General features: G+C 46.3%; 4 protein-coding genes across 5 annotated transcripts in view; all 4 read right to left on the reverse strand.

Moving 5' to 3' along the window:
* LOC119448396 (uncharacterized) overlaps positions 1-6,697 on the reverse strand; it is a 22,008-nt gene extending 15,311 nt beyond the window's left edge. Inside the window, exons 1-4 of the mRNA XM_037711738.2 lie at positions 6,412-6,697; positions 5,114-5,237; positions 3,794-3,936; positions 261-447 (exon numbers count right to left, since the gene is read on the reverse strand). Coding sequence (XP_037567666.2) covers positions 261-447; positions 3,794-3,936; positions 5,114-5,237; positions 6,412-6,616 — 659 coding nt within the window. The 5' untranslated portion in view covers positions 6,617-6,697. The remainder of the gene's footprint in view (positions 1-260; positions 448-3,793; positions 3,937-5,113; positions 5,238-6,411) is intronic.
* A 9,277-nt stretch (positions 6,698-15,974) lies between these two features.
* On the reverse strand, positions 15,975-43,697 carry LOC125942695 (uncharacterized). The gene is made up of 9 exons (XM_049660970.1): positions 43,570-43,697; positions 43,151-43,256; positions 42,763-42,896; positions 38,231-38,369; positions 32,186-32,334; positions 28,153-28,273; positions 26,370-26,557; positions 16,862-16,973; positions 15,975-16,290 (listed from the first exon to the last, which is right to left on the reverse strand). The coding sequence occupies exons 1-9, from the start codon at positions 43,631-43,633 to the stop codon at positions 16,104-16,106; spliced, it is 1,200 nt and encodes a 399-aa protein (XP_049516927.1). The 5' UTR covers positions 43,634-43,697; the 3' UTR covers positions 15,975-16,103.
* Positions 43,698-45,376: 1,679 nt separating this feature from the next.
* On the reverse strand, positions 45,377-64,590 carry LOC125944353 (uncharacterized). Its single transcript, XM_049664764.1, has 12 exons — positions 64,487-64,590; positions 64,298-64,408; positions 64,088-64,232; positions 60,721-60,875; positions 56,608-56,833; positions 54,631-54,773; positions 54,436-54,544; positions 52,091-52,233; positions 51,890-52,016; positions 48,079-51,665; positions 47,699-47,840; positions 45,377-45,632 (listed from the first exon to the last, which is right to left on the reverse strand). Exons 2-12 carry the CDS (start codon positions 64,359-64,361, stop codon positions 45,437-45,439), a joined length of 5,037 nt encoding a protein of 1,678 aa, XP_049520721.1. The 5' UTR covers positions 64,362-64,408; positions 64,487-64,590; the 3' UTR covers positions 45,377-45,436.
* Positions 64,591-74,086: 9,496 nt separating this feature from the next.
* Positions 74,087-101,062, reverse strand: LOC119431600 (uncharacterized). Of its 2 annotated transcripts, XM_037699082.2 has the most exons (21): positions 100,965-101,062; positions 100,639-100,816; positions 99,828-99,921; positions 99,593-99,735; positions 99,272-99,410; positions 96,487-96,653; positions 94,152-94,347; positions 84,800-84,936; positions 84,532-84,673; positions 81,629-81,771; positions 81,419-81,569; positions 81,055-81,206; positions 80,809-80,941; positions 80,489-80,631; positions 80,215-80,368; positions 79,729-80,131; positions 78,850-78,882; positions 78,569-78,789; positions 77,218-77,480; positions 75,180-75,330; positions 74,087-74,335 (listed from the first exon to the last, which is right to left on the reverse strand). In XM_037699082.2, exons 2-21 carry the CDS (start codon positions 100,751-100,753, stop codon positions 74,128-74,130), a joined length of 3,288 nt encoding a protein of 1,095 aa, XP_037555010.1. In that variant the 5' UTR covers positions 100,754-100,816; positions 100,965-101,062; the 3' UTR covers positions 74,087-74,127. The 2 variants fall into 2 exon arrangements, with proteins under 2 accessions (XP_037555010.1, XP_049526445.1); XM_049670488.1 differs by lacking the exons at positions 74,087-74,335; positions 77,218-77,480 and having other exon boundaries at positions 75,186-75,330.
* Positions 101,063-113,926: the final 12,864 nt, after the last annotated feature.

The raw sequence follows: 113,926 nt of genomic DNA on the forward strand, positions 1-113,926 counted from the left end.
CACACACACACACACACACACACACACACACACACACACACACACACACACACACACACACACACACACACACACACACACGCGCACGCGCACACACGCACACGCACACGCACACGCACACACACACACACACATGCACACACACACTGATGGAAAAGGGGACAAATTCGCACCTATGTCGTTAGGCGTCATTGTGTTTGTACGGCACGTAACGACAGACGCGGTCGACTTAGTTTGCACTTCGCAAACAAATTCTTTACCTGCAAGACTTTTTGATTGCCTTGGACGGCTCGTTCAATTGACCGAGGGCCTTCATGTCAGACTCGAAGTCCTTTGTGCAGGTGAGCTCCACGGCCCATGCTGTTGCCGGGCTACACTCCGCTGAAAGCTTCACCTTTGCCATGCGGAAGCGGAGGCGCCGGACTTTCAAGCCTCGCCTGTTGGTTTCTGCACCGAGAACGTGAACGCGTTTCAGACGTTTGACGCCCGTCGTGCGACCAGTGCTAAAATAAATGAAACCTTCGTGCAAATACGTTGCCAAGTACTTAGAAATTCGCGCACAATACCCCAGGTCAAGCGACGTAGCGCAAGCTTCCGGTTTTATCAGAACGTGTTACACTGTGCACCAATGTAGTATACTGACGTCCAACATCGCTGAGGTCCACATCAGTGCAGCTTATAGTCTACGAGTGTTGATGTCAAAATGCGCAAAAAAATGCACACAACATCGTCAAGGAAGAGCCCGCGGAATTGGTGAATGTGCCCGACTAGAGCATAACTTCCACATATCATTTATCTTATCTTTAATTGGAAGTACCCATTATCACGCGTTCTGCAATTTTCAGTGCATTGCCAGTCGGGGTCATACAAAACGTCGTGCGCGTAGTAACGCTGCTTGTTCCTGTGCGCTGTTTATGATGTGCTGGAGCTGTAACTATCCCTTTAGCGTAACTGCACTCTACACATTTGTGATAAACGGGATTGCACACGAGTATCAAATGAACTACTATGAACTAAATGAGTATCATAGTAGCTAATAATCAGGAAATATAAGTGGGCTGACAATTTGAATTTAAGTTTATTTGCAGAAAATGGCTACAAAGCAGTGTTGCGGTTGCCAAGCAAAAAAGGTGTTTAAGACAGCTTGCGGTAACCTTTCCACCACACCACTGAGCAGCAAAACGAAGGTTTGGTGAACACTACAATACATTACGACTGTCTGTAAAATGCAGTGCTACAACCAACTTTTCATCCAGCAGGTCCTAGAAAATAACCGAGTGCTTAAATTAAGGACAATTTCAAGTAAGACATGAAATACCAACAGATAGTCATAATGCAACACGAATAATAGAGTAGCTCCAACAGTACAGTACCTCCAAGAGTTCACGGTTCCACACAAATGTGTATCAGAGGCTGAAATGACTTCGCTGCAGTGGCCTCTTATTCACAAATATACTTCTCAGGTCACTTAAATGAATATTAATAAAATATTTTTAATTGTACATGGTGTTCAGCATCGTGGGCAACAAGAACTGGCTCTGGCTATACTTGAAAATGACTGCTAAAGTCCCACAAGCTAATGTACTGGGCCCCACGTACTTTATTTGATGTATTTACAGCTTTTTTTTAGAGTTCGCCAAAGATATCATGTTGTTTAGGGATAAAACTTGTACGAAAGTGATGACACTAAAATCACACTGCCTGATTAACGTCTTATTTACGTCTGATATAGTGCGACCAGTAGGGCATTTTTATTAATGCTGAAAAAATAGATCTGCCCATGACTAGAAAAAAAAAAGACGGCTCTCTGTTACACATATACTTCTTACACATCTTTCTTTCAGAAATTGTGCATCTCATATTCCTTGTAGCATCAAACGTTTTGCCTGTTCATTATTTAGGCCTAAACTTGAACGTGCGTACATAGTATTACCATACTGTAACATTTAAGCTATTCAATGAATTTATTGTAAAACAGACACGTTCGATTTTGTTAAATATTTGGTGTTGGACTCGGGCACGAAAGTAATGAGAAGCAGTAGCAGTAGCTTTAACAACGCAGAAAAATATTTAGATACAAGTCTACAATATTTAGACTACAATTACGAAACGTTTGCCAGCGACAAGTACGAGGAAGGGCCTAATGACTGTCTTCTCATCAGATCTTTCCTTATAACTGTCAACGAGTACAGCAAATGAAATCAGACAACTTCACCCACATTTACTGCCAATATGCAGTATTCGCCAGAACAAAGTCCGAATGTAGCAACGCTTTTCGTTCGTCCTTTTTGCTACTGAACGGTCGCCTTCGCTAATATGTACAGCATCAGGATGGGCTGAAATATTCCCTTACGAACAATTCTAGCATCAGGCTTCTTGTAAATGCGGGCTCAGATGAGTTTTTATTCTTTCCTTAATACGTGAGTGCAACAAGCTAATTGACAATCTATTCGTTGAATTGTAACACGAATGTAGTTTTGTTTGCGGAGTGTGACTGTTTCACTCTGATTTTTATGTTTTTTTTTATTCTGTCATCCCTTCTTAAACTTGTGGTCATAAATAAGGTCAAGCAGAAGGCCGGTTTCTGCCAATGCGGGCCACATAGCCCTCCAGAGATCACTTTCTTCACCTGAACATAGTGCATCGCTGTTAGCAGGACTGACGCTTTACACAGCCCTTACAAAGAGCGGATTAAAGGATTAAAGGGAACAGCTGGCGATTTCTACCGACACAAATGTCTGCAACCTTGCTTACTTCTGAGTGCTCAAAACCGGAACCAGCTGGACAAGGGACAAACTTTTTGTTTACTGAACGGGGTTGGGCATGCTGCGCTTTAGTCACGTGACACTGTACGAGCAAAACTCGGCCGGCGAGAACATAAGCGATGTGCCGGGTTCTGTAGACGTGTCGGATGGCCCGTCACTCGATCAGCTATTTTATGCTTTTTAGGCCCTGTAAGCGCAGTTGTAACGAATTCGGCTTCGGTTGCATGTGGCATGCATTTCCCCGGCTTTCAGTCGGAACCGACTAGGTAGGTACCATTAGCGTACTCTTCAGTCTTCGTTTGGTTTTAATGATCAATGGGTCATAGCACATTCAGTGCCGTCCTCGTCTTTATTGGAAGTAGTAGCCCCGCTTGCCAAAAAGTAGCCAAAATTGTGTAGGAAAATGTAGCACGAAACGAACGTGAATGACCCCACAGACTTGGATCACTTACTCTGATTTCGCGAGTTTTACACAATCGTTCATTTTAGAGTGCCGAACTCGCAACAATAAGGGCCAACGGGAACAACCTGCTGCAGGTGCAGCTTCTTTTCTTTTGACCTGGCGCACAAAGGATGAGCTGGATTTGTAGTAAAAAATTCTGCATCGAAATTTGCACCACCTTTCGTATGCTAGAATCGCTCGTAAGAACTGTTGCCAGTGAAAATTGTCTACAAAGGCGCGTAATAATAATAATAATAATAATAATAATAATAATAATAATAATAATAATAATAATAATAATAATAATAATAATAATAATAATAAAACAGAAGTAACAAACCAAAAGCTCCTTTAAATCATGTCCCTGGTCGACGCTGTTGGCTGTCTGGTGCATGAAGCCGGTGCCGTGTCGTGGCCCATTCTACCAAACCCTTTCTCCGTGGGGCAATGGATGCGTCCACCATGTGAGGTATCTAAATTACTCGTATTTACAGCAGCCTACAAAACGGCGAACTTGGCGAGATCATTTGCATTCATGGAAAGTGCGACGGGACTGAGACGATGACATGTAAGGCAGCAGTCGTACCTTTAGTTATGTTATAGCAGTCAACACTGTAGCCCTGTATGATGCCACGAATCTTGTGGAGCTCTTGAGATATGAATGTCCTTTCGTAGCAGCTCGACTGGATCATCACACTGGCGACGCACATCTTGTACTTGCGGAGGGCGCTAAAGAAGAGAGAAGTTAAAAAAAAAAAAAAAAAAACATAACTCACCACCGTGACTATTGGTCGCTCTAAATGTGCACGACTTCGTTGCTCGCGATTCCTGAGCACTAGATTATTGCGTGCGTTAAGAGGGATTTGTAAAACGTAACGCTTAGAAAGTTTTTCAGCTGGTAGACACTCAACCAGTTTCAATGATGTTTGATTTAAAGAAAGCATCCTATTATAGTGCTGCGAACGCGAAGTTTACGACTATGAGACCCCCGTCACGATCGTTGCGGAGTTTTGGAGCTTTCAAAATTGATATCGCAATCCTGCAAACTGTACGGAATTTAAAGGGGACACATTTCACGTGTTACGTTTGACTTTAAACAATATACACCGGTATTTGGGCATGTGACGTTTCAAAAACAGATTACTGAGGTAACAATACAGCTAAGGGGTAATGCGAAATCGTCGTCTTTATATTATCAACGATATATATTAATGATCTGCGAAATCTGCTTAGTTTTTTTTTAAATGTAACAGCACGCAAATCTATTCAGCGCTTCCCGAAATCGTAGTATATTTCTTCGTTTTACATATATCTGACTAGTAAAAGGCGAGGCCTAGAGCTATCGCTTAGCTGAAACTGGTTTTGTTTCTCATTACATTGCACTATTCATTACTAGTGCTATTACTGCAATAAACAATACACGCGAGCATGCGTTATCGCTAATTTCCAGAGCTTGATTTTCTTTTTAAACTTTTGTGTTTGTACTACCTTTTCTATGCGCAGCGAAGAGCCCTTCGATATAGGGCTAAGACGATTTGCTGCGACTTACACGCCTGACGTCGAAGGGCCAATAAGGAAGTGTTATGACTTCTTTCTCGCGACAGAACAAATACGTAAGCAAACGCGGTGGAAGTGAACTTGTAAAGGCAAAAAATATCCAAACCTTCATTCGTGGACAATGGTCCGACATGATTAAGCACCTCGACGCACATGCTATGTCCGCTGGCATTTGCCTATAGCCTTATAAGCGAGGCGTGCGTGAAAATTATACAGTCAATCATTTTTTTTTTCGTGCGCATATTTTTTACTGTCGTGAACGAATGATCATGTCTCAAGTCGCCCTCGTCCTCGACGTCCGAGCCCTAGGAAAATGAGCGAATGAGCGAGCCAACATGGCAGAACTCACTAGCAAACGTAATCGTGACTGCCGTAGTGGTGAGGCAGATTCATTCGCAAGATGCGGTCGCACTCGGACTGCCCCCTCCGGAAGCTGTCCACCTCGCATTCGGCCCTGGGTGCTGTTTGATCTTCTGCAGTGAGTGCATAGAGAAAGCGTCAGTCAGAGTTAGGAGTACTTCTTGTTGGGCTAGTCAAGAGTGGGCGACGGGCGCCTTCACCCGCCGCGGTGGCTCAGTCAGCTAAGGCGTTGCGCTGCTGAGCACGAGATCGCGGGATCGAATCCCGGCCGCGGCGGCCGCATTTCGATGGAGGCGAAATGCAAAAACGCCCTTGCGTTGTAGTGCACGTTAAAGAACCCCAGGGGGTCAAAATTAATTCGGAGCCCTCCACTACGGCGTGCCTCATAATCAGAACTGGTTTTGGCACGTAAAACCCCAGAATCAATCGATCAAAATGGGCGCCTTAACGTGGTTACTATAACGGGGTTAGTTCTGTCTACCTATCTGCATCATTCGCAATTGCGTAACAGAAAATATTTACCACAAGTTGAGTAAGCACACATTTAATTTTACTTTGGCATGTTAACGAAAGCACATTTGCACGATTCTAACGAACCATCTCCGAAAAAAAAAAAACACACACATCTGACGCAGAGCGGCTGCGCATCGCTTGTCCTGTATCCTGGGAACTGCCTGAACAGCATTCTACCAGCCCCTGTGCGATTCTACATGATGTAAATTAAATTATGGGGTTTAACGCCCTTGAAAACTGCACATTTGGCCATGAGGGACGCTGTATTGGAGGGCTCGGAGTTAATTTGGCCACCTAGGGCTCTTTAACGTGCCCCTAAATTTGAGTACACTAGCGTTTTTGCATTTATCCCTATCGAAAACAGCCACCGCGGCATGGATTAGAACCCGCGACCTCGTGCTTATCAGCACAACGCCAGAGCCACTGAGCCGCCGCGGTGGGCAATATGAACTAGAATATACATCAGGCGCAAGAAAATTGCTGCAACAAAGAAAACTCATGTATGACCCTCAAGAAAGTATTCGGCCTATGGCTCAACAGAGTATGGGCTCTACAGCGCATGATAGTATTAACACCAGACATTGCGCTGTGGATCGCTCTTTTTTTTTTTTTTTTGAAAGGGGGGGGGGGGGGGGGGGTTAATTGAGGAGGGGGCACGGTCATTGGTGGTCAGCCGTACCGCACGCAGGGCGTAGACTTCGCGTACACGACTACGATGGCCACGATAGGCTGGTAGGGGTGCTGGCCGTACTGAAAATGGGCCTAGGTACTTACGATCATCGTAGCTGTAGCCCGAGGGACCACTGGTCTCCGGCGCCGGCTTGGGGTCACGGTGACGGCGAATCTCGCCGGGCTCGCTCATCCACGGCTGTTCCTCCTCGTCATCGTCGTCACTCTCGGCGCGGGCGACCCTGCGGCCGGCAGCTAGACTCACAAGAAGCAGCAGGACGAGCCCGCTGCGGCGGAGACCAGCTAGCATGGTGCAAGTAGGAGCAGCAGCTGGGTCGCTAACAACTGCGGCCCGGGGATTCCACGGCACGAGCTGGCTCTCACGCGCGGTGCCGCCCTGCGAGCTCACCGGGGCGCGCTGATTGCACTTCGTGATGATGACGGCGGCACCTGAGCGCGCGTGATGACGTGGCGCTCAGAAGCAACGCCACTTGCGTGTTTTCGCGACAGCGCGTAACGTCTCAGTAATGAAATAAACAAAACTCGAGCCAGATAACAAAGTATACCTTGCTTCGGGCTCGCATATGACGCCGCGCGACCGTGCGGGAATCTACTTATTATTTATAGTCTGCGATTTTCTGAGTGTTGCGGCCAACGCGGGCATAGGTTTACATTTGTCATGATAAATTCGCGCTACTAGGAACCTTATGCTTCGGTCAACCTGGCCTACCTGCTGCTCTCATATTGAATTCGTCAAATGAAAACCTCTATAGTGGCGGCGGCAACGATAGTAATATGTCACTATTTTAAGTATCACCAAAACAAGGCACACAAGAAGAAGAAGAAGAGCTGTGTGAGCGTGCGCTAGTGGCCTGTTAAGAGCACCTTATATCTACATCTACACGTTATTGTTGCCCTTGTTCGGAAGCCAACTTTTCAAATAAATGAAATAAAAGTTATGAATAAATTTTAAGAATTCTTGGAATAAATCTCAAGGAGGAAGAATAGATTATGAGACAGCCGGCATGGGCTTTCCTTGCTCGCTATACGCAGGCAATGCAGCCTTGTGTTTCACGCGTAGGACGCGAGGAACCGCAACCGTAGTGCGAGGAATTATGTGCTTTACTCAAAACACGTCGAATTAAAGTGATACGCTAGCAAATACGACTCTCGTAACTGTTATCGCTGTTACTGCTAGTTCTGATAAAACTGATCTAGTCGTCAATTTTTTGTACATAATATTTAATGTGGTTGTGACCTATATAATGTGCGCGTCTCGACAGCCCACTGTTGTTGATTTTAGGCCCTTGGCTAGACGTTAAATAGAGTTTCAAGGCCATCCAGGCGTTACTGAACTTTTAAAAAAGTACGGGCCTTGACTGTAGGCTCTGAGCATGCCAAATTGCTTGCCATATGTTTTACATCCTCCTTCTCTCGTCATCGTCACCCATCATGCGCCTCTTTATTCCCTTCTTTCTTTCCCTCTTCCCTTTCCCCCAACGCCGAGTAGCTGGCTAGAGGAATATACCTCAGGCCGACCTCTCTCCATTTCATATCATTAAGCTTCTCTCTCTCTGTGTGTGTGTGCTTGTGTGTGCGTGTACGAGATGATCTCAAAATGTCCTTCGAAATAGTCCCCTTGCACAGTAATACACCGCATACCGCTCCCATGGAGACTTCTTGCCACTTGGCGAAAATATCTCCTGGAAGTATCCTTTCCGGAACCCCTCTAGCACTTTCTGCCCTTCGAGCTTGATTTCAGCAATCGTGTCAAATCGGAAACCTTTGAGCTTGGCTTTCATTATGGGAACAGGGCGTTAAAGAGAGCCAACTTTGTTGCTATCCTGCTAAACTGACTGCTTTTTATCAGTGTTTAACTGGAATAAATGTGTCCTGTTGCGGGCAGAAACTTTTTTCTGACAATGAGCAAGTGTTGTTTGCGTGTTTGCGGAGGTAAAGTTACTCGCAGTCAAAATATTTTCTTATACGGACTTGGCCCTGAATGTCGTAAACACAATAATTACACGTGCCCTCTTTTGGGTAGGAGGAGGAACAGCTTTATTAAAAACACCAGTCAATGAACGTCAGGAGAGAAATCCATCTCCCCCGTCGTCCCTAGCCGTCGGCCGGAATACCTTGAGACACAACAGCAGCAAGGGCTTGACCGATGATCTTTTGGGTAAGAAGGAAAATTGTGATCCAAAGTGAACTAATAACAGCGCGAACTGATGACGACGAGGCGAGAAGGCGACACATACATGCGCTGACTTACAGCTACCTAAATTTATTTTCGGAAGTGCACGAAATGTATAGCACACAAATGACACGTGAAAATAAAGAAACAGATGCAACAATCACGAGATCGTATTGGCCGCTTAATCAGAACTGCTTATTCCTCTAAACATGCACACACCTGCCGCCACCGATGTCAACGGAGCAGGGTAGCCAGCCTCGATCAGTCGTTTAGCCTGCCCTAGCAGGCTGCCTTCCACCCGGTGCTCACAAGATTTCTGTAGGGTGTTGTCAAAACAGGACTAAATAACTGCGCGTTTCACCACTTTTGAATGAGAGAATCCGAAGAAAACAGTTTTTTTTTTTTTTTTGCCTCTCGGCTCATACCCCTCGGCGCTATGGTGATTGGAAAAATGCTGCCTTAAATCTAAACATCTGATGAAGCCTTCAACAGGAACTTTATTTGTCAACCCTAAAAAATCAAGGCATTCAGAAAACATCGCCATTGTCATTAAAGCAAGTGAATTAAAAGCTGAGGCGTCAGTATTTAAAACAACTAAAAAAAGTCCATCGACAATTACGATACTTCCTAATGCGAAATTTGAGTGCAGCTGTATACGTGTTTTCATTTCGTGCTATATTGAGGCAAAGAATTTGAGAAAGACATGTAGCGGAGTCGGCCATATCGTCGAAAATCTGAAGTATGGGTCAAGCGCTTCGGTTTTTATACATGACTCGTCGGAGGGTCCACTGTAATCGTTGGTTCCGCTTGGCATCCAGAAAGTATTACGCAAGTCGCATCGCGCATACAGTCAGATTACAAAACAATCGCAAACCATGGCAATTGAAACAAGCGCGAACGAGACCAAACCAAGCAAACCAAACAAGCGCGAGCGAGAGCTGACGCGAGCAGACGTTAGTATACGAAACTAGTGGTCCGGCTGAGACCAGATACGAGTACGCAACGAGCGGTCGGGCGGGTTTGCATGAAAGCGCGCGTACCCTCGCCATCGCGCATTTTCACTCGTACATAGAGGCATACGGCCAATGAGAGTTTTTTTTTTTTTTTTCTATTGCCGGACGCGACCATCGAAGAGTGAGCCCTTAACAGCTTCGCTGTAAACACTTGCAACCGGAATTTTACACCTTTCAACAAATTCCAGATCATCCATCGATCGTGTACGTATGCAGTCCTTAACAAGCTGCAGGAGATCAAATCTGTACACCTTCTACGTCTATACTAAAGCCTGCTTATTTCACGGGATTATGTTCCTGCAGGAAGTCCACAACACTCAGAGCTGGGAGCAAGGAATGCGACCTCGATTCTCAGCATGTCAAGGTGTGCCTGCAAAATAGTCAATCGGAGGCCCCAAGCGATTCCAGCGCCTAGTAGCACCTTGCTCTTGGCCTTCGCCACAGCAAGAGTGCTAGTGTGGCGGTGCAGTCTTCTCAGACGGCTATATAGACGCGAATGGAGAGAAATAATGCTAGGCAGGTCATGTGATAACACAGAAAAGATAAATGTTGGTCTATCAGATTAAGAGAACTAGTGTCAAGGGAAGAGAGGCGTGGGTGATGGAGGGTTAGATAGAGTAATAAGATCAGGAAATGTTTATTCAAAAGGTCCACGTGGCTGACTCAAGGCAGCTCAATTGAAAGAATTCGGGACATGCTTTCGTCCTCCAGTGAACCTAAATCGGCTGGCGCTGCAGCTATTGTTAGCCAAAATACTGAGATTTCTGCAGGAAATGCCTCGGTCTATATGGTTTCTCAGGTGTCTAACTTAGCCTACAGTAAACAGCATGCTCTGTCCTCATACACAGATTTCATTTCCTCTGTCCTTGAGATTTATATTTGTTAGGTTATGTAATACAGTTAATATAGTCCTCACGTATATTTTTAGATCACAATGTACACTCGTGAGCAAAAGTATGCGAACCAGGGGTTCGCTGCGATAAAGCCGATTTTTTCTTCTGCCTGTGAACGCAACTTGAAATTAGGTCTGCAGTCCAAGCTTGGTATTGAGAACTTTTCAATGCACTCGTAAATTCTAGTTTATGCTTGTTACTTACGAAGAAATTCAGTTTTTTCGGCGACCCTATGGTCCGTATGCTTTTGCTCACGGGTGTAAATTATTGAATTTTTTGTTTGGGCTTCGCTGCACCAAGAGCGCAAGCATGACGATACGCTTTTCTCAAGTAGTTCGACACATTTATGGTTGGATCCGCCGTGGTGGCGTAGAAACTTTGGTGCCGTGCTGCTAAGCTCTAGGGCTCGGGATCGAATTTCGGCCGCGACGCGCCCGCATTTTGATGAGGGAGAAATCCAAAAACGCCCGTGTACCCTGCATTGGGTGCACGTTAAATAATCCCAGGTGGTCAAAATTAATCCCGAGACCCGCACTACGGTGTGCCTCATAGTAATCGGTGAAAAAACAGCGCGAAATAAACACAGTCAAGGGAGAAACACTGGACAAGCGCTGTCCTGTGTTCGATGGATTCGCACGAACTATAGCTCGTATTCATACCCTTTTATATCACCTTGCTACGTCGGCGAGCTCTGTACCCTTCAACAGCGCTTGTCCTGTGTGTCTCCCTTGTCCTGTGTTTATTTCGCCCTGTTTTTTACCGGTGGATTCATACCAACTAGCTGTCATTCACATCCTTTAACTCATAATCATATCGTGGTTTCGGCACGTAAAACTCTACAATTAAATTTTTACCTCACGGATGGAAATTTGCATGGCGTATCTCTTGCACAAAAATAGTTGAAATAAATGTTATCATTCGCACAAGGACCGCTCGAACTTCATAACTTATGACTGGAGTAAATTTGCGGCTCAAGGTCGCTTGTTGAACTTTCTTGACAATAGCACCCATAACTGCTGTTTTCCAAGGGAGTGAACCGCCGTGGTGAATCGGCGATCATTGTGTTTTGCTGCTGAGCACGAGGCCGCAGGGTTGATTACCGGCCGCCGCGACCGCATTGCGATAGAGACGCAATCGAAAGGGCCTCGCATGCCATTCTACATAAAGAAGGCCATGTAGTCAAAATTAATCCATTACCATCCATTGCGGCGTCACCCATAGCCCTCGTCTTTTCCTGAATCTTTAAAACGGTAAACCACTTGAATCTACCAACCTATAGAGAGAGGTTGGGGCCGTCCATTTATTTGGAGTTTTCTTCTTGAACCTGGGCTCTGATATGTTCGTACTGATTATTTTAGATTCTTGTATTTATCAGACAAAACATGTTGGGGGTGAGCTTCACTTCTTACAATTGATGTGTATGTACCTGTGTGTATGTTTGTGTGCGTCTATAGGAAATTACACGCGACTCAATTCAACAGAAGCAGTGAAAGCACATAATTAACATAAAAACTGTATATAAATATTAACCCACGGAAATGTCATCACACGGTACGGTTATCAGCAATTTTCTTATTCTTCATCTGTATTACATAGCCTGTAGCCGGCTGTAAAGAATTATGCTGTGCGAAGAGCATATTGTTCGGTCAACTACCATTCACTCACTATATTTCGAATTAAGAACTCAGGAATAGCAACCTTCTTGCATGCCGTTTTATTGCGATGCGCTTAGCAAAATTGTGCCTAGGATTGGCACTATGGCCACGATCAAAATAAGCGTTAAAGGTCTGCAAGTCGGTGAGGCACTGCTGCAGTAGCTTATTCCCAAACGATGGAGCTTCTGCTTGAAAAAATCCATTATTTCAGACGTCGCCTCGTAGCAGTGAAATATCAACGCTGTGTCCATGAGGCATTTTTTGTAGTCGCGAACATGCCTGCGGAAATAACAGTGGAAGACATTAAATACATCGTATCGTCTGGCACTTTACGGGTAACTTTATAGCACTGTAATGCGAATGTTTCGCAACATCACCGAACTCTAAGCCACGCCCTACTGAAGCGACAAGCAATTAAACAAAGAATGGAGACACAGCTTCCTCAGATGCAGCACGGGCTGCCAGAAATCTCGTATGAAACAGACAGGTATACATTTACTTGTCCGTCGGCGTCAAATTTCTTTTGTAATCTATTCCTTATTGCCGGCTGCCGGATTATTGCGTTAATTCCACTTGGTGACCTAAACGGTTCATATTTACTGAACTTCAGTCAATCTAACTCCTTTAACTAAATTTCGTTATGGCAACGACAACTTCCGCTTAATGCTGCTGTCGAAAAATAACTCCATACAACGAAAAAGACGCAACACACCAAGGAAAAGAAGGCGAAAGGAAAGGACGTTATTCCATTAAGAATAACCTCTCGACACATTTACCTGTGCACTGGCAATTATGCAAATGTCAGGCAGTAGTTAAGAATATCTGAATTCTTGGCAGAAGCAATGAGGTGCTGGGACACGAATTGTTGGAGGCATATTACATGAGAAGAAAAAAAAAGATATCTGCATTAGGCGATACGTCAGTGGCGTTGCGCGGCGCTGAGTTTGAATTTTTTTATGCTTTTTAAGCTAGCACATGTTCGACATTGACTGGTCTAGGCTGGTATGATGAGCCCAACCTTGCCGCGCTTGTGTGGCTTGGCTATACTATATTGCGATGTTTTCTCGGAATAAAGTTAGTTGCGAGTGGCGCCCTTTCCTTTCGCCTGTCTTTTCCTTAGGATGTTGCGTCTTTTTCGTTGTGTGAAGCATGTACCAACTAACAGAAGTTTTATTAAGAAAAATAACTCTCCGTGAGTTCCTGATATGCTCATCGACAGTATAGAAAAAGTATTATCTAGTCGCAAAATTAGGTCGATTAAGACAACTGTTGCTAGGTGCCCTTGATATTTTCGACGGAATAAAGCCGATTAGACGATTGGTCGTGCAGAAAATGACCATATGCCACAAGATTTGATCGACTTACAGACAAATCATAGCCTTGGCGCGTAGCAGGAAAGAGCTCCGAATAGGTGCCATCCCGAAGACGTTCTCCTTGAGCAGCACAGCGTCGTCTTCAAAGACACGATCGCACTTTTCGATAGCTTTCAAGAATCCCTTTTCACGGCAGGACTGGTCTGAAATTGTTTATAGCAGTACCTTCTGTATTCTGTATTGTAACTGTTAGCGTCTATCAGCAATCTACTGGTCGCCTAACGAAAGTTTTCCTACAGCCTTCAAAACACTGTGCCAGCATTCTAGTGAGAGCTGCGGTGCAACAAGCATGTGTAGTATAGGAATTCACGCGCAATTGCGCCTGAGAAGAAAGTTAATGCATTCAGCAGTATGTAGTGCTTATGTTTCTGTATATGCCTAGTAGAAATTTAATCTGCTTTGACGGAATCCATAAAGTTGCACTAGCACAAACAATACAGAAAAAAAAAACTTGTCGTTACTCACGCCTTAGTCTCCTGTCACCTTTTTCACCTGGTCCGGTCTCGCCTGAAGCTTCGCAAACAATGCCGTAATCGCGGCCTAATAGTGTGGTGAGTGTGTGCAGACGGCTCAAACCATGACTTTTAAAATCGCAGTTTGTTTCGTGCGACGACGTCTCGAGGCATTCTCTGTATTTTTCTCGTAACCTGGAGAGAGTATGATAAAGACTCATAAATATAACTTTTAATTAGCGTTCTTTACCTAGCTGAACAGACAGGACGGCCTTCTACAGCGTCATAGTTTTAATTGTCGAAGGTTTAAAAAGGAGTGGTACAGTAGTTAGTGGAGTGGGGGGGATGGGGGTGGGGGGATGGGGGGGGGGAGGGATGTAAAATAAAAGCTGCATTTCGGATAGGTCTCCCCAGAGCGGCGATTATTCTTAAAATTGTGCCTTTTAGTGAGAAATGCGAGCAGCGGAACACATACTGGCAAATGCGCTCGTTGTCCGTGCCGATCTCCATGAGTTGGAGCATACGCATGAAGTCGCCGGCGCAAAACTCGTACTTCTTCTGAGCCCTGTCAGAGTCGCATTCCCTGTCGCCGAAGATACGCTGGTACGAGAGTCTTGCTGCCGCTTTTCAATGCAGCAACGGAAAAGAAAAAAAAGAGCATGACATTGTTCAAGCTTCCTGTCAAGTGAAAGAAATGCCATCAAAATCGCAGCGAGCAAAGCAGGCTTGCACCTCTTGCTCTTTTGTTTTCGAAGTACCCTCTCAAGGGCCTGCGACTGTAGAGCAATCAAAATAATAAGGTTACTTATTGTCAATGATTAGATTGTTAGATGTCAATGATGGTGAGATGTCAATGAGAGCCAAGTCGGTTAACCGACTTGGCTCTCATTAACATCTTGCACACACGCTGTTCAGCTTCTATCACGAAAAGCGAAAGTATGGGCTCGGAGTCTAAAAGCGCCAGAACCATGGCTAACAAGAATCATGAACACGACCAAAACTGTTGTGGTCTGTCCATCTTCCTTCTGTTCTCTCACAATTGCCAGTAACTTGGCATACCGTAAATGTCTATAGCCGAATTCACAAAGCTTTATGTTCGTAAGTTCTCCTTGCGATTGGCTGGCAGTCTTCGCTAATAATATGTGCAGAATCAGAATTGGCTAGAATTTTCTCTTATGAACAATTAGGGCGGAAGAGCTTTTTGTCAATACGAGCCCTGCAGATTTATGTTCAATTTCCGCGCTTCGATAACACTCAGCGCTCGCTATCACTCTTGATACTCGTAAAAACAAACCCATGCTGGGACCGAACCCTCGAATTACTGTTCGAGTTATCGCAAAAGTACACGCGCCACCGCTAAACCACTCGATCACTGCATTGACAGGTTTAATGACACACTCTCACTAGATTTTGTGACCTTTTAAAAACTGTGACTGCATGAAAAGAAAATCGGTACAGTTTGGAGATGCGCTGTTTAGAGGAGATGAAGACCTATTCCAGAAATTATGCGCAGATGTTGTCAACTTCTACTGCGCCTATCTCTTCGCAAATCGCCCTTGTTTACGCAAAATTTCACGAATTCCATGAGCTCCAATTCGCCAAAACGTTCTGCGGCAACAAAAATCGATTTGCTGTGTGCGAAACGCGTAGCTGATCGGGTAGGATTTACTTCCCCGCATAATTGCCACTTCGCTGATTGCGCTATTGGTTATTAACGAAAAGTGATGTTTCAGTGCCGGTTTCGTGTCTGCAAATATAGAAGTGCAGGTTCTTTGGGTCCAGAAATTATGCCCATGGTCGCCGGGCTGAATGCCGCCCTTTTGTGGCGAGGATGCCTGAGATCTTGTGGTGCGTTGCCGTCATCCGCGAGGACAGTGAGCTTGCCGGCCGCTGCCACCTAAACGTGTTTCTGGCAGTAATGGTCTCACCGGCGTTTCTTCCCGCTAGACGCCAATTGCGTGCCTGCTCTCGTTACCTCGGCTCATACTCATCGCTGACGCTTACATAAAGGGCTGAAGCTTGGCATGGGGCACACTTTTTATTCAGCGAAAATGCACATTTTACATCGGCAGTACTGCTAAGAGCGCTGGTACTGCTGATCTCACAAAGTATGATTGTGACAGTGTGGCAGGAGCTGGTGGTGAAAAAAAAAAAGTTTTTCTTTGCGCGAGCGCGCTTCGTTCCGACTCTGCAACGCTGTTGCAAGCGGAACGCAGTTTAGCGTTCCGTCTTTTTGGGGCTGCTCTCCCTGGATGTCTTGCCTCGTCTCATGGCGCACATGGGCTCGTACTGTTCCAAGATAAAGTTCTGCATGTAGGCAAGGTGGCTGTTGAGCTCCATCCTCGTGTTGCAGTGAGTGGCATGTCGCGCCCCGTTGACACAGTGTCTGTAGATGCTCACTACCCTGCCGAAATCCAGAATGTGCGGACACTTGATGAGCATTTATTGGCAACGTCAGTTAAACGTTAAAACAGTGAGCCAACAATTTCTGCGAGACAAACTTCCTGTTGATTTCTTTTAAAAACGCGCCGACTTAAAAGCACTACACGAAGAAACAAGACAGAAACGCAAGTTGACAGGACAATAAAGCGCAATACACAAGTCCATAGGACAAATTTGACAGGAGTTGACAACTCTTGTTTGTTCGTGTAATGTTTTTAAGTCAGCGCGTTCATAAAGAAATCAAAATGAACCAACTTGCCCTATTTATTGCTCTGTTCACCTTTAATTTGTCTGCGTGCGCTCGCACGTATCTGAAGTGGGCGTAACGTATAACTAGCATGAGAGTGATTCGTTTGATAGCTGTCAGTCGTATTTCACATCGTTACGCAATTCGCCTACCAGGTTTCATGTTCCAAGCGACTTTACTCTCGAACTGCGTAGGCACGGCTAAGTCAATAAGGCTTAGTTATGCGGTAAGTTTACATCACATAAAATGAACCCGGAATTTTGCGTATGATTTGAGATATATGTACCTGCAGATGTAATGGAGGTCCTTTGGCGAGTTGCTTGTTGCATTCACAAAACCAGCCGCGCACTGGAAGAAGTATCGGATGAATCGATTTCCGTCACATGTGTATGCAAGATCTGCAATGGAAAGAGAACATTGCTTCAGCCCTGACGTAGGATGTGCTCAATGAACAGAAACTTGGTTTACGGAGGTACTGTAATAAGTAAGTGTGTTAGTTGAAACATTCTTCATAAGCAGTGAAGTAATTACTATGGTATCGTCATGGCTATTAAAATAATATTGGACAACGCTAGCATTTTCATCTTGGCACAAGAGAAGATCTCTGTGAGAGGCAAGTTCTTACTCAGGGTTCAGTAGTCATTTGATGGCGTCAGATCACATAACTGACAGGAAGCTGCTACTTTTATGCTGCTGTTCTTTTTAACAACAGCGAAATGTAGCAATGAAAGGCTGCATAATTTGTGTTGCCTGACAATTGCTTTTATCACCGAGGACAGCGGCGATAATCAATAACAGGAAATAACACCGGAGGATTTAGCTTCATGAAGCTTTTCTTGCATGCCTGCCGAAGTCAGCGCCTTCAAATGGGCCCAAAATACTCGCCGTATTGCTGTGTCATATATCGGGTGGCACTCTGTGACTAAAAGAAGTCGCAGTTTCGCCCGAAAGGCGAAGCATCGATTGCGATAGCAAATTAATGGACAGCTATTCGAAATAAGGAGAGTAGTTTTATCGGCCATATAAACTTGTAAACATAGGCATACGAAATACATTAACAAGCATGATGTCACGTGGGCATAAGCAAACAGAAACACATCTCACTCAATGACCGCAGAAGCTCGCTGTCAAAGCACTGGAGTGAGGAAGCGCGGTAGCAGCAGCGAGCAAACTGACCTTCGTGCTTCCTCTCACATAAATAACACAAAATAAGTCGTGAAAACACAGCGCACGGCAGACTCTGTCCCCGTCGCAGATGGCTTTCAAGATACAGTGGCCTGGGTGGGCGCGCACGGCCGCCCGGGGTAGAACGTGACCTCCCCCTCCCTACCCTCTCCCCGGATCCTTGCGCGCGACCGAAGACGGCGCGCTTCCTCCCCGCTTTCTTGCCTTGCGTGCGCGAGATTGAGCTGCGATAACCGGCTCACTCTGGCACGCTTTCGCTCGCACCTGCAGCATACGGCGCGCGGCGACGATTTTATCGCCCTCGAACTTTATACGGAACCTCACGGCGACGTCGACGGCAGAAATGCGCCTGGAGTGTTCATATAATTGCTATTGCAATAAAATTACATGTCATGCAGCACGCTGTTAGTAATCAGGGGCCGAATTTACGAAGCTTTACATTGGCAAGTGTTTTTTGCAATTGGCCAGCCGCCTTTGCTAATCATATATTCAGCATCCGGATTGACTGGAATTTTTTCTTATGATTATTGCTCTCGTAAGAGCTTTTTGAATACGGGCTCTGAGGTTGAATTCACAAAACGTTTTTACACAAATTGTTCGTAAGAAATAGTTCTGCGATCTTGAATTTAGATATATTTTTAGAGAAGGCGGCCGGTCAGTAGCAAACAGCACTTATAAACGGGAGGCTTTCTGAATTAGGTCCGTTGCCCCGTATTTACAAAAAAGTTCTTACGCTAAAGCTTTTCGTAAGTGCAGATACCAGGCTATGATGATATCAGACATATTATTAGCGAAGGCTTCGGGACAATCGCAAGTAGCACTTATAAACAAAAAGCTTTGCGAATCCAGACCATCGGATCAAATTGACAAGTATTTTCGATTCGTAAGTGAGTTTTTGCCATTGGCCGGTGCGCTTCACTAATTGTACGTCCAATGTGTTGCTTCTGAGTGGGGATGTTGAGGAAAAGCCCGGACCTATGACAAAGGCTCAAGAAGAGAAGTGTGGCCGATACTGTAAAGCACCTTGAAGCCAGCAACGCAAGTCTTCTTGAATCAGTAACGACAGTTCTAAATATGCATGCAGCACTCAAAACAGACCTCGGAAGTCTAACCAAACGTGTTAATGAACTTGAAAACAAATTAGAATCTGCTTCATCAGGTCATGCTTCAACACATCTCAAAAGTGGATTTTCTAGCATGTGGGGTCTCACACGTTCTCTTGGGACAAAGGAACGACAAAAAGTAGTGCAAACAATCAAAAGGGCATTTATTGCACCTTTCATACAGTAATGCGTGCTAGCCGAATTACTACCCATCGAACATTGACATGGGCGCGACAAATCGAGGAAGTTCAACTCATCGCGACCGGATAGCGAGCGAATATGTTCGCTAGCACGCTAGACACCAACGCCTAGTCGCTCACGTGTACGGTCACGCGAACGGTGGCGCGTTCGAGCGATCCGTGTTTGTCCATACCGGTGTCGTAGTCCTAAGCCTTCTCGGGACGGTCCTGCGAAGCGGAACAGCGCACGCGCGAATTGCCCGTGCGTGCTGTTCGCCGACCCCAAGCCCAAGGGGAAGTGCCTTCGACCTTTTGCGGCCAAGTAACCCTGCCGTTAGGTGGCGTTAGCCGCGCAACCATAGCGCCATCTCCCGTAATACGCCGCAACCACACTGACCGCCGTAAAGCCACGCGGCGAAGCCGGATTACAGACGACGGGAGACATGCGGGGCAAACAACATCAGGGGATGCGCGAGAGTCGCGCATCCCCACAAGCATCATTAACAAAATTGATAACCTAGAAAACCGGTCGCGAAGATCAAATGTTTTGTTCTATGGTGTTACCAATACTAACGAATCCGAAAGCTGGGAAAGGTAAGAGCGACTTGTGCCTTGTGCAGGAATTCTGCCGTGATAAGCTTGGTGTCACTGTGACTTCTATTGCTAGGGGCCCACCGCGTGGGCCGTTTTTGGACTGTGAAAAAGTTCCCCATTACAGATAAGTTCTTCAACGATGAAGTTGAGGCTATTTTAGGTAAAGGCAGCAAGCTGAGGGACACAGATTTCGGCATCAGACGTGACTATTCGGAAGCCGTTCGTGATAAACGCCGACAACTTCTGCAATTCTCTCGATCGATTAAAAAAGAAGGTGAACGCGTGCGGGCATATCCGTGCTGTGCCAGTTCGTCATCCCACCACAGTATGACCGGTGTCGACAGATAAGTCATCGTCTCCAGCGACTGCGTCATTTTCGCCTAATGTGTGTTTTTGCCTAAGAGTAATACCAATTTCCTGTTCACAAACATTAGAACTGTTCTTTCCAAAACTGTCGCTCTTTTTTCGCTCGTGGATTCTACGTGCGCTTCACTTCTATTATTAACTGAAACTTGTCTGGATGATTCCATTCCGGATGGTAGCATTCTTCTCAGTGAATCTGAATTTTGCTTTTTTCGTTGTGAGAGACAAAATAGAAAAGGGGGTGGTGTACTTATAGCCACAAAAAAAAAAAAAACAATTATCTGCTGTTCCCCTCGCTGTTGCTACTTTCCTTCAATGTGCATAGATACAATGTAAATTCGGAGTTACTGATGTTATTATAGGTGCTTTCTACCGGCCGCCCGATATGTCTGATCGATTTTAGGGTGAATGTCATAGAATACTCAGCGACTTACATGCATGTGCATTTTCCAAACTCTATTTTACTTGTGTTTGGCCACTTTAATTTTCTGAACATTGAATGGCCCACTCTTTGTTAATTCCAGTGATAATGAAGCCCACAGCTTTCTTCAATCCTGCTTAGATTTCTCTCTTGCTCAACTTATTATTAGTCCTACCCGTCGCTCCGCTACCACGAAAAATATCCGTGATCTCGTCCTAACAAATAGCACAGACGTTATTTCTGAAATACTGCATTTAAATGGTTTATCCGATCATGACATTATCACTGTGTGCATCACTCATCCCTTCATTCAAAAGAAAACTGCCATTAAGCGAATTCATTGCTACAATGGCGCTAATTTTGAGTTGATTAACTCCGAACTACACACTTTTTCTCAGAACTTTCTGGCTCATTATTCACCTCGCACAATTGAACTAAACTGGCTGTCGCTCAAAACCACATTGTCTCACCTTTTCGATAAATATGTGCCAATCATCACCATCCGATATAATAAATGTTCACCTTGGTTCACACATCGTCTTTGTCGTTTTAATAATAAGAAAAAAAAAACGTTTGTACAGCTAAGCAGTGACCACAGGTCTCCTGTCATCGTGGAACAAGTACAGCAATTGCGATAAAGAATATCAGTCGGTGCTTAAAACAACCCGTAGTAATTTCTTCAGTCACGACCTGTTTACTATGTTAACCAATAATTCTCATACATTCTGGCGCATCATCAATCCGAGTTCCTATCCTGATATAGTACTAATTAATGTTGACGGAGAACCAGTCACTGAAACTGAGTGTTCGCAGCTCCTGAACGATGCATTTTCATCAGTGTTCACCAATGAAGACATCTCCGCCCATGTTGAAGCCATTGTCTAACATTTCCATGCCAGAAATTATCATCAGTGAATCTGGTATTCTTGCCCTGTTGAATAACTTCAAAATTACTATTAGCTGTGATCAACTCGGTTTCAATAATAAGGTGCTTAAAAACACCTCTCTTAACCTTTATCAAGTGTTATCAGCCCTGTTTTCACAATCATTATCATCTGGCATTATTCCTCATGACTATCGAATAGCAAAAGTAATACCAATTTGTAAATCAGGTGATCGCTCTGTTCCACTTAACTATCGTCCTATCTCATTAGCTAGCAACATATATAAACTTCTCGCGCACGACATCCATGCACAAGTCATCAATTACCATAATATAATTTTCGAGTACCAGAACTGTTTTCGCAGGGGTTATTCCATGCGAGATCTTACTCGCCGGATTTACTAACGATATATTTTCCCCACTTAACGAAGGATTTCAAGTTGACGCAGTGTTTCTTGATTTCTCTAAAGCTTTTGATTGCGTTCGTCATCACAGGCTTCTATTCAAATTAACACTTAAATATTCACCCAAACGTTCTTGCATGGATTAAATATTTTCTCTCCAACAGACAAAAATTCACCTGTGCTAATGGCTGTAACTCTTCTTCTGTTCCCTTAACATCTGGAGTCCCCCAGGGCAGCGTAATTGGTCCCCTATATTTATTAATTTTTATTAATGATCTGCTTAATGTTTCTCATCTCGAACTCGATTATTCGCAGATGATTGTGTTATATATGGTAATATTACTAATGACGCTGACCGCCTTTCCCTACAAACTGATCTTGATGCTGTTACTGCTTGGTGCTCCTCGTGACTAATGTCTCTAAATGCTTCTAAAACAAAGCTGATGTCATTTACCAACCATTCCACTCGACTTCCTACCGCCTACTTTCTCAATAATTTTAGCCGTAAAACTTACGCCAACTTGCTAGTACCTTGGCCTTCACCTTGAGTCTGATTGAACTCGGCATTACCATATTAACACCGTCTTAGCATCAGCTAACCAAACATTCGGTCTTTTTAAACGTAACCTCAAGCACGCACCTTCACACTTTAAAAAACTTGCTTATGTCGCGCTGATCCGCCCAAAAATTGAATATACTTCGGCCATACGGGATCCCGAACAAGCATACGTTATCAACAACATTGAATCTCTGCAAAACCGCGCTGTTCGCTTCATCTTTTCAGATTATTCACGCTTCACCAGCGTCACAGCATTCAAATAACGTGCCAAGTTAGAACCACTATCACGTCGACGCCAGTTTGCTCGCCTAGCCTTATTTCATAAACTGTATCACCATTCCACGCTTCACGATGACTTCTTTTCGCCACCCCTTGCAGTCTTCCCGCGCCGTGACCACGCTAAAAAAGTAAAATGCGCAACGCGCCGCTCATCACTTTACGCAACATCATTTATTCCTCGCACAATAATAGAATGGAATAACCTACCATCACGCATAGCTACTGAAGTTAACTTACCATCTTTCCAAACCTTGTTGCAAGAAAACGGTTTAAGGTAACAGATTAGGTATTACTTATTGTTACATGTACATATTAACATATGGTGGATAAAGTTTCTTGTAAATTCAAGAATGGTTGCGTATACACCCAGTTCATATCTTTTTCTTGTTCCTTGTGTGTGTGTTTATTTCATGTTTGAGTTATATTGCATGTTTCCACTGTAATCGATGTATTCATAGTTTTATTTCGAGCTCTAGTGCTGTTTTTTGCATTCACGAGTTTGTGTCGCCCTTACGTGCCCTATGTAATACCCTCGCATGAGGGCCCTTAGGGGTATTGTAAATAAAATAAAAATAACATCAAGATTATCTGTAATTTCCTCTTACAAACGATTCTAGCGTAAGAGTTTTTTGTGAATACTGAACAACGTCCAACGTGACGATTGACTGGCATCTCCTCTTACTAACAGTTATAGCGCAAGAACGTCTTTGCGAATACTGGCTATGCATCGGGAAAAGGAGCCGATGCACGGAATTATTAGGGAACACCAATATGTTCTTTAGGGAGGGCGTTTCCACCGCATCGATAAATGCAGAGGTTGGGCAAACTGGGACAAAAGTGATCGTAAGAGCATAATTAGCGCATCTTTTCCTATTACCATTTCACTCTACTAACCTGTTAAAGCTAGCCTGCCGACGATGACAAGGCAGCCTTTGACGAAGATACCTGAGATAACGCTATGTATCGCCCCAGATATCGCCCTCACATCCCCATCACCGACTGTGTATCATTTTTGCTATCAAATTATATTCTAACGTAAAGTTTTTCAACACATTGCCTTCATTAAGCCAAAGTTCATTTGGTTTAGACCATTAATCAATTGAAAAGCATAATTATCTAAATATTAAAAGATTAAATTCCGGTGTCTTACGTGCCAAAACCATATGATATGATTATGAGGCACGTCGTAGTGGGGATCGCGGGATTAATTTTGATCACCTGGGATTCTTTAATGTGCACCAAATGCATGGTACACCGGCGTTTTTGCATTTCGCCCCCAACGAAATGCGGCCGCCGCGGCCGGGTTTAGATCCCGCGCCCTCGGGCTTAGCAGCGAAACGCCACAGCCACAACCACTACGGCGAGTATTGTTTCTGTTATTGCGATAGCAATGATATGGACACTCCGGGCGCTTTTCTGCCATCGGCGTAGCTGTCGCCGTGAGGTTCCGTATAAAGTCCTCGGGCGATAAAATCGTCCCCGCGCGCTGTATGCTCTATGTGAGAGTGAAAGCGTGCGAGTGTGAGCCGGCGATCGCGGCTCAATCTAGCGCACGCAAGGGCGGGAAGCGGGAAGGAAGCGCGCCGTCTTCCAGTCGTGCGCAACACTCCGGAGGGAGGGTAGGGAGGTGCGGGGCGCACGTTTTACTCCGCGCGCGCCCGCTGGGCCGCAAAGCTCCGCGCGCCTCCAGGGGGACGGCAGGGAGGGGGAGGCCCCGTACTACACCGCGCGTTCCCGCCCAGGAAGCTGTACTTGAAAGCCATCTGCGGCGGGGGCAGAGTCCTTCCTCCCTGCGCTGTGTTTTCGCGGCTTAGTTGGCGTTGACGCGAGCGGCGGGACGAAGGTCAATTCGCTCGCTGCTGCTGCCGCGCTTACTCACTACAGCGTTTTGACAGCGAGTTTCCGCGGTCATCGAGTGAGATGTGTTGATGTTTGCTTATGCGCGCATGACACCATGCTTGTTAATTTAGTTAGTGTGACTATGTTTACAAGTTTAAACGGCCGATAAAACTACTATCCTTGCTTCGTATCGTCGTTAGCGAAGTTAGCGTGCAACGGATTATGTACTTATGTAAGATTTTGCTTTGCATTCACATGACCGAGACTAATTAAAATTAAATTATGGTGTTTAACATCCCTAAGCTGCACAGCGGCTTATGGGGGGCAGTGTAACGAAAAGCTCCGGATTAATTTTGTCCACCTAGGGTATCTTACCATGCTTCTAAAGCAGGGTAATAAATTTTTCTGCATTTCTCCCTCATCTTAATTTAGGCACCGCAACTTGGTACGGCTCCACTGAGCTACCGTGTAGTTGTAGACGAAGCCGATGTTGCATACCGTTTAAAACTACAGTGTTAATTTGGCGCAACTCAATGCATTCACGACAATGCAATACAAATTTGTGTTCGAAGACCAGTCATTTAGCGAAGTATCACTTTGCCACTACGAAAATGTGCATCATATGTGATAAAATGTTCGTATTCCAGGAATAATACATTTTTGTGGATGTTTGATCTACGGAAGCGGCGCACTTTTACGAAATAACCACACGCTGACTTACGGGAACCATGCACTCGGCAACAACGCTACGTTGTTGTACTGGTAAAACGGGGACGATTTTACTTCTTAAGCACAGTTCGTAAATGCTATCACTTCAAGAAATCGCAATATGCCGGACTTACGACCGCGGCAGTTGATATACAAGCAGCGCTCTTATGCAGAGATAACAGATCTCACGAACGTGTTTTTTTTTTTTTTTTTTTCCAACCAGCGCCCGCTTCGGAGGCGCGGCAGAGGGGAAGGGCCCCCGCAGTGACGTCACGCTGTTTGCAAACTGGGAGAGGTCTATCAGGTCGCCTTATTCAATCAATCAAAGCAACTTTATTTCGCAACTTTACAAGGCGAAAAAGGTGGCCGAAGAAAAAGCTGCTACCTTATTGTGTGCATTTTTAAGTTTCACGTTAGCGGAACAAGTAGGAACTTCCAACATTATTTATTCTTTTTAAAGCTATTTTTTCCTCCTGTGTTGCAATATGTTAGTATATGTGTTTTGTTGTTTTTTCTCGGTGTGCGTGCTGGCCTGCGTGCCGCACTGTAATTGGAGCAAAGGCCTATGTCAGGCTACTAAGCCTTTTGCTTTTGCTCCTGTTTCCGTACCTGTACACAGAAAAAGAACAAATAAATATGAAAATTAAAAAATAGCTTATTAATGAAGATAACACCAGCTTTACATGTAACACCAACATACTGCTATCTATATGGTAAACTATGGTAAAATGACATCGTCATTCCCGGCTATAAAAATATGTAATGTCTCACCTCACTCCATCAGAGCTTCATGAAACTTTCATGCATTTAAAAATGTCCTGAAGCATATTTACATATATAGGCAAGTATACATCGCTCATTATATTTCGTGGTGCCATTTGTATGTATTGCTGGTATTTTTTACTCAGCTGTAGCGTTGTATATTGTCATTTCATTTCATTCATTCAATTTTCGGTAAGTGGTATTTCACGCCATTGTTTGTTCCTTTTATTAATTTTTTTCTAGCTTGCAGCTTTTCTTCCATGTCTCTTCGTTTTTATGATTAACCGAGGGTCCCGTTAAAGTTGTTGACTTTGGGACCCTCGTGTGCAACCCACTTACTGAATGTTCACGAATAATAAACTAAAACTGAAACTGAAAAAAAAAAATGAGAAGCAAATCTCCTGCTGAACTATGGCTCTATGAAAGAATGTATATAATGAACCACAAACGCAGTTTTTAAGTGCAGTAAACCATCTGAGAATAGAAAAACAACTTTGGGGAATGAAATTGCTTACCTTCTTTAAATGTAAGGCGTGACGCCAGAGGCGAGCTGCGGGCCCTCCCTTGTGATGCACACGTGTTGTTGTATTTTTGCGTTAGGAGGACGAAGAATTTTTCGGCGTCCCTGGACAAGTGATCGGGAGCAGCGCAGCCGTACGTGACAAGAGACGTGTTGTGACACTCTCTGTACTTCTGTATATACCTATTGACAACAAGGTAGCCATTAATACCTCATGGATTCATAGTATGTCTTAATTGTCCTTGCTCGTATACGAACACATTATGTCTGGTGTTTACATTGCCAGCCGGTATATAAGTTTGCAGTAAAACAGAGAGGGTCCGTTTCCTGCATACAACTAATTATCCTTAAGGACTGATTCTTCCAACTGCTTTCTTTGTTCAATTTATTAATTATTTTTCCGCGAAGGCCTAAGAATGTAACCCCCTTTGCCACTTCTTGCTCTCTCAGCAGTGTGCTCTAAGCGCCAACATTCTCCATGAACAATTTTTCTGGACATGAAATATCGACTAGAGTTTCTTGGGCTTCATTTTTCTTGTTTTCTTTGCTGGAATTGAAACGTTTGACTGTTTGCCGCAGAGGAAGTGGCTGTAGTTCATTCGTACACATGTTTTATGCAATTTGATGTGTCCGTCGAGGGGGCGCAGGGGCTCTACTGGTCTGTTGCCGACCACGAGGTGGCGGGTTTGATCCATGGCCTCGTGCTCGGCAGCAATCCAATGTAGATGGAATTTCTAAACAATCCTGCAGTTGGATATTTTAGGTACACAATAACGAATTCCAGGTGCACATGATCAAATGTATTCGGAACTGCTCACACAATGGCGTCTCTTGATGCTCAGTTGTTGCTTTGACACGTTAAATGCAGTGCATAAAAAATTGAATGAGTCAATCTATAACTGAAAAAGTTGTCGCAGTTTCACCTGAAAGGCTAAGCATCAATTGCGATAGCAAATTTGTAGAGAGTTATACGGAGTAATGATAGTAGCTTTATCAGCTGTATAAACTTGGACATGCAGCAGCACCGGCAACACGCATAACTGTTGTCGACGCCGTCGGCGTTTAGCCCGCGTTCGCACAAAATGCGTGCGACGTTGGTGACTGTTGCTGGAGCCTCTGATATAAATAGGCACTTGGTGCCGCAGCTAAACGTCGCCTCCCTTCCCTCCCCCTCGCCCCCCTCCCCCCACGGCCTTTCGCGCGTCGGAAGAAGGCGCGTTTGCTCTACATATATGTTGATTGTAAAGGAGGAAAGAGACGCCTACTTCTGCAGCCTTTAAGGGAGCACGGCGCACAGCGCGCGTTTGTTCTCCGCCGTGGGTTCACTCCCCGTGAAAGCGCGCGTCCCTCGAGCCCTTTCACTCGCACATACAGCGTTCGGCGGCGCGCGACGACGATTTCATCTCTATTGACGTCATACGGAACCTCACGGCGACGGCGACGGAGACGGCGATGGCGACGATGACGGCGACGCCGACGGCAGAAATCTGCTTTGGAGTGTCCATATAATTGCTATCGCAATAATAAATGAATCAACCAATCAATTACTTCCAAAAAATCAACGACTTCTTCACATGACGAATAGATCAATCGCAAATTAATACGGATGTTCCATAAATCACGTCTATAGAGGTAAGAATCAAAAACGTTATTTGTAGAGCATTTTTATTGAAAATACGGCCTTATGACATTTAGCGACGCATTAATTACTAACGTTAACATACGCAGAATGGCAGAATTGCAAGAAGAAACGAAAACGGAAGTGCGTAGAAACGTACGTGCATACTTCTTCTGCGTTTGCTCCGACAACTTCGGCAACATTAGCAAAGTGGTAGCCGCAAAGGAACATGTCGTTTATGAACTTTTGACGGTCGCATGCTGAGCTACCTTTCTGGAAAGCTGTAAAAAGTAGGCACACAGGTGAGAACAGGGGAGGGAGGTAGTGGTACAGAGTATGCTGACAACACACCTATTTTGTTTTTCTTTTGTTTTTTTATCACAGAGCTTTGCTTTTTGCTCAAAGCTTCGTTTATTTATAAAATGCGGTGTGAACCTCAAGATGCTGTTTCCACACATTCTGCTTTTTGGTTTACATTAAAGCTAACCCTTTATCACGACAGTTGTGTACATGTGGTTTGGTGTGATGGTTTGGTATGTGGTTTGGCTTGGTGGTAGTATGGTGTGGTGTGTACCCGCCGTGGTTGCTCAGTGGCTCTGGTGTTGGGCTGCTGAGCACGAGGTCACGGGATTGAATGCCGGCCGCGGCGGCCGCATTTCGATGAGGGCGGAATGCGAAAACACCCGTGTACTTAGGTTTAGGTGCACATTAAAGAACCCCAGGTGGTCCAAATTTCTGGCGTCCCCCACTATGGCGTGCCTCATAATCAGATCGTGGTTTTGGCACGTAAAACCCCATAATGAAATTTTTTAAATTTATGGTGTGGTGTGTTGTTACATGTGGTTAGCTGTATCGCGACAGTCGTGCTCTACCTGAGAGCTAATGCTCTAACGTGAGTTTTTTTTTTTGCTTTTGAATTGTAACGCCTATTTATGTATTTTGCTTGCCCAAATTACCTATAGTTCGTGTTGAATACTGTTTATTTAGCTTCGCGTGAGACCCTGGCTATGATAGGAAATTCTTTTCCAGCTTTTTGATGTCCTGATTTAATTCTTTTATAAAAAAACTCGGGGTAGCTTGCACTAGTGGCGCAAGGCTAAAGACACAGCGGAGCTGATCGGTTCCTAGTTGGTCCTGGCTATACGAAGTATAGCCAGGACCATGCTAAGTATACAAAGTAATGCTATGCTAAGTTATACAAAGTAATGCCAAGCGATGCTAAGTTATACAAAGTGTATAAGTATTTCCTCGTGGTCCGTGTCATCCGGGAATGCCTCGCGAAGCACTTGCAGTCCGAGCACATGTAGGCTAAGTGGGCGAAAGCTATGCACAGTGTACGGATGGTGCGTAGCAGGCGACACGCTGGGATGACGTCACAGCGCATGCGCAGTAGCGCGCAGCTGGTGGTGCGCCTGCTGCAGTCATTGACACCGCGAGCTCTCGGTGCAAATGCAGGGAAACGGAGAAGCGCGGATGGCGTCGGCAGCACCTCTGCACGTTGCCTCGTTGGTGCTGCTACAATTTGTTTCTCTCTCTTTCTCGCTCCCATTTTCTCTTTCTCTCTCCCGAGCATAGTGCGCGACGCGCGCAATCTCTCTCTCATTTTTTCTTTCTCTCTCCCGAGCATAGCGCGCGACGCCCCGCGAGGTGGTTGCTAGGCAACGCAGTGGCAGGCGGCACATATTACGGCCGGCATAAACAGCTCCACTGTTAAAACGTTTTTAACAGTTTCAAATTCTGCGTTCGCGCAACGATGGCGTGACCCCGGAGTGAACCATAATTCGCACGAATGTAGTACACGGTATGAAATTCTATACAGGATGCAGCTTCGGATACAAAAATAACCAAAACCGTAGGGAAGTGAAGAAAATAGGTAAATGTCAGTTTTCTGGTTCAATGTAATTAAGAAATTATCGACGCTGTAGATACAGAATATTTTCCGCTGGCTGCAGTATATGAGCAAAGGCAATTATAAATGTGATGATTTTAGATTCTGTTTTAAAGTCGTACCGGGCTAGATTGTAAACAGATTACAAGTAGGTTCTGAGTACTGGATGCCTTGGTGCGCAAGTTTCTGTATATTTTGGTATCTAAAGTAGTGATGTGAGGTTGCTACGACAGACCTTTGCCACTGCAACTACAAGTGCACTCCACGAGTGCTTGTCTGCATGAAAGCCGCTATGGCGTGGACATCCATATTGTTCTGGGTATCTGAGGCCTAGGGCGCTATAACGTAAAATGATTCCAAACCATTTTGATTCCAAACTCCTGACGTCAAATTTACGTAACCCCCGACGCAAGCATCGGGAGGTAACCCGCAGCGTTGTCTGAACAACCCAATCAAACACTCTCCTCGTTTATAGGATGTCACCTTTGTTCGCTTTCAAAACCAATAACATTGTCTACACTGAGCGGTTTTTCTTATCTAATTGGCTGACAAGAGGCGAGGAGCACGCTCTAGTGGAGAGGGTTTCGATGGGGCCGAGCCAGCACAGTGAAAATAGATAACCGCATGAAGAGGGTGGTGCCGGCTTCTCCGATTGGTCCGCTTCACCTTACTTAGCTAGCGGTGGCTGGTCGAAAATCGCGGCGGAGTGAAACGGAAGGATAATAATGCCGCTAAAACGGATCCTCAACCAGGAAGAGTTGACAGAGCGATGGCGTATGCATGCCGAAATGGCTCGATAACGTTTTACTGCCACGCAAAAAGGTTTATCATGCGCAAATAAATACATGCTCACCGGCAGGTGCGAGTAGCGAGGGCCTGAGCGATCGGCGGGCAGCCATCTTTGATTCCTTTCGGAGCGGGGCAGTATGTGGCTATTCAGAAAAATTTTCAGTTTTGTTCAGCATATTAATGCATTTTTTTTCGCGCACATGTCACTTTGACGTGGTGAGTTTTCGCGGTTTTGTGACACCTCTTGACAGACAGGCGAAGTGGGCGTAGCCAGAAAACATTGGACCAATAGTAGAGAGCTACTGGTGAAAAGACATCGAATCAGGAATGATTATTTTTCTTTTGTGTGGTTTAATCATGCATAATCAGTGTGTACACGTTATATCAGATGGGGAGCTATTGCGGTTTTCGTGATGTCGCGTGACAGACAGGCGAAGTTGGGAGCGGCCCGAAAATGTTTTGACCAATCGTGGAGGTTGATTGCAGAAATTGGAATCAAAACAGTTTGGAATCATTTTACGTTATAGCGCCCCTAATTCACAAAACTTTTCGTTCGTAAGTGCTGCTTGCCATTGGCCAGCCGCTTTCGCTAATGATATGTCCAACACCACGATTGGCTGACACCTGCTTCTACGAACAGCTTTAGTGTAAGAACGTTTTTGTCAATCCGGCCCCTGATTTTTATCAATGCAATCATTCAAGTATATGGCAATAATTATCCATTTCTAATACTGTCTGAATGAACTTATATGCTCATTTAGGTTCTCTAGACCAAAGATAAAGCATAATTTTTTGACGAACTCAGCCTTAAATGATCCACTTCTTGACGTCACCGGATCAGTAGGCAATTGCATGGCTTGCGCGTGCCCCTGGGATATCTTTAACGCCTTTTTCATATGAACCTTTCAGTGCATCTTGCTGCAGTCGAGTTTCCCGTTAGACCTGACAGTGATGATGAGGAGCACTGGAGCGCAGCAATGAATTCACAAGCATTTCAGGCCATGTCTTTTCCCAAAGCTCCTCTCGAGTTAGCAAGACGTTTGCACACTGTACTTTTTTAAAAAGTCTGGCAACTTCATCGAAATATTTGTGTCATAACTTTTCTGTCTTTCTTTTGTGTATATTTTTTCCTGGTATAAATTGATGTGAACATCCAAGACCTTTGAATGTAGTTCCGTACCTTCACTTTTTCGCGGACCTCGCTTTTGCCTTTCATCCGCTGTTCAATGTTCCATAAAAACTGAAATCCAAATATGTGGAACAGTTTCAATAATAAGTTATTTTTAACTAATATTCGCTTTCACATCGCATCGACGTCTGTAGCATGGCACAACCAGCCACGTCTTTAAATTTGCACGATAAAGGGTGTTTAGAAATAAGCTCATAGATGATATAGCAGGCATGACAATTAACGCAAAGATCAGTTTCTCTATGATAATACATCAATCTACATCTGTCTCCGAGCTTTTGCTGTATCATCTTGTATGTTTCTCGACACAATCAATGCCTTACCTACCTGATTTTCTCAGGGCAGTACAGAGAAGACGGTACCTGTTCACAATGTTGTCCGCTACGTACTTCATGTGAGGTACCATCTGATAACCCAGTGAACAGTTCACCTCCTGCTGGACTTGGTGAGCGCATAGCCCGTACTTCTCGACTTCCCTGCGATAAATTGAACACCTCGTGTTTTCCGGGACCATTGCTCTGACGTTCTGCTAACATTAAGTTTGTGTAGTTCGAGCGAAATTAATATCTGGGCGAGTTGATAAGCATCTGCGGCGGAATGAGGGTAGTGCGACAAACGAGGACGGACAAGAAGATTCGCTTGTGGAGTGTATTTTTCGTCCTTGTTTGTCGCGCTACCCTCACTTCACTATGTATGTGGTTAGAGCACTGATCATGCGCATTTGTGTATATATGAGGTATTTGTGAGCTAAAACAATGTTTCCTGTATAAATGCATAAATAAAAGCTTTTTAGTTCCCCCATTCTTTAGCTCTTTAGTTTAGATGTACGGTGCGAGATAGATATGTCCAGGGGGAAAGGTGGCAACAGATAACGGAACAGCAGTCGATCCTATAAAATATGGCCAGAATATTGTAATAGCTTCAATTGCTCCAGAGAAATAAATGTCAATATTAATGTCTAAGAAAAGAAAGGTAAACAAGCTATATGGACACTTGCTTCCAGTATTGTATAAAATAATAACTGAGTTAATACTTGAATCAGTTCTCACAACAGACTGACATTAGAAAGAAATATTGAACGTTGGATTACGCATGTGTCATTAATTATAGGTAAGTGAAAGATCCGCAGAGTGTAACCAACCTCTATTTATGGCTTTAGTAGGTTACCAGTAGAGATACTAGCAGTAATAGAGGCTTTACATGATCAAAGTGAGATACTCAAATATCTCAGGAAATATCTACGGTAATCCTACAATTCCCACAATTCATTAAAAAAAGATTAAGAAGGGTGTCAGATAAGGAGAGACAATCTCTGTAATGCTATTCATTGCATGCTTGGAGGGGCTTCATATGTTAGATTGGGGACAAGCAGGTCCCAAGATAAACAAGAAATATCCCAGCATCTTGCTATTTTCATATCACATTGTCCAATTCAGCAATGCTAGAGATGACTTAAACCAAATGGTAGTGGTCATCAACCGACAATGTCTAAGGGCAGGTTTCAAGTACAATACTCAAAAGACAAGTTTAATGTTCAACAGAATAACAATGGAGCATGTGAACGTGGTTGGTAGTGAGCGTCTTGAAACTATGTAGAGATACGTTTATCTAGGCCAAGTAATCACAGGGTGCGCTGATCATGAGAAGTAACTTTTCTGATCAATCAAAATGAGTTGGAGCGCATACGACTGCCACTCTCGAGTCAAGGCACGAAAAGTTATACGCGTGACGCTAAGAGACAGAAATATAGCGCTAAGGACTAGAGAAAAACGACGTGAGTGATATGCGAGTTAAGAATAAGAGGGCCAAGTAGAGTTCCACATGCCATGTAATGCGTAAAACAAACAATTATTAATTAATTATTAATTAATCCGCCGCCTAGGTTTGTGAGTGGTGGCGCTGGCTAACACTCCCTGCAGGGTTAGCTCTAGTTGTAAAAACATAAATACCGCAGAAAGTGGACGGGAAAACGGAGCGCGGTAGCTCAATGGTAAGAGCATCGCACGCGTAATGTGAAGACGTGGGATCGTTCCCCACCTGCGGCCATTTGTTTTTTCATCCATTTTCATTTCCATTAATTTATCATTTTTGTAGCGTTAGCTACACTGACCTAGCCAAGCCCGTTTCGCGCGGCACATCAAGAGCCGTGCTGCGCATGCGCAAGGATCAGTGATGTCACACGGCTTGCGCACCGGAGCCACCGGAGCCGGCACCTCTCGCGCACTCCGCCGCCGCCGCGCGCGACTCACCGCCGCCGGTCTGCGCATTCCAGAGGAGTGACGTCGTAGCCGTGGTAGACGCACTGGCGCCGGCGCGCGCTCGCTGTGCAGTCGCCGTCTGACACTGCGCTGGAGCCGCTGCGCTTCTGACTGGCGTTTGTGTGTGTCATTGGAGCAGCAGTAAGCATGGCAATCAAGCTAATCCTTGACAATCTAGACAACCAGGAAAGCTAAGAATAATCAGCTGAACCTTTGCTAACGCTACGTATATCCTGGCATAGCCGAGCTAAGCCACTGCAACATTTTTTATTCAATTAGTAAGTGCAAGTAATTTCCCCTATGTTGTCCTTGGTGTCATTGTTGGTCGGCTTCTTATGATGTGATTAATAAATCGGGCATCTCAGCTCCCTTTCTTCTCGTTCAAGCAATTATTAGAGTAACATAATTTCATTTCATGAAATAATAATGGGGGAAAAGACAAGGCAAACGCAGTCTAGGACGTCCATGGATTGGATGGCGGAATGAAATTAGGAAATTAGCAGGCCTAAGATACGGTCAGATGGTGCAATAAATTCGAGGACGATGCGAGAGAAACCTTCTTCCTTCTGTAGGCATCATATCGGCCAATTATCATGATGAGTCTGTCTATGCTTTCCTTGGGGGTAGCGTCTGCAGCCTCTATACACGAGCTTTCTTTTCTTGGAGACCACTGCGTTACCAAACTAGCGTTCCTCAGAAAAATTAGTGGCGAAATAAACAAAGAAATAGTGGGTAGAAATGCGCTAAGATGTGCAATACTGTATTACTTGTGGCAGTCATTGAGATTAAACGAATAATATACAAATATAAAGCTTTTTTCTGAGTGCCAACTAAAGCGAAGTATTACATGCAATTTTAAGTTTAGGGCTGGGCCGACATTGTACTTTGACATTGTTCCTCAACGTGAGGTGTACAAATGTAAATGATGTTTCTAAGACCTGAGACATATAAAAGGGTAACTGTAGTAGGTCGTCACTTGCTGTGACGACCTGCTGGCACAGACACAGACAAAAAAAAGTTGCAGTGGCTTAGCTCAGCTATGCCAGGATATACGTAGCGTTAGCAAAGGTTCAGCTGATTATTCTTAGCTTTCCTGGTTGTCTAGATTGTCAAGGATTAGCTTGATTGTCATGCTTACTGCTGCTCCAATGACACACACGCGGTGTACGTATTATGTGGCACATGTATATAGCCTTCTTCTGTTCATTCCTCCTACGCTCAACCGCTAATTGCCAGGCAACCACTTCGGGATCCGATGAGTCAAGCTTCTCCGTTCTTCTGCGCTGTTGAGCAGCATTTGCGCTCTCCTTCTTCATGGCTATACCACTGGCAAACGCCAGTCGGAAGCGCAGAGGCTCCAGCGCAGTGTCAGACGGCGACTGCACAGCGGGCGCGCGCCGGCGCCAGTGCGTCTACCACGGCTACGACGTCACTCCTCTGGAATGCGCAGACCGGCGCCGGTGAGCCGCGCGCGGCGGCGGCGGAGTGCGCGAGAGGTGCCGGCTCCGGTGGCTCCGGTTCCCAAGCCGTGTGACATCACTGATCCTTGCGCATGCGCAGCACGGCTCTTGATGTGCCGCGCGAAACGGGCTTGGCTAGGCCAGTGTAGCTAACGCTACAAAATTGGGTGCATATGATTTAGTTCGTCCAGTTCGCCGTCATGCGTCGCACTCAGACCTTCGCTGGTATTCACAGCCGATAAGCTAATAGTTCGAACTTAATATATCTTGGATGTCACTAAGAGGGACATAGATCACTCCGTGCGACCAACCAGTTACTTAATCAGACCTGCCGCAAAACCAAAAGGCTGGAGGTGGAATACAATAAGCGACGTCATTTACGGCTCATCATCAAATTTAACCTACTGGAGTTGAAATCATTCGGCCATGGGTTCCTAGCTTGCGCAGCTTATGTCTACCCTAGTGCTCGAGTTTCCGTTACCTTTCCTTTCTTCACAGGCATATATTTTAAACATATCGTTATGTACTTCGGAGAACCTCTGTTTAAAACGAGAGAAAAAAATTGTCGCAGTTTCGCCCGGAAGGCGCAGCATCAATTGCGATAGCAAATTGGTAGAGAGCTATTCGGAGTAGAGATAGTAGTTTTATCGGCTGCATAAACTTGGACACATTCGCTTTCTAACTGAATTGACAAGCGTGGTGTCATCGCGCACAAGCAAACATGAATAGATCGTACTGATTGACCGCAGACAACGACTGCCAAAACGCTGGCAGCAAGCGCAGCCGCTGCAGCGGGCGATGAATCGTGCGGTCTATCGCTTCAACGGAAACTGAGCGGCGAATGCAAAGCGCATACGTAGGTCAGAGCCGTGTTGCGATAAGAGACGGTGCGGGCGACCGCCACCACAGCCAGTGCAAGCGTATTTGTTGGCAGAGTAGAAGCTGCTCCCCCTCCCCTCCCTCCCGCGCTGCCTTCCCGCTTTTTTGCTTTCGCGTGGGAGATTGCGTTGCCAGTTCCCCTTGCGCTCGGTTGCAAGATACGCACTTGGTGCCGTAGCACAGCGTCGCCCCGCCTCCATCCCCCCCCATACCCCACGGCCTTTCGCGCGACGGTCGCGTTTGCGTTCCGCCGTGCGTTGGCTCTCCATGATAGCGCGCGTCCCCCGCGCGCTTTCACTCGCGCATACGGCGCGCGGCGACGATTTTATCGCCCTTAGAATCTATACGGAACCTCACGGCGACGACGACGCCGACGGCAGAAATCCGGTTGAAGGGTCCATATAATTGCTATGACAATAAAAAAGAATTAGAATAGAATCAGTAAACTGTACTATATAGAGCCACAGGCAATATTTCATTTCATGCTGGGCATCATTCGCAAGGGATGTTTTTTTCTGTCTCAAGGACTTGACAGTCGTTATAGTCTCTCCCAGCTAGAACATAGCGATAGGATGGGGGAAAAATGTTTGTTTTGTTTTCAAGTGCAGTTCTAAAATTTATTATTGCGATAGCAATTATATGGACACTTCAACCGGATTTCTGCCGTCGGCGTCGCCTTCGCCGTGAGGTTCTCTATAGATAAAATCGTCGACGCGCGCCGTATGCCCGAGCGGAAGCGTGCGGGGACGCGCGCTGTCACGGAGAGCGAACGCACTCTATCTCCCACGCGCAAGCAAGGAAGCGGGAAGCCAGCGCCGGAAAGAGCGGGGGGGGGGGGCGCACTTCTACTCTGCCAACAACCGCGCTCGTCGCTCGACCGCACCATCGCTTATCTCCACACGGCTCTGACCTTTATGCGCCGTGCATTCGCCGCTCAGTTTCCGTTGAAGCGATAGACCGCACGTACCTTCGTCCGTTGCTGCGGCGTATGCGCTTGCTGCCAGCGTTTTGACAGTCGTTGTCTGCAGTCATTCAGTGTGATCTATTCATGTTTGTTTGTGCGCGCTCACACCATGCTTGTTCAATCAGTTAGTAATAGTCGGGCCACATTTTCCAACGCACGCTACACATGCAATGCTGCCCGGGTCGGCAGTGCAGCGCTACAGGTGTGTCCCTTCGCACGCGCTGCCCACGGGAAGCGCTTCTCATCAACACCACCGTTTCACACGCGCCTTCTCGTGGTCATCGAGTCTCTCTTCATGTCGGTCTACTTACGCCGCAGCACACCTGCTTGCTTAATCAGCTCATGTTTACTACAATTCATATTGCTACCAAAGCCGCTCACCTTAGTTCGTATGACATTGCTGTGTTGCTATCGCTTTCATTGCTTCGCCCTTAGCTAAGGCGAAACTGTGACATTTTTATACTAAAAGTCATCAGGAGTATTTTGCGTTTTTTTTAATCACTGCGAAATTCAAGTGCCTACACATGCGATCCGCCTAATCAAGTCATTTCACGTGATCACAATTCGCGCATTTAGGGTGCTGCTAGACTCCGCTACATGCAAACACAACATAATGTCAGCGGTTGGGTTCGGTTTGGTAGGATACCGAGTACAATGACATCCAAACAATTGTCATTTTGACGTGACGGAGCCTTTGTTGTGGGTGGTCTGCGTTGGCTAATTTGTTATCCTGAAAGACAGCTCACAATCACTTGGCGAAAATGCCTAATTGAGCACGGCCTCGTTCCCGCTACATTTCTGTGGAACTTACGGACAGAGCGAGGAAAGTGATATCGATGAGCGCTTGTTGGATGCGTGCACAGCCATGTCGTAGAACTGGCCTCCGCAGCTCAGTAGCTTTTTCAGTGCCTTGTCTGGCCGGCATTCCGCTGATAGGGCACTTGTCTCGCCTGCGATAAAGTGTTATAATTAACTACAGTAGTTCTCGCCGCGCGGTCGCCAGGTAACAGCAACAAACAACTAATTGGCATGATAGATAAAAACGGTCCATAGCCGCTGATCGGAGAGTGAGCCTTCATGGAAGCAGTAAAACTAGTGGTCTAATTCTCATTAGCGTGACGACGTCCAATAAGTTTATGTAAATAGAAACAGAGATAAGAGGGCACTTTTACAACGCAGTTTCCAGGTAAATACGGATGCCTGAATTCGGATTCATGTCCATGGGGAGCAGCAACTTGAACGCTCGCGGCCCGTTTGTGTTACATCTGCTGGAGCACGTAGACGAGGACGCACCACTCATCACATTTTCAGGTAATACCGTCAGCGAATTATCGTTCGGACAATAGAATCTTTTGTTGGTGATGCGAATCGTTGTTATTCAAGTCTCCTGCTTTTTATCGCCGTTGCTCTTCGCATGACGACCAAGAAACAAATTACTTTTGAAACCAGTGGCCACGTAAATACCGTGGAGCGTGCATGTTCTGTCACTTCGGCAGCAGTAAACTGTCTAAAACCATGGTAAAATACGTTGGTCGCGCCAAACAGCCAGCTTTTTTTCCTCCGTGTAGTTGACTGCTTCACGTACTCTTTACCGCTTTTGCTGCTCTCTGCTAAAGCGTGACGGCAGCGCGGTGCATGTGTGACTTTGAAGCTGTCACAGACTCCGTGAACGAGACGCAGACGCCGGACCAAATTCCAAAGCCGACTTATCAGCTTCCGAAAATAATTCCACGAAAGCAAGGACAATGGGCCCTCTGGTGCGCCAGCGAACGCCGGTTGCTGTCCAAAGACCGAGTCAGAGCCCAGAGTTGTCAAAACACAAGAAAATATATTCTTCACACAAGGCAGTTACACACACACTGGCACACTTAGGCTAGACACAACACAATACAATTGAGATGGGTATTAACAAACACAAGAAAATAATTCACGACAAGCACTAAGAGTCCAACACGTAAATTACAAAATGAATAGGAACACTAAGTGTCCAATCGTATTCACCGTGCTGGTCCTGGAGTCAGACAATCTCGGCGTAACTCGGGGCAAATCTCGAAGAAGGAACTTCTTCCGGAAATGCAGACGCTCGATGAACTCGTCGACTAGCTTGCGGGGGAATCCCCTTCTTCCGCAGACGCTCGGTCTTCACGTTACATCACTTCACCGATGCGGACTGAACTCTACTCCTGATTCTCGCACGCTTCCACAGGCGTTCTCGAACATTCCTATCGGAGTCCTGATCTGGTAGCATGGACAAAGCCTGGGAAGCTTCTATGCTTTTCTCGTACCTTCGACCGCCGCCGTCGCAGCGTTGTCGAGGAGGGGTGGTGATGACTCATCCCGTTGGCGCACGCTCACACTGTAATTATCTCTTTCGACTCGCCGGGTGAAAGGTGTCTCGGCGCGCGCGTGTGCTCTCTCTCTCTCTCTCTCGTTACCGTCGTCTCGTCTATGCTCTTCTAGACTTCTAGGCACCGTTGTTCGGGTCGTTGTTTGAGGCGTATGCGCTCTCCCCCTCTGTTGAAGTTTCGCTGGCTTGCGTGACACGCGGCGCGCGCTTGGATTACGCGCTCTTTTGTGATAGAAGCACCCCCAAAAATCTAATGCATTAGCTTAAACTACGACAGTACTTGAACTTTCAGATTGCCCGTTTCCTACGCCTTCGTCGCTTACATGAAAATACCAGAGTTTAAATATAGTACAAATTAGTTTCTTTGCATAGTAGCTGTGTGGCACAAAAGATAGCAAGACAGCCGAGCTATCATGCCTGGGGAGCTGTTGTGAAACGACCTCAAAAAGAACAATAAGAGAAAACACTTGCGATGAACGTAAACATTAGGTGGTGTTAAGCGCATGATGTCCTCCTTTCATCAGTGATAACTAAAGTGTAGCTTATGAGGTATCTATGGGTCATTTAACATTTTGAACACTTTTCTTTGGCGTCTTCGATGAAAGATCTCCCGCTGCTTTTACCTGTACAGTCTGATTCCACAAAGCTATGGTTGTGGTGTGTGTTCATAGATGACGGCCAGCAAAAGTACGCCGGCAGAGCCGGTTTAGAAAATTAAATGAGGCAAATAATATGGAAACAAGATCCACACGCAGGCAAATATTTGAGCCTGAAGTTGTTGACACGATGTCGCAAAGAAGGAGTTTTCAAAAGACGCGTAGACACTAGAGTGTGTTCGTGCAAAATTATGCTCTTGGTCTTATGTGCTTTGTTTACATGATGTGGCGGACGCTTTATAGTTCATTTTTATTTTCCTTCTTAATGTCGGGCGGCAGTACATTTCTACAGATGATCAAACCCCGTTATGGCTGGGTGAGTAAACGTCGCCCAATGTATTATATGCATCTCTCTCTGAACTCTAGGCACCATTATAATTTAAATAAATAAATAAGCTGAATAAAAATATTCTGAATAAAATTACGCCCATTCCAAGGCACTTGTTGGAATTTGCGCTTAGCGAGGCTTTAGTAAATCGTTTCAGTTAATTGATACGCGAACAGATGCATGACATGATGCCTGCAAATGTATTCTGTTGCCAACTTCTGCTTAATTTTTCTGCCTAGTCTATCCAGCAAGATGTCTTTTGTTCTTTGTAAATGTCCTTTGTCCTTTGCAAAGAGACCATAGAAACATATAGGGTAACATGGTGCAACTGAGCGACCGGAATGCAATAGCACTAGCTGTCAGGATAATCACGATTATCCTGCCTCCAGGATCGAGTTGCTTTTCAAACAACACTGAAACCCTTGTAAGCACACATATCGCACACTGGTGTCAGGATCGGCGCACCACGTTACCAGCTTTAAATATACACACCCCCTGAGGTCGGCCCAACCTCTGAGACCAGCCCAGTTTACTCGGTAAGAAACCCAGCACCAAAGGACGCCAAATTTCGGGGATAACGCAAACAAAGCTTTGCTTGAATTAACTAATTAGTTAATTAATAATCAATCGATAGTTCTTAAGGCGAAGAACAGTCGCCAAACATCATCGCCAACGCGAGGCACGAGTCTGTCGGTCAGGCTCGGACTCAGTTCACTGTTCTTGGGTGTCGCGTTTTTCTTTTCGTTCTCCCGTGAAATGCGGGTGCTTTACAAAATGAATAAATCGCATCCAAAATTAAGCTAAGGCAGTATCGGATCATACACCGATGTTAAAGTGATACGCTGTGAGGACGCAAGCAAGAGGCTTGCGCTATGGGGATCGAGAGCCTGGCCACGGAGGGGCCAGATTCGCAAAACTTTTCTTTCGTAAGTTCGCTTTGCCATTGGCTGGCCGCCTTCGCTAATGATATGTCTGGCATCCGGATTGGCTAAAGTTCTTTCTTACGAAAAATGATAGCATAAGAAGTTTTTGTGAATTAGGGGCCAGCTTCGCGGTGCATGTACAACGCTTTCCAGAATACACAAGGCTTGCGCACTTTGAACCTTGAAGTCGTCAGCGAAGGACGACAGCTTCTATATTTCGATGAGGGCAACGGAGACGTGCAGTTTTCAACACTAAAGTATAGTCTTGGCGTTATGTGTACTCCTTTGTTGAGCCCGTGTCGGCTACTCGTTCCTGTTTATATTAAATAAGCCCGCCATGCCGGAATATGGCTTCAGTAGGACATGTGGGCAACGTTTGGCGCAATCATTCTTTCTTCAGAGCATCGAAATTATACTTGTAATCGACTTCGACTACAGTCACGAATGCTATAATGCATAGTATTTGCGACAGGTTATGACAATAATGACCTTCAAATGGCAATAACACCTTTCACCCTACGTAGAATTGTCGCATCCAACATCAAACCCGTGGCGTGTGAATTCATGCCGAGGAGCACATGCATCAAATAATATTTCCCAGGCACAGCACGTCCATCTTAGTAGCATTCGTATTGTTTTCTCTCCTCTCACCGTCGCTTCGCGCTGTAAGCGTTTCGCGTCTCGTCGTCCTCACGCGCAAAAACCACTTGGTGCGAAAACCAAAATTGTGCAATAACCACTTCAGACGCGCGTGCCGTAGACCTTCGCTGGACGTCTCCCGTTGTGGTTGGCGTGCGGCTACAAAGTAAGCAGACGTGCTGAGCTGCCAGAATGACCCTCAAGGGATGAGGCTGTGTACGCCTGCGTGCGAGACGTATGGGCCTGTGCGGTATTGTAGAAAGCCGGCACCAGATAATTATGCATTGCAAAGCCTGGAACATGCAAGACGCGCCTTTGATCGCCCCTACACTACACAGGCGGCGAAGGGAGTCGATTAGTGGCGCGTGTTTACGAAGTGCAGCCGCTTCCTGCAACACGATTGCAAACGAAATACAGCGGCAAGTACTGTAACAGAAGCAGAGCACTCACTGAGGCAGTTGGAGAAGTATTTCCTCTTCATGTCCTGTAGAAGCGTGTCATTGTTTTGAGTGGGCGCTGTAGAACTTTCGCAGTAGGAAATCCTCCAGCTGTCTCGGAGGCAGACCTCAAAGTTCGCGAAGTCCCTGTGCAAGCGATACAAGAAACCTGAGCCGGGTTTCACAAACTCTTTGGTCCAGTTGACCTGTTCGTAAAAATGGTGCTGGGTGATTCCGCAATGAACGAAATTATAACCAAGGAGCCAACCAATCACGTCGTTCGAACGAGAAAAAAAAATTGGGAATCCGGCCCCGGGCAGTCACTTGGTAAACACATATAGCGTAGAAAGGGGACATTTTAGTACGCATGCAGTACACATGCTTACATAGAGAAACTGTACCTGCAATTTCGGGTGAGGTCGCCTTGCACTTGGCTGACTTTTTCGTGCAGAACCTGCGTGCACTGTCTTCTCAATTTGTGATAATTTTCACCGTTGCACGACAATCCTGTAAACAACAATGAGAAAAGCTTTTTATCCTGTCGTGTTGCGCAGCCGGACATGATTGCTTCGATATTCGCATGTATATGCTGCTTCTGGCGTCCCTAGTCTTTTGCTGCGTCACAATTCTGGTAAAAAAGAGTCACGCACACTCTCCCAGAGATGCTTCGGTTTCGTAAGCGCTGCGGCTTATATGCGCGGAAAATACGGCAAGCACTTTTTATTCAGCAAACGGTTGCTGCAAGGCCCTGCTCTTACTAGCGCATACATAGGCTGAGGTGGGCCTACCCTTCTTACAGCATAATGTGGTGGTTTCTTACCGGAACATACTTTCGCCAGGAGCATAAAGTAGAAGCAGAGTTGCCACTGCAGAACGCCCACCATCTTGCCACGCTGGATTTATGCAGCTGACATTTCTAGAAACGGGCAGATATAATCTTTTGTGTGATCGCACCAATGTGAGACCATCCAACCGAAGAAGACGCTCATGGGCACGTACCTGATGATGATGATGACAGCCTCAGAAAATGGTGCGAGCCTACTGTGGGGTCAAGAATCACACTCGAGAATCAGGTTATAGTAGGGAAGTAATAAGCTAAACGCAACTGCTTAGGAAATTGATCACAAATAAATAGAAAGAAAGAGTAAGAGGGTAATGAGCCCTGCAAGAGCGGAATAAGGCTTGCCCTGGCAACTCTGTTTTCGTCACTTTTCTTCAAGTTTCTGCGTGGAAAGCGTCAGGATGGATGCTAGAAAATTACGAAGATAGGTCCTCCTATCGAAACGTTGGCCAGCCTTTCTGAGGCACCTTATCCCTGTTTATAATCCCTATTCCTCGTGTGCTACTCCATTAGTCAGCCTTCATTTTTGATTTTAAATAATGGTAGGTCAATTATGTGAAGGTGATCTTAGGTGTGAAGTAACAAAACACAAGATGAAAAAACGTTACTAATCTTTAAATTACAAAGGTTTCTTGCTTTCTTTTTTCGTTGCTCTTTTCTGCGTACCCGCCGCGGTTGCTCAGTCCGCTAAGGCGCTGCGCTGCTGAGCACGCGATCGCGGGATCGAATCCCGGCCGCGGCGGCTGCCTTTCGATGGAGGCGAAATGCAAAAACGCCCGTGTGCTTGCGTTGTAGTGCACGTTAAAGAACCCCAGGCGGTCAAAATTAATCCGGAACCTTCCACTACGGCGTGCCTCATAATCAGAATTGGTTTTGGCACGTAAACCCCAGAAAGAAGAAGCTGTTTTCTGAAGCAGAAAGCTGAGTTGTGTATGTAAGAGAATGTTTTATTTCTAGATTGTTATTCTTTCATGCAACGTCCAAGTCTCGTTGTTTTTGTGCCTACCATCCGCTTCTCTCTCTCTCTCTTTTTCTTTTGCTTTCTTCCGATATTAGTACTGGTCATTGGTGGAAGTAGCAGCAACAATGGGCAGAGAAGCACTTGCCGGCTCTGTGCTCTTTGGCCTGCGAGATGAACGTTTGTGAAGCACAACTCTCCTAATTAAGCAACATTGTCTGCTTAAATTCTGACGCTGAGCTTCAGGCTCTGTATCAACTTTATAAATTGTTCGTTTACACAGACTTCATTTGATTTATTCTGAGCGGGCGACATTTGTAAGGTTATCGTGTCCTCAGATATCTCTGATGGCTTCATATTATTTTACTCTTATTTCCGCTAGGTTGTGAATCCCCCTTCGAGGTAGTTCACGCGCAGCGTTACCCCGAGTTTGTAAGTCGTCTATTGCTAGCAAGTTCAATAAGGTAGATTGAGCATACTGCAAGACTCAACTGTCACGGACATTCTAAGTAATATTATTTTATCCCTGTTCTGCGAGACCATCGTGAATCCACTCGTGAATCCATCGAATCCCATCGTGAGTGGGGCACCATAGCGGTATTTTCTCTGGCTGTTGAAGGTCGATGGATTACACCTTGTAGCATTCATATTGGGAGTCGTTGTGTTACAATATTCGTGTTTCTGCAGTCCTGCAGTATGGAAGGACATGAAATGGTTGTTTTCATGATGTTGATTGAGGAGGACAAGGCACGCAGTACTTCACGAATTAAACGTTCAAATTGTTCTTTAATTCCCTATGGAATATTTATTTTGAAGTTCTTAAAGGAATTTTTCTCCTCCGCACACCGCACCGATGATCTCTAAACTGATATCGCTTGCGCTTCTTTGTCATATACGGAGGAAGTTCAACAAGGCAGCTGCTATCACGAGCTCGAAGGAAATGCGCACAGTGTTGGAGTCGCAGAACATGACACCAGCTTTCTTGAGGTGATCATCGGTCAAATTCTTGATCAACTCCTGGCTGTCAACGCAGCGGTACTTCTGTGCGAAGAGATTGATGCACTGGGAAAAATCACGTGCATGCCTGCAAAGTTATTGGCATTAGATGAATGAGAACAAAAGGAAACAGCAACATGAATAATCTGCCGACACAAAAGGTATAGGGTAGACAAACTAAAGGCATTAGACAATGTCAGTGCCCGTATTCACAAAAGGCATTTGCACTAGAATTGTTCGTGAGAGCGAATGCCAGCCAATACTGATGAATGATGATGTACATATTAGCGAAGGTGGGCAGCCAATGGAAAAGAGGAATTACGAACAAAACAAAGCTTTGTTCATGAGGTCACCCAGTTACATGAACACGTGACAACGTATTCTAAGCAAATGTTTCAGCTTGGCAGGTACGTTAAAGGGACACTAAAGAGAAACCGGAAGTTGAGCTTTAATGGTAGATTATCCTATCACAATCACAGTCATACCATTCTTACGGCGAACAGATGTTTAATAAGCGAGAAAATAGCGAAAAACTGAAGGATAGGTGCTGACGCCCCTTCGAATTTCCCGCACTAACGTTCATGACGTCGGAGATTACAAACGTAGGCCGGTCGCGATTGGTCGAGAGCGATTTATCGCTGTTAATAAAACGCAAAATGAAATACACCTTAAACGTACATAAACAGCATTTGCCAACTTTTTAAACCATTTCAAGCGAGGAAGTACAAGTTTAGCACAAAATTAAATAAATAAGAAAAAATGGCATGTCGATACATGCGGCCGTGATAGTTTCGTAGTTTCGTTTTTGGTCAATGCATTGTCGCGCGCGCCTGTTCCGCTCTACGGTGTTTGGTGGCGTGTTGCGTGGCTCGAAAAACGTTGACTTCGCGGGAAACAGCCAGAAAATGCCTCGTGTGTGTAGTGTTGAGGGCTGTATAAATGGCCCAAGGCGCTTGATCAGGGGCAGCGGCAGTGTTGACTCGATTGTGTCCTTTCATGTGGCGTCGCGCGGAGAGCCCCGGCTCCCCGGCGTTCGCAATGGCTCAGTGCTCTGCCGGTGATAAAACGGCAAAAGAGCCAGAGAAACCGATGGTGTGCTCTCTGCATTTCTCGCCCTCGGATTATGTGTATAATCTTGCCCTCGGAAAGTATCTTGGCGTGCCCCATAGGCCAGTCCTTTCTCGAGCAGCTGTTCCCTCAATGCGGCCTTCATCAAACCCCGTACCGATGCCCCTGCAGCAGCAAACTGGCGGCTCGGTGAGTGCTGAATGTCATTAAATAAAGCCACGAAATAACCATACCGAGTACGTGCACAAATTTCTACGCTTGTTCTGTCGGGAACATCGTCGCCTGGCTGACCGGACGCTTCGCCTTCGTCGACGAAAACGAAGCTCTCTTTCCGCCGGCGCGGCCGGCGGCTCACCGCCATCGTACGCGGAAACAGCTGCCGCTCGAGCACGGAGGATCATTTCGCACTCCGTTTCACTGAATATCGCTGAAATGCAGTCCTGCTTCCCTGGCGAGCTCTTCGTTGCAAGGTTTAGCGGCAGCAACGGTATCCATCGCGGCGAACGCAAGCGCAGTGGCCATGCAGCCATGATGCAGCCAGCGCCTCAGCCGTTTACGCAAGCGGTGACGTATCATGGCGCATTCTGATTCGCTGAGAGCAATGAAATCTGTGACGACACTGCTTCAGCGCCAAATCTGGGGTGAGAGAAATTGAGGAAGAGATATTTGGTGTCTTTGTTTACGAATATCTCCGCTAATAACTCATATTTTTGCACCCAACAAAAACTGCATGCATTCCTGAAGGTCCCTCTTTTATTTCAGCTGAACTTCCTGTTTCTTTTTAGTGTCCCTTTAAATCGATTTCTTCATTCGTAGGGCCGAAAGTGGTTAAGCGGAAATATCACGGCAGTGTCTTTACGTCATATTCCATAATACTGAGCAATAAATTCACTTATTAATCAATAAGGTATTTCCTTCAACAAGGCAGAGCGAGCTATGGCTTAGTATGGCTTAATTTTCTTCCTTTTTTGTGACGACTGTATTTCTTGACTAAAAATTTAAATATTTAGATAAGCAAGAATAAATAAAGTGAGGTTTCCCGTTAAAGGCAGCAACACGGCAATGAATCCTGATTATGCCACTTACGAGCACACCGACTTCCGGATCTGTGGTGTCAAGGATTGAGCTTCGAAGTGACGCACGGTCCCGTTGCCTACGGCTTTGAAGTCATCCTCAAATACCCGTTGACAGGCATCAGATCTTTTTTGAAGATTGTGCAGTTGGCATTCTATGCAAGGCAGAGAAGTGAAGAAAAAAGTGATTATAATAGGGCATTTCTCCACCCAACAGCATTGCAAAGCAGCATCTAGCAGTATTGTGAATTAGAAACATGGGAATAACGCCACTCATTCTGCTCCTTTTATGACACAACACGGAGACAATAAATTTACGACAGAAAACGTTCCTTTGCCGCTGATATTTTGTGCTTTCACAGTTCGATAATTAGACTTAGATCGAATACTTACGCCACATTTCATCTTCCTCTGTACCATTGTCTGCGAAATCTCGACGCTGGTCCGACAGCAGCCTCTCCATACCGAAAAGGTCGTTGTTGTCACTCCAGATGTCATCGGTATACCAGGCGTTCCGCTTGCTCAATTCCCCAAGTAAAGAGTCCTGCCGTTTTTCCGTGCCTTCCATGTGTTTTCTTAGTAGTTCTTCCTTAACGTCGTCTCCTCCAGCGCTCCACATTGAAGATCGATCTCCACTGTCGCTCTCAAGCTTTGCGTCTAGTTCGTAGTAGTCCTTATTTTCTTCAAGAGCCTTAGCATCAAAGTCCCGCACAACTCTATCGTCGCGAACGAGATGCTCATTCGGAAAAAGCATCATGTCTGCCTTGCTGTCGCTTTCTTCTTTGTGCTTACGTATAATTTCCTCCAGGTCGTCCTTTACGAGCTTCTTCTTCATCTTTCGTTCTATCTCATATTTGTTTAGCTGAACATTAGTGTTTTGGCGCGACGGCTTCGCGATAGCACTGCCAGCCGCCTCCTCGTTCTTATCGAGCAGTAGCCCAGGCGATTCGTCGATGTGCCTCACGTATGGGAACCCAACTCTCGGCTCACGCCTCCTCTTTTTAATCTCGAAGAATCGCTTCGGTCCCTTAGCGCCTCGCTGCACGAAGCCCTCGTCGTGACCTTTTTGACCGTCATTGAAGTCTCTTTCACCTTCCACGTCTTTCATGCGGCTTCCCGGAGAGTTTACTGACCTCCGATGTGACGACTCGTCTTTCCTTGGTCGCGCTTCTGGTAATGCAGCGCGCTCTTTTGTCTCTCCAAGAAAGTCGGGCACAACCTTTTCTTTAGGGGACCGCAGGCCTGGCTCTGGAAGAAAGCTATTGGGGCCAACGTAGTTCGAGTCGTTAGAATGACGCTGCGGTGGGCTCGGGAAGGGCCGAAGTTCATCTGGATACGAGTCCATTTCGTGCGGCTCCATTTCCTTGTAGTTAGGTTTTTGAAAAGGAGGTTGGCGTTGAAATGACCGCATGTTTCCGGAAGTCTCTCCTGGTAACTGAAAGTTTGGGTTGTTTGGCGACGAAATTCGATCATGGGCGCTAAGTCGCTTCATGGCATTCAGACGGGGAGACATTTCTTCCTTCGCCGGAGCAGGAGGCCCGTCACTTATCTTTAGTGAAGCTTTATTATAATTTCTTACTCCTCGGTCGTAGTCTTCTTGCATAATTCCAACAGCATATCGAGGATCAGTAGGCAGGCCCGCCCTAGCACGAAACATATTTGAAGCTAATCGCCGAGGATAGTAGCGTAACGGTGCTCCTTGTCGATGATTCTGAGACGCTTGGTCTTTCTCTTCGGTCAGAGCATCCGCACCATCGTGCCTGGGTAACTTTGCGCCAGGCACGTTGTCAGATAAAGAGAACGTTCCACCAGGGGCATAATTCATGTCTCCCATACCAAGGGCCACCTGCAAGTTCCTGGGAGCGTCTGGATAAGCTTTGTTATCGCGACGTCTGACTGAAATGGCTCTGCGGGAACCCATTTGCTTTACATCTTGACTTAGAGATTCGTCGTTGGGCAGTACAGGAGCGTCGTCTTCTGGGAATGACACCACGTCTCTTGACACAAGTTCTTCTTCGCCGTCCATATGTGGTAAGTGGCCGAGCGCCGGTTTCTCGTACTCACTGAGATCGTAGTCGGTGCTTTTGTATGCATTTCCACGGCGCTGCAAGCCGATCACCCGCCTGTCGAACCGCAGAGCCTTGTGTCGCCTTTCATCTTGCTGTCCTTTCCCAGCCCTTTCATTAGGTCCGTAATGTCTGATGTACGGATAGCGCTCAATATGACGCATCCCGTAGTCGCCTCTGAAGCGCCTAGTGTCTGTTCCTCCGTTGTAGTCGTAGTACGCTAGGCTTCTGTTAAATGTACCTTTGGCATTGTTGAAGCCACCCCTGAATATTTCATCGCCAGAGACGGCGTACCTGTGGGCGAGATCTTTCCCTGCTCTCTGCATGTCGGATTTAGGACTGAGGTTGTCCCTGCCCTTGTACCGACTGTAGTGTCTTTCCCTCTGTTTCTGCAGTAGCTCCGCCATTCCTCTCGTGTCCTCGTACATTTCCAGTTCTTCTTCTCGACTCAACGGAGGCCCCCCTCTCCAACCTTCTACATCGCTCTCTCCTTGCCTTGCTGCGCGCGGTACGTTCCGCATTGATTTATAAATTGGCAACTTCACTGGAGAATTCCTGAAATTTTCAGGCAGTGGTTCACTTTCAAAGTTGCTATCGGAATCCTCAGCTTCGTGCTTTTTTCTGGCATAATTATCACTGTTATAATCTGGTGGATTACCCAACTGATCTATGAAGTACGTTCCGGGTCGCGCAAAATCTCGGTTAACTCGTTTACTGGAGAGATCCTGGACCAGCTCGGGGGACCCCGATTCAAATCTGTGTTGTGACCTGAGTTTCCGTGCCCGCTCGACACCTGCCCAGAACTCTTGGTTTTTTCTCGGTTCAGTGTTTCCGTCTTGTTTCTGCATAGTCATTGATGAATTGTGAGCAATTCCTTCCGATGATAATTGTGCGCTCCTTTGCGGTGCATCCTGTTTTTTTGTTTTCGAAGTTGCCTCGCGATCAGCGTAATCATAGGCAGGCTTGACATCAAGGCTGTCTGGTACTTTGTCTTCTTCTTCAACGTACTCATCGTAATCCGGACCATAGTAATCTTCCATAACTTGGCTTAACATTTGTTGTTTAATAGCGGCAGAGACATTCCCACTGCGCTTTAGTTCTTGCTTCAGAACGTTCACGTTGCCAAGTATATCACGACTGCCATTTTCGTTGCTTACCCTCACTCTTCGAAAACTTTGTAAGCGTACCGGTGGACCTCTTCGGTTTCTGAGACAAGCCTCGTAATATTGCCTGTGCAGTATCCTTCCGAAGCTTCTCACGTGTCCTTTCATTACGGGGTCATCCTTGCATCCGAGCTCGCTCGCCGAGTCCGGAACACACGTTTCGTACTTCTTCAATAGCGGACAGAGTACTTCGGCCTTCTGATGAACCAGCTCCATTTCTTCAAGTATTCTGCTGAAGCTCAAACCACAGTGGAATATGCGCTTCAGTGCTGGAAGCCGTCGACACGCCGGCGAATTAGGAGACATCATCGGCGCGGACAGGTTTGACCACACGATCTTCTCGCACCTCTTGGCGTAGTCAGTGGTGAACGGCTGCAGCAAGGGAGCGACGTGAGCGTGCAATTCAGACATGGCGCACTGCGTGCGGCTTTTAACTTCGGAGATGCAGGCGTTCATCTCCTCCAGCCGCCGGCACACCTCTGGAGACATCTCCAGCGGCGAGAACTTCACTTCCCGTACGGCCGTCTGAAAACTAAGGCCACATAGGAACACCTTGCGCACTGCAGTGCCCGTCAGGCACTCGGCTTGCGCTCCTCGCGGAGGTGCCACGTCAAAATCTGAGCACTCTTTTGCATGCTCTTTTTTCCACGTGTCCAGCAGGGCACTCATGATGCTGGTCGCCTCGTCGGCCAGGAGGCACCCTGACTGTTCTTTGGCATTGATGAAGCATTTCTCGAAATTTTGGGAAATCCTGGATAAAAAAAAGAAAGAGCAGTGAACAGTTACAGCTATGATGCTTAAATAACAATTCCAATGATTTGTTATTATTAGCTGTCCACAGTACGCACGGTAAACTGGTGTAAAACGCAGCAATAGAGCGTTATCCCTTTACTTAAACAGTGTAGATGCTACATCAACTCTCCAACTGCTTGCTTGATTTCTTTCTTTAATTTTGTACTTGAAACTGCAGCTTGCCTGCATCGTTCCTTGTCACCTTTCTTCAGTCCTTCAAGGCGTGCCTGGACCTCCATTCCACAGGAGAAGTAGTTATTGAACAGCGTCGTTCGTTTGCACGTCTCTTTGTAGACAGAACTTTCAACGTCTAAAAGAGAAAACCATCAATCACAAGCAGTTCATATTGTACTGAACGCTCCCTCTGCGAACTGGTTAGCTTACTTCTAACGCCTTTGCAGCTGGTGTTCACGTGGGTCATGACTTTGTGGAGATAAGTAAGGTGGTAGCTCAGGGAGAGGTTTCTCATGTTGCAGTGTGTTACACGTTCGGCAGCTGCGACGCATTCCTTGTAGGAAAGTACTTGACTGAAAAAAACAAAAACAGTTTGAATGATCCGTGCACACGACGACTTCACATTGTTACATGCTGGATTTCGGACATATTTTTAAGCATATTGAAACAAGAGACTTTGTCACCCAAAGACAACCAGGAGCCGTATTCTGTAACGATCCGGTTTCCGAAGAATTCAGTTTGGCGGTGGCATCACATTTGGGTGGTCCGCTGACGTTATGAGAACGAGAGGAAGGACAGAGGCCAATCGGCACGCAGGCTTTTTTTTATTTTTTCTTCCGGGAAGTGAACAAGGCAAGGGAAAATATAGGAAATTAGGAACGCTTCTTGGTAAATAAAAAATAATTGCCTCCTGAATTCTTCGTCCGCCATCTCAAACACGTCTTTTCGATGTCGAGGTCGTTGTTGTCTCTCACGGATGCTCGCTAGAAGCACGAATGCAGGCGCCACAGGGATCACCATCGCCGTCATTTTGCTAGGAACGCCGATCTCGCCCGTGCACACGGCACGCACAGGCTCTGCACACGGCACACGGCGCCTTCGAATCACACCGAAGCACCTCGCGCCACTTCGCTTCGTAGCAGACGACAATTCGGTTTCCGCATGACTGACATGTGCGTGACGTCATCGTAATATGTGTGTGCGCACCGAGAGGAGGCGTCACCTAGGAGACGACCAAGCGCGGCTCGCAAAGTGAATTTTTCGAACACAGAAGCGTTACAGAATACAGCTCCAGGAAAGTAGCAGCAACTAAGTGACTGGTAAATTGGTAACACCTCCATGCCGCAGGAAAAGCAGTTTTAATTAGATTGCATTACCCTTTGTGCCCAAACCTTCCAACTTCAAGGAAGGATAATAAGTTTCTCGTTAAAGGCGGATCATACAAGCGGCAGTGACCAATAGTCTCTTTAGACCGTAGAGAACACCAAAAAAAGCACTCTTATTTGAAATAAAGGCTCCAGAATTTCTTATGATGAATTACAAAGAAACACTGGTCCACGCCTCCGACAAATTGTATTAGACTTGTTTATCTGTATTTGTGTTCAACTATTCATATGCTGTATAAGAATTTTGGTGCAGCATATGAGAGTTAGTGGAGTCATAGTGCAATGTGTCACAAGCATTATTGTGTGACCGCACATTCAAACCGCTTTACCAAGGCGACAATTCTGCATCCTTCTGTTGTCATTATTCATAGATCCGTATTGTAGAAAACAGTACTTATGTACGATTTCAAACCACTTTTATTAAATAGGTAATGCTTCTAACCACTCGTGTTCCGAACGCTTCATCAGTTTGTTTCTTACGAGCGTTTGAACTATACCTCATGCATCAGCCGCTTCTGAATCTATCCTCTCTCTAATATTTACCATTGAAGTAAACAGGTTTAGCGCGCAAGTTCGCCAGTGGAAACATTTGCAGCGTTTTATTGCGATAGCAATTGTATGGACACTCCTAGCGCATCTTTGCTATCGCCGTCGCCGTGAGGTTCCGTATAAAATCCAACGGCGATAATGCCATCGCCGCGCGCCGTACGCGGTGTGTGCGAGTGAAAGCGTGTGAGGGTGAGCCGGAGATCGCGGCTCGATGAAGCGCACGTGAAGGAGGAAGGCAGGCCGGAAGTGCGTGGAGGAGGCGACGGAGACGGTGGGGGGGGGGAGGGAAGGGGTTCGTGCTGCTCGTGCGGCTGCTGCTCACAGCGCGGCCGCGCGGGCGCCGTATGTTGAAAGCAATCTGTGATGTGGCTGAAGTGTGCGCCCGCGGCAGCCTCATCTTCAAAGCGATCTGCGATGGGTACACAGTGCATGCGCCGAGTGGTGGTACTTCCTATGCGTTGTGCTTTCGACGTTTAGTTCGCGTTGAAGCGAGAGCCAGCGCGAAGGTCAATTTGCTGGCTGCCGCTGGCGCGTTGTCTGACTCCAGCGTTTTGACGAGTTTCCACGGTCATCGAGCGAGATCTGTTCATGTTTACCTGCGCGCGCGTGACACCGTGCTTGTTTATTTACTTAGTAAGCGAATATTTACAACTTTATACGGCTGATAAAAGTACTATGCTTACTTCGTATAGCTGTCTACTAATTGGCTATCGCAATCGGTGCTTCGCCTTTCGGGCAAAACTGCGACTTTTTTTCTTTTTGTACACCGCTAAAGTTTTTTTTGCCACTATTATTTACAGCATCTTAAATCGGCCCGAGGAGTATTCGAAGCAAACATACGTGCAGATATCATGATCGACGCGATCCCCCGTTGTCTCGTATCTGTTTACTCCGCAGTGCAGAAATTTCCTCAGAAACGGCAGTAACTGGCAGTCGAGGTCAGGTATTTCTGCGAAGAAACCAAGTCAGCTTTGATGGCTCGTCGCACTTCAAGTCGGACAATGAGTTGTCAAAATGAAACAAAATATCCCTCACGTGTTTGTTGGCTGCACTTTCCAGCGACCTTGCGGGTCACAATATTCGCCAAGTATTTGAGATGTGAGTGTACTTCCGTCCCAATGCCGCATTCCGAATAAAGATGAATGTTGTCTATACAGTTCCTAAACTTCGCGCTTCGCCTGTAAAAAAACAGTTGTTTCAAACACAATGAAATTCAGTGCGATCGTTTTTTTTTTCTTTCAGAGCTATCGCGTTGTAAATTACAGTTGATAAAAGGCAAACACCCGACCGCTTACGTCATCAATGTTCCTGCTAACAGCAATTCCGAGCTAGCAAATGGGCTTAATGTATCCGTATACCTGTATTTGGAACGATTCTCAGGCAATATAAGCTGAGTGGTAATGATGAGAATGCTTACTGAGAATGCTTATTCAAGCCGAGCACTTTAACCACTACTCCACGTCCGCATTCTACGACAATCATCAGTCATAAGCTAGCATATGGGCTGAACGTGCCAGTCCCCCACTTAGCACATTCACCGAGCTGCACAGAATGATGCGCAATAGGCAAAAATGGGTTCGGCACGGTGGGTGTGAGGAGCTGTTCTTACACTATGTGTGTAAGATCAGTGATGAGTATAAAAAAAAGAAAAAAAAAACACTTCGCGCTTGATTCGCTATCACTGCAGTATGCCGCCAGGATAGAAAGAAGACGCTCGCCAGAGGATGGAAAGCCATTACTGACCGAGGCCAAAAAGACAGAAACCGGAAAATCAGCAGCCCTGAGCTGGATGCGTGTTCTTCAATAACGACAAGCAGAATATAGTACAGCTGCTCGACAAGAAGCGGACCGAGAAAAGGAAGAATCATCGAGGAAATGCCTCATAACTACGGTTCACATTAATTGAGTTAAGGGATTCAAAGGGTCACTGGAGTCTTCCAGTTTTCTATATTGAATCTTAGGAAGGAACACAGTATTTTTTTTAGAGCGAAACTGTTAGCATCCAGTTGGTCGGGACTTTTCGTAGCCTGCTGAACCAAAAACCGGCATCTGTAAAAGGGGTTTGTGTTTGAGTTTCCAGGAAACAGAATTATTTTTTCTCGCATATTCGAATTACAATCTGATGCTATCATGTCTGTATGTTGTGTGTAAGCCGTACTTTACGAATATTGTGACACAGTTCACTTGGAGAAATTCAATTAGCTCATACGCACTTGCGCCAGGCGGAGGGCCTACAAGAATAACGATGAATGAGGATAGACGTCCAATGGCGGCTGTAAAAGGGCTTTGTCTTTGTCTTTTGGCTTTCGGGTAACATAATTATGTTTTCTCGTATATTCGTATTACAATCGGAAGCTATGACGTCTGCAGCTTGTGTGTAACTCGTATACTTTACAAATTTTCTTACGCAATTTAGGTCAATAAGGCACTTGCGCTTGGCGGACGGCCTAGAAGAATGAGGATGTATGCTGCACTTCCGCATATCTGCGTGTGCGCGTGACGTACGTCGCTTGTGGTGGTGGTGTTTGTGTAACTTCGTCTAACGCCAGTTGGGGTGGTGTTACTTGTCTAACGTCCGCACCAGCTTCGCTGCACATCCACATTCACAGGGTGGAATGAAGGCGGGCTTTTTTGATCTGATATTTTCAGTGTGTAAAAAGCATGACAGAGCACTGGTAAACTACTCTTACAAAGGCAAAATGGTGCCGTGTAGCAGCGCAATGAGCTTGTAAAAATAGAGCAACGACTGGTACCTGATTCAGCTTTGACACGCTGTCTGCATCCGTCAGTCACCAATAATATAATTTCACTATTTTAAACATTTTATCAGGAGATGTATATAAGGAAATTAAGCAGCTGACAATGTTTTAAGACGGCCTCTATAGCCTAATGACAGATAATTATACGCATGTTGTTTGAGGATAGCGTGCTCCTTGAGAAGTCTTATGGAGCAAGGTGGCTGGGCCCGCTCGATCTGTGCCGCCGATTCGTGTGAAAGAAATAGCTTCGTACCTGCACTCAATTGATGGTAGGCGGTTGTATTTCTCCGGCGTCCCACCAACAGCAGGCGCATCGAAGATGATACCGAAGTGCACGCCACGAGTTGTCGCACTCACGTCCTGGCTATGGTTTTGCGGCGCGACAGTTTGAGGCTCACCCAGGTAGAAAGAACTTGTGCACTCGAGGAACCGCACAACCGCCACTCGGATGTCACACACTGTGCTCATGTCCGTCAACACTGCGTAAGAGCGACTGCACGTCAATTCCGCCAGCAAATGTAAGTGCAGATATAGCGCATATCACGCGGGGGAAATACATCCTTCATTCTTCAGAGTAGTGATCTGTGTGTCTCCCTTCTTGTCTTTCGTGTTTTTTGCGCTGTTCCCCTATCGAGTGATCTTCGAGTCCGACGGAATTACGACAGAAGGAGCATTCCGCTTCATCTCTAAGGAACACACAAACCCTAAAGAAATTGGTAACAGAAATGACTGGCAAAAGCATAAGACGTGGTCATATTGCTGTCGCAGCCGGCGCGGGTATAGACCATGTCTTATCTCACGCCAGAGCCGCTAGACCAGAATGCAACAGGTGCTAGCTTGGTTGGCCGGCAGCATCCTGGCCTATACAGTTCTGGTGTACTGCAGAGATTGCACTGAGTTTGCACCTTTGTCAAACGAAAACGCGCTAGCTAGCCGCGCGCCTGTGCGCATGTGCTGCAGCAATAGCTGATCGCTGCGCTGCTGCGGGCCTCGTTCAACGCGCCAAACTATACAGCAGGCACATTTTCGGTGATCCCGGCGTCGCCGGCGCGCTAGAAACCACTGCCTGGCACGCTAGAAACATCGGACTGTATCCGCGCCTTTAGGGTCCCTAGGCGCCCGTTCCTGCAGCAAACGTCGGCGTTGTCCCTCGTAACCGAGCGAACGCCGAGCGCAGCGGGAGATGAAAGACGGTGATAGGGAAGAGAGCGCGAGCAGGAGGATGGAGCGGAAGCATGCGGCGGAAAGCGGAGGAGGAGGTTATGACGAAAGCGTGGGACATGCAGGAAGGAAAGACTCAGGAGAGGCCCTGACGTCACTCTTTGTGAAGTTCAGTGAGGCCGGAGGTTGTCGTTACTCCGCCATCATGTCGGGCCCGATTCTCCTGTCTTGTTTACATTTCTCGCCTTCGGCGCGCAACCACGCCGGGCTGCACGCACGTTCGTGCGCCGTAGTGATCCTGCCAACGGATCCAATCGCAGTGCATTCCATCGCGACACGACCTATGGCAAGCCCATCTACAGTTTATGAAAACAAATACGTATGCTGGTCGTGGCTTTATAGGAATCGTTTTGCTTAATTGAACACTTTTTCACGCACCGCGGAGATGTGACGAGCCACAGCGCGCCGACGAACTGTCCGGCATAGGGAGAAGCCGTAAGGTTTATAGTGCGTGAAAAGACAAGGACGAAGGGAGAGGTGACACACACAGGCGCTACTCCCTTCGTCCTTGTCTTTTCACGCGCTATAAGCCTTACGATGTCATACCAACAAGCTCAAATCACTGCATTACAGAGGAGAAACGTCGTTACGCGTTTAAGTACACCGACTGCGGCCTGAAGTATATTGTTCTCACGGTAAGTGGAGCTTCACGGAAATATATTTCTGCGGTGCCGAACAGTAAGCGCGTATGCGTGCGGCTAGTGGGTTGACCGGACCTACGTGCGACCATCAGCCGTTTGAAGTGCGCGCAGGCATACGTTCTTCCGTCAAATCCTGTTCACTTTTGCACCGCATCCGCCAACCTTGACTTCCCTGCCCCCCTCGAGCACACAGATAAGATTACTGCGGTGAGAGGGATTCGTCCCTTTATTACTCACAGCAGCCGCTTCTTTCCCATCCTTCCACATGGAGAGTGGAAAATGGGAAGATTAAGAGTGGAATGTGATAGCATTCAAAGATCCCTGACTGCTTTTGCGCTTCCCGGAAACTGTAGCTTACGTAACCTTAATGTTTACCTGCAAACGCTGGCGGCGAACGCTATTCACGAAGGCGAGCTTTCTGGTTCTTTCTTTACTTTCCGCCGCACGGCAGGCGCCGCCGCTGCCGCGGATGCGCGGAAGCGATCGCCATCTGGATAGTGTTGCAGGGAACCGAGCGGGGCGTGCCGCGATCCCACTAAGACAGACCTTAAACGGCAGCTGGACAAAGGGTTTGTGTTTGAGTTTCCGCGTATATTCAAATTACAATCTGACGCTATCATGTATGTAGATTGTGTGTAAGTCGTACTTTATTATACTCTGACGCATTTTACTTTGAGAAATTAAATTAGTTCAGTAACGGCTATGCGCCACGCGGAGGGCTTGCGGGATTCGGGAAGCGTGGTTCGGGATGAATTTTCTCTGACGGACAACGCCGCCGACACCGATGCCGACACTGGATTTTCTGCGACACGGGGCCCTTAATGCTATCGCGTTAAAAATCCGGGGACACCTGAGCACTTCTTCTGAGTTGTGAATGCGAAAGCATTAATAGCGAGGTATAGCTGAGCGGGTTTGCGGGCCAACGGGCCCAGCGGGCCCAGCGGGCGAGCGGAGACGCCACTGCACATGTGCGGTACGCTGTGGCGACCAGCGTGTTTACGGAACGGCCGCTTTCTCGCTCATCTCTCCCCAGAGGAGCGCGCGCAGCTGACCAGCTTTTTTGCGAAACGAACGTGCCGTGCCGACCACCGCTAGCACGAGCAGCAGGGGCATGTCGGCGTCGCCTTCGGACGCAGCGCTGGCTAGCCTGCAGGCAAAAAAACCTCGGAGGTGTTTCACCACCGATTTATTTAATACTTGCAGCCCAATAAAAGGAGGATTGGTTCATATTCTTTTCACAGTAACTACAACCTTGTTGCGCAGGTGATGAAGCAAAGCGACCACTCGACCGACAGTAACTTCGACCTTGTTCGACAGGTGGCACAGCAAAGCGCTCCGCTCTAAAGCCTTTACTCCGCTCGACCGAATGAGGAATCGCTGACCTAAAACTCTTACTTTCGTGCGGCACTCCGCTGCCGTCTGCGCTCGCCCGCTCGTACCGCTGGCCCGTAAAACTGCTCAGTTATAACTCTCTAATGTCCAGCTGAACGCCGCTTAGCGGCGCTTCGAGTTGTGAACTCCTTGCGGACAAGGGAGCGCGTTGAGACGCTTGGCAAGGCCGGTGCACTTAGATCCGTGACCTCATGGTATACCTTGCCCGACTGCCATAGAATCTAATGGGGACGCTCCTGAATAAGCCGCAGCGATTTTAGCGTCACCGCTTTCGGTACGCCGGGCTTGGCAATGGAAATTTCGGCCCAAGTAGCATGACGTCATAAAGCAGAGTGCACAGGCCTGCTATCTATCAGGCGGTCGCTTGGTGCATTTTGATTTGGCCTTACCGAGGCGCCGTTAGAACGCATGGGAGAGCTTGCGCGGACAAAGAACGCGCGGATAACACAAGCTTCCGAAAGCCAGAGCGAGGGTGACGTGGCGTCGCGGTGATGCCCTCTCCCCTCACACTACGCTTGGCGCACTATTTCAGCAGCAAGTGTACGCTTTCACCCGCTCTGCACCGTCGAGGCGCGCTCGTGACGTGGTGTCGCAGCTAATGGGAATTTTTTTATTTTTATTTAATAATAGACGCATATTTACGTGCCGTTTTTCGCTTAACCAGACGACAGACGCCGGCGTTTTCGTTCAATGGGCTATTTGATGCTTTCGCATCAAAAGATTCTAAGTGGACCCTTGCTATCAGCTCAATTGAATGTGTAGCTGAGCGAAAGCAGCGCTTTGGCCTTCCGCTGCCCGCATGAACGTTGTGAGCATGCGCACTAGTGTTCCTGCTGAGCGGCTCTCTGCCAAATGTAAAGACACATCGGCCTAAGCGCCCTGGTCGAAACGCCAAGCTAGAACTCGCTGCAGCAGTGAGCGACGTTGGGATAGTTAGTGTTGCATGGCTTCTGAAGTGCAATACAGCGCAGTGAGTCGAAGACTGACAGCGAGACGACTTCACAAACGCTGACTTAGGTTATTTATGTTGTTTGCTCCCTATCAGCCTTTGTCTTGCTGCTCTGTATCACACTTCAGGAGCCATAAAACTCTCCATTTATTCGGTGACTTACTCGAACTGGTTTCCCCGCTTGGGCTGCAGCTTTCTTTGTACATCTCGTTGACGAGGGACGAGATATGCTGAAGGTGAAAGTTGAACTCCGAGCTCCTCACGCACCGCGTCAAGCGCATTGAGTCTTGAAAGCACTTGTCGAATCCCTGTGCTTTCCTGCAGTAGAATCGGAAATATCATATTCTGCAATTTATTTTTGCAAAAGGATGCTTTACCCGTAATATATTGATGCCCATTCACTCATTAATATAAGGGACTGCGAGATTTTATAAAAAAATGCACTTCTAGAGAGTTGTGGTTCTGTCACGCTGCCACTAACCAGTTTTCACTAACAACCGCCAGGAGCCCAATATACTGTTCAGTTTCATGTATGCGCACCTACAGTTATGCCTATATTTCACCTACAGTTATGCCTTAAACTATTTTACGTAATGTTTCAATAAAAACCTCTATACTAAGTTACGCGCCAAATTCACAGCTTGCTTAAAAAGCAAAGGGCACTTTCTCAACGTAAGGCGATGCTGACAGCTAGGCTGGCAACCAAGTGCTAATCCGTGTTTTTGTGCATTGCGTTGTGTGGCTACTGGTTTTTGCGGTGGAAGAATTGAAAGTAGAGTGACTTGGTACTGGTTCATACTGTGGGGTGTGGGGCAAACACGAACGAGCAAGGAAGGCCCGGATCTTGGCGTCTGAGTTATCGTGTGTCATGACCACAATATTTTGCGCCTGGCGATCTTCGTAAGCCTTCCCTGCTACAGACCCTGCACATCTTAGGGACAGGCAATTTCGTGCACAGTTGTGAAGCGAGACGTGCCAAGACCGCCACACGACAAACACGCATGCAGTAAACCTCGCAGTGAACAAGTAAAAGATGGTGTCTGTATGTGGAATCGAGGTGATCTCTGGGCCAACAGTATAGGACAATAGCAATCATAAATGTGATTAACCAGTGCTTGAACTTTAATATTCTTACACCAAAATTATTGTAATAACGAATAAGGGCAAGCTTAATGCACACAAAAATTAATTTTAGTTGTGTCTTGAAGTATTCTGGAATCGAGATTTCAGTTTTCAAAAGGGGATCGCCGACCTCCCGTCACCAAAAGCTCCATTAAATTACCTTAGAGAAAGGGCGACCGTGTGACATAAAATATATCTCTTTCGAGGTAAAGATTCAGGAGTTCACGGGTGCTCGTGTGACAAAGGGATTAGGCGTATTCTTAGCTGACGGCAGTTATACAAAAAAAGCACACAAAAAATGCGCTGCTGTGCGGTTGGCGATAATGCGACAGCTTCGTTAAATGCTAATTTTTAATGGCTGGTTAGACAAGACAAAAAATACGCCTTGTCTGGCGTGTTTGACAGAACGCTGTTGTTTTGGGATGTGGTCTTCACGAGTTTCAATGTAAAAAGTAATGTTTTGGGGAGTTAGTGTTAATGCATACAGTGCTTTCTTGTAAATGTTTCATTGTTTTCTCGCTTAATTTACTTTGTCTGCAGTATAGTTCTTTAATAGTAATTTTCAAATGGCAGGTTGCAAAGGGGTTATCTTCCAATTTTGCCTCCTTTAATAAAAAAATGAGTAACAACAAGGTTCACGAAAAGCCTGAAATAGTAATAGGCCTGGGATAGAAATAACAAAACTTTTTTGTTCCTAAGTGCTGTCTGCCGTTGCCCGGTCACCTTCGAGAATAATGCGTCCAGTGACAACATTACTGCTGTTACGAAAAATTATAGCGTAAAACAACATTTTTTTTTTCAGAATACGGGCCCTGGGGACCGAATTCACGAGGTTTTCTGGTCGTAAGTGTTATTTAACATTGGCCAGACGCCTTCACTCATAATATGTCCAGCGCCAGGATTAGGTGGAACTTGCTCTTACGAAGAATTCTAGCGTAAGAGATTTTTGTGAATTCATGCCCTAACGTTTGCTATACTTTCCAAAGGTGCGGTACTTAACGGACGTTAAAGCAACGTTAGTGTCCTGTGCATTCATATACTCGCCCCGGGCTGAAATTCATAATATTGATGGCAAAATAACGCAGCGTCCATGAGTTACTTTCGTGTACACGCAATAAATACTTAAGAGAATACTATCAGATGACTTCGCAGGTGCACCTAATGGAAGAGTACATTCCTAAGCTTGAAGTGGTCCTAAACTGAAGGTGGTTGAGTCCCTAAGGCATTATTTTCCTAAAAACAAGGTGACGAAAATACTTTTTACAGCCGTGCTTACCGTATCTCGATTGGAGCAGAACACAGAAAGTGTACACTTGGATTTATTTGCACCGTTAAGAACCACAGCTGTTCAAAATCAAGAGTTCCTCCATTACGACGTGTCTTGCTGTAACCCGCGGAGCAGTCCTTGCCACACGCACTATTAACATGCAGGAAGAACAGCGCTACCTGACTTGACGATATAAGAAGCATTATTTTTTATAGCTAACAATCTGATGATCAAATCGGCTGGCAATGACGAGCAGCTTTTATGAACAAAAGGTGTTGTGAATCCAGGAAAGCTTGATTGCTCGTAATTTACGATACTCCCTCAGCATGTCTTAGAATGTCACTTGTTGCTGATTTGTATCTCCGATTCTGTTTCAGTAGAAATAGATTGTGTTTGTATCATACTGTCAGGCAAAGCTATTGTTTTAGTCACGAACCAACTTGCCCGTCACTCAATCCTTGCCGCATTCACGGCACACCTCTGGTCGCAACAGCTTAAACACATAATTAGAGTCAATGTGGCATGGGGGGGTGGGGGGGGGGGGGGGGGGGAGGAGTGGACTGTCAATTTCTCCGCTTAAACATTTCCACCTTCTTTGCCCTGTGCTAACTGCAAATAACTACTCGGTTAGGCTTCTCGTCATTAGATGAAAAGGTACTGAATAATCCGTGCCTAATAAAGCAGCTGCTGCCCTGATGAAGTTGCCCCTCGCCGAATTGCTGACTACAATAACGATAGCTACAGGACCGCATGAAGACGACAATACAGGCACTGGAGATTTGAATAAATGGGGAGGGGGGGGGGGAGGGTTCATACAGGCATTAATTGCTAAGCTGAAGCGTCCCTTGTTCGCCCAGTGTTGAAAACTTGAAGTCTTTATATATCTTCCTGTGACCGCTTTTTTCATGCATGGTTCTGGGATATTATAGCCAAATGACTAATTACATGGTAATTTTGAAGCAGTCAGTTAATTATATTGGGCCCTTAATTACTGTAGTACAGCTGATGACGTACAGCAGCAAAAATAACACAAACTGGTTACGGCACCTCCTCTCGAAACAGTATTTTTTTTTTTCTGAACTCGGTGCCTGCTTCTAGTTGTGCATGCATATGGAGTGCCTTACATTCGTAAACTACTTACTGGCACGTCGCGTTTTGGTTCGGGTTTTCCAGGAGGCTCTTCTCGCGAACTGCATGGCCGACCACGGCTCCGCAAGCACTGAAGCGTTTGAGGGCGTGGTAGCGCTGGCACTTGGTCTTGGGGACACCCTTTGTCTTGGGGGATGCTGCAAACAGTTGCTCTCTGTTAAACTGACCCGCACATAGCTGCCGTGTATCACATAGTCCTTACGCAGGCCGTCGGTTGGTGCCAACAGCAGAGCGGCGAAGACGAAGAGGCAATGCATAGGCGCCATGGTCTTCCTCCCCTCACAGCCTCGGATCAAAGGAAGCAGAAGCAGCCCTGCACGAATTCAGCGGAGCGCTTGATGGCTGGGTTGCTCCGCTTTTTGCAGTCACTTGTTCTAGCGATTCGACTCACTTCTTGCAGATCCTCGCTCCGGACCCGGGAAAGAACTACCGCATGTCTCAATTTAGTTCATTTCTTGTCATCTCGTGCGGACGCTACACATCTGAAATAGGCGAAACCTGCGTGTTTTAGGACTGCAGCTGGGTATGAAGAGAAGCGGCAGTGCTGGCGAAAAATGGCAAGCGCTGTATCTTCTTCGCGATAGATTCCAGGGGAAAAGAATGAGAACATCGCACTACTCACCATTGTGCAGAAGAAAAATTTAGAGGTTACCTAGCATCGCACACTTCTGGAATGCTACCAACGGTCATTGGCGTCGGCGCGAGATTCTGCACGCACTCACCCTTTGTTTTGTCTTTTTCTCTCGTTGTCGCGCGCGAGAAAAAGAAAGAGGAAGCACAGGCAAAATATAGGAGTGGGTTCGCGACGTACCTGTGACGATTGGAAATAATAAGCTCCTGGAAAGTTAATTTCAGGGTGTATTGTGTGGGGACATAAATTGAAATTTCACGTCATAGGGAAAACAACCCCTGTTCGTGGTCATATGCTTTCACAGAGGCAAAGGACATGCGAATATGTTTGTACCGTAAATGATTGTTATTGTATTACTTGGTGTTTTTCTCACAATTGTTCTTTTGCTCTCAAAACAACACCCAACTACATTTCTTTAACTTCATGCGATTCTTGAGCAATTCCCCATGGTGGGTATGCGCCATTCCATGCAGTGAAATCAAGTCTAGATAAAATATATCGTTCTATGCTTGCTCTTTTTAGTTATGCAGTTCAGTGCCCTGTTTAGTTACATTTTTGTCGCTCTGGCAAATAGCAACTATACGACATAATCGTTGGTTTACCACATACTCTTCCATTCTCTATCGGCATGTTGGATGGCCCGTTGAATAGGTTACGACATGTGACTGGCAACACTATCAGGCACTTAGAAGTAAGAAAAGACTACGCATTTACAAGGGCCTAATATGAGAGCAAGGGTTAAAATACGTCCAGGAGTAACTTAACGAAGTCCCAAAGTACACAAAATCTCAGGCAACGACTCACGCAAAGCCATCGTTGCTACTGTAATCACTAGTCGAAGTCAAAGTCGGGAACGAGGCAGAAGTTCCCAATTACAGCCAGCGCCACTCAAAGCCATGGCAGCGATAGGCAACGCCCTTTTGACCGATGCTGTCACTTAGAACTTGAACTTTCTCAGCAGACACCTGACCATTGACTTCTGCCATTGTGCACAACGCAAAGCCGGGAAGGCTGTTGTGTTGGAAGTGTGAAATTCTAAGCACTATTCAACACATTCCATAGGATAAAATTATAAAACTCCACATATAATCCCCTTTTTAACCTCCACCGTTTGACTAGAAAAACTTCTACAGCTGACTCTAGTGTAAAGGCCCACTGCAACAACATTTTGGACCGCGTAAAAAGCCTATTGTTTAAGATAGAGTAGGTAAAGAGGAGCCTCCGTGCTAAATTTGACGTTTGTAGTATGACTGGAAGCGTCACGAAAAGCCTTCAAAAAATTGCCGTTGTTGATACCGAAACTGACAAAAACTCCGCCTTTACCACTCGCCGGAAGTGACGCATGACCTAGAGCGCGCGGCTCCTCGGCATGACCTCGGCGCCCGCAGCTGCCCGCGGCTTGCTTAAAACGTTCGGATGCGGCGTGCTCGGGCTTACGTGATAGCGACAGTACCTGGTACACGCGTCATCTGCTTAGGTGCTGTTTAAAGGGATGGTAACAAGATAGCTTTGCAGTTCCCTGCCTTCAGTTTCTGCCGAGATTTCTTTAGGGCATGGTATATGGTATAACGGGTGCCAAGAGAAGGGAAGCGCAGTCGAGGACGGCAGAAAACTAGGTGGGGTGGTGAAAGGAGAAAATTTGCAGGTAGAAATTGGAACCAGCTAGCGCAAAACAGGGGTAACTGGAGATCGCAGGGAGAGGCCTTCGTCCTGCAGTGGACATAAATTTAGGCTGATGATGATGACGATATAGTGCTCCCTTATCTTAGCCAACGTGAAATTTTTTAAGTTGGCCTTTAATTAGACCCTTCATGGACAACAAATTTTGATAAAATTATCCGAAATGTAGAATTAACAAACGGCGGCAAAATGAATGAATTCAATTCAAGAATGATTTGTGGCGCAAGGTTAAAATTACCGGAAGAAATAGAAGGAGACAGAAAGAGCGACAAACCTTTCTTCATACAAAAACCAATAAACCTAGCACGGTACGACGCAGAAGCAATCAGTTGCACGTAATCCTGAGCTTGGGTATTGGGAAGAGAAGACTGGAAAGGGCCCACCGTAGAGGAAATTGAGTTTAGCAGAGTATGTTGGGCTAGTTAGTGCATAGCTTGAGAATGATGGTTTCTATTTCCTTCTATTTTTTCTGGTAATTTTAACCTTGCGCCACACATCATTCTTAAGCTATGCACCAACTAGGCCAAAATAGTGCTCTGAACGAATACAAATCTCTTTTATTGCTAGAAGTATTCTGTCGTCATCGACAGACTACTTCAATACAGTATTGTAATAAATATACATTTCATCGTTGGTCAGTGGCTAACAGACATCAACACTATCGTCTGCGCGGCTAAAACCGCCAAAGGAGACATCGCCCAGGGCACAGCGCAAGTCGTCATCATTGCTGCATAATATGTTGCAGCCGCCACTGTCGTTGCCTAGGGAAGCAGTAGTGCTGTGTGCTGTATTCCATGTTTTTTTTTTTTTTCAAGCTTTTAGTAACCGCTGCGCGCATGAGGGGGCGCCGTCGAGGTCGAATTAATCGAATCGACATGCTGTCGCGTTCGAATTAAACGAGTTTTCCTTCGATAGCCCCAATGTATAATTTCCCGCGGGGATTTTCTAGCGTTCTCGAATTAAGCGAAAAGTCGAATTAATCGAGGTCCAATTAACGGAAGTCTACTGTATTTGATTTTGGACCCACTTCTATAACGGTATTGTAACACTAGCAAGAAACGGCAAAGAAAGACGAAAACAAAGACGAACGACGCTCCATGATAGTGCAAGAGAACATCTAAAATATTGTTCTACTTTTTTGTGCAAATTGTGCAAACGAACCAATTCTCGGGTGGTCCCCCCGGTGGGTAGGTGCCACTAGTGCATAGGAAATAACAAAAACAACAACAACAGCAACAACATCTCAAAAGGAGAACAGCGTGAGAAGCGAGAGGGGCTGCTTGCGACTGGTTTACATGCGATTGTGCTAGACCCGAGACCTGCCATCAACCACCTGATTCTAGCGGAAATCTGCACATCTTTTATCTCTTTTCACCTTGCTGATTTCTGCAGAACTTGCTGCTGGCTGCTGTCTGGCTTAGCAGAGAACTTGGGTCACTGGGTGACACGGGGTCTCTCCTGCGTCTTCTCTGGACCTAAATAAAGTTATCTCACTCACTCACTCACTCACTCACTCACTCACTCACTCACTCACTCACTCACTCACTCACTCACTCACTCACTCACTCACTCACTCACTCACTCACTCACTCACTGAGTATATACAACTGGTATGTGCCCGAATAGACAACTTCGGCACTGCGTATGCTTAATACGTTCTGACAAGCGTCTACTGCCTCTAGACGTTGCTGTCATGGCCTTATTTTAGGATTAGTGACCCTGTATACATCGCCAAGTTGGAATAGCAACTGCCATAAATAAAGACTACTTGCCGGACAACGAGAGTATTCTCAGTGCGTGACATTATTTGTTTTCCGGAAACAAAATAATGTCCTTTAAGAAATGGGCATTCCTTACTTTGTACCATTTTGAGACTATAAGGTGGCATGCAACTGTTCGTTTTTCAAAGTGCGTTTCTGCACAATAAAGGGGCCCGGAACCACCCCTCGGGCTTGGTGAAATAACATAGTCTGCGGGTAGCATACGCTGTTGTGAACATCTCAGCCAAGTTCTGCTGTCGTACGCGGTCCGTGGAGCTCGCAAGCGGAACGCGAAGTCACCTTTCTCTCAAACGCTCTCGTTTCAAAAGACCCCATGATCCTCACTCTTTTCAGTGTGCTTTATATCGTAATAAAGCACACTCCAATACACGGCTGCTATTGGTCGCTGCGGTCGGGTACACCGCGGCCACCGCGAGGTGCCGCCACGAGTCCAGTGGCTAAGCGCACTGCGGCTTGCTGAGGACAACCGCGTTTGGCTTACGTTTAGCGGTTCGTAGGCATCAAATTCGGAAGTCCAAAATGCAATTTGAACGGCGCGCCACGGTGACGTTCACGAGGCGGAGCGTTGTGGCCCCGCCCCACTCCGCCGTAGCCTTCGCAGTGCAAAGCATTGAAGGAGGAAAAGGAGCGCAGGCGGAGGCCGTTTTTGATTGCCAATAACTCCGCTTCTGCTGAACGCATTGAAGTAATTTTTGCGGCGAAGTGATTATCGAATGGCCTATTTTCACTTGAAATGTATTTCTCCACTTCGATAAAAAGTGGTTCAGGGCCCGTTTAACTGCCCTCGCCTGCGTCGCTAAGCTCAGGTGTTCCTTTGGTGGGTGTAGCGCTGTCGTATAGGTAGTGACTCCTAGCCAGGCTAGGCACAAAAAAGGAGCTCTACGCGCACGTTTCGGAACTCACTTGTCTATTAACATCGTACCCGTGCTCTCGTGAAAAGAATCGACTTCTTGAATGTGAGGTGTGCTTGGGCAGAGCAACTTGGATTTCACGCTTGGAGTAATGCGACGTTTCGTCGCATCTTTCATTGAAATTAAGTTATTTTCGCGAGGGCGGCGCTTCGTTTATTTCAAGCTGCCTTTTGTGACGAGTGGTAATTGTGTAGCGCCTTACTTCTCAAGCTTGCCACTAGGTCACTTCGCGTTGCCTTTCGCACCGTCCGGAATTTCCGTGGGCGATGATACATACGTGCATGGCACCATGCACATGACATGGAGTTTCACTGCCCTTTCGAGAATAGGCATGCGCGATGATTATTCGGAGGGTCCTACTCTTCACAGGAAGCAGCCTTCTCATCTGACTCTTGCTTTTTATTGCTTGGAGCACCGTTCGTTCTTGCGCATAAGCTGCTTTTTCTTGCTTTCCTGTCCCTACAAAGGCACAAACATTTAACCCTATCAGCTATCATGGAGAAAAAAGGAACAGCTTTGAAAAGCGCAAGAATTAATAGAGGCAAGCAGTGGACGACATCACTTAGACAAGCTGGGCACGGCGTGTTGCGGGGAGATTGATCGACCACGCCAAATGCATTTGAGATATGCAAAATTTGATGGGGGTGAAATGCAAAAGCGCTCGTCCACATAGATTTAGGTGCACGTGACCCCAGGTGGTCAAAAATAATCCGGATTCCCAGCGGAGACTACGGAGTGCTTCATAATCAGATTGTGATTTTGGTACGTAAAATCCCAGAATTTAACCTTAAAGATTTGTTCGGCGTTCCCCCCCCCTCCCCCCCACAATGCACTACTGCTATAAACTGAGTCTTGCAGGCAGGTCTCAAAGTATGAATGTTCTTCTGGCGATGTTTTGTTTATTATTATAAAAATTTGTATAACTATGGCTGCTTCATTGCTACTATTTTGTTAAATGTTGTGTACATTACTGCTCCTTGTGCGGTTTAATGACTGGGATGGGTTACGGCACTTTGTCAGGCATTAAAGTGTCTTTTTGCCAACCCTGCCCACTTACTCTACATGTATGATCATTGTACAGTACACTGTACGCTTAACTGATTATAACTATAACTTTGCTATTTGCATGTTTCTGGTCACTTATGGGAGAAGAGTCAACTTTGACCACCACGTAAATATATGTAGACACCTTTTCGTCGAACACAGCCGTTTGATGGATACCATTGCAAGGACTTTGCAGCCAGGATACTACAGGAATAGCGCGGGTTGCTATGGAGTTCCAGCTGGGATGCAGTGATTATAACGAGATAAACTGTGTCCTGGTATCATTCGGCATTGTGCTTGGCAGCGAGAATTGCAACTTGGTGCTTCTGCTCTTGGGACCATAAGGTTTCGTGATTCACGAATGATATGGAGATATGCAGCGGGTCACGCAGGAAAGTTATCGCTGACATTGACGATCAAGTTCGATGGTTTCTGCCACAATTCCTTTTTCATAGGTAGGCGAATCGGCGCTCATATCTTTATCCGTGACATTAACGTTCATTTCCCAGCCGTCTCGAAACCATGCCGGCCATCGAAACTTCGAATTTACCACGCGAAGCGGGCAGCCTAGGTGTCACAAAAGAGCGCGTAATCCAAGCGCGCGCCGCGTGTCACGCAAGCCAGCGAAAGAACACACCGGCCCCGTGGCCACTTCAACAGAGGGGAGAGCGCATACGCCTCAAACAGCAACGCGAACAACGGCGCCTAGACGTCTAGAAAGCATCGACGAAGCGACGGTAACCGAAGAGAGAAAGAGCACACGCGCGCGCCGGGACACCTCACTCGGCGAGTCGAGAGAGGTTGCTACAGTGTGAGCGTGCGCCAACGGGATGAGTCATCAACCCCCCCCCCCCCCCCCCTTGACGACGCTCCGACGGTGGCGGTCCAAGGTGCGAGAAAAGACTCGAAGATTCCCAGGCTTTGGCAATGCAACGAGATGACGACTCCGATAGGAATGTTCGAGAACGCCTGTGACGGCTATATAACCGCCGTGTGAGAATCAGCAGGAGTTGAGTTCAGTCCGTACCGGTGAAGTGATGTAACGTTAAGACCGCGCGTCTGCGGAAGAAGGGGATTCCCCGTCAAGCTAGTCGACGAGTTCTTCGAGCGTCTGCATTTCCGGAAGAAGTTCCTTCTTCGAGATTTGCCCCAAGCTACGCCGAGATCGTCTGACAAGACCAACACGGGTGAATACGATTGGACACTTAGTGTTCCTATTCATTTTGTAATTTACGTGTTGGACTCTTAGTGCTTGTCGTGAATTATTTTTCTTGTGTTTGTTAATACCCATCTGAATTGTATTGTGCTGTGTCTAGCCTAAATGTGCAAGTGTGTGTGTGTAACTGCCTTGTGTGAAGAATATCTTTTGATGTGTTTTGACAACTCTGGGCTCTGACTCGGTCTTTGGACAGCAACCGGCGTTCGCTGGCGCACCAGAGCGCCCATTGTTAATTGTCCTTGCTTTCGTGGGATTTTTTTCGGAAGCTGATAAGTCGGCTTTGGAATTAAGTCCGGTGTCTGCGCCTCGTTCACGGGGTCTGTGACACTAGGTAATGAGGTCGCCTACCAGACGGCGTCAGCTGAGACGCCGCTCAGCTGAGATTGTTGGCGATATCACGGTGATGGAAAATCATCATGTCGGCAGGCATGACTTCTTTGTTTGCCACGATTTTGTGAGCGAATTTCTACTCTTTGCCTTAAAGGAATTCCTCAATCATAGTCCAACAGTTCCGTGCCAATAAATTCAAAACGATTCGCTCAGCCTTGCATGTCAACTCCCTAAATGACTTGCTCATCTCCCAGATCGACATCCCTGTTCTGTTTCAGGCTCGTGCTCTGCACGACGTGTCGCCATTTTTTTCCCTTCTTTCATATCACTGACAACCGAATGACGCAAGTGATAACGTAGGCGAATCAACGCTGGGACGACTCACAAAGCGCGAAAAATAAAAGGGTTCGAATATATTTGCTACGTAAGCCCGGTCCAGGTAGGTGACGACACGTGGTATCGCCATGACCACCGAAACCGGGCTGATACATCGCATAGTACTGAGCTCACCTTTTAATCCACTAAGACTGACTTGCCATCTTAGAAATAAAGCGTTGACTCACTCAGATCTTTTGGCTAGTGCGAGAAAAAGGAGACAGATAACGTTATACTGCTTTGAAACACAAGGGGCGAGCGATGATGGTTAGGCTGGCTGTGTCGCCGCTGTGTTTGGATAAAGCTTCAAATGCATTTTCAGCGACAATAGTCAGCACTACGAACTCCTTCCGTGTAGTGATTTCAGGCACAGCCAGCGCTTACAGCTCTACAGCAGGAGAACCACCTCTGTATTTCCATGTAATGTAGACGAGTGGAACAGGCGCCCTGTTTCGCATGTGCAGAAGTAGCCACGTAACTTCAGGAGCTATGCGAGAATGTGTTCTCTTTCGCCAGATGTAGGTAAGAGAAATAGTTTGTATAAGGTAATTGCGCCTCCTTTGAAAATATGTCCATGCATGTGTAACTGCAGCATGGCATACTCGTTCGCCATAGGCGACTTCCTCGCAATACCAAGTACAATGCGGAGAAGCCGGTCTTAGGGGTTCCTTTTGTTTCATAGGTCACAACCTGTACAATGAAACTCGTGTAACAGCGCGAAAAATAACAAGGAAGGGACGACAATAGAGACAGAGTGAAAAGAGCGCTGCCCAGCAAGCTGCTATTCTGTACAATGATTTTTTTTATCTGAGTAACCAACAACACTACATTGAAAACACCGCTCATGATTAATCTAGGGACAGAACAACTCTAACCTTCCGAGGCACTGTGTCCATACCCGTGAACATCGGCTTTCATCCGTTTAAAAATTAAATCAGAAAGATATAGAAAGATAAGCTGAAATATTTTGGTGCGAGATAAAGGCAGGTGCATGTGGCACTATATGTTGAGCGTTTAATCAATTTGTTGCCACCAGTTTTCGAGAAAATTGATAATTTGTGCGAGACGCACCACTGCAAAAATTACTGACAAATAAATGAATGGGTAGTTCATTTCCAATGCCATCGCATGACGTTACAGTCCAAAATGAAAAGTGGAGGTAACGAACCGCCATGTGGCGTTAAACGTGTATGTACGTGTTTAACGAACGGACATGTGACTGTGCGATCTGCTCAAACAAATAATTTTTCAGGTGCGTTAGAGACCAGTTCACAATATGAACTGGCTTTTGAAGGTATTGTATGACTAGGATTTTGTTGGGTCTGTTGATGCCAAGACGTCAGCCTTAACCAACTGCACTACCAGGACGCTCGACCTGGTGGTACCAGTAAAACCTGGTGGTACAATGGATGGCTGTCGCCACCTCAGCGTGGTTGTAGATGGTGCGTACGTTACTTTTACGGATTCACTCCTACGTCCATTCTTTCAACCTGCCATCGCGCTGGCCATGTGATGCAGTCGACAAGCCCATTCTCTTTCTCTTCGTTTTACGTATTCCCTTACCGCTACTCCGTGGTTGAGACATCCACCACCTAGCGAGACAAACTGGATACCGCGGTTTTCCTCTTCCGATGAACACGTGCTCCTCAATCTGTTTGCGGTGCGGTGGCCTAGCTAAGTGACCGCGAGGACATACACCAGGCCGTTTTGCGCGCTTGGTTCGACGGCAGTGTCAAAGTAATGAGTCTTCCGCGTTTTGACTGGCAGTTCAATATGCTATTGAGAATGACTCAGTTACCTTAAGTCGAAAGTTATTAAAACACCTAGCTGGATTTCTGGTAAATGCGCCTCTGACTCAATTAAATAACTGTCTATTATAGGCGCTGCTGCCTATTGAAATGACAGTAAACCATGAACTTGACTGCTGTTATATCCGATGCATCCAAGCGAATCGCAAAGGCAACAATGGATGTACGAGAACGTACACCGACAGCTCGAACCACTTGGGGAAAGGACACAAGAAATAATTTCCGTTCTGAAAAGCCACTTTTTTTAGCCGCATTAGAGCTGCTGGGCTTGACGGAAGATAAGTGCAACGGACAGGAAAGTGGCCATCCACGATGCAATCCGCAGGGACGACGCGCCACAGAAGGCCACTCCAAGTTTCTTCATTTGCTCCTCGACCACTACAGCCACCTTGCCCGCGATCTCTCCACAATGCATTCGCTTGGCAGTTTCAAGCAGGCAGGTTCGGTAGGTCACCAGGGAACTGCAGGTTTGGAATGAAAAGCAGTGGGGTTTCAAGTTACTGGGTACGGCTTAATAAGAATTCGACGAAGTCTGGTTGGGATTGCTCATAGTCAAAGGTAAAACGGACGCCGACCAAAATAGAAAGAAAAGAAAACAAGACGGGGGCCTTGTTCACAATGAAATCAAACGACATGGGGAGTCGGTTATGTACGTGTAAATAAAGGGCGCAAACAGCGGGCATAAACGGAAGGAAGGCTGCCGTCATTGCGGTTCAGCGTGGTATCACTGGTCAGGATTAGTAATGACTCAGGATGAAGCCGCGAGGTTATATTTCTTCAGTGGATAGCACATGCGTCCTACCCCAGTCACTATCATGTCCTTTCATTGCTATTCCAGACCACTGATACCATGCCGAGGCGCAATGACGGTAGCCTTTCCTTTATGCCCGCTGTTTGTTCCATCTATTCACACGTACAGCCTCCCGCGTTTTTAGCTATACCGCGCAAGCGCCCATCACACGTCATTTTAGCGCCTTTAAGCGGCGATAATCAGCGAGACCGGCAGAAGTACTCTCAAGTGCACTAAGCACTCTCCTGTGCAAGAGTTGTCTAATGCGATGTTCCCTTCAGGACGACGTACGACCATATTATAGTGTTCTCACGCGATATAGCTAAAAATGCGGGAGGCTGTGCATAATCGACTCCCCGTGTCGTTTGCTTTCATTATGAACAAGGCCCCCGCCGAAACGTCTTGATTTCGTTCTTTTTTTAGTTTTTTTTTTCTTTTTTGGTTGGCGTCCGTTTTACCTTTGACTATGAACTAATTGGTACAACTGCTACCACTCGACGTCATGCCGCGCTTACTTGCAAAGTTTCTCCTGGACGTCCTTTGCTGGTGTCGATGACGACGACGATGCGGGTGCGGGCCAGTCCTTGCTCCACGACACTTTTATGCTATCCGAAAAGGTGCGGTCACAGGTCTCAGATTGGCGCTTGAGCTGCTTAAGGTTGCACTCTGAAAAAACAAAAAGAACGACGTGATGTAGTTGTCAGCAGTTATAATTAAGGGGGGGGGGGGGGGGGGGGGAGACTACGGGAAGCAACACCTCAATTCTTCTACCAAAGAGCTATTTGGAACCATCTGGAAGCTATTGCTACGAGACGAGGATGGCGATGTGGGCTTGCTTGTGATGTTCGCGTTTGCAAAACAGTTCATCCCAATTCAATACAGCAAGTGGAGCGAACTGTGCAGACGTTTATGAATAGCAGGGTTTACACGCAAATACTTTCCGGTGAGAAGAGTATTATAGCACATCTTTCGCAACACTGATCACACCTAGATGTAAATTAACCAAGGCGATTGCAAAGAGAACGCTTGCAAAATTCACGAGAACACTGCATATGAGTACGAGTATTAGCTATCCGTGGCTATACCCATTCACGTGTACGTACTGCATGCGCTTTCCCGGTGACCAGGCTTTACCGCCGGCATAACATCGTATTCACCTCTCGAATGTATGTAGCTAGAAACCACGTTTACACCTTGCTTCACTTGGATTAAGTGCCTGATGGTGAGATCGCACCTCGATCCCCCCACCACAACTCAATGCTCTAACCATTAGGCCACAATCGCACGCGCACTTGTATCGTGCCAACGCCAACAGTCTATTATCGCCGCGCGTGTCACATTCGCGTTTGATTAATTGCTTCACGAAAGCTTCGCTTCACATAGATTCCAAGATGTGCGCTGAATCTGCATTTTTATTATTTATCATTGTTACTTTCTTTTCCGGGGGGGGGGGGGGGGGGGGCAATAATCTGGCGTAAATAAACGTGCTTCCAGCCGTTAAGTTATGAATGTAGGTGAACAAGTGAATCAGTATCTCTTCGTGTCCGTGTGTTTGTTACAGCCCGTTACGTTGGTATGATTCAGATTAGGAGGTTACGAAACGACGCCTCTTCGCTTGCATTAAACAAAATTAATTAGTATTTCCCTTCTTTCCTTCGCTGTGTGGTAATGAGACCGCAAAGCGAGAAGTAATGAGGTAACAGAGGTAATGAGTACAGCACGCGAACTGTTCATTGCGAACTGCGATGTATAATCTAGAAAAGCGAACGCGCGCATTGAGAACAATGGTTAGAAAAAAAAGGTTATCTTGCGCTGATCATCGCTCGCACCACCCAGTGAAATGGATGGGCTGCCGACCGTCAAGAGTAATTAAAGTAGCGGCTCACAGCGCATGGCTGGGCCTTCTGTTAACTGGGAGGTGTCGGGGATGCTGGCTGTATAGAAGCGGTCCTAGCATCTTACTTTTCGGTCTCTTTTCTCGTTAAGAATACGTGCAGATAGACTAACATAGTTGTGTGTCAAAACCTAGAACCTTTCTGATCAGCAGTGAATAACCTTCCAACACTTTCCATGCTTGAGCCCGAAGCTGAGTGCAAGATCTCCAAATTCATGCTTACGACACTAAAAATTGCTTTGTGCGTTGGGTAATCTACTCTCGCGACACTACAGCTGCGTCGACATGCTTGTTATGTGCAGGTCTGACTACGAGACTGGCGCACCACGATTACAAAAAAAAAAAAAAAAGTAGGCAGAACGCTTCATTACACGAGAGTACAAAATTGGGCTAGTTGATTTGTGAACAGCATCACGAACAGCAAGAGGAGAGATGAAAAAGAAAGAACGACGGAACACAGTGCATGTGTTCGGTCTTGTCCTGTCGTCTGCACTGCACTGTTCGCCATGCTATAGCCACCACTTCACTGCTCCTTTCTTCTGGTGACTTTCCTGCGTTTGTTTTATGCATTGCGATTGGTCTCTCTCAATCGCACGTTTTCTCGCGCTGGCGCGCTGGGTCTAAAATCAGCGGGTAAGCGTCAAAGTTTTGTGGCGTACCGTCGCCCGAGATGTGCGTCTCGCGGTCTGTAAGGATTTCGTCCTCCTCCCCTTCGTCGTCGTAGTCGAGCTGCTTCTTCACCTGAAGGTCTTTGCTCATCCGGCGCAGAGCTTCGCTGCCAGTGCGCTTGCGCTTCCGCCGCATCAGGCCCATAATGTCGTCGTCCTCCTGCTGCTCCTCGTCGTCCAGGATCTTCATGGCGCGCCGGCTGCTCACCCATGCGTTCGGGTCGCCCCGCCGCTGCTGTGCGCGATACCGCAGCCTGCGCGCGAGCCATGGGGTCACATTTTACGCTTGCTGGAGGCAGGGCTCAAAGGTGCCCTGTAACTTTTGTGCGTGTGTGTGTGCGTGGTTCTTTCTACTGTTGTCGCTGAATGCGTGACGTGTTGCGGCGTGCAGCGCCTGCAATCACTCGCATGCGCCCATGTCAATCTTTATCGTTTTCATCGACAGGCCAGTGCACGTGCGCGTTCAAGAAATCCTGCCAAAGAGCGGCGCTTTTTCTCTTTGATTGTACAGCCGCCCAAATATTTAACTAGCATGCGCGAGCGGCGACTTTCTGTGCGCGAGCACCTTAAATTAGGAACAAACGTACAAATGACTATGCTATCTTCACGGGCTTTGTGAGCATAGTCGGATAGCATAGTCATTTCTAAGTTTGTTCCTAATGTAAGGTGCTGGCGCACAGAACGTCGCCGCTCGCGCACGCTAGTTAAAGATTTGGGCGGCTGTACATTCTTCGCGTTTTAGTTTATGTTGTTTAATGCCCCAGAGCGGCAAAACGGGCTATTAAGGACATGGTAATGAATACTGCAGTTCAGTTCAGACCTCCTAGGGTGTTCTAACAAGCGCTCAAAACACGACCTACGATCGTTTTTTGTTCTCGTTCTTTTTCATTTTACCCGCATTTAAGTGAGGTCGCCGCAGCAAGTAATCGTACCTGCTACCTCGTGCTAACTCATAACTGAAAGGCCTGATCAAAAGTCAAGATTTATTTCCCAGTGAACTGTTTCGGTACGCAACAAAATGTCTCAACGTCGTATAACAGGCGCTTATTTCATATGAATTAATAGCTAAGCAGAGCACGCAGTCGTCATGAAACCTGTTTTGTTTGGAATGATTGCTAGAAATGCGCCAATATAGAATAAACATTTGCAAATATTTTACCGTATCTTCCACTAACATCTCTGTTGAAGTTACAGGAATATACTACAAAAGATAACACCATTTTCCACAAAGCACAGTGCTCTTTAGAGGACTGCTTTGCCAAAGCATGATGCTTGAGATTTGTGTTAACGTTGAAATCGTCCGTAACAGTTATGAATATTTTGAGATCAGTTGTATATATACCCCATCCGTCTGCTGGGCATCCTTGCGAAGGAGTCGTCAGCGTACTCGTCCTTGTAATCTGCACCGAGTCCATACGACGCCATCGCAGCCGGTGAATCATCCAAGTACTCCTTCTCAATGCGTACTTTACGCTTTCCACTCGCGTTGAAAATACTTTTCGGGTCTCTCCTTAGAAAAGTGCTGAGGTCCATGTCGTTAGACACATTCTGGCCGGGTCCTGCCTGCGTTAAAGCCGAAACGAAGGTAATAACGAGCCTCCCTGCTGCCCGTTTTCATCTTACCTGCTGCCTTAACGTTCCAGGCTTGTTACTTTCCTGTAAGACACAACCATCCGAATTACAGATACGTTCAATTCAAGTGATTGGGCTCCATTAACACAAAGCACTGCACACTGAATTTAAACGCGGTATTTGATACAATACAGGACATGTGCGAAGTGTGAAGTCAGCATGCCCTTCTTAAGGGTGGCCAGCACTAAAATAACAGATGGTCTACGATCCGACTTCGAGAAAGGCTGAAGCTCTTCGTGAAAATCGCGATTTCGAGAAAAAAAGTCACGCTCAGGGATAGTTACCTTGGTCCCTCAGTGAAGTGTTCGAGCCCTCACCCTTACCGCGTGGCATGTCTCGAAGTGCGCAATGCTTTTAGCTCAGAAATGTTAATCTATACAGCAATAAGACGGTGAGTTGATAGAAATGCATGGCTGCGCTGGAGAAAACGAGGACACTACCAGGCCCCCGTGTCATCTCTGTTCTTTAGTGCGGTCGTCAATCTTAGTCTATAGCAAAGCTCGCCGGCAGTACACCTCAAACTCAGCATAGCAATTACTCGTGTGTTTAGCCGCTAGTTGCTCCACGCAAATTTCCATGGCCATAGTTTGATCCAGAGGAGATATGAACGAAGTAATAATGTAAATGAGGTGTCCTCAAATAGCCATCTGCCTCAATTCGTATGTAAATTGTTGTGACAGTAATGGTTGTGGCTTATTGGATGTTCTGAAGAAATCTGGGCTTTATAGCATGCCTTTGGATTTCATTTACGTTGTACTCATTCACATATGATTGCCTTTATCTGCGCCTGCTCCATGGGCAGAGATATTCATGATAGCTGCTCAGCCTCTTCAGCGCTTCTCATTCACTGTATTCGTTAAAATAGCTTACCTGGAGAATTCTCTCTTTAGCCATTCTCATGTGCGCCAGCTTTCCCTCGGTACCAACACGAGATGCGTTGGACTTGGCGATCTCTTTGACGTTACCGAACGGATCCTGGCGAGGGTTAACCACCGGGGCGCTAGCCCTGCGGCCCTTCCCACCGGTCTGTCCCTCCGCTCCTTCTTTCGTGTCGTACCAGTAGGGGTCGCTTTCTGCCCAGTCCTCTTCGTAATCTTCGAATGCCTCTGGTGCCTCAGGTGCGTTCTTGTACACAACGTTGGGGCAGGAGTCCTTGTACTCGTCGCGCATGATGTCCGAGAAAGACATAATCTGAACTCGCATCTCGGCATCTTCATCGCATCCCGTGCCTCGAGATGCTTTTGCGATGCACTGCTCGTAGTCTATCAGCAATCTGAAATATTTTGCATATTAGGCACAATCTCTACGGCTACCGCTCGCACTAAAAACACAGCTTTCACATTCTGCGCTACGTACTTGCACTTCACTGGGTTGCCACCCTCAGACCTCGGTTCCATTTCGTCGAAAAGATTGCTGAAGCTGAGACCGCAAACAAACATCTTTTTGAGAACACGTTGGCGCACACAATTTTCTTGACTTTTCATTTGAACGAAAGACATCCTGAAACTGTCTGCAAATAAAAACAAAAGTAAAGCGCGTGTAAGCAGTATACTATATTCGCTACTGGCTGCTACAGCCGCTTATATCCTGTTTAAAGAAATATCCATCACGTGGTTACTTGTTCACTTACTCGTCACATTTCGGCATGCTCGATCATATTCGTGAGTTAACGAATGCAGAATTGGGGACACATGGTTGAATATTTCTCCATCTCTGTCGCACCCCGTGCTCTTTTTGACAACGTCGACGCAGCTGTTCATTTCTTCAAGATACCTGCTCAGGAAATAACATGACAAAGTTGCTAAGACGCACGTACGAAGGTGTAAACGGGGCTTGAGGTACACTTCAACGTTCCCAGGCCGACAAACGGTAAGATTTCCCACTTGGCGACGTAAAGGTGGGTTATAACGCAGAAGTCAGCAAAATATAAATTCACCGTATGTGACTTACTTGCACACTTTCTCAGCCGTTGCTTCACGTTTAACTTTCAGGTCTTCGACCAAGTGTTCAAATGTCATTGCGCAAAGAAATGCATTCTTTACAGCTAGGCTTTTGGAGCATCGTGTTGATATGATTCCAGCATCTAAGGGAAAATCAAAATATGTCAGCATGAGAAATTATAGAAAATACTCCATAAATTCACAAGTGCGCATGCGCGAGCCCAAATGTGTAAACGTGTAAGATAGGTTGGCGTACTCAATACAGGTCGAGGCTCTTCACAGCTGTAGTCGATGTCTCTCGTTTCTAGTTCCATCAAGTACTGCATTGTGTCCGTGATTGCTGATTTAGAATGGCATTCTGATGCTTCCAGAGCTTTGCGGAAACATTCATTGTACGAATTCATTGTCCTGTAAAAGTGAAGTGGGAACAGTCTGGGCTTGTTCTTCGCATTCGCATACTACTAAAGTAAAATTTCTAAGAAAAGCCTACTACATTGGTACACTGGCGGAGGATACCTTATTTTTGACAGGGGGGGGCTAAAGCAAGGGCGTCCCACTAAAGTTGTATACTCAGTCCACATGGGGGAAATTTCTAAATAGGAAAACAAAGGAGTGCTTACGTGCATCTCTCCTTTCCTGTCTCGTCACCCTTGAAGTTGTTGTGAGCTTCCAGTTCCTTTTGGAAAGATAGGCCGCAGGTGAAATATTCCCGGAATAACGTCGATCTCGAACACCGTTTGTTTCCTTCCAAGACCTGCTTGGAGTATTCGGCTGTGGAATAAAGCAGTCGAGTTGTCACATGGCGCTTAACTCAAAAAAGCTATCATTACCTGCTCCGTCTTTGCAGAAGACGGTTGGCGTCGTGATGACATCGGTCAGGTACTTGAGATGGTGCATGATATTCATGCGCTCATGGAGGCACCTTGACTCTCGCATGGCCTGAGCGACGCACATTTCGAACTTGAGGTTGGAGCTTCGCATGAAAATATAAAAAAAAACGAGTTAGTGTGTGCATATCCCTACGCGCGCGCGCGTGTGTGTGTATGTGTGTGTGTGTGTGTGTGTGTGTGTGTGTGTGTGTGTGTGTGTGTGTGTGTGTGTGTGTGTGTGTGTGTGTGTGTGTGTGTGTGTGTGTGTGTGTGTGTGTGTGTGTGTGTGTGTGTGTGTGTGTGTGTGTGTGTGTGTGTGTGTGTGTGTGTGTGTGTGTGTGTGTGTGTGTGTGTGTGTGTGTGTGTGTGTGTGTGTGTGTGTGTGTGTGTGTGTGTGTGTGTGTGTGGTGTGTGTGTGTGTGGTGTGTGTGTGTGTGTGTGTGTGTGTGTGTGTGTGTGTGTGTGTGTGTGCGTGGGTGTGTGTGTGTGTGTGTGTGTGTGCGTGGGTGTGTGTGTGTGTGTGTGTGTGTGTGTGCGCGTGCGTGCGTGTGCGTGTGTGTGCGCGTGCGTGGGTGTGTGTGGGTGTGAGCACGTGGGTGTGTGTGGGTGTGTCTGAAAGCTATGCAAAGGGCTGCCTCCTTTTCTGCTTTGTTAAGCATTTGTTGCAACGCACAGAGAGAAAGCAGTAACTATAATTGCTCGTAATGTAATTTTTCAGGATTTTCACAGTTGCAAACGTCATATATCTCATATTAGCCAGAAGTTAATCACTTGCATCTCACTGCTTCAAGGACCCTTTTCGAGGTATAGGCATTGCAAGGAGAAAATCGCGGTGACGATCGTGTCTGCAAAATTTTAGACTGATGTGTACCGCGAAATCAACTAAAAAAGCGAAACAACGCGCAGTCTTCTTTTCGAAGGAGCCATTCGGGTCGCAATCGAGATGACGTGGTGCTTTCGCGTCACACGCACGCCGACAGCAGCGCACATTTAGCCAGCAGCGGCGGGAACAACTCATGGATTTCCGTGAAACCCAGAGCTCGCAGAATCGCCTCTCGCAGGTAACGAAACGGAGGGAAAAAAAAAAAAAAAACGGTAAGTGAACTTGCAAACTGGTCTAGTTAGTTCCATCATATCACTAGCGGGGCCGGCTGACTGGAAACAGGGACAAAAAGCACGAAGCGGCCGGGGGAACTCCTGGACTGACTAGCTCTTTTTATTTGAAATACGCGCGTTTGGAAGCGCACGGTAAGTGATAATGTGTTTACTTAGTTTACATTACGTTGCTCTCCGCCATGCGTGGTGTGCAGACATGCTATCTGTTTTTTTTTTTTTCGATAGATGCATTGAAGGGACAAAAAGGTTGCCCTTGCCTTGAATATTCATTGCTTCTATATTGTCGCGCGACATGTTTTTTAGGACTTTTGCCTCATGACTGCGGTGGAGCTTCTTACAGCTAATACCCCTAATTCTCTGACGCGCGCGTATCTTGAATTAAATAAAAATTGGTTGTTCTCGCACTGTCCTCGTCGCCTTCGTATTTAGTTGTACATAGTCTGCTAGAGTACTAATTGCAAAGAAAGTAATGGGGGAAGGAGTGTAACTGGGCGTTGTTACAAAAGGAGAGGGGCTCCGCTCTGGGAAGAGGCAGGAGAGGAATGTATGTATGTATGTATGTATGTATGTATGTATGTATGTATGTATGTATGTATGTATGTATGTGTGTATGCATATGTGTGTGTGTGTGTGTGTGTGTGTGTATGTATGTATGTATGTATGTATGTATGTATGTATGTATGTATGTATGTATGTATGTATGTATGTATGTATGTGTGTATGCATGTATGTATGTATGTATGTATGTATGTATGTTAAATTCCGTACCCCCACGCGAGCACACACGCACAAACAACTTAATTCAAGTCCCACAAGCTTATACATGGAGCTAAATGTGCCTGTATTCTGTAACTTCTATAGAAATATTAAGGTGCCTTGTCAATATACTTGCTCCAAACAAGCGGGTGTCTGTAAAAGCATTGACAAACGAGTTTAACTGTGATACCATCCATGCGGAGTACATTATCGCAATATAATCAACATAAACGGTTATATTAGGTTCAGGTTTCAGCTGGTGTGCGTTTTTAAGTCCGCAACAGGTACTGTACGTATACAATGTAAGTTGCAGCGATGATAACATTAAGCACAAAGGGCGTATTTCGACCGTTCGGTGTTAGTCGCAAGCCGGAGGAACTGGAGCAGCTCTAGCTGAATAAAAATGGCGGTATAATTTCGGCATATATTCAAATACTTTATTACTCTTATTAGTTGTCCTGGTAGAATACTACAGTATTCTACCAGGACTTTGTTTTCGGCAATATTGCAATGTAAAACTGATCTACTGCAGTGAAGTTAAAGAAATGGGGCATACATTCGTTATTTAATCAATTTTGCTTGGGGGATATCATCAGGGTGGGATGGCGTTTTGTGGCGGTACGCTACGAAATGAAGACTGACAGCCACACGCGGCTTTCACGCTTCATTTACGTTTCTCGCTTCAGTCACGGCCATTTTTTGCTGGAACTGCCTGTGGAGCGTTCTTGTGCATCGCTGCGTACTTGTATATATGTGTACGTACTTACATTGCGGAGCGTACTCGGGGTTGCCGCAACGTCATGTTGCTACAGCTAATTTTTAACAAGCTGCAGACAGGCATTGCTAATCGACCCTGCTATGTAGTTTACAGTCAGTGTACTGACTTTTGAACGTGTGTATAAATGAATTTGAAATCTGTGCATCTCATTTCTTGCCATTGTTGTTCGGCTGTTGATATGACTGCTGCCATTTTTTTTTTTTTTGTTACTCACGGGCATACAACGTCTGGCTTTGTTTGAAGAGAGACGGGGATGCGCTTTCTCTCGACGTTGTAGTTGATTGCGCACACAAAGAAGTTGTTGAGCATCGGCTTTTCCTGGCAGTCAAGAGTTTCCGACTGAGCGACAGCTTGAACTGGAAAATGAATGAATGAATGAATGAATGAATGAATGAATGAATGAATGAATGAATGAATGAATGAATGAATGAATGAATGAATGAATGAATGAATGAATGAATCGTTATGATGAGAAAACCTACACTGCAAGTTGATACAGTTGAATTCATCAACCATAACTTGATATAGAGCCTGAGATCTCTTGTACAACTCGGAGTCAGTTGAGCAGTTGGACTTGAGAATATCTTCGTAGTAGCAGTTGAGCCAAGATTTCACAGCGCTGTAAAAAGACCAATTAACCGGTTGTATTAGCTTCTGCTCTTTGGACGAAATAATGGGCCCACAATCTCACCGCACGTACATTTACTCGTCTATAGGCGACTGTCCCGCAGTTATTTGGCTCTAAGATGGCTCGGTACAAAGCAAAGAGGTGTCAGTAAAAAGCTGTCAAATATTCCAAGTAAAAAGCTGCTACGCCGAAGTACACTATACGGTGATGTCGAAAGAAAAAAAGATATTGCGAAAGTACTAGAAAACTTCTTGATTGTTCTGAAAGTTTTTCGTAAATATGCGTGGGGTCTACCTTTCCTTCGTGAAGATTGCAGTTACGAGCATAAGTACTCCCATGGCCGTCGAGAAGATAACTTAGTGCTCAGAGGTGCGCCACTCTCTTCCTGTTTTATTATCATTATCATCATTATTATTATTTGTAATGCAGAATGAATAATAATGCATTACAAAATTGCGCTTGTAGTATAAGCTGTGCTCGAATAAGCAACCAGCCAACGATGCCCTTCCTCAAAGTAAAATTGAAATGTTTCTTGCCACGTCGCTAGTCTACTCGCCAACAAGCGAAAACAACTTGTGTCCAGCAATGAGTTTGCTCTCATGCGTAAGCATTCTAGGGCCACTCCCCACGGAAATCTGTCCTTCCGTCCGTCCGTCCGTCTGTCTAACGCGTGACACGATGTGCTCCACAGGTGTACATGGGTTCTTATGGGGGTATAAACGGGTCTTCTTTATTTATTAAAAATTGCCTGTGTCAGGTAGCACAATTCTAACCCTTGATAGCTGGGACTCGGTAAGGCGGCCATTACTTCTACGAGATATCAAAGTCCTTAATTGAATATTTAACATAATTACGCTAATTTACTTTTTAACTAATTTGCTTTACGGCACATATATCAATCTACGAATTGTAGCTAGTGAGTATGCAAGACATATAGACTTGGAACGAATTCTGCGCATGGCACCGGTTTTGAGATACGCGCCGTCAAGCTTGCGGTAAAAATGCGCTCTTAATTGTTCCACTGCAATTCATAAACAATTCGTTAATTTGAAATATGTGCCCTAAAGTAATATATAAAAATAATTAGTGTGATTGTGTTAAGTATTCAATTTAGCCTTTGTATTTTTTGTAGAAGTAATGGCTGTCTCATTGAGTAAGTTAGATCAAGGGTTAGAATTGTGCTATCTGCCACAGGCAATTTTTGAAAATTTTCGGGCAGCTAAAAACGCACCCTTGTGGTAATGCCTTAAGACTACGTATGACTACCCAGATTTATGATTACAACTATATATATATATATATATATATATATATATATATATATATATATATACAGGGTGTCCCAGCTGCGTTACGCGAATCAAATCTAGTGCGTATTGTTTCCAGTACAGTGGAGTAGCCGCCAGTATTTTTTTTCGTTACTAAGATGTAATTAATTATTGTAAATAATTATCTAACTCGAGAAGTACTGTCCTAATTATCAAAATGTCAATGAGAAAGTTGTAGATCAACATGAAAAACTCCCTATACAGCTTTCTGTTGATCAATACGTGCTATATAAAAATGTTTTTCCGAGCATGAAAGAAGCCCGCGAATACACGCAAAGTGCCTCGAGCGGCCAGTCGCGGGGAAAATTCTGCTTGTATTCGCGGGCTTCTTTCACACTCGGAAAAACACATTTATGTAGCACGTATTGAGCAACAGAAAGCTGTATCGGGAGTTTTTCATGTTGCTCTACAACTTTCTCATTGACACTTTGGTAATTAGGACAGTACTTCTCGAGTTAGATAATTAATTACATCTCAGTAACGAAAATACTGGAGGCTACTCCACTGTACTGGAAACAATACGCACTAGGTTTGCTTCGCGTAACGCCCTTCCTCTTTTTTTAAATCCTGCTGCGTGATAGCTGGGACACCCTGTATATATATATATATATATATATATATATATATATATATATATATATTGTGGGCATTTATTGTGCACTTCATCTGTACATTATCATCATCATGCGTGTGCCCCTCATCTTCATCGCGCGTGCGGGCGCATCATCATCAGCGTGGACTGTGTCGAAGGCTGTTCAGACTGGTTGTGGACGCCGCCCTTCTTCGCCGTGTCGTCTCCCGTGCTCAATAAAGGTCCGCCCTTACGGTGACGTCACAAGTGGTGGAGGTGCTTCTTGGTTCCCCGTGCTCTACGCCCCTGGCCTACTCCCTGGAGCTTCGTTCGGGTCGCCGCTTGTGCCCACTGTCCGTCAACATGCCGCAGGACGAGCAGCCTGGCGCTTCTAACCATCCCGCCTCCACAAGCCGCACCTTCTGTGATCATCAGCGGCCACCAGCGTGATCCCCATCTGTTCGCTGGTCTTCGCGGTGAAGATGCTGAGGACTGGCTGGATGATTACGAGCGCGTAAGCTCTGCTAATCGGTGGGATGATCCATACAAGCTCCGCCATGTCTCGTTCTACCTGACCGGTGTGGCGAAGACCTGGTTTTTCAACCATGAGATTGATTTCACCGATTGGACGAACTTCAAGCAGCAGCTTCGGCAAGTTTTTGGCACGCCGGCGGTTCGCTCCGCCCTTGCGAAGAAAACTCTGGATGCTCGCAAACAACACTCCGGCGAGTCCTACACATCGTACATCGAGGATGCGCTCGCACTCTGTCGCCGTGTCAATAATGCCATGGCTGAGTCAGAAAGGTTACGCCACATTCTTAAAGGTATTGGGACTGTGGCCTTCAATGCGCTCGCCGTCAAGAACCGGGCTACCGTCGCTGACATCGTCTTGACGTGCCAGCGCCTCGACGAGCTCGAGTCCGTACGCTTGCAGCCGGACTTCAGCGAACACCGTTCTGCGGCAGACCCTGACTTGCGTATGATGATCCGGGCGATCATACGCGAAGAACTGCACTCACTTGGCTTGTCATCTCCGTTGATTCCTGCTCAGCCTTCTGGTGCAGCATTGCGCGACGTCATCAGAGAGGAACTTTCGTCAATGACCTGCTCTGCGAATGTGGACCCTCCGGACCCTCGCACCTTACCAACATACGCGCAGGTTGCTTCCGCGCCTCCAACTAGTGTACGTCCAACGTTGCCTCTACCCACATACACGCAGGTTGGTGTCGCTCCTCCGGCCAATGTCCCGTCATTACCACTTGAGCCATCATCGCCCCATCTGACCGCACTATCTCACAGCGCGCCGAGCGCCCCTTACTACCCGCCTTGGCGACCGTCTCGTCCTACCTGTTATTACTGTGGTTATCGCGGCCATATATCACGATTTTGCCGCAAGCGCCAACAAGATGAGCGTCGCGGGTACGACCTGTATGAACGCGATGCGTATTCTGGTGGGGCCTCTTACCAAAGCCGTCGTTACGCTTCCCCTCCGCGCCGTTCCCCATCTCTGCCCGCAACGACCGAGACGCCGAATGGTTACCGTACCACCAGGCGCCGATCACCTTCGCCCTTCCGCCGCTCCTCGTCACTGCTTCGACCTGCCTCATTCACCTCTGACCGCCGCCCGGAAAACTAAGTAATGCAGCTTTCGGAGGAAAAACTGCATTCACCGACAGGACTACAATTCCTCCAGCGCGACCTTGTAATATGATGTCCGTGTTTGTTGAAGGTGTGCACGTTGAAGCTTTGGTGGACACTGGTGCGCCTTTATCTGTTATGCATTCCGATTTGTGTAGGCGTCTCAGGAAAGTTACGACGCCTTACGATGGACCCGCGCTTGTTGCAGCTCAAGGGAAAACAATCCGCCCTTCCGCGTTTTGTACAGTGCGTGTATTCATCGATGGCATCGTCCACTACATACAATTTGCTGTGTTGTCGCCCTGCTCCCACCAGCTCATTTTAGGATGGGATTTGCTTGCCTCTGCTTCTGCTGCTATATGTTGTGGGCAAGGTGGTGTACATATGACCGACACCGACTATTCGCTCGGTGATGAACCGTACCAGCCACTTCGTCTACTCGCTGCAAAAGATACCGAGCTACCTCCAGGCTGTCAGCAAATTCTGACCATCACGTCCGACGTCATCGACCATGGCGATGTGTTAATGTTACCTTGTGCGCGTTGGCTCACAAAAGGGATAGCCATTGTTTCAGGCCTAGTTAGGTTTGATAATGGTTCTGCGCTTCTCGCAGCAAGGAACACAACACCTGAGAAAATTCTACTTCCTAAAGGCACCACTTTGGCTTGCGTTGGTGATTCAGAGCCTCTCTCTGTCGTTCCCCTCAAGGCTGCTCCCTCTGAAATCCCTCCTGCTGGACATTCTGCCTCTACCTCTGCTCTTGCTGCTGTAATCAGTGCGGACTTGACCCCTTCGCAGACGCAACAGCTCCTTGCCTTGTTGAAGAAGCATGAAGGTTCATTTGACGCCCATTCTTCGACATTGGGACAGACGACCGCCACAGCGCATCGGATTCAGACAGACGGCAGATCCATCGTGCGTCGCCGGCCGTATCGCGTGTCTCTAGCTGAGCGCAAAATTATTGAGCAAAACGTCGCCGACATGCTGCAACGTGAGATAATTCGCCCCTCTGCTAGCCCTTGGTCGTCTCCCATTGTTTTGGTCCGAAAAAAAGATGGCTCCGTGCGTTTCTGTGTAGATACCAAGCGCTCAACAAGATCACGTGCAAGGATGTGTACCCCATGCCTCGCATTGACGATGCCCTCGATTCCCTGCAAGGTGCCGAGTACTTCTGCAGTCTTGATCTGCGTTCAGGTTGCTGGCAAATTCCGATGCACGAAGCCGACAAAGAAAAAACAGCGTTTGCAACCCCAGATGGTCTTTACGAGTTCAACGTCATGCCCTTCGGCCTCTGCAATGCTCCCGCAACTTTTGAGCGCATGATTGACACCGTTCTGCGTGGCCTGAAGTGGAAGACCTGCTTGTGCTATCTGGATGATATCGTTATTTTCTCGTCGACATTTGCACAGCACCTGCAACGTCTCGACGAGGTTCTCACGTGCATAGAAAACGCTGGTCTTCAGCTCAACACCAAAAAGTGTCATTTTGCAAGCAAGATGATCAAGGTCTTAGGTCATATTGTAAGCAAGGATGGTATTCGACCTGATCCTGACAAGATTTCGGCGGTGCTTCATTTTCCTCGTCCAGAAAAGACCAAGGACCTACGCAGTTTCCTCAGCATCGCTTCTTATTTTCGCCGATTTATTCGCGATTTCGCCTCTATAGCTGCACCTTTACACCACTTCGTTCTGGTGCTCCCTTCGTGTGGTCACCTGATTGTGAATCTGCCTTTGACCAGCTAAAGAGCGCCCTCACATCTGAACCTGTCCTGTGTCATTTTGATGAGACTGCACCCACACTCTTGCACACGGATGCTAGCGGCCATGGCATCGGTGCTGTGCTCCTCCAGCGAGACAACTCTTCGCGTGAGAGAGTCGTTGCGTATGCCAGCCGCGTGCTCACACCTGCCGAGAAGAACTATACCATCACCGAGCAGGAGTGCCTCGCTGTCGGTTGGTCCGTCCAGAAATTTCGCCATTATCTTCACGGTCGCCATTTTACCATCGTGACGGATCACCACGCCTTATGCTGGCTTTCCACACTCAAGAACTTGTCAGGGCGTCTTGGTCGCTGGATTCTTCGTCTGCAAGAATATGACTTTGAAATCATCTACAAGTCTGGTAAGAAGCACCAAGACGCAGACGCTCTTTCTCGCTGCCCGCTTCCTACAGCCGCACTCGTCAATGGTTCCGCCACCACCTCCAGTAACGCACTCTCTGACGTCTCTTCTACGGTGGTTTTGTCCTTCGCCACTCTTGATCATCTCCCTTCGCACGACCATGAATCATTTTCGTCTCAACAACTCGCTGACTCGTACTGTCGCCGTATTGTAGACCACCTTCGTGGAGCTTCGCGCCCGCCTAACGCCCGGCTTCGTCGACAGCTGACACAATTTAAGCTGGAAAACTCCGTGCTGTACCGCCATATCCACCATCTTGATGGACGACGCTGGTTGCCCGTGCTACCTCGTTGCCTTCGTGCGCGTGTCCTTCAGGCCTTTCATGACGATTTGACTGCTGGCCACCTTGGCATCCAGAAAACTTACGACCGCATAAGAAGTCGCTTCTACTGGCCTGGCCTGTCTACCAGTGTGGCGAGATACGTCGCTTCCTGCGCCATTTGTCAGCGTCGCAAACGTCCAACATCAGCTCCTGCCGGACAACTACTACCAGTCTCGTGTCCTGCGGCACCATTTGAAGTTGTTGGCATCGATCTCTATGGGCCACTTCCCATGACTCCCGCCGGTAGTCGTTGGATAGTGACATCCGTCGACCGCCTGACGCAATTGTGTAAGTTCAACATCGGCTACCGAAGTCGCTGCCTTCATTCTTCAATCCCTAATCCTGCGCCATGGCGCCCCTCGTGTCCTTCTGAGCGACCGCGGAAAGACATTCCTTTCGCAACTGGTAGGCGAAGTGCTCAAAGCCTCTGGCACCACTCACAAGACTACATCAAGTTATCATCCTCAGACCAACGGCCTGACTGAGCGGTTTCACCGTACGCTCTCTGACATGATAGCTGCCTATATTCAACCCGATCACAGAAACTGGGACACAATTTTGCCATTCGTCACCTTCGCGTATAACACCGCCGTTCAACGCACAACCGGTTACTCGCCATTCTACCTTGTTTATGGCCGTTCACCCAGTTCTTTTCTCGATGTTTCTTTCTTCTCTGCCCCTGTCAGTCCATCTCGATCTTCCTACGAAGAATATGTTTCCCGCCTCGTACATTGTCGCCAGCGTGCCCGCGTCAACACCGCAGCCAGACAGCGGAACCGCAAGGATCATTAATGACGCCTATCATCGCGTAGTATTTTACCAGCCTGGCGATGAAGTGCTGCGCTGGACACCAGTTCACACTTCTCGGTTGTGCGAGAAGTTTCAGTGTCAGTTTATTGGCCCCTACACGGTCCTGGAAATGACTTCTCCAGTTAATTATCGAGTGACCCCTGTTCTTTCCTCAACTGACCGCCGTTGCCGCTCTACCTAAGTGGTCCACGTTTCTCGTATGAAGCCCTTCACGCCCCCCGTACCTTTAGGCAGCGGCCAGGATGGCCGCTTTTGCACGAGGGAAATTAGTGTGGGCATTTATTGTGCACTCCATTATCTGTACATTATCATCATCATGCGTGTGCCCCTCATCATCATCGCGCGTGCTGGGCGCATCATCATCAGCGTGGACTGTGTCGAAGGCTGTTCAGGCTGGTTGTGGACGCCGCCCTTCTTCGCCGTGTCGTCTCTCGGGCTCAATAAAGGTCCGCCCTTACTGTGACGTCACAATATATATATATATATATATATATATATATATATATATATATATAGTGAATAAATATGAGCGACTCGAAAGAATACTTACGCAGTATCTGACAAATCCAACTAGGGAGTTTCTGCAGTAATTTCTTTTCCGTGTGCGCAATGCTCTTTTGGTCTTTTCAGTAAAGTGTACCTTAATTTTTACGGCGCTTTCTACATCTTGATGATGCGAGTTCAATAGAATTTAGTCGCATGACCTATTTCTACTGCCCATGCTGCGCCATACTTCACGCGAAAGTACGCTTGCCAGCACCAAACAGTACGTAAAATGGGAATTCTAGCGCCCTATTATTATTTGTTGAAAGACAAACAGCTCTATTTGTTGAAAAGGTAAATAGCTCTCAATATTCTAAATTTGATTATCTTTTCTTCCTTGAAAACTATGGGAACCAAACCAACTGATTATGAAGACCCATTCGGAATTTCCCAGCACGATTGGTGATCGTTATTATCGTTTCCTGCACTATTACCAAGCATGGGGGAATAATAAACAGCGTGACCTCTTACATACTGGGCGCATAAATTATTACCGAAAAACTTGCCGGCTTAACGTGTACGAGCGCAATCCTTTAATCATGTTCAGGAATTTTTAACATTGCCCCTTCGGATCTCTCTAGAACTTCACCGCAGTGCACCAGCGTGACTCAGTGAGCCCCATTATCAATACTACTACTAATACTACTACTACTAATAATAATAATAATAATAATAATAATAATAATAATAATAATAATTGATATTTCAGAAGGCCGCCCGAATTTCATCAACTTTCAGTTAGCAACGTCGAGAGGGCACGCCCTTTTATTAAGATGCGTAGTTACAGCTCTTAGTCGTGACGTCTTTGCAGCGTCTTTGCAGAATTTTGGTCGGGATTAAAGCACTGCTATAATGCAGCAGGAAAGTTCCGAAGAGGTGCCGTAAATACACATGTTATCAGAAAGGCGTACCCTCTAGACGTACGGAAAGTTGTTGAAATTCCGACGTCCTTTTGAAATACCATTTTTAAAATGCTGGCCATTGAGTTACGGTGCTGCATTGCGGTGAAGTTCAACATATGACCGCATGGGCAATGTCCCTAATTCCTGGGCATGCATAGGGATAAAATACATGGCTATACGTTCCTGTTATCTGATACTGTTACCAGAACCGATAGCGAAGTCACTGGGACAAAAAGATTAGCAAAAAATTGTGTGCGCGTAAATACTACTACCGGGTGTTTATTTTTATGCGATAGATTTTAACAAAGACCTCATATCTGGACCCATGACGTTTCTGTAGATAGGCTACGTGGCTAGACGGACATTAGCAGGATAAAAAAGGAGAGAAAACAACAGGAATGCTTTTGATAACTATACTAATTAATATTTTCATTTCTAGAATTAGGGTGCATGTTGTAACTGTGAATTTGAATCCGATGGGTAGTGAAGTTATGTCTGCTTATTCAAAAATTCTATAACTAGATCCCTTTCGAGGCGTACGGCCCCAAAATCTGCTAAAAAGCAGACATGACTTTGCTACTTCTCGGCTTTAATTTCTCGGTTACAATATGTCATTGAGTTAGTAATTGAAAAGTAAAATTAACATACTTAGTTAATTAGCGAAATTATCCGTTCAAATTTTTCTTCCTGCTAATGTCCGCCTAGCCACGTATACTAGCTAATCTGAAAAAATAACAGCTGCCTGTATGTATAATAATTCGGATAAAAGGAAACACCTGGTATATTCGTTATCGCTTTTTACACTCACTCACATGCTCCGAATAGTAAGGCACTCCTAATAGTAATGCTCATGCGTTCTGTGCGTAAGCCTGAGTCAATGAGCTTTCGTATGGGACGTATTCTCTTCACTTACGTGCAGGGATCAACCTTGAACTGCGGCTTGGTAGTGAGGTCTTCGCTGCGGATTCCATTTTCCATGAGCCGAGAACTGGTTTTCGGAGATAATTTTGACAACTTTCGAAGCTCCTCAGAGTCGACGTTGTCGAAGAATTTCTTGGCACATGTAAGGTACGTGTCGATGGCCTTGTCCTCGTCGCATTTCTTTAATGCTGCATGTGATAAAACGATAGGGCTAAACGAAATATGTATAACATGTGTAACATTGACTCGCACAAAGCGGCACCTCCAACATCACCGGCACCGACCACTTAGTAGGACGAGTGATATGAAAGCGATGGATTGAGAGGAGAAAAAATCATGCAAGCTCCAGTCCCTGTATACACTGTTCTATGAAACAGATCAGCGCACGGCGGCTCTGCCTTTTTCAGTGCCTATTCAACAAAGCCAGTCTACGGCGCACTTGAGCCCCACAAGGAGTCTCCTTTTCTACCAGCGTATTCGTATAAAAATGAGCGCTTTGCCCGCCCTTAGAGCACGGGAAACACATTTCTGGAGTCTCGCAACATGTGCCTGTCGATATTATCGCACATACGAATGAGACGCGGCACTGGCATTCTTACTCACTTTTTTCGATACTGGTGTAAATAGCAGGGCCAGTATTTTCAAAATTTTTCTTACGCTAGAACTGCTCGTAAGAACGAATCCCAGCCAACCCTGATGCTTAGCATACGCGTATTAGCGAAGCAGTCCGGCAAATCGCCAAGAGAACTTAGAAACGAAGCTTTAGGGACCGCATTTAAAAAGGTTCTCGTTCGTAAGTGCTCTTTGCAGTTGGTCGACCTCCTACGTTAATATGTCAAACGTCAGGGTTGCCTGACATTTCCTCTTATGACATACAGTGGCATACAGTGGTAACTAGCTTAGAGTACAAAGAAAGAATATAGAATTCGATAAAAAAGCTGAATCAGGTAAAAAGCTGACAGATGTAGTTTTTGTAATTAAAGCACAGTAAAAATCATCCGCTATCTCGATTAGACGGCGCCGTTCTTATAAAAAGACCGTTCTGACGTTTTGAGTTACCTATTTACAGTACAGGGCTCATATTATTGAAGGCGTGCTGCCAGCGGCGCACAGAGCGTAAGATGTATTTGACAATTGCCGAGGGATTCCGCCAATACGTTCGCTATTCACGATTCCCCAGAGCTTGTCACTAAGCTAGCTTGCTAAGTGGTTTAGGAACTGGGTCCCAGGTTACCTAATTTGTGGGAGGTCGTGCCTAAATGCCACAGTGCCATTCTCAGTTACTCTTATACTGCTTGCACTTTCGTGGTAAGCGATTTATGCGATTTCAGTCCTGATAACACATGTTGAGCCTGCTAAGTTCAGTGTATGCTGCCTTCAACTGAGATGTGCCTAGTTTGTTATTCTTTATTTAAGTAGGTTCAGCGGAAAGGTTTTCAGAAACGTGACGTAATGAAAATTGCCTTCGATCTAAACATGTAGTGTTTCGAGCCAAATGTAATAATTCCTGTGACCTCGAGAACATTGCATTAAAAGAAAAATTTACCTCTGCTTAGGAATACGAGCGAAGCACCTGCCTGAAACATGTCGGGATACGTTGGTAAAACAATCACCGACACTACCGTAATATAGGAATGTTGATCGTTTTCCGCTTACTTTACGAGCTGGAAAACCAATATCGTTTTGCACAAGTCCCTTGCAAATATTTTCCACCTGGGCACGTTCGATTCTGTAAGCTTATGACAGAAATGAAGAGACTTCTCCCCAGCCTCAATATTGCTACTACATCGGTGAGTAACACCTTTTCGAAGCCGTTATAGACTAAATACTGGGCCGGTGTAATGTAGCGACTCTTTCCATTTGATTCCATCCAATCATTTCCATCGCTCATAACCGGTGATTCTATGTGATAACGTAGGCGGAGCACCGTTCAGACCACTGACGCAGCGCGAAACGGTAAAGAATTGGAATATAATCGGTACATTGTCCCGGCCTTGGCTCTGTTTTTCTATGCAGTTTAACGCAGTTAACGAAAAAAAGAAAAGAAAGAACGGTAGTAGACCATTACTGTCTCATTTCATATTGCGCAGCTGACATGAAGTTAGTTCTTTCTTGTCGATACCTCCTTGACAAAATCAATGTTTAAATAGCTAGACTGCGTTCCTTCATTGATTTTACTTCAGATGAAAGTAATGTCAAAACAAGCTGTTTTTCCCTTACGTTTATGCCAGGCATAGCCTACCACCCTCAACGTTCTAGGTGTGTTTGGCGTGGAGCAGCTGTTTTGTACTGCGCCATTAAACGTCAAAAGGAGATGGCCAACCTACCAGTAACATTTGTTGTTGGAGAGTCTGTATCGATTTGGCATGGTTTCGCAAACGCAACGATATCGTTCCGCATGAAGTAGTGCACATGGTCGATGAAATCTTTGTCGTCGCTGCAGTCGGAATGCCTGAGCCCAAGCTGAACGCAGTCCTTGTAGCCGGAGACGACACTGTTGAAAGAAGAGTGCCAGCTATGAAACACGTTGGCGACCAATCCAAACTGACTGGTACTAATGAAAGTACGCGTTCGTAGTCGCAGTTTGAATTTACAGCTATATGACTTGACGTTTTCTCGTTTTAGCTTCTACTAAGGTGGCTTTAATATTCCAAAGCAAGCTATAGTACAAAACCAGGGCTCACATTCATCGAACTTTAAGGGCTGAATTCACGAAACTTTTTGTTCGTAAGTGCCTTTTCCATTGACTGACCGCGTTCGCTAATAACATGTCAAACATCCCGAGCGGCTAAAATGTGCTTGCACGAACAGTCCTAGTGAGAGACATGTATTCTGAATAAGAACGCTGTTACGTAAGTGGCGTCTGCGATGTGCCGTCGCCGAGGTGATCGTCTCATGCCGGTTACTATACCATTGCTGGCGAGTGCCCCAATGCCAACGAATAAAAAAAATGGTCTTACATTTTTTATATGTACGTATAGAGCTGAAAGCTTACGCAACCGTTTAAAAGTAGAATTAAAAGAAATAGGCCAATTATGTTCACTAGGGCTAAAACTAATAGCGCACAAACAGACACTAAGATAGAGATGAACACCCCGGCGCGCTCTCCCTGCATGCGTGTGTTTTCGCGATTTTGGTTGTAGCAATGTAATACCAACAAGCCCAAGCATCCAGTATTGTCAAATAAAGCCGGTAAAATGTAGTGGTTCCTTACGATAGATTCTATGCCATCCTTATCATGACATTGGAATACAATTGTTAAACTATCCTGGCCTAGATTTTAGTTTGTGAACTCTGGAAAACGTTGCTGAAGTGCAGAAAAAAAGTAATATGAGACCTATGATTGGGTCGGTATAAAATCGCTATAATTTTGATCATCGTTGCCGATATTTGGCTTATCAGAGATTACTTATACCGTGTTTTTCACGTAACTGGAACCAAACATTAAAATAGAGTGTTACACCTTACAGATGTGACACTAACGGCGTATTGTTCGTAGTCGTGTTACTCAGACTGTTTCTTTTTTTTATTATTTGAAGTGCGATAAGTTAGCTAACCGTAGATAAGCTGTAAAGCGCACTGAGAGACACCCAATGAAGTTGTTTCCATGTCGTTATTTTTTTACGTTGGCCTTTCTTCCGACTGCTGAAGGAAGCCCGCGACAAATGAAGGGATGGCCTCACTAAGCACTTGCGCGTCCCGGCTCCTTTTTCACATATAGTTCTTGGGCTAGAAATATTCGTTAAGACCGTTTTCCAGCCTACCTTGACGCTGGGCATATTACCGAAGGCGGCACGCCAATGGCAAAAAGCACTTACGAACTACAAGCTTTGTGAATTCGGGCCCTGGATCGCGGCACTTTCAATTGAGTTTCTAAAGAACTTAGCCCGCACTGAAAGCTGACGAGTGTTTTTACATCCTTGTACAGCGCCGCCCTGATCATTTTGGACTGTGGCAGATTTCGATCTTCACAACAAGGGTACTGGCGTGAGTGCGGACGTACGCTGGACGCCGTAGCAGATTGCTTTCTCTTTTGGTGGGTTTACGGTCTTCGTTTTGTTAGACACATGATTAAGAGCGCTGCAATTTGGACGCGCAAGTAGAGAGTGGCATCCTTTTCATATTTCGCGAGCTTCCTTCACTGCTCTGCTCGGAAAAAAGACTCACGAAAGACGTAATGACATGAAAACAACTTCGTTGGGTGTTTCCGAGTTCGCTTCACAACTTATCAAATGCGACATATGCCCTAACACGAATATTTAAGTTTTTTTTCCTAATTAAGCGCAACTAATTTACCAACTATAAGCTGCAACGCGCGAGCCGGTCGGGCTTCGTGGTGCTAACGTGCGACGCTATCGAGCACAAAAAAAAGAAAAAAAAATGAAAAATGCAGATTTAGCGGTAAATGCGAGAGAATTGCGTTGGCATTACGCCGCACCTCTTTGAGATCGCGCATCCATGATCTAAACCATGTATTCATATATATATATATATATATATATATATATATATATATGCATGATCGGGCTTCTCACACTTCACACGGATTCACTTTTTTTCACTTTGATACTCCTAATGCTAATGCATTAAAATGTGGAGGGCGTTTCGCTATTCCAGCAGTGCGCATAACCCCCATGCTTTTCGTCGTCTGCTTTCTTCGCGCAGCTTGGACGCCCTTATTCCATAGCACAGCGTGCTTTGTCATAGCGCTTCTATACCCTAGCAGACTCAATCTACCCTAGTAAACACGAGGGAAGGCGCATTCCTGGAATTGCGGAAACCCTCTCGACGTTTTTCTCGAGAGCGTTGCTCGTTGGCGCCACCAACCCGACACAAGTAACAAGCTGAGTAACACAAGATGACTACGAACAACATGCCATGGGCCTCACTTGTCTCAGGTGTACCGTTCTGTTTAAAGTTTAGTTTTAGTTAGATGAAACACCCGTCTGTATACGCTTTGCTACAAGTATTCTGGATATAAGTTTCCTGCCACTTGCAGAGAGGTAATGCCTTAGGGGTCCAGAGAACCACATCTTCCGCGCTTCTGGCGACCACCCGCAACAAACCGGTGGTACGTCCAGTATATCAGTTTCCCTGCGCTACGCCGCGTACCTGCAGTCCGTGCTTCCTCCAGCTGGCAAAAGGTCATCCTTGTTCTTCATGTAGTAGTGGAACGTAGAGGAACACGCGAAGAATTTCTTGAGAGCAACAGAACGCTGGCACGACATCGTCTGCCGCATATTCTGAGGAGCTGGAAAGAGATGAAGCATAACGTATATAGTCTCAACTAAAGTCCCATCTATAGCTGCGTACCTGTACCTTAGTGATGATGATGATATGTGGTTTTTTGTGGCGCAAGGGCCAGGTATGGCCAAAGAGCGCCATGACTGATAATATTTTGTTAAGCGCTGATTGATTAGTGGTGGCTCTTACCTGCTTTGGGTATGCATGTGACATTCTTTTTGCGGACGTTGATCATGATGCGCGCGTTCTCGTTTTCCTTGATTGTGTCATTCGCGCTACAGAGGGTTTTGCGCATAGCGTCCTTCACGCAAGTTATGTAAATTTGAACATTGCTGGAAGAGAATAAATGCGGGGTAGTTTGTGTGACCCTCAAAGAAAAAAAAAAAAAAAACATTGCTACTGCATGTCTCCCATGCTGCATTACCTGCATGTATTGTTTCCCGAGGTGATGACATCGACGTTGGAGAACATGTCCTCGCAAGCGTTCCTAGTCCTTTCATACGCTCGGAAGTCGCAGCCTGTAGGGGAAATAAACGTCGGGAGAGAATATAGAAAACCGTCGTGTCCAGCAAACTTCGAAGATGCATGATTCAAAAGTTAATTAACTGAAATTCTTGAAACACCCTAGACAGAATAGGGGTGCTATTTTGTAGCGATGCCTTTTCCGATGCTAATGCCTTTTCGCGATCTTCGCGCTTCGTCAGTGATTAGAGTGACGCTCTGCCCGCGTTATCAAAGGAATCAAACGGCCGTGAGCGGTGAATGATAATACTGGCATGGAATCGAGTGGAAGGCATCGTTACAAAACAGCGGCCTAGGACATCGTCAAACACGTGCCTATTCCCTAAGATGGTGCGTCGCAGTTGCCATGTTCCATCGATGAGTAGCTCTATATACCTCACAATAACGTCACATAATAGCCGAAAACGTTATGCAATCTCAAGATACCTTTCGGCGCGGTCCGGTTAGAATCGACAAGGATTGGAGGGTGATTTCAGAACGCTGCCTCGCACGATACTTGTGCTGTGTGGTGCCGTGTTGTGAAACCAACAAATCAGTGCAAGTTTAAGGCAAAAGTTGCGAGCGTGCATGTATCACTTGCATGTTTCAGCCATTGCAAGAGACGCTCGCTCACCTGCGCGCACTAGCCTGTGCCGAAGGGCACACGCTCACACTGCAATGTTCCTTGCGTTGCAGACTTAACTTACAGTACGCCGACAGAGCAAGCCACTCACCGTCTCCTTCCATTTCCTGCTTAGAGAGAATCCAGACGTTTCTTGACGCTAGCGCGCATCCCAGGAGCGCGAGGACCGTGGCAGTAAGGAGCGACGCCACCGCGGTGTTGGCCATTCTAAAGCCCTTAACACCCCGTCACGAGGAGCGTCACCGATGGAATGCAGGGTCCTCAGCTCCCTGCAAAGCACATTTTTAATACATGTAAGTATACGGCGCAGCGGAACGCGCCGCGTTCATCCCCCTCTCCTTTCGCTGGTCAAACTTGACCCCGGCTCTGTGGCTAGTCTCAAGATCGTCATGGGAAATTAGAAAACAGACAGCCTACCTGGATGGTAAAGGGCGGCCCGCATTAGTTCATCGCCGGCGAGCTCCTTCCTGCCCGGTCGCCGCCGCGTTCGAACTGCACGCTCCGCTCGAGGCGCGCGTTCGGCTTCGTTGTCTTTCTTCTCGCGCCACTCTGCCTCATCATGGTCGCCTTACAATCGGCCATGAAACAAAGCCAAATGCGGCACACGAAATATAAAAAAGAAAGTGCATTGACTGTTCACAGTATGTTGTTATGTTGTGCGCTGGCTATTAAATTATTATAATTCACATCTCATAAGGTCGGTATTACAAGCACCAAGAAGTGAGCTGATCTATCTGCGAGGCAGCGTTTGATTACATGTCCTACAGTATGAGAAAACCTTCGCGTTGTTGATACTGTTTCTAACACTATATGACTGCTTAAGCCTGTAAGTAATAGGCGCATTGCGCTTATGTTTTTGCATTTGTTCTCAAGTCGGTTAGCGTCCAACGTCCTCGTGTTTTCTTACATAAGTGCTTAAATTATGGGGTTTTACCTGCCAAAACCACGATCTGATTATGAGGCACGTCGTAGTGGGGGACTCCGGAAATTTGGACCCCCTGGGGTTCTTTAACGTGCACCTAAATCTAAGTACACGGGTGTTTTCGCATTTCGCCCCTATCGAAATGCGGCCGCCGTGGCAGGAATTCGATCCCGCGACCTCGTGCGCAGCAGCCCAACACCATAGCCACTGAGCAACCACGGCGGGTTACATAAGTGTTCTAGAAGCTACATCGTTCTATTGGTTTTTTTAACCCCTGGGTGCTACTCTACGCGACTGCTTTGTCATAGTCCCACCGAACAAATTGTTCAGAGTATAAAAAAATAATATGCTTGTGGTGGGTGTACGCTGTTCAAATATTACTGAGATTTAGGAAGAAACATATAAGGAAGCTCAATATAAAGGAAGCTCATATATGAGGAAGCTCATTTAGCTCAATCTGGTTCGGTAAATAATTATATTTATTTATTAAACTACAATGATTATGAATGATGAACATTTAATTAACAAGAATTACCGGAAACGATCTTGAAGCCGCATATGTGTGGCAGTGAGGACATTTGGGCAGCGTCTATTGTTTCATTGCGTAATTCCATCGAGAACAGAGCCGTACGCCAGTGCATGTGTAGTGGTGCAGCTTCTAAACCTACAAACACCCCAAAGCGTTCACGCGACAGCACGTGCCGCACGGCAGTCGCGGGTATTCGCTTACAGGCACAACTCTGTTACGCCTAAAAGACGATGTTATGTGTGCAATGAAACCGAGTTCTCTTTTAGCATTGTCGTCCATTGCATATTTTCACAACCACCACAAAAGCTCATGATGTTTAATTAAACATTTGTCTTAGCATTGCAAATACCGTATCTAGAACTCATAAGCCTGTTATAACCACGTTCACATCGAATGAATGAATGAATGAACTTTTATTTCCCTTTTTAAGAAAGGGGAGGGGACGGGGTGGGGGGAGAGGGAGGCCTGTGTGCTCCAGTCTTAGCACATTCTGCTGCCAGACGTCTGCCTACCATCGCATTGAAGGTTTTGTTAATCCCATATACGAACTGTTTCGGAGGCGACGAGCACGCCCCCATAGCATCGTTGCTGTTGTATCGGTGTTGCGAGTCAGACCACCAACCACCGAACATGAAAATGGGCAAAAGCGAAAGCTATTCGCTATTAAAAAAAGAAGAAAAAATGAGCGTTCCTTGGCTCGCTGAATGAATGAATTCTTTTATTAAGAGCAGGGAGGACCGAAGGTCGTTGAACATTGCAGCGCGAAACTCCCCGCTTGTAGTTTCCTCAAAAAGAAAGCTGGGCTCGAGGGTGAGCGTTAGTTAATTTATTAAAAGGGCCAAATGCGAGACTCACGTAGGAACAAAGTCAACGTTCGTGTTGTCTCCTTTTATTCGTTTGCGCGTCCGCTTTCGTGTTGTTTACAACAGAAATAGTATAAGTTTTCCGTAAATATATATTTATCAGAATTCACGCTCTCTCTAGTCCTCACGAATGCACACGGTTGATGTTTATTCAGTAGATTTTGAGCTTCTTTAAAGCTTTAAAGGAGTTTTAGACTGTTCGTTCTTGCGCTAAGTAAATATCCGATAGACTTGGACACCCTAGAATAAATGCTAGAGATCTTCAGGGCACCCTCAGTAATTTACTGTGATAGCTTTTCTGCAAACCAGGAGGTGTATGTGTCGTGATGTCATGGCGCGGGAGATGGTCATGTGGGAGCAGAACATACCTTTATTTGATGCATAAAATGAAACATTGGTAATGTAATGTCAGTGTGCTCCTTTAATTATAACGCCTTGACATCCTTACCATTCTCACAACCACACATGAGCACTCTTGTAAGTACGCGCCTTTACGGGGGGATTCAGACCTTTACGGTGTGAGGGTGAGTTGTAGTAATGGCGGACGTCGAGAGGTCAGGGTGAGAGAGGATGACTTGTACGAAGTACAGGCTAAATAAAGAAGTCTCCATTCAAGGCGCCATGGTTATCTGCATTACGTGCTCCTCGGTGAACGCATTGCAATTGATCGTATACATAAGCGCATCAACTCGTGCTTTCTTATTAAAGAAGGTTCAGTGGTACCGTTGATTCTTAAACACGGGCGGCTACTACAGACAAGCATATATTTCGGGTGTTGAAGAGCAAGAGATCCAACCAAGAACCAACCTGGAACAACTTTTTATGTGTGCCTTTGAATGTAGAGCACCCCCAAAGTGCTGTCTATGGAATATCCGTTGGTGGTGTCCCTCAAGCAAGCAAGCGTCTTTCGAGCTACGGTTCCAATGGTCTCAGTGGCCCAAAATAACACCATTATTTCGCTTTTAATTGTTTCAATTCCTTTCGTAGAAAGGTGAAGTCAACGAAAGGTGCCTAATCTGTTTTGACCATATTTAAATTCTCTTTAATAGGTACCTGTGCGCACCGTGTGACGAGCGGTATACATTGTTAAAACCTTAATCATTAATACCAATGCGCAATGCCACTTTAATGAAATGCGATAATTTCTGCACATGACCATCGATGTATCTACTTCAGTGTAAAAGCTCACATTGTGGCAGATCCGCAAAAGCATGTGATTGCCACTAGCTGTCACTATTAACGAGCCAAAAAGCAGAGTTTTTCGATGCGAGGACAGGTTTCAGGTTGTATGGGAAAGGTATATTGACGTTTGTTTGCTATCGTAGATGTTCATAGCCAAACTGACCGTGAGGCGTACTTCGATGACTCTAATCCCCGGTGCTATATATGAATTGCCATCTTTGAAACCTACAACTACACAGATTTTTGTTTGTTTTAATATGTGTGCTATGTTATATATTCGTCCATAGTATACTATACTGTGTGGCTGTTCCCTGCTGTGTACGATTCCTTGCCTCATTTTTAAAGGTTTCGGCAAATCGCTGTAGAGCTTTATCGCAACGGTAAAATGTGGTACTAATGACAAACAGCCTCATGGTTAATTTGCTAATCGTATGTCGTCTCCCTTAAACGCGGCACTGAGTAAGAGATGAATGCTGCCGGTTGAAAGCTGGAACTGTATGTGTGTGCAGATTCGAACAAGCACACATTTCTGGCGAAGGATCGCATGTCTGTCTGCTTATTTCCTATTGTTCTATTATACTTTTTTTTTCATTATTCTCATTTCAGAAGCAAGCGGCCTCCTAGCATTATAATATGCTGCGACGCTTCACCGCAGCTGCCTTATGTGCAGATAACACAATTGTCCCGACGTCACTAGCTGCTCGAAAAACCGGCACACCCACACAAAGAGAAAAGCGCTGAAAGCTGGCGCGCCGTCAGGCTGGCGCCGAATGTGGATCACTATGGAATGAAAGCCAAACGCGACATGCCAAGGAGGTTGAAGCCGTCAAAGTGACTGCTTGAGGAATAACTGGCTAGTAAGAGGTAAAAAAAAAAATCAGAGCCCTTCCACAACTGTGAAGCTGTGACTATGGTGGGTCTGCTGTAGTCAGTATTGCTATAGTGAATTTGTATATTATCATTATTGACTATATTGAGCCTCTTCGGCATGTTCTTCAAAGAGCAAGGACACCAGCGTTTTGTTTTCGCATGGCGCGATGGCCAAATAGTGCGTTTGCTGCGCCAAGTCCGCCCGCGATGCGCTCCGCATCGTGGGCCCGATCTTCTGCCGAGGCGTTGGTGCGACGCCGAGAGAGAGAGAGAATAAACTTTAATGAAAAGAGCACGCGAGCGTAGGTAGCTCCTCCGCTCTGCAGTGGGTGGTCCCCTCAGTCCAGGAGTCCAGCGGCCTTAGCGGCCCTTCTCGTTCGGTTGACCAGGTTGAGCTGGTAGGTCGAGTCGGAGCTGGACAGCGCTGCTTCCCATTGCCGTGTGGTGGGGTGTGTTATGGGTGTGAGCTGTAGTGGGTTTGCGCAAGCCCATACCATGTGGTGAAGGGCGCGACGCCGACGAGATCGCTCCCGCTCCTGCTCTCAGCGGCTCATACCCACATATTCAACGCGGGTATGAGCCACATGTGATTTCTTTCTTGCCTTCTTTTCTCTTTCTTTCTTTCTTTCTCTCTTTCTTTATTCATTTCTTTCCTTCCTTCGTTCCTTCCTTCCTTCCTTCGTTCCTTCCTTCCTTCCTTCGTTCCTTCCTTCCTTCCTTCCTTCCTTCCTTCCTTCCTTCCTTCCTTCCTTCCTTCCTTCCTTCCTTCCTTCCTTGTTTCTTTCTTGTCCCTGACTCATACCCGCATATCCAATGCGGGTATGCGCCACACGTGATTTTATTAGGTGCGAAGCACCTTATGCGCTCGGGCTGTCGGCGTCTCCTGTCGTATAGTCACGGTAAGCAAGTGATTCGTGCTCGCGCTCGTGCCACTGCTCCCGCGTTCGTTGTCGTCGTCGTCTTCTACAGCTGGCTGCGTTGCCGCTCATCATTCCAGCGTAGAATTTCGCTTCTCTTCTGTCGTCGTAATGGGGAGGCCGCGTTTATGGGGTTATGAGCCATTGCTTCAGTCAGTATGACCCCATTAGTGGTGCATCACTGCATGCTTCGCACCTTCCCAGGTTTCACGTTAGTGGAGCTGCATTTCGCTCAATAGGTCATTTGACACTTACGCATAAATTTGTTTCTTCCCTTCCGGCGCCGTTTTTATCGTCAATCGTGACGTAACTGACGAGCATGTGATGTTAATGACGTCATGACCTGTCAGTCATGTTAGTCATACATTCGTATCCTTCCATGCCAGTTGTGGCATATACCAAGTGAATGAGACGCCACAAAACGAGACGCCGCAAAATGGTTGCCTACTTCCGATGTACACGGACGCGATTTCGTGGAAGCTATATATATGCGTGAGCATTATTTCATATTCAATAAGTTTTTTGACGCGTGCATGCGTTCTGTGAAGTTAGAACACCGCTCTAGGATTATTCCTGAATGCGCAAGCATAACTGGAGAGTTAAGAGTTCGATCGCTTGTGAGTAGCATGCATTTATATGCATGCTGCTGCTTGATACACAAAAAACTGGCTGATAACTTTTAAATCTCCCGGTGCAGGATTTGGAAACCATGTCGCACGTAAATGAGCACTATGTTAGCTGATGCACAAATTGTCCGAAGTATGATAGTGTACGAGGGAATAAGGAAATCGCACAATGGGAATCGGTGAATCTCGAGCCGCACGCAAGTGACTGAAGTCTCCTAAGCCAGGAGTGATGCTTGCCATTCATTGGTAGTGTCCTATCACGGATCGCAATTTTGGCATTATATGCTACTGCTATAAAGTCCTAAAGATTCAACAAGGTTGTGGCTGTAGCTAATGGATTAAATTTTTACATGCGTCAAGCGTGTTTCAGCGGAGCATGCTCTCAAGCTCTAGATTTGCTCTAGAATGTGCTAGATATACCGGCAGACCCGCCTAAATGTTGCCCAGAATAAAGAAAAAATTGGAGGACCCTTAAGCTTCGCCTTTAAGAGTGGAGCGCGACAGCGTTATCGGGCCTCGTTTGCATCGCATTTTTATTTATGAGTAGGCTTCACTGCAGCACTTAACGTGGGAAAGCCAGCTTACAAAGACCAAGCTTACACCGGTCCCCTTAAAATTGGCTTCACTTATAAACACAAATGCATTGCCGGGAAGACACTTTTTTACAGGGGCAATATAAGCCGTTTTATATCAAAATGTGAAGGCTCTAGGGCCTTTTTTATGATTTTATTAATTGCTTGCTGTTGCCCCGAGGCGCACGCATGTCCAAAACGCATTAGGGAGACTGAACAGTTTGACCTGCCGTAGGGAGCCTACATGCAACGCTGTTTTTGCATGTAAGCTCCCTAACCGGCCGAGGAGGCGAGCGCCACCTGGATTGTGTTCTTGAAAGTAATCTAACCGGGCGCGCCGCTGTTGTATGGCAGAAATGCTGGATTAGGGGTTTGTGTTTGAGCTTCCTCGTAACAGAATTATGTTTTCTCGGACATTCAAATTACAATTCGACGCTATCATGTCTGTAGCTTGTGGTTAAGTCGTTCGTTACGATTTTTCTGACGGGTTTTACTATGAGACATTCAATTAGTTCACTAACAACTCTGCGCTACGCGGAGGGCCTGCGTAGTCGGGGTGGCTCGGGATTATTTTCTCAGCCGCGGACGCCGACGCCGGATTTTCTGCGTCACGGGGCCCTTAACGTAATAAAGGAGCGCATCATGCGAATGGCTATCACTGTATGTTGCCGGACGTTGTTCATGCTAGTCTTGGACATTCTTCTCATTTCGTGGAGATAAGTATTTGATTCAATTTAATTAGCCATCATTTATTATCTTACGTTATCGATAAGGCGTCAGTGAAAAACATTGAAAATTACTAACATTAAACGCAGATCTGGTGTTACATTTAGCATTAGGCTACCGCGTGCACGTAATTGAAAAAAAAAATTCTTCGAATTCGTGACGATAGCAGCAATGTGTGCAGCTCGAATGTTGAAGCATGACCACTATTGTGTTTACACACGTCACGAAGACTGGTACTGGCCTCACCCATACCGTCTGATACCACTGCATTGAGAGTCCATGCGCTTTTTAGTTTTACGTTTTGTTCACATGTCCAAAAGGTTCACGTCAGCCTCATAGACAGACACTGTTCATTCAAGCTGCGCCAGCAAACGAAAATTTAATATTGTGCTTCAATTTCGTTATTAATTGCCCACTGCGCACAATCACCAGCGCGAACCTCTAGGTTGTAATCTCGTGTCCTCACTTGCCCTCGACGTCGCGGTGGTAAGCTGCTAAAAAGCAGTCACCACAGCCCCATTACTTGTTATGTATTCGGTGATGGCTCGCTTTGTTTTCCGGATGTTTAATGGCTATGCGGCCAAGTTGTATTAGAGCATAATGTTTACGTGGCAGCATTGCACTATGCACTCATTCGTATAGCATTATTTTCTCGTGTAATAGGCGGTCATGTCGTTTCACTTGGCAAATTCATGCTCGTTGTAGGCAAATAAGCAGCCTTAGTGTCTTCTTACTGCAGCGCTTTACCTTTGGGTGGGCAGAGTAGCCCCAACCTTTGGCGCATCGCTTATCCTGAAGGATGCAAACAATTTCTCAGCTCCAAGACAGTTTGATAAATATGTGTTTCCGACTGAAATCGGTCTATGTGTAGTGCCGCACGAAAAGCCTCAATTTTATCGCAACAGCTTGGAAAACTGGGGCGCTATAATGTAAAATGATTCTAAACTGTTTTGATTCCAAACTCCTGACGTCAAATTTACGTATCCACCGACGCAAGCATCGGGCGGTGACCCGCACCGTTGTCTGAACAACCCAATCAAACACTCTCCTCGTTTAAAGGAGGTCACCTTTGTTCACTTTCAAAGCCAAAACATTGTCTACACGCAGCGGTTTTTCTTATCTAATTGGCTGACAAGAGGCGAGGAGCACGCTCTAGTGGAGAGGGTTTCGATGGGGCCGAGCCAGCACAGTGGAAATAGATAACCGCGTGAAGAGGGTGGTGCCGGCTTTTTCGATTGGTCCGCTTCGCCGTACTTAGCTTGCGGTTAAAGTCCCTACTTGCGGTGGCTGGTCGAAAATCGCGGCGGCGTACAACGGAAGGATAAGAATGCCGCTAAAACGGATCCTCAGCAAGGAAGAGTTGGCAGAGCGATGTCGTAGGCATGCCTAAAGGCTAGATAACGTTTTACTGCCACGCAAAAAGGTTTATCATGCGCAAATAAATACATGCTCGCCGGCAGGTGCGAATAGCGAGGGCCTGAGCGATCGGCGGGCAGCCATCTTCCATTCCTTTCGGAACGGGGCAGTCTCTGGCTATTCAGAAAATTTTTCAGTTTTGTTCGGCATATTAATGCATTTTTTTCGCGTCCACGTCACTTTGACGTGGTGAGTTTTCGCGGTGTTGTGAGGGCGCGTGACAGAAAAACGAAGTGGGCGTAGCCCGAAAGCATTGAACCAATAGCAGAGGGCTAATGCTGAAAAGGCGTCGAATCAGGAATGATTATTTTTCTTTTTTGCGGTTTAATCATGCATAATCAGTGTGTACACGTTGTATCAGATGGGGAGCTATCGCGGTTTTCGTGATGTCACGTGACAGACAGGCGAAGTTGGTAGTGGCCCGAAAATGTTTTGACCAATCGTGGAGGCTGATTGCGGAAATTGGAACCAAAACAGTTTTGAATCATTTTACGTTATAGCGCCCCCGTATTCATCTCCAGGGTAAGCGAAATATATCACGGCCACTTTCTTGTGTATTTATTTCTTGCTATGCTATATACGTTCATATGTGAATGTATGTAACGTGTGTAGAAAGCTGAAAGAAAGTGTGGAAAGATTCTCCTCGTTGTGTTTGTCTATACGATCATGCTATCGAGTAACTATAGCTTACCGTCTTTGTCCATCAAAGCGAAGCTCGAATCCTAACCCTTGTTAAAAGTGATTATTAGAACGTATATACACGAATAGGATGGCCGAAGTAACATTTTCATGTTCATGACTTATGTAAATATAAGTTCTACACAAAATGAAAAAAGAGAAGGTAACAACATAAAAAAAGTTAGAACGCAATTCAACCTTCAGTTGAAGTCTTCCTGAGCGAGTTGAGGGTGAGATAGGGGTGAAGTTACTGCACATCCCTCTCCGTGTCAATCCTCGCTTGAAAGGAGTAGAAGAAGCGTTGGACTCTCAATTGTTTTTTACTGCACTGCCTTCGAGATTGGACGCATTTTTAGACTGCACTATCTTCAAGGTCGGCCTACAATTTACAGCGAAGCTGTTATAGGCTAGGTTCCAGGAGATCGTGTCCGTGTACACCGGAAGTAGGCAGCAATTTTGTGGTGTCTCGTTTTCAGGCGTCTCGTTCACTTGGTATATTCCAAAATTGGCATGGAAGGGTACGAATGTATGACTAACATGACTGATAGGTCATGACATCATTAACACCATATGCTCGTTAGTGACGTCACTATTAACGATAACAAAATCACGTGTGGCGCATACCCGCATTGGATATGCGGGTATGAGCCAGGAACAAGGAACGAAGGAATGAAGGAAGGAAAGAGAAAAAGAAAGAATGAATGAAGGTAAGAAAGAAATCGCGTGTGGCTCATATCCACGTTGGATATGTGGGTATGAGCCGCCGAGAACAGGGAGCTGGCAGAGATCTCGTCAGCGTCGCGCCAACGCCTCGGCAGAGGATTCGGACTTGGCGCAGCAAACGCACTAATTTGCCATCGCGCCGGGCGAAAACAAGACGCCGGTGTCCTTGCTCTTGGACGAACATGCCGAAGACACTCAATATAGTCAATAATGATAATATATAAATTAATTATAGCAATATTCACTACAGCAGACCCGCCGTAGTCACAGCTTCGCTGGCTTCCGTCTTCACAGTAGTGGAAGGGCTCTGAACTCTTTAGACTGCACTTTTTTCGGGATCCGCCCACATTTTGAAGTATGATGGCGTGTAAAATAACATGAAATAATTTCCTGGTTTTACATGCCAAAACTACGGTCGGATCACGATCGAGGCACGTCGCTGTGGGGGAAAAGCGTCCTAGACGTAATGGTTGCAAGATCGGGCTTCTGTGCTAGAGGTCCTGTATTCGAATCTGGCCCTTGAATATTTTTATTGGTTTATTTATTTGAAAAAATCATAGTATCACCGTAAGGGTGAAGCAATGCGTGCGATGGCAACACGTTAAAATATTACACGAATTAACGCTCGTAGCTTTAGTTTAGTGGCAGTATGAATTGCCGTAAACATAAGCTCGCCAAGTAAATACGCGTGGTGTGGCATGCGCAGACACACGCAGAACTCAATGACCGTGAGCAGCATCGGTTAGAACTACAGGGTCTTGTCGGCGTTGTCGATTTGCGTCTACCTCGCGTTCACAGTACTGCGGTATGCTCACGGCAGGCACGATGTGAGTCCGCTTCGCACTTTTCAGGCGAAAGCCTTTAATGGCTCATACTCGCGGCGTCCGACCGTCCGTCTGTCCGTGCCTGGAACGGTGCCAGTTATGGCCTCTCCCCCTCACACTCTCTCAGCAATCACGTGATGGGACAGTGCCGCATAGCAACAGTTGGGCCGCCACAGCTGTGGCCTCTCCCCCTTACACTCTCTCAGCAATCACGTGATGGCACAGCGGTGACGTCCGACCGTCCGTCCGTCCGTGCCCTGGAACGGTGCCAGCTGCGGCCTCTCCTCCTCACACTCTCTCAGCAATCACGTGATGGCACAGCGGCTGCATAGCATATCCAGACATAACCAACCACCAAAGATCTCGAGTACATATCAGTACATTTCAGTGATCACAAGACAGCTATCGTAGACGTCGACCCAGCCAAGCATAAGGAATTCATGAGGCATTAAAGCAAAGACACAAAGAATTCATGAATATACAGTCCATCGTTTACTTCAAACCACACTTTGTCAATCTTTGTCCAAAAAAAATCAAGGACACTTGTAAATTCGAAAGTGTGTTCGGCGAAAGCGTGTGCCCATTCCACTGGGAGTGTCATGCACAAAAAAACAACAAAAAAAAACCGGCAGATCCCACGCCCTGTGGGAATCGATGTTATGCGAAGCAGAGGGCAGATAGCCTACCAAGTTAACGAAACGACCATAAGAGCACGAAGACGTAGGCGGCTCTTTCATGACCTACATGACACGCATGTCATGACATTCATGTCATGAGTCCTCAGGAGCCCCTTTAGCTACACCGAAGAGACCTTAAGGCGAAAGCCTTAGTCATGCTCATCACTATGACTTCGACCATCAACCTTTAGTGTTTCCTTCACTTAGTACCCACGTTCGAGCCATGTTCAGTGTTTTTTGAGTGCTATACTTTTTTTCGCTGAGTCATTGTCATTTCTGCTGAGTCATGCTCATGACTATGATTTCTACCATCGTCCTTTAGTGTTCCCTTCACTTAGTACCCACGTCCGAACTAATTTCAGTGGTTTTTGAGTGCTATACTTTTTTTCGCCGAGTCATTGTCATTTTGCTGAGTCATGCTCATGACTATGATTTTACTATCGTCCTTTAGTGTTCCCTTCACTTAGTGCACCCGTCCGAACACATTCCAGTGGTGTTTGAGTGTTAATCTTTTTTCGCTGAGTCATTGTCATTTTTGCTGAGTCATGCTAATAATTATTACTTCTACCAGCATCCTGTAGTGTTTCCTTCACTTAGTACCCATGTCCGAACCCATTTCAGTGGTTTTTCAGTGTTCATCTTCTTTCGCTGTGTCATTGTCATTTTTGCTGAGTCATGCTCATGACTATTCTACCAGCATCCTGTAGTGTTTCCTTTTAGTACCCACGTCCGAACCCATTTGAGTGGTTTGAGGGTTAAACTATTTCGCTGGGTCACTGTCATGACCTACATGACAAGCATGTCATGATATTCATGTCATGACATATCATTTATGTTCGCAAAAAATCTTGTCATAGTATGTCAATTTGGTTACATGCCAAGTTAACGAAACAACCATGAGAGCACAAAGTCGTAGGCGGCTAGATAGATAGATACGGTCAAAGTAGCAAATGTTCGCCAAGAAATGCTTCGCATTTAAAAACAGATGGCATAGTCAGTCGAATGGCCACAGGCTTTCGCCGAACACATTTTGGAATTTAAAAAGTGTCCTTCAATTTTTTGAACTGAAGAGTTTTTTCGACGTTGTCACTTAGCCTCGGTTTCCTGTTCCGGCATGGCCGCGCACGTTGTTCCTGCGATTGAACTGCGGAGTGTTCTTGGCGCGTATGCGGGCCCACCTTGTTTCAGGGCGATTAGCGTTTCGCTGGAGCTCTTCGGCCGGCGTTCTGACAACTCGTGGGGTCATGTTTGCGCGATGTGAGGGACGCGGTGCTTCGCTGCAGAAACCCCGTACCCGTAGGTACTACCATGGCTACTACGTGTGTGATAACGATGGCACAAGCCTGCAGGGCACTGGCGTAGCCAGAAAGTTTGTTCGTGGGGTGGGCCAGCACATCACGGGCACCCATTTGACCGGGGAGGGGGAGGAAGGTGCGAGGGGGTTTGGTAAGGCTGCATACTAACACAGAAATTTCGGGGGGGGGGGGGGGGGGGGGGGCACGTGCTTGGTGTGCCACCCTCTGGTTACGCCACTGCTTGGAGGGTCAGCGTATAGGCTGTCTGCATAGCTGTCTAACCTGCGCTCTTAGAATACAGCTGCTTCCTTGGGCCAATCTGTGCAATTGGAACATGAGCACGCCTAGGTATATTATGCCACTTGGCGTTGGCGCCATCGGGCTGCTGAGCTACAGGTCATCTATTCCAATCCATCCGTCGGACAATCTTATGTTTATTTATTAAATATAAATATATTTACTTATATATATCCGGCACATCACGGCAACCAGTGGCCCCAGGGGCACATATCGGCCGTCATTCTTAGGCTACACGATCTTCGGGATCGGCCCACGAAAA

This window comes from Dermacentor silvarum, chromosome 1, assembly GCF_013339745.2.
Source record: "Dermacentor silvarum isolate Dsil-2018 chromosome 1, BIME_Dsil_1.4, whole genome shotgun sequence".
NCBI lineage: Eukaryota > Metazoa > Arthropoda > Arachnida > Ixodida > Ixodidae > Dermacentor > Dermacentor silvarum.

Coding starts and splice junctions, on each gene's coding strand:
- LOC125942695 (XM_049660970.1), bottom strand. CDS start 43,633: ATGGTGGGCGTTCTGCAGTGGCAACTCTGCTTCTACTTTATGCTCCTG. Junction 43,257..43,569: donor CCTGGCGAAAGTATGTTCCG/GTAAGAAACCAC, acceptor TGTTGTTTACAG/GATTGTCGTGCAACGGTGAA. Junction 32,335..38,230: donor TCACTTTCCTCGCTCTGTCC/GTAAGTTCCACA, acceptor AATTTATCGCAG/GGAAGTCGAGAAGTACGGGC.
- LOC119431600 (XM_037699082.2), bottom strand. CDS start 100,753: ATGGCCAACACCGCGGTGGCGTCGCTCCTTACTGCCACGGTCCTCGCG. Junction 81,570..81,628: donor CTTCTGCAAAGACGGAGCAG/GTAATGATAGCT, acceptor TTTATTCCACAG/CCGAATACTCCAAGCAGGTC. Junction 75,331..77,217: donor GACGCACATCTCGGGCGACG/GTACGCCACAAA, acceptor TTGTTTTTTCAG/AGTGCAACCTTAAGCAGCTC.
- LOC125944353 (XM_049664764.1), bottom strand. CDS start 64,361: ATGGCGCCTATGCATTGCCTCTTCGTCTTCGCCGCTCTGCTGTTGGCA. Junction 51,666..51,889: donor GGTGACAAGGAACGATGCAG/GCAAGCTGCAGT, acceptor TTTTTTATCCAG/GATTTCCCAAAATTTCGAGA. Junction 45,633..47,698: donor ATCCGGAAGTCGGTGTGCTC/GTAAGTGGCATA, acceptor ATAACTTTGCAG/GCATGCACGTGATTTTTCCC.